The sequence below is a fragment of the Netta rufina genome (assembly GCF_964035555.1).
Source record: "Netta rufina genome assembly, chromosome: 2".
NCBI lineage: Eukaryota > Metazoa > Chordata > Aves > Anseriformes > Anatidae > Netta > Netta rufina.
In genome coordinates, this window is record NC_140124.1 from 34497725 (window position 1) to 34641153 (window position 143429).

A 143429-nucleotide genomic window follows, 5' to 3' on the forward strand; every position below is an offset into this window, starting at 1 on the left:
GAGTGTGGTAGACAGGTTTATGAAGTGTAGTGTAATACAGTGAGCTCTGTGACTATAGCTCACCTCTCTGAAAGCAAGGCAACACCAGAATAATAGAACTTGGGTGCTTTATGATAGGACTGGCCCAGGAAGAAATTGATGGAAACATAAGGAGTAGTTCTTCAAGATATTTACTGAGCATTAAGGAAATATTTTTCAAGTGAACCATGCCACAAGCCAGGTCCTTCGCTTTTAGGTCAAAGAGAGAGCATTTGGGACTAGGGGGGATAGTCACACATGTTGAATCACCATATCTTAATGGAGTAAAGCCTGGCCTATGGAAGAAAAGTTGAAAGCTGGATGCCCTTAAATTAACAGTCCTAAGCGAGAGGTAACAGTTAATGTATATTGTACAAGTAGTTATCCATTCTGATAACTACATAAATTATCCAAAACTTCCAGTTAATTTTAGCAGATATTAGTCTGTCATCCCTTTCTGTTTCTCCTAAGTGACGCCCTCAGTAAATCAATGATAAATAGATTTTTCTTCTTAGGCTTCTATGGGCTAATAGAAATAAAAATAAACCTGCTCTTAGAGCCTCATCATGAGAAAAAGTACCTTCAAGTCCTCAGGAGATCTCTTTCTAGGATCAGCACCGAGTTGCAGGATCACTAGCTCCAGTCATAATCTCCTGCAGTGGCTAGTAGCAGCACATTTCATCAGTAATCACGTGCTTACCCGTGGAGTGGCAACGTGTCATTCATTTCCAATGCAAGTGCCTGCTAAAGCAGATTTTGAGAAATCACGCCAGGAAGTGGCACTGAACCACATTGCCATGGAAATGTTCTCTGGGGAGGGAGGAAACTAAAACAGTGAAACTTGCCAGTCAGTTTAAGGATGTTACTGGTGGTTTGGTGTGCACCAAGTAAGGGGTGCCTGCACCAAGGAAATTTCCATCTTTTCAAGATAGACACAAGCCAGCATAAGATAGTTTTAAGATACTTTACATTAATTAGAAGAGACAGAACCTAGTCTGGGCATTAACAGACACTTTTGGGGCCAGGCAGCAGTTAATCTAAAAGTTTCAAAGGCTGATATCAAAACTGGCTGCAAATGGGACACATTTAGAATTGAACACATGCCTTGAACCCTCAGTCTTCATGAAAATGCTCTTCAGGTATACTGCACAGCCAAAACTTGCAGCACACTAGTTTCATGACTAACTGGGAAGTCAGCAGGGAGAATATAATACCAGAAAAATACATGCGAGTGTAGTCTGCACTGGGATCTGTCTGCCACACAGATGTGAATCTGTGGAGCCAAAACATGAAGTGCATCACTTCTGCATTAGAAGGTCCTTCTGCTTTAGATCCTCTTGTAGAACGTGCAGAAGGAGAAAACCAGAAAGTTTTGCCTGCGTGACAAACTGCCTTTGGAAACAGGCAAGACTTGGCTATCTTAGTTAAGTAAGTAAAGTGGGACAGAAAAATTACACAAGAACTTCACAACCATAATTTAAAAAATGAATAATACACATCACCTGTGTTATAAATGAAGTCTCAACTCAATCTGAATTTAGTAATATTTATAAAAGAATATTTATAAAAGGTATAAAAGGCAAGTAAACAGCGCTGGGTGTGCAGGAAGTCTACGCTCCACCAACACGCACACATGAACATCAAACATTCTAAATATACAGAACGTTGCTTTTACATACTGAACCCGAGTACGCCTATACAATCAGAAAAGGTAACAAACAATCCTTTAAGTTCCATGACTTAACAGTCTCCATTTTCCATTTCTTTTGAACAATATATCTTGCTTTAAGTTGTCAAGCAACTCGGTCTTTGGGCCTTATGTATCCCGTTCTTCCCAGATCGAAGAAAAACATATCCATCTCCTTTTCAAGGCCAAAAGGGCCTGGGTCAAAAGGCACATTCAGGTCAACAGGGGGCGGAACAGCAAAAGCCTTCGATGTCAGCAGCGTTAGGGGGGACGATGGTGTAGCAGTCGGATCAGTAAAGGAGCCCGCAGCTCCCTCACTGTCTGGTAAACCACACGTTTGTGATTTTGGCCCCACAGGGCTCTTTAAGGCCTCAGAGATTGCTCGCCAGGTGCCGAGCAATTCCACTGCAACCTTGTTGTTTTTAGTTGCAGAGTCCCACACCTTGACCTCAGTTTGGTCCCGTATTTCAGGCTCATAATCTGTCCGATTGTTAATAAGGAGAATAAGCTGTAAGGTTACCAGGACAGTCTTTGTTTCTAAGGACGTATGATTCCCCATAATGCGCAATTGCTTACCAGCGAGGGGCAGTTGTGTGCTCGGCTCTGCTTCTCAGCTCGAGCTTCTCTCCAGCTCCAGTGCGCCTGTTTCCAGTGACTTTCTGTACGAGCTTCTCTGAGCAGTTTGCTGAGTTTGGCCGAACCCATCTTCATGAGGTGATCAACGTGTCTGTTCCCATCCTGGTCTCCATTCTGCTAGCCTGTTCCTTTTCATTCCTTCTTTCTGCTTCTTCATTGATGACATAACTTCATTATATCGTGTTGCCTTTTTTTATCTGGAGGGCAGGCTCCCCTCTTATACCCTTCTCTCCACAGCAGTTCTTTTCAAAACAACTTTTCATTGGTCAAACAACTTTGCAAATAACAACAACAGCAAACGCCCAGAAACTTCCATGCCTTAATGGCTGGAGAACAAGAAACCCGAGACTGCATGGAGTCTCCTGAATCACCCTTCTTTGTTCCCTCTAAACTCTTTTACATCCCTGATGGCCTCATCGTTAACAGTCTGATGTTATCATCAACCACGGGGCTTTCTGACCCCCATGGCCACACTCCCACATCTCCCCCTTCTTTACTAATATCAACCATCTTCTCGACACGAATTACCACTCTATATATAACACCTGTAAGTAGTCACCCGTATGACACAGCAGCTAGTAGGCTGAAAGGAAAAAAGCAGAATAGCTGCATGCTCTTTAAATATCTCTGTGAAATTCCTCAGACATGAGACTAAGAAATCATTGAGCACCACCAGGTGTCAGCATTGCAAAATGGTTATTCCTACCAGTTACAGAAGTCTGCACCCTATAAGCACTATTTATTAGATTTACTTTTTTTCAGTGTGTGTGTAATGGCATAATGGGTTCTTATATTTTCCAGTCATTGACATTAGCATAGGGTGTTAGTCTAAAATTGTCTGCAAAGGGGATTTTCTTAAATAGTTGGTTTTTGTCTCCTCAGCTTAAAAACTTTTTAAAATGCTTTCACAGGGTTGGCATTAAGAGCCATACTAATGGTATATTGTCCATCTAATGGTCCTTGTAGCCATCATGGAGTCGTTTTAGGCTGCAGCAGCAAGAGACTGCATACTAAAATTCATCCTATTGAAATGTCAGGAGGTTGTCCAGAGCTCTCTGTTGTTGCATGCCAGGCTTTATTTAACCCCTCGTACTGGCTACAGAAGGGCCTGTTGGCTTCAGCTCTGTGGAGAAAACGCAGAAAAGGAAGTGTGAAATTATTTACAAAAAACAAAAAACAAACAAACAAAAAAAAAAAAAACAAGGACACTTGGTGATGCAAATCTTTTTAAAGGTGTCCAGCATCATATGCCAAATCACCACGAAAAGAATGAACTCCTTTTTTTTTCCTGTTCATTCCCTTTTGCAGGAATAAAAATCTGAACAGGTTTGTTTGTTTATTTCAAATTAACTAACCAGCCTCATTTGTATTTTACGTTATGACTCATCTGCTGTTTTGGTGGGATGTTCTCCAGTTTTCACCTTCATTCACATTCACATTTCACGTTCAGTGCTGAGAGACATTTCTTGCTGCAAACATCAGCCTTCTCGCTGTCCCACTGGTTCGGCTGTCATCAGCCCCTTCCAAAGCACCAGCACTCAGTGACAGGCTTAACAATAAGTTACTGAATCGTGCTTCGTGGAGGCCTGTGGGAGGGCACAGTAAGCCAGAAGGTACCGTGAGAGCTCAGAGTAGCCAGAAAGCCTTTCTGCTGCATTTCTCCACCCCTTTATGTGAGCTTCTGCTCATTAAGTTCTTCAGGAAGGCGGTGGGAAGGCAGCATCTTTAAACATTCGAAGATTTTGTCCAGGAGATGAGTTTGGCCACAACTTAGAGGTGATCTATTTCATTGTCAGGTGCATCTCTGCTGCTTTTATGGAACAGTACGGGGAAAAAAGGGTTTCAGTAGTGGATCTTGTAGTGCCATGAAAGGAGCAACTGGAGAGTGCCACACAGAGACACACAGAAGAGTCAGACAGACAGACATGTTCGGTGTAACTCAGCTCTCGATGTCTGGAGTATTATCAGCATAGAGAGAAATGGTGCTACGTTTACCTTTCTGTAGAAAATATCTGGCACAGGACTCACCTCTGTCACTGAAAAAAAAAACTTCTCTCTTCTATGACTGTATTTTAGGGTGGCTGTAACTGTACAAAGATCATCCAGTGAAAACCTTGTGATCATTTGATGATTTTCCCATAATTTTAGGAAATTGTAAGAAAAGTTAGGCTAGGTTCACGTCTAACATATTGTGGTTACCAAAGGAGTCATCTAATGATGCTTCCAACAATAACATGGAAGGCAGTTTGCATGAAGCTGCACAAACTAAATGCTCCTAACTTTAAAATGTAGATTAGATGGCAGCTACAGAACTTTGTTTCTTTTATGATAATGGTAAATGAAGACATAGGGATAGATAACATTTTTTTGCGTGTCTCAGGATTCTTTTTCCATAATAGTTTATTATGAACCATCTGGCCTCATTAATGTTTTATCGAAGACCATCTGGCTGTGGTATTGTTCAAGCTATTCAGCAGCAGAACTTCATCATAAACTAACCAAAAGGAATGGCTACTGAACTGTTGTGTAAAAGCCCCAAACTTTTATGTAAGTCCTATGTAAACACAGTTCTTTTAAAAGCATATAATTCTACATTAAACTAGAAAAGTCTAAGAAAGACATGAGAAATTAAATCTAAAAATATTTTATTGCTCTTTAATTTGATTAATCTTAAAATTATCTCTTTGTTTCTTAACTTTCTTCCTTTTTTACAGCTTTGGCTTTTGAGCAGTTGGAAAAGGACCTTTAAAGTTAAATGACCGATTGTATTAAAGTAAGAAATATTAGGATGCCTTCTTAAAAATGTTGCAAGTAGAGGACATCTGTCATTGAGCCTACAAAACATAAAGCCCTACATCTTTTTATTGCTGCACATAGACCTTGCAGAGTGTAAGCACTTTGGCAGGGTTCTTTGACATGCAACTGTATAGCACATCGCAGTATTTAAAGGACAGTTGCACAGCACCTAGTAGGAATGGCAGCTAGGTACAGCTGACTGTAAGTGATTGCATAATATAAAATTGATTTAATAAATTATATCTCAATTCATTGTTCTACTGGTACATTTTCAGATCAATAAAAATATGATCCTAAAATTATTGCAGTTCATATTGATTTTGTTACTTACAGGCAAACTACAGGCTACAGGGGGTGGAGGAACTAAGGAATGCATGTCTAAAGAAAACATGGACAGTGTAGGACAACATTAGCAAACCAAGAGGAGCTAATGGATCCACAGGGAAGAGTCTATGACTGCAGTTGTCTGTAACAGGGAAATATCCTCGATCAACTCCCAGCTTTTCTCCTGGTTGACACGCGTGCTCTTACATGCTCTGAAAGGATGTGTGTGTATGCACAAACACCTTCACAGTTATCCAACTATGGGAGCAAATTATTTGCACAATTTTCCAAAGAACCCACAGAGGACTGCAGTTCCTCCCAAGACAGCAGGCCGGCTGGTGTTTGTGTTCCGTTGATACAGAACTGGAGCACAGCCGTAGTCAAACCTTGCAAAATGTTCCGAAGCTAACATTAATATTTCATTGAATAACACCAGATGGGTGTTTTCATCTCCTGCAACATTTCTAGCAATAGCTTCATTGTGATTTAAAACAAATTTTTGTGTCTCCCTTTTGGTTTTTGAGGTTCCTTTGTTGTATTTCCCAATTATTTTACAGCTCTGTGACCTCCATTCTCACTACGTGTTGTCAGCTCAGTCTCTCTTTCAGAACTGAACTATGACTGGAATTCCTGTTCCGGCACAAATTGAAAGGAGTCTTTCCAGAAGAATAAAGTAAGTGCATTTTTTTCAGTACTTACAGAGATGGAAACAGAGAAATTGGTTTTGAGAGCTCTGAAGCAGGCCATGGCTCACACAAGAAGCAGATGCACTGAGGAGATGATTGCAAATGGCAAAGAAACCAGAATGTCCAGAGGAGCTGCGAGGCCATGCTCCCCAGAGCATCTGGGGCAGGAGCTGCCAGGGACCATCTGCATCATCTGCTGTAGATGGCAATGGAGGTCCAAAGGAAAAAAAAAAACACACCCTGTTTTGCACAGGGATGATAATTCAGACAGTAGGCGAAGAACATACTCATTTTCCTGCTCTAAAATGAAGCAGGGCGAGAAGAAAACAGTTCTTTTCAAAACAAGTAACAAGGGCTGGCAAGCAGCTCCAAAATGTGTGGGCTGCTAGTTGTGTGGATATTGATGCTATTTGTTATATCACAATTACATGTATAGACCACAATTACATGTATAGTCATTATGCTGGAAAAAAATATCACCTACAAGACAATGTGCCGGCCTGTTCTCTCACAATTGAAAATATTATTATTATTTTTTGTGCTCTGCCATGGGACTGAGACCGTTGTCCTTGCTCCTTGTGCTGCCCCTGTTTGTCTGAGTGACACATCGCTTTCGGTGATAGCATCTGTAAGGGGTGGTGCAAGTAATCTGGGGTGGATGACTTTCTTATTCTCAGAGCCTTCCTCTTTGCAGCTGGGAGACAGGAATGCTCTTCTTGTTACAGAATTGTTTGTAGTCACCTAGGTTTTACTTGGTTCTTCCAGAGTTACTCTCCAGCCTCACCAGCGCCAATATACCACAGTGTGAGCAATGCAACTTGAAAGAGAGAAGGAAGACCAGCTGTATCCTGCAAGGAAGTGTGAGTACAAAAGGAAACCATGAGCAAACAGTGCTGGCAACATGTGAGCTGCTCTCATTCTTTTCCCTAGGACCTCATGACTGCAAACTTCAATACCGAGAAGCTTATTTCAACAATATGTACTCTTCCCTCTCATTCCTTCCCCCCATCGTTTCAAACAAAATAATTCCTGTTGTTATCTACGTTGGAGCCAGCATTAGAGAAGAAAACATTCACATGAGCCTCAGTTTAGAAAGCTCTGTGGCTAGATAAAATACAGTGGAGCTCCTACTGTAGCCTTTCTTGCGATGTAGCACATCTGGATGTCTTTTCCAGTTTCTGGTATCCACAAAAGGTAAGAATGTAGTATCATCGAGTTCTCTACCCTCCACAAACTTTGGCTGAAGTATTACTCTCCCCAAAACAAGGAAAGGGAACAGGTTAAGGACAGGCTAGGCTCACCAACTTTTGGTACCTAGAGAACTCCAAAAAAGTCAAGCTTGTCCTAACTGACCTACTGTCAGTGCTCTTTTTCAGGCAAAGTTCTCAGTAGATATTTCTCCTACAACAGGACGTCAGAGTTTGGTGCACTATTTTTGAACTTCCTATGAAAATTGGTTTTCCCATCCCCCTAACCTGTTTAGCTATTGTATGGCTCTAGTTGTTTTCACAAGATTTGTTTCACAGACTGAAGTGCTAGTAGCAAACAGTGATACAAGTAGGATGATCTCTTGACTTCACTCCATCTTCAGTTTGACAGTGGCTGAGATGATAGCAAACATTAGAGTAAACAAAACAGTAAATCTCTCTCAGCTTTTAGACAGGTTCTCATCTATTGATAAATCTACATAATCTTCCTTGCTCTAGGCAGCAATCAAGGCATTGCAGACATACCCTCATAAAACCTCAGAAGGAAAAGATTTCTCAAGGCTTGTACTGCAATAATTCAAAGTAGTTTTACTGCACCCTTCATCAAGGCATCTTTTCTTTTACATGTGTAAAGAAAAGAAAAAAAAAAGAATTCTGTAATTTAGGAAGTCAAGTTTTTATTAAATAAATACTTTATAAAGGAAAACAATGTTAACTATGCAGAAAATTATATTTTCAATCTAACATCTGGTCTTGCTAAAATAGCAATTGAAACATAGCTCAAAATCCTAGAAGAGAAATAGTGCCCTAACAGAGAAAGCCAAGTAATTCCCTAAGTCTATGAAATTAGAGACAGGAACCTCAGCTGATGCATTCATACGCAACATCTCGTCTTCCAGGAATTTATTATTGTTCCAAGAGCCTATAAAAACTTACATCAATGAATCCACAGAGTCAAATTCTAAGTTAACTTTAGCCTCAGTTATACTCAGCTCAGTAGAGCAATGTTGATTTACTTCAAATGAGGGCTTACATATAGCAAGTTGAAATATATCCCTTGGTATAAAGCAAGCAAATATACAAGTTTGTAAGTAGAGAGAAGAAACTCATATCTGGACAGCTTTTAGCCCCTTAAAAACAAACAAACAAACAATCAAACAAACAAAAAACCACCTAGACTAACCCTACAACTTGTTATGCATCTGCTGCACTAGAAGGGGTATCTAAGTTAAAAATCAACAATCTGAGCATGGAGAGCATTGCTTGCAAGACGAAAGAAATGTAACAGAGGCACTGAAAAAAGGAAGAAGCCAAGATGTGACAGTTACTAAGCAGAGCAAGCTTTGCTCAGCTGTCAATGTTTTTCCTCACGCTATGGTGGTTTGAATCATTTTGCAGTAAGCACTGACTTTAAAATAGAGATTACTATAAATGAACAGACAACTGAGATTAAACACAAATTGGATGCAAGGTCTGCACGAACCACATTCACCTTGTACTTCTACAGAGTAGAGAGCATATTTTATCTTAGCACTAACTGCAAGGTGGGAACTTGGCATAATATTAGCTCCAGGGTAAATCATGATAAATTCACCCCAAATCCATTTCTCTGTGAGAAAAGTTCCTATTGCCCTCGGTGTTCATGACCAGGGCACCAATAACAAGGATCCTTTGCCATCTTTCTCTCCCTTTTACAGTTATGAAAAAAATACTCACTACTTGTGTAAACTGCTTTTTTTTTTTTTTTTCCCAGTGAACTAAATGTTAGCTGCTTCAGGTACCACTTAGAGCAGATTAAATCTCTGAAATTAATCAGTAATGAAGTGATCCCCAATGACATCATGATAAGTTTTAAAGTTAAAAGCCCAATATGCTATCAAAACAGCTGGATTTCACAGAACAGAAGATTCTTGCCCACTATACATGTAAAAGCTGCATTTCTTGTGGCCTTTCTCCTTATCCTGTGGCCTCCTTATCCTGCCACATACAACTGAAGATGTTTTGTGGGGTACCAGATTCATTTATCCAATTTTCCCAGCTCTTCCTGGAACCTCCATGCTTCCTCCCAACAAACCTTTTTTACACATTGAGTGTGAGAAGTGCTGCAGAACTGCAGTCTGGCATTACAGGATGGTCAGGAATTACACTCACTGTACTCCCACATTTTTCATGACCCTAATCCATCTGTATTGTATCTTACACACATATGGTGGGACTGGGAGGCACAGTTGATTGACAGAGTTGTACTAAACCACCATTCTGTGAGGGAGAAAACACCACAGTGATAGTTTTCTTCCAGCTATTTATTTTATCCAGCAAATACTATGTTTCCTTGCTTTTAAAAGTTGTTTTATTGAGAACATGTGGTTTGTGGTTTCCACTTCCATGCTAAAGCATAGCATTTGTGCTGCACATCTGTCTCCTAAAAATTGCTTTTAAGAACCAACTTAGAACTGTAAATGAATTCCGTCAGCTTACCCCTTTCCCTGGTCCAGTGTCTGGCATAGTAGCCAAGTGGCAGTGCCGTACAGTGTGTGCAGGTAAGTGGTGACCAACTGGAAAATTGCAAAAGTTAACTCTAAGACAGATTGTGGGAGTGATAAATAAGACTTCTAGCAGATGGAAGCTTTCATACTTGCCATTATAGCAGGTATAAAGCTCACAGATCACTACAGCAGCTAAACTTGTTTCAGCTGTCAATAACAACCTTTGAAGAAAGATGCTTACAACCCCTGGGAAAAAGTGAGGGTGCTCTATGACCTTTTGCAAGTCTGATTTATTAACATCCAACTAAATTGGTTACAGAGACAAAGAAGTAAATCAAATTGCACGTCAAGGTGCTCCAACAGTATTACAAATTTTTGCAGTAAGGAATGCAGAAAACAGGAGTGATCCTGACTACAGCAGTTTTTCTCAAAAATCTGAAAGTCAGTGCTAATTCTAACATGATACCCTTCTTCATCCTGAAATCACTAATGCCCTATCAAAACAAACAACAATTTCAACATTTAGCAGCTTTGCATATGTAATACCTCATACATGTGGCGTGTTTTCCAACACCAAAACTAGTAAAACACTCAACATAAATACAAGACTGCCCGATTCTCAGGTGTACCAAATATTCTCATAGACACCTCGAAGATACGGAGCTCATCATCTCACGTGGATCAATCTCCAAAACATTCCCGTAAGCTTTAATACAGTTTTGTTTTGTACAACAGTAACACCATATCAACAATTTCCATTAAAAAAAACACACCGCCTATTTATTTTTTTTAACATACAGCGACTACTTATGTGGAAATTTTTTCTTATTGCTTTCAAAAGCTGCAGCAAGAACAGTACCTAAGAACTGAGCAGTTCAATAATATATTTGGTGATAAGTTACAGTTACTAAACTTCAATAGATAAGCCAGATAACATTTGCAATTTCTTAACAACTCACAGCTGCTGGAGTAAGTTGCACCCACCAGTAGCTAGAAAATAGAAAGGATGAGTTAGTAAACACTGGGAAATTTATTTATAGTAGGCAAAATCCATGAATGAAAACAGTACCAAAAGAACCTTTCATTATAGCTTCATTCTTTTGAATAGGACCATCCAACTCTTGCAAGATGCACTCAGTTATGTGGAGAAATTGGGGTTTCATCCTTCGCTATTTTATCTGCATGGTAGGCCAGGTTTTGTACTCTTCAGCTTGCCTCCATCCCCCTCCCTGTTGTATGAGTAATGTACAAAAAAAGCTGTATTGAACAAAATAAGATACACTGAAAACGTCCTGCTCTGCAAAGCTGATCATCTAGAGACACAATAGAACAGATTTATACAAAGCAGATGCGAGAATGTTAATGAGGAATATGCTGAGCAGCTGTAGCTGGATATTTCTGCAGCACCCTTACCAGGCTGTGGTCTGGCTCCAGAGTACAACTGTGACAAAGTCAAGGAAAAGGTACAGAAATAGACCATGATGTTTGTGGAAGAAATTTGTAACTGCAGCTTTTAGGCATGTTTTGTCATTTGAAATCCTGTTAGGGTGGGATGTTTTACTATTCTTTGGGATTTATTTATTTTTTAATAAAGAGAAAATGGGACACTGAATAAGGACTTTAAGATACGAGGGGGCCACACAGAAAGCCTAACAGCACTGTAAACTGTTGAGGGAAATTGGGGGGCCGGGTCTTCATTTATTTAAGACCAGCTTTGAACCTTTGCCCAACCTCAAAGCTGTCCCTGGCTGGATGTTCTGGCCCTGTGAATTTGTGTTCCTCTCTGTCCAGCGGTCTGGCTTCAACAGCCTGACACTCTTCAAGGACAGTTTAATCAGTAAAGTGCCAAAAAATAAGGTGACCAAGTTTGCAACCACCACCTCCTCCAGGGGCCAGGTTTTAACAGAAGCCAGCAACCCAGCTTCAGGTCTTTCAAATAAGGACCAGCTGATTTTCTAGGCTCTGTATGAAAAACCTAAGTACTTGACTGGATCTGTATTTCAAAAAGTACCCAAAAAGGTTGACAGATTTTGGCAAACTAACACATAAAGCATAAATCTGAGAGCAAATATTAGAAAAGGGATGCAATAAGTAGTGGTGCAGTCTAGTTCCACTCAGTCTAAACAGCATTTCATCCTTCCAAGAGTAGCGTCCTAAACAAGTTACTCTGTTGTTTCGTAACACCAAATCTCTGCACCAAAATCAGAACCTCAGTGTCAAATCTGAAAATTTGAGAATACAGCTGTGGGTTTCTATTTCTATGATTACTATTTCCTCGGGCTTTTTTTTAATATTTTTTTTCCTCTCTCTTTGCTGATTTGAAAACTAAGTAGTGGTTTAACACCCAAAGGCGTGAGCTGCTCCATCCCCTTGATGTAAATTTATTGTAAGCTTTTCACTTTGTGAAGGGGTATAGGAGGGAAGGGAGAGCTCCATGAATGGTATTCAAACTGCCTCCCCAAATCACATTAAGTAATGTTTACAAAGTCATCAAGTAAGAGTGCTAAAACAGCAGGCAATGGTCAACAGGAAATTCTAGGACTGATCCACTGAGCTGAACAGTTTGGGAGTCACTGCTGCGCATGAAAGGATGCAGTAAGTTGCTTGCTATTTTCTTTCTAGTACTCAGGTAGAAAGGCTCTAAATGTCAGTCACTAAAAACAACATATGTCTTAGTATATTGCAGAAAACTAATGTAAGTTAGGCACTCTAACACAGCTGAAGTTTTTGGAAAACAATTACTAAAATGTCATTATTTCACCAAGAATAACTATAGAATGTATTAAGGTTTGTGAATGATGAATATATATAATATATATATATTTTTAATAGAAATACACAAGTAACAGAGACATTTTTCTTCCACTTCTTAATATACAGTTGTCAGAAGCTTAACAACTACACCCAACTGCTTCGCACAAAGGTAAGCAGGGACAACTATATTGTAGTTGGAAATGTGGGGTCAGAGGATCATTTGCAACTGGTTACACCAGGTTTTCAGATGCGTATCACAGATTTACAAAAGGAGTTCTTCTGAAACAATTTCCCTTTGTTTATCTAAAAAATGCACCAGGCTCTTTGTGGGCGTTATTTTACAGAGGAAGATAGTAAAATTCTGAGTTTTGCCTTCCTGCTACGGGAATTTTGTCAAAGGAAACAATTTTCTATAAGGCACTTCCCAGCCCAATTCTCCCTGTCATTAAGTAAATGTCTTTTAGACATTTTGGATTGGAAGATACAAGACAACAGCACCAGTCTGACTTCTCAAAAATCATGACTCAAACACCCCAAATTAAATGAGTTTTTGTTTAACACCCACAAATTTTAATGCATTACGGTTCTTTAACTCTCTTGTTGCCTCTATTCCTTTAATTTTGAAAGCTATCAACTATTAGCTCGTATGACATAGTAGGGGAAAATCCACTCCACATGTACAAAATACAAAACCAGCAATCAGATCAGACAATAATCACAATAGCTGCCAAATATGACAATGAGCAAATTTAATGTATCCTCCATAAATTTTACTCCCTTTCTTAAAAGCTTTTTTTTTTTTTTTCCCTTTCTCCTACCTCCTTTGTTGTTAAATGTGTGTAATTTTTCATACAAATGGTAATTGCCAGCAACAAGGATAATTACAAATATCCACTCATTTCTGTGCCAAGTTTTAATAATACAAGAGTAAAATAGAAAGGCTCAAGCCATGAAAAGAGTCTCATTTTCCTTGAAAAGCCAAACAGTCCCCAGAGGTTAAGATTTCCTTCAGAATCAAAGCATGGGTTTTGTTTTCATACTGACTTGAACCTTGCCTTGTTGTAAGCTGCTGGAGTGCTAGCTGAATCTTTAAAAGACACATTAAACAGAGAGTTATGCTAACATTTTTGGTAATAAATTACAGAAACGATAGTGAAACAGAGTTCCTGGACAAAGTGAATAATGGCGAAGAAGCATTTGATTGTAAGACAATGAAGCATCAGGGTAACAGGAAAAAAAATTTAAATATACATCCAAACTGATACCATGGATTTGGTTTAAAATGGAAGTTTTTGTAGTACTTCCTTCATTACATATATTACATGGATCTGCTTTAATGGGTTTTCTTTAGAATAATGCTGTAAGATGTAAAAAAATAAAAAAAAATAAAAAAAGAAAGAAAGAAAGAAAGAAAGAAAGAAAGAAAGAAAGAAAGAAAGAAAGAACGAACGAACGTAAGCTTTTCTAAGGTACCAGTAACCTTTATGCATGTATTGTCCATTTGTTCCAGTCATAAGCCAGGTAAACATGCCAACAACATTTATCATAGATAGGGTGTATTTTCTATTGTAGAAGTGGCATGTATGAAAAAAATGAGGGTTGTGGTGGATATAGATCTAAACTTGAAAAGTGTTTTCTTGCCAGAGAGTCACAGACACACAGAACAGACTTGAAGAATGAGTCGGGTTTGAGCTGCAGATAGGCAGGAGTGCAATTAGTTCACGAGCACTGCGATGTCATGGAAAAAAAAAATAAAAATTGCCCATCACTATAATCTTCATTCAAAAGTGCTAATTCTGCTACATTTGTTTCCTGGTATATTTTGACCTATGGTTTCATACTCTTGCAAATCTACCCAAATGTATAAAATTACAGGAAAGAGAAGCAATTGATTTAGTGCAAGACACTTAATATTTATCTGAACATAACAAACAGAGGAAGATCAACAATTCCATACATTTCTCCATAAGGCAGATGGTCATTTTTTAAATATAAGATCTTAAATATGTTGTTTATTTTTGAAGAGGTAGAAAATATCAAAATACTAAGAAAAAAATACTAGATTAAAACAATCAGTTTGCTTACTTTTTAAAAAGACTTACTGTTGCAATTTTTAGGTTAATAAAAACAAATGAAGCTATGGAAGCACAGGATTTTGTGCTCTGTATACACATTACTTACTGGAAAAAGAGAGAACTGCTTCATCTAGTCAGTGCTCAACCATTATATACAAAAGATCTCTTCCTCTTGCCCTGTTGGGGGCTATAAATCTGAAGATTCCCAGTGGAAAATGTTGGCGATTCCTGAATTTCTAGCACTGCTTTTAGCCAGGTACACTTATACAGCCATCAATCCACTGAAGTAAGCTCAGAACTACTGCTTCCATAACGCTAGTAAGAAAGCTAATAGAAACCAAAGCTTATTTGAATCTTTTCCACAGGCAGCAAAGGATCGTGCTCAGATTTCAGCACCAACCGATAATGCGTTTTTAGGAATTTAGACCAGCCCAGAGACAGCTGAACTACTCATTGAACTGTGGAAGCCTACTTAGAGTTTGAGTTACTAAGGCTTATGCTCATTTCTCAGCACAGCTAGGAGAAGCCAATGCTACTGTCTCCAACGCAACTCAATAAGGCATAAGTTAACGCAGAACTGACATTACCAACACACCTTGGAAAAGTAGTGTAAAAGCTCCTCTTTTCCCTCTAGTTGTTAACATTCAGTGCTATTTATTAAATATTTTATAAAAAGAAGTTAGGGTATTTATACATTCAAACAATCATTGCAATAGAGTAGAGAAAACAAATGAATTATCATATCCTAAAGTAAGCACAATTCTGGAGATATGCACACTTGCACACATACAACCCCCACACACATATATTATATGTGTGTGTGTAGAGATATATATATATATACACATATATTTATATATACTTCTTTGAAATCAGATCCAAGAAAACAGCACAGAACATCTTCACTTGGCTCCTCTTTCACCAGAGGACAGGATTGTCCAGTTTGGAAAAACCAGGTTCTTTTCTAAGGTCCATGTAGGTTCCATTGCTCACCCAGGAGTCATCTTTGGATTTCCTAACAAAGATTAAACAGTTGATTATTTTTTTTTATGTAAGGCTTGTATTTTCTAGATTCGTTGTGTAGTGTAAAGTAGAGGGTTGCACAGATACCCAATCCAGCCCACAAACCAGGTGCAATGAAACTCAGTACAGCATTCAACGTAAATCAGAGCTTGTGATTTGTTGGAGGGAGAAATCTACATTGAAAAGCAAAATGCGTGTTTCATATCTAACCTAACATTTGGTAACACTTTTGCTATATAGTAACTAATTGTTTATTCTGTCATTTAAACCTACAGCACAAATCTCAATTTTTCAAATCCTCATTATAAGGATTCAAATCTTCATCCTTATTTACAATCCTCATTGTGAAGATACAACATAGTACTGCTTTACTTAGACACTGCTTTACTGCTTTACTTAGACACTGCTTTTCTCCTGTCTATTTAGCCTGCTGGAAGTAAAGTTTGCTTTTCTGTAGTTAGCTCACCAGTTCCTCAGACAGGCACTGGCCTAAGCCATTTCCTCTTTGCATCTATTTTAAACCTTTCTGTGTTCCTCCAATTCTTACTCCTCCTAAGTACCGTATCTATTCAGAAAACAATCAGGATCCCAGATCCTAATTATATTATTATAACTATTATAACTAATTATATATCATAACTATGATACACAAGCCCATAAAACATTCACCTTGGGTCTAACTCTTTCACTGCATACTCAACAGAGAAGCTGGAGGCCAAAAGGCCACATCCTCACTAGCATTCATTTTTGTCTTTCAGTAGCTGAAGTACCCTGTTAATTGATTTATAACAGGAAGAAACAAAGTGCTCTCTAAATCACAATTATCTTGCCATTAAATGGGGGAAACTTTCTCAAAAGCATCCCTCAATATGAAAGGCTTCACCTCTGCACACTGCTGCACAAGGCAATCCCACTGAACTCATCAGGAGTTCAGCAGAGATAATTAAGCTAAAATGACCTATGTCACCTTGCTTGAAAGAATCAAAGGTGCTACGTTTACTCCTCAGGCAAATTCAAACTTGGACCAAATACCATTCACCGTCAGCAAAAAAAGCAAAACCAAACCAAACCAAAAAACCCACCAACAACAACAAAGAAAGAATTTAGAAGAAACCTGGGAAAACTGGAGCATGATTTATGGTAATTTAGAACTAGATTTATAATAAACATTTCAATAAATGATGTTATATGCTAATTATTGTACAGTACCTGAAAAATCTAGGCTGATGCTCTAAATTGTTTTCTTCCAGCACCTTCCGTCGTTCTCTCTGTAGTTGCTCAATTCTCTGTTTTTGCATTTCAGCTCCTTCAATATTCCCTTCTTCTAGAAACCTGTAGGAGCAGCAATGAGAAAAGACACAGTTGGTGCTTCTGTCCCCATCTTTGTCAAGTCCTCTAGAGCTCCAGAATCTAATCCTTACAGCAGGTGGTTCACAGTGTTTGAAAGGTAAAAAACTACATCTGCAGACAACTACCTTAGCAAAAAGCACCAAAGGAAAAGTAATTCTCACATTAAGTTCAAAGTAATCTTTATATTAGAACCTTTTCATTGGAAGATAGCAATGGTAGAAATTCCACTGCAAAAAGCAAATTCAAGTGTCTCAGCTTCTGGCTATTCAAACACAGTATGCCTAACAACAGAAGTTTTAAAACCGTTGTTGAAAAAGCAATTATCTAGAAACTGAAGCATCCAAAACCATTTCCAGAAAACACTGATCCATAATGACTAGACCGTCTCTTGGTAACTGATTAAAATGTCTGTTTCAGATGCAGAAGTGATGTAAAAATGGAAGCACTCTGCAGGTACCTATATAAAGTAGACACCTGAGCTCAGGGGTAAAATGAGTTTACAGAAGATTAAAACTACTTGAGGAAGATACGTATGAGGGAAACTTCTTACCTTTGGTCTGGCCTAAAACGTGTATCAGTGGATGGAAGTAATGACCTAGTTTGCAGGTCCAGTTCATTTAACTCCAATGCAAACTGAGTAAATCCATACCACTGCTCATAGTCTTTAGGCATAGGATCTACAGAAAAAAAAATACATAAAAAAGTACATTGAGAATTCCAATTAAAAGTGTCTATCTGTAGAAGGACAATATCAAACTCCCGTCAGTCTTTTTTCTTTCTTATTTGTATCTCTGAAGCTGGTCTCAGTTTTGGAGGAATAAGAGGCATCTCATAAGTTGAATCAGGGCACAACTGTGATGAAACACGTACTACAATCATAGCCCTTTTTCAAACAACAGTAGACAAAAACCCATGAGGTTTGGGAGAACTTCATGGCTCTTGTTACAGAGCTGAGCTATGTGGGCTATCCTTCAATGTTTAATACATGAATCGCAATTCTGTACACAAAAACGTGGGGGGGGGTGTTGTTTTGTTTGTTTGTTCTTCTTCCTTATAGAGTCCTGAATACCTCCTTTATAGCCAGATACAAAAATGAGGGAGAATGAGGAAAAGGCAGGAAGCCATGGGATTAAGATCTGAATTTTATTTAAGTTAAATGATTTATTATTCTTCAGGTCTAAATTTTAAATGCTTGACAAAATTCTAATATTCCATATAGAAACAAAAAGAAGTGGGGGCCTAATAAGTGAAAATAAACAGCAATTCTCAAGCAGACTTTAAGTTCTGTATGTTAACCATTCTGGTCACTAACTTGCTCTCCAAATACAGTTTGAAGATGAAGTCGTCCCACAGTATAAACTTTCATGCCACTTCCCAAAGAGCCGATGCACAACTTTCCCAGTTTTATCCATAACACTGCCTTCAATCTCGTGTACATTTGGATTCCAATACTTTGCCTAGAATCAAAAGGAACAGGAGGAAAAAGGTGCGTGAGAGGTCAAGCGCAATATTGGCGTGATATTGCCATGCTGTAGAGTATTTTTCTGAAATGGAAATTATTCATTGATATGTACATTACAATATCATGAACAAAGAACTGCTGTTAGTACTATGAATTAGCTAATTAAAATACTACTATTGAGAATTGTATCTATTCTGTCTGTTTTTTTTTAAGGGCAGCACTAGGTGAAGCAGAGCTGACTTCATTTTGTCCAATGATAGGTAACACTGATTTCTGACATAGTTATTGACGTCCTCCCCAGATTTGCAGAACAGAAAAAGAAAACACTGTTACTCACAGTGATTTCCACTTTTGCCAATTTATAATATCAAAGGTATAAAACTTGCAGTATCTCAATCTAAAATGTGAACTCCAAAAATCTGTTGCAGCTCTGCAAATACATTACAGTGCTTTCAATTACGTACCTAAATGCCTCACTTTAATGCTTCTTAGAAAGCACATAGTATTCAGAAGTAGGAAAAGGAAAATGATGATACCCACTTTCCTTCTGGTGCTGAGCATGTCATGCTGCATTGGAATGCTGAAGTACTTGGAGACAGGCTGTGCAGACAGGAGCTATGAAAAGCACAGCCTTGCTCCAGCAATTAGAATCAGAAAACTCAGGTTAAGTTAAGATTCCTAGTATGCTGTGCAAAATTTCTAAGGTTAGAAATTTTAGCATTATTTTAGGTTTTAAATTGTTTTTCTCTTTCTAGGAAGAAGGCATCTACTGCTAAAACCTAATTTTTATTTCAGTTATGAGGGCATTTCTTTAGGAAGTTATATACTTCGGCCTTGTACTGAAGCAAAAGTTTTGAAAAACAGCACAAGACCTCACTTAAGCGCTTCCACCTATCTGCACAAGGCTACAGAAGTGCATTGTTTGAAATACCCCGCGTAAGCTCTGGTTCTACAGCTGCTGGATGAATACAACCACAGCGCAGGACAATGGCTTAGCAGGATCCGTGCAGTAAACACCTTGTGCCTACCTCTCTTGTCAAACACAGACTAGGTTTTTGATGATATTTCTTCCTTTCCCATCCTCATACTTTTTTTCAGCTAGAATCACCTGAGAATTATTATTTTATTTTTTTTTCTCTTGCCTTGCTCTACCTATTGAGCTGCAGTTCATTTAGAGTTCACACTTCTCAGAGAATCACAGGTAATTACAGAACTATAGGAAAACAGCGTGTAAGCAGTTGTACTGGGTTTCAGCAGACAGCATCCACCCCCTGTGGATGCTAGAAAGGGCACTGCCAAAATTGCTGCAGTTCCTGAGTCACCTTTACAAAAGTCAGTTTGCAGTAACAAGTGTCATCGTTAAGATTTTTGATGATGATCTCTCCGTAATGTTCAATCCATCTTTGTCCACTTAAGATGTTATGGATGCAAGATGTCACCTTGTTCCATGCAAAGTGGTCTTTAAAACTGTAAGAAAATACATACAGGAGAAGTCTCACACCATGTTTAAACTAGCTTACAAACTTTTGAAAAAAATGCAGAGAACTCAATTAGAAAAAAAAAAAAAAAAAAGGTGAATTTAGAAATGGTGAAATTAGAAGAAAAGGTGAAATGGAAATCTTTATTTTTTAATAATGTCTTGGTCTTCTTGTCCTCATATATTCTTCCTTCTTTCACAAAGCCCATGAAAACAATACCATCTCCCAGAATACCCTATTAACTTCTCCTATAAACTTTCAGTTTTCTCTCAGTTCTGCCATTTGTATGCAAATCTACATAAGATATCTTTCTCACAGGGATACAAACCAGCACATGGAGACAACATGTGAATCAGAAAATTTTCCAGTTCATCAGCCCACCATGGGTACTACTCTGGTAGTTACCTTGCTTCTGAACCTTCACTCACATCCTAAAGACCTCTCACTCCACAGCTTAATCTAGCCACTATGAATAAGAGAGCACAATACACTACCTTTTGACTATATTGGGCTATTTTATTTTATTTTTTTTTAATAAGGAAGAATAATTAAATTTATAGACTGTCTTTGGAAAACAGATATAACTGGAACACTATTCAACTTTTAGACCTCCATTTCTGCAACCATGCTGGATATAGGCCAGAATTTTAACTGTTGATCCATAACAGGCTCTTTGAGAAGCCAGCATAGGAACACTGCAGATTTTTCTTTTTTAAAAAATCAGACTATACTCAACACTTAATTATAGTTACTCCAACTGCCTTGGAAAATAAATATTAGATATGCTACTGATGCTGTTTATCACTTATAATAATTACTTAAGCAGTGAGGACAGCTATCAGCTTCAGCTATAGACCTAGACTCCATGGTGTTAGGGTCTCTGTGAACACAGGCACAAATATAGCAACAACCCCTGAATTCATAGCTTCCTTTACCATGCAGCTCTTCTATGCAACTAAGCTTGAAATTCAACCAGAGTATGAAAATACCAACTTTGTCTTTTTCAAAACACACAAAAGTGACCATTTTTATTTCATCTTTTGGTTTGATAACTTTTGAAATATTTAGAGCTTCTGGTCTTTTTTTTTTTTTCCCTTCTCCTTCTTTTTAAACTAAATCATAATCACCAGTTCTTCCAGAGGTCTCATTTACACAGTACAGCTTGTCCTCATCTGGATAAATGTAGCTCCAGTGCATGTAAGCATGTGTGTATCTGTGTGCAAACAGCAATATGAGACTGAAGCACTTACGCTGGAAGAGTTACATGTGTTGTACCAACTGGAACAATTTCCATGGACTTTCCCCAGAATTTGTTTTTCCATCTTACATCTGAAACAGGAGGAGGAAAAAAAAAAAAAAGAGGTTTAGTCAGAGGCATGGGTGAATCAACCTATATCTGGATTCTACTTTATTTTTAGGAAACTCATAATAATGAAATGCAACAAAATAAAGTGTTCAAAGTAATGCTATGGAACTTCTAAGAGCTGCAAGTTTTTTCACATTAGTGTTTTTTTAAATAGAAAAGCACCAGAGTTCTAAAAGTCGTCTCTTAAGAACCTTTCAAAAGAGGGGAATTTGAATAAGCTATCAACAGTGTATGTTCATCTGCAATTCAGTTTCTACTGCAGACATTTCAAAAACCCAAGCCAGAATTTCTAATACAAGAATGTAACAACTAGCAACATCCATAGTGAAGAAGCAAGAGAATGCTACAAAGGGCAGAAAATTGGAGAGGGATTTAGTCCAACTTCCCCTGGAAGTTTAACTGGCCTTTTAAAATCTGGTCTGAATCAGAGAAAGAACTGTCCAATTCTCAAGTCATTTCCTCCAAAAAAGAAGATGAGAAATCTCAATGCGAATTTATAAAACTTTCTTGAGGCAGTTGTCAAATTAGCAACTTATTTGATGTTGAAGTGAAATAAACATGGGCAGGGAAGCATGGCTGAAAGGGTATGGAGTTAAATTAGGCCAGATAATCAGGCAGTAACTTTGACAACTTCAGAGCTGAGTTGATAGTATCCTTGCTGTATTAGACGCTAGGATCCCCAATTCTGTTCGTGGAGCAATTTCAAAATGAGGGAATAATTCATCTCTAGTCTCAAAAAGATGATAGTACACTAAGTACTAACTTCCTGACTACTGCTTCCCACGCAGTTGCTGGGGGGAACCTCTTGTGAGATAGATACTCAAACTGGAGTTAGGAGATTACCTGTTCCCAAGTATATGTGCATGTATTACAAGACCGAGCCACATCAAACTGCCTACCACTGCAAAAACTGGCATGGGACATGAGGAAGAATTCCTAATGGAAAAAACATTCCTTTTCTTACCACTTGAGAAAAGGACCTTCTTTTTTGTTTGTTTGTTTTGAAGGTTTACGTTGGATCAGTATCTCTAGTGACAGGAATTCTGTCATGATTCCTACACTGCACAGCAAGAGGTCCAAAACTACCTTGACATCATAGCTGAACTGAATTCTGCACTAGGTTTCTTTCTTCTGCACTGGGATGAAAGAAAAAGAGCAATGACAGACCCTGCAGAGTTCAACAGTTAAAATGTATTGTCAGACTGTGTTCTACGGTCTCAGAAAGTCACACAGAGATCATTAAATTGCAAACATCTTAGGATCCAGTGTGTAACTTCATCATGCAAAAATTTTAGGAGAGCTAAAATAAGCCAAGTGTTCTTTCAAAGCTATGCTCAGACTAACTGAGGCACAGATACTGTAATAGCTGGAAGTTTCTATTCTGCATTTCCATTGTTCTTGTCCTTTCAAATAGGTTCTGCAAAAGTCGCTTTAGTTTCTTAAGTAAGGAAAAACAGCTTCTGAAATAACCATCACTGTCAGAACCCAGTCTTAACGGCTCGACAGGAATGATCCAGAGATTTCTTGATGTTGAAAGAGGAACTAATGTCAGTGTCTGGTGGGATGACAGTACTTCTCTGGCAATGTAGCTGAGGGCTGTCTCCTTTCCAGCAGTGGGGATAATATGCTAAGTGGAAAGATATTTGCACAGAAAGATCTTACCTCACTGACAAGCTACCTTTATGATTAACTTAATCTTTCCACATAAATTAATACAGCCCTCTAATAAGAGGCCACAGGATTTACAAACTGCCTTTGCATTGGAAATCATTGTCTAGATCTCCCTTAAGCTCAGCTAGCCATGCTTGAAAACAAAATAAATCAAACAAACCAAAGGAGCCCAAACCCTGCTGTAGCCTGATTGAGTCTTCTGGGGTCATCAGGACCAAACCTCAGACTCTCTCTTACTGACCAGATTCTCAGGTCTTATCTTTACAGAAAAACTTTGTTCTGTACATGCACGTTACGATAGTCAAGCAACAGCAGTTTTCCAAAATCTGTTAAATAAATCAGTCTCTTCATTTTTTATTAAGACAGGATGTTTTCTAATCTTGTATACAGAGTATTCAGGAAATGAATAAATTTTGATCACCTCTGCTTTTCAGCTAAGAAGGATTCTTGTCCTGTATGTGTTTATAAAGCACAGAATTATGTTGAATAATGAAACCCAGACTAATGACAGAGTCCCAGTTTCTGTTCAATACAGCTGTATCCATAATAACTATAATCAAGTCAGCAGAGTCGATCATAACAGAATTAAATGTCAGAATATGGCTACATAGTGAATTGACAAAACTCTGGGCAAAGGATTCGAACTGAGTTAAAAGGCACAGTTATGTTCTTTGTGCACTCCAAAAATACCTAACAATACAGGTATTGTAACTGGCTGGCATCTTCACTAGACTTACAGAGCAAACAAAGATCCAACACAATATTTTTTGAAAGACTGAATGTTAGTAGTGGAACAGCATGAAATATTCCATTCTGTAATAATACTAACAGAGAAAGACACGGAGAATATGTTTGTCCTTGCTGTTATGTGCATTCCTGGAAATTATTTTCAGAACAGGATTACAAGATCTGTCAGGGCTCGGGATTTAACTTGTAGTTTTTCAAGCTCTACTCTAGCTTGTTTTTATAAATAGCTTGAGGTACAACTCTTCTCTAGTAAACAAACCTTCCACACATAAAAAAAAAAAAAAAGAAAGAAAGAAAAAATATTTCAGCAGATTTTGAATAAATGCAGTTACTTTTACATGAAAAGAATGATCAATAATGTTATAAAATACTTGTAGATTTTTGTAATGGCAGAAAACACAAATAAGAAGCATGGCAGTAAGGCTAGGATTTCTTAAAGCCATTCTGATATGATATAAAAAGGGATATTAACCTTTTCCCCATTTCAGAATATTTCATGTTAGGCACACAATGAAACTACTATGAAGGCTGTAAAAGTAAATGATAGACGAAAAGGTTACCTTGCCAAAAAGCAAAATTCACAGATTCAGCATGGCATGCAGAAATAGGTGGATGGTGACTGACCTAATAGCAAGACATTAAAGGGGAAAAAAAGATGGACATGTTAACACTTTAATAGTCGTGGTTTGTTTTTTTTTTATTTTTATTTTTTTTCCCTTTTTCCCTCTCATTTTTCATTCATACATCACATTTACGATCTGAACATTTGCTTTTCTTTTGCAGTTCTTTCCTAAAGGGGGAGCCAGTGAGACTAGTAAGGTACTGAGACCTGAGAAAACTAGAATGAAATGGGAAGCACGCTTTAGAAGGCCTGTGAATCTGTTCATCAAATGAAAATATAACTATATATTCTGCACACTGTCTCTAATGTGATAATTACAGTTAATCCGAAAGCTCCATTCATATATTAACAGAAGCTGCACTTTAAGTACATAGGAAAAAGTAAAAAATACCAACCAAACAAAAACCAAGAGGCTAAATTATTCTGTACAGTAAATACCTACAGATCACTCAGTGGGAAGGAGGAGACAGCAGTCAGTATCGCTGAAGGGGGGCCAAACGGGTGGAGAAATACAACCAAGAAATTCCAGCTACCAACACCCACCTACTACTGTACTTGTGAGACCTCAGGTTTTTCTTGTATGAAACTCTAACCACACGCACTGCATTTTATCGGTTTTGGGTAAAAGCACATACATGAACTGGAGCAATGACTGAAACAGCAAAGTGAGGACTGTAAGTAAATAAATACCCAATGCATACTATTAAAAGAAAATAGTAAATAAAAAGGTGATTGCACAGGTGTGCAAAGGTGACTGCACAAAGCAAAAGCAACCACTCCTCCTCAGCTGTACCTTCTCCATTCTGGGTGACCAGGACTTAAAACTAACCAGGCCAAATACTCTGATGTGTAATACTGTTCTTTGACAAAAACACCTTTATTTTCACGCCTAGTTGCTTTCCTACTACACATTTCATTTCTTAACCATATACACGTTTCAAATGCAGTTTTAATTTCTTCTTTGTTGTTCATTTTGCAAATTTGTTACTGAGCTCTTCCTTCCCTCCCTCCCTCCCTTCCTCCCTCCCTTCCTTCCTTCCTTCCTCTCTTCCCTTCCTCTCTTCTTCCCATTCAGTTCTTCACTGAACAACCTCTACTTGGTTAAAAAAATAAAGCAGTGCTAATTCCTGTCAGCTATGGCCTAATCCACTGGGAGCAACACTCTCTCTCTCACATACTGCACCCAGATTAACCCCAGATGTCACTATAATTCCTGGGTTAAACTTAGCTCTCACTTAAACTGTTATAATTCCAGAGTAAGGTCATGGAGCTAAGTAGAGCTATTATGAACACACTCTAGTCATGCAACAGAATCTCTGTCATTTTATACATTTTGCATATCTACCTCATGGATTGCACACTGTCCGTGCTAACAAGTTATCTACAGTAAGCATCAAAAGGCTTGCACAAACAAGCAATAAGCAACAGCTCCTGATGGAAAAAGATTTATTTAATGCTTGCAAGCTCTATGGAATTTCTTTCTTCCTACATCACCCTCCCTTCCTAATATTCCTCCACTCTACACTAGTATACTAAAACTTTACCATCTATAAACTCTTGTCACTTATTACACACAGTTATAGAACAGTTACTAACAACTAAAGAATCCTCCTGTTTTAAAGTTCTCCTTCAGTAAAAGCTGTCTTTGTACTGATTCGTCCAGTATCAAGGGGAAAAACTTCTCAATTCAAACTCACATTAAACTCAGTATCAAACTTTTATTAACCACTTTGCTACTCCAATTTGATGTTACACTGGTAACTTCAGTGTGCTATATGTTACCTTAGAACTAAATACAATAAAGTAACAGACACATTGCTTGAACTTTAATTCAATTCTTGCTTTGACTGCTTTGTTTTTTCCCTTATTTTTCTCTTGCCCATGATACTTCCTGAGACCAAGGAAAGATCACAGAGCATTCCTTTTTGTCAGCTGTAGAACATGATGTACAAAATGTGTCAAAACCACAAGCTTCTTTTAAGACTTTTTCTGATCAAGTTTCTAGGTTGTACAGCTTTGACCACCACACTTCTGTGTTTTTTTTTTGTTGTTGTTATGTCTAGACAAAACAAGACAGCTTTCAATCATTCTTACACCCTGATAGGCACCAGAATATTTAAGTTTTATCTCTTTTTAACATATGCCTCAAGCTTAGCAATTTTGGTAACTCAACTGGTTTAAATTTAATATTTTTTGCCCATGCTTAATAATTACTCTTCTATCGGAGGACTATTTTCAGCAATAGTCAGACCTTGATGTGTTGCATACATTCTTCAGCTACTAAGCTGTGGTACTAGGCTCAGCCCACGAAATATTTGGACAGCAAGGAGAAATATTCAAGGTGCCATAAAAAATACTAGTGGTTGACTGACTCGTATGAGTGAAATATTTGTCATTAAAAAAGACATTAAACAGCTGAAAATACAGTATTTTTAATGATCACACAAAAGAACATGACAAGAACATGAAGGCTTGTTGCAGCAGTGATCAGACTTCAGTGTGGGGAACTGTACTCCCCTTAACCAAGATATCTAGCTGCTGGAGCAGACAAATTGCCAGCCTTTGCTTCCAACTGCCAGCTGTTGGTTGTCATGTTCCATGCCAGAATTAGCTGAGTTTCCTCAAAAAACAAAGCAATTTCCTTCATTTATAATTCTGTAGCACCCCTTGAGATTTGCTGGGCTAAGGTTAGGTAAAAGTAATTTTACATTTTGCTATTAATTCTAACGGATACCAGCTATGCACTCAGCATTAAGCAGCCTATCAAACAGCAAATGTAAGGGGTGCAGCACACAGTACCTGTTCCGCAAAGAACTGGAAACCCTTATCTTCACGAATACATTCATAGGTTTCTCCAAGAACAGGATTAAATGGCTTACTTCCAGCTCGGTAGTAACTGGAGGCATACGCAGATACTGCAAATGCAGCTATATACACCTGGGAATAACATACATGGAATTTTGGTTAATTTACCACAGTCAGGCACATTTTTTGCTATAGATTGGGATTTAATAGAAGGAAAAAAGAGTATGAACTTGTATGCCTCCTCCTGCAGGTTAAACACTGGATCACACATAACAGAAGTATTCAGTTTTCAGTCATTCAGGGGTTCACTGATGCATGGAGTTACTAGGATCAAACTCTGCAAATTTAATCAACTGAAAACAGTGTCTCTGAAAACTGTTTGAAACAACTCAGCCTTCTGGAACATGCACAGTTCAAAGCAGTAACTTTAAAAATCACCATTAGACATTTTTTTAACTGGCTTTTACAGTTACGGTCTGTGATTCTATGGATCTACACACTACCCTTGTCCTAAACATGGCACATGGAGCATTAAAAGAGTTTTCACAAAATTTCACAAACTGCGTCCAACACAGTTTGAATTGCCTTTTATCTATTGTATGCTATTACCTAATAATGAAACTGCTCTTTATTACAATTAAGGCACAGGAGATCCTTCCAAATTATTACAGTCAACACAGTATAATTCCTCCCAAGCCTGAGGAATTAGAATTAGTTTTGTTCAATTCATGTCTCCTCTGTACCGTTTCTCTCCCTTTTCATTCCCTTTTCCTCATCTTGTGAAAGAGTAGATGCTTTCCTTTTACAATTTCAGAAACCAAATTGATAAAAGAGCCATTCTATACTGAACTGTGGCAATTACTGTGCAACAGCTAACATTAATTTTGCCTGAGGAATTTCTCAAAGGCAAAGAATACTTCATTCTGAGGCAATTTCCAGATGCTTAGTTGTAGGAAGGAGAGAAAAGATTTCTTTTCACTCTGATGTGAAGAACTACTGCTCATTTCCTTTTAATGTATGTTCTCAGGAGAACAACAAAAAGGTTATGCACCTAAAAAACAAATAAACAGACACACCCTCTATCCTGAGAAGAGAACAGACACTAAATTGTAATCCTTGCAGACTGTCAGAATGAAGCAAGATTCTTTTCAAACAGTATTTATAACATAACTATTTACATTCATTAATAGCCTCTTTTTAACATAAGACATATTGACTTGAAAAGGCTTGACTTAGTTTAAGGTATAATCCATAGCTTCCATTTTAAGAGAACTTTGAAACCTTTTAAATCTTTTATTTATAGATTTATTAAAGATTTATTGTAACTTTCATACTCATGAAAGAAACATATTAGCTCAATTCCTCCCTCTTTTTTCCAAGTTTAAATCTTGGAAGACTGGAAGAGTAAGAAAGGAAGAGGAAAAGCTGCAAAACAGAGTTAAACTAGTATGTTACTTAACCTTGCAGGACAGCAAGGCATTTAAGGAGATACGCTTTCTGACAAAACAACAGAAATTAGGCAGAAGAATCAAAAGTAGAGGGTATGTAAGCATGCCCAGGCATGCTTAAGGGGTTTGCTTCCCTCAGCTTGGAGAAAAAGAAAAATGGAACAGAATATCTTCATTTCTTTGGCAAATTGTTTATACATTGTATTCTATTCTGGCTATACTGAATGTCATGAAGTATGAGGAATAACGTGTTTACCATCCGTTCAAAGGGGTTAGGTGTATGCGCTGCTTTATCTAGTAGTTCACTGTATTCCAGCTCCTCGCAGAGACGCTGAAGGGTGTTAAGTGGCTCATTTAATTCAACAGGCATGGCCACTTTAGAGAGATCCTTTCCTATGTTATTTCTCAGGATATTCCATAGGCTGATATTACTAGTATTAGGGCATGGAGCTGGTAAACATGTTCTCCGTTTAGAATGGCATCCAATTCCACTTTCAGAAATACAGTCTGAAAAGGAAGTTGCAGAACAAGTTAATCAATACATTGCTTACTTTCTATTTAATCTCCATTGCAAACATACATTAAAATTCAACCAACTTTTTTTCTGTCAAAGCTTCCATCCACCCTCACACTTCATTCAAATATTTCACTTATGGTTTGAAGGTAGCCTGTTACAAAAGGATAAAGAAAGAACTCAATTTTAATTTCTGGAAGTTAACCAAGTTAAACTCCAGATAGGAAAGCAGCATAAAAAATTACTTCCTTACTCTTAAAGGATATGAGAAAGGCTCAGGCTTTCCATTGAATTTGAAAGAGTAAATATTAGAACGAACCTATTTGTAACAGAGATGGATTCCTATCTGTTTAAGTGACATAAAACCTCCTTCCCTGACAGAGCTTCAATTAAGTTGACACTTCTCAGAAGACAAGGTGTCACTTAACAGATCCAAGCATAAAGATATCACCTGTCTATCTCTTCCTATGTTTTTGAATACTTCTACCAAGGGAATTTACTATACCGCAGATTTACATGAAGGCTTTTCTAGAGCACTTGTCACTGTAGTGAGCACTTAAAAAAATTTTAAGCCATGTTAGCTTGTAGATGCACCCATATGTTGGTGGAGAAATGACCTCTTTAGTAGGTGGTAAAACTGAAGCAACTGTAGAGCTCTGGACTTGATAAAGATTCAAAAAAAAAAAAAAAAAAAGGATGCCTTGTCAAAGCAGTTAGAACAGAATAAATGGTTGCAAGTGTGCAACGAAATGAAATGATTTGTGTCACAATCAAGATAGACCTACAAGCTTCTGCAACAGGTACTAGCCTGAAGATTACATTGCTTATCTGTACATAAATCTCAGTTCAGAAAGGAGCACAGTTGCCACTACATGAGCATCCTTTATACATCCTTAGAAGCTCCTAGGATGTTCCTACACTACAGTCCATTGCCATTTGGAGACCTTTGGGTATAGCCCCAGACTGCTAATCCCCATCCTCATCTGGCTTTCTGCAGACAGCTTTTCCTTGGAGGTATTGAAACAGCATAGAAGAGCACAGCTTTCCTGTAGCATACCTGCCCAAAGAAACACTGCCCTTATATGCATGATTTCAAATGTTATTTCCTTTGTTTTTGCATTGGCATAAGCACAAAACCAGCAGTGCTTCCAACAATGAAAAAGTACAGATTACCCCAAGAAACTAACGTCCCCCATCACTGACGTATATATTAGCCCAATGTCTCAGACAGAGGCTTTCATAATCACCAGCCTCAAAGAAGTTTCTGTCTTTCCTGCTACTCACAGAACTAAAAGTCCTAACAACTCATGTGACTGAGTTATTGTAACAAGGACAGGAGAAGTATTTACATACTAGTGCATATCTCTTTCTTTTTGCATAAAAAGGATGTGGGCACTATGAATCAGAAAATCTGCCTGAAGCTTAATGCTGCTAAGTGTGCCTTTTTAAGAAGAGGTTGGTTCCTATACTTACTTCCCTGTTGGAAATATTTATTTAGTATCAGAAAAGGCCAAAAAGAAAGATGTTTCCTCACATAACTCAGGAATGACTGGATATCTGAAGAGGAAGGAGTAAGTGCTAAAAACATACTCCTATTGAAGAGAGCTCTATGAAATAGGATTTGGCTATATCCCTTGACAGTTTCTGATTAAAACCTGAATACCAACTCACTGAACTACATACTCTGGGTCAGTCTATTAATTGGGGTAAATAGTGACAAAACACAGCAGAGAAAGAGAAAAAAATCTAAGTGTAGAAAAAAAAAAGATGTGAATAGTTCAAACATGCAGCAGGGGAGTTGAAACTTAACACTATTTATTCATCTGGGCACCTAATAGGAACTTTCTAGCCTGGTATTCCAACCATACTGCTCTCATTAATCTCCTTTAAGGCTGCTGGTGCATGCTCAGTGGTTAGGTTAGGCAGACAGATTAGATGCCAGATTTTCTCAACAGTATAGTTTGCCCACCTCTCATGGAAAAAAAAAAGAAAAAAAAGCCCATGCTGCAAGTAAGAAACCACTATTCAGCATTATTGAAGATAAAACATTTTGATAGAGAGTGAAGAACATTGTGGCTAGGTGACATGCTTTGAAGGCACAGAGCCAATTAGTTTGTTATTACCAATTCCTCTTCCTCTTTCTTGATTCTCATTCTAATTAGCGAGACAGTTAAGTGTATGCAGTAAAAAGCCTATCATAATTAAAACATACAAAGAAGAAATCCATACACACTGCCAGTGTATAATAATTGTCATGTTCCTTTAAACAAATTCTGCTAAAAACAACAGACCTCTCAACATGGTTGTTAAATTGGAAAAAAATACTTTCTGGAAAAAAAAGAAAGCAGCTAGGTCTTGGTAGTTTGAAGAATCCCGTGGACATGAAAGGAACTAAAAATGAGTTGGAGTCACACTAATGAAGCCAAGAAAACAGGTGTTTATCTACGGACATTGAACACCATCTTGCTTAAACAATGGTGTCCTGGCCCTGTTAATCAGATTATCCAGAATGTGCTGTTCAAAACTTATCTGAGGTGGTAAGAAAAAAAAAAAAAACAGGTTACTTGCATCACAAAACCTGTAGTATTGAATCATTTGTAGCAAGATGAGAAAAAATACCCCAAACAACAAGAAACACAGTTTTCAGAACATTATACAATAAAACTTTGAACTTACCTAAAGTTTGTCTTTCATTCTCCATGTCATTGCTTAGGTTATCTTCTGAGACGTTATCACTGATATCACTTACGTATGAATCATCATCTGATACCTACATGCAAGGTGGAGAAATAAGCAAGATATTTAAGCAGTCATTAAAATAACCCCATCTGCACATTAAAATTGTTGCTCCAATAATTTTTTTTAATTATATTTGAATTGTTTAAGCTGTATTTCAGTATTATAGAAAAGCAGGCCTAAGAATTAAAAGATAAGTTTGGGAGAGATGACCATCAATGACAATTCAACTTTTCTTTTAGTGAAAGCATGCTTCATCTTCTTGGCCCCAGAGCTAAAAGAGCTTTCCCCGCATCAAAAGCCAAGGCTTTTATGGAATCCCAGAGAGGTGATAAAGTGAGCTATTAAGTTTCAGTGTGCATGACATCAGCCCCAAGGTACCGACAGGTACAACAAGGACAAGTATAAATATATATTTCTATGATACAATTTCTTAAGCACCTTCAGGATGACTCAAGACAGATGGTATAATATATGCAATATCTGCATACCAGCTACCTTTTTGCTATTTTTCTTAATGCACACATAAGACTTCTCCATAATATTTTTTTACACTTTATTGCAAAAAGATAATAACAACACATGCAGTGTATTATTATTGTTAAAAAAAAAAATCATTTTCTGGCAGTCATCTGACAACCAATTAGCCCTCTGAAAGACAACGTGTCAAGTAGCAGATAATGAACTACATAAGAATAATGTCAATCCTAATGTTCAGACCTCATTTTCTGAAGAGCTAGCAGACAGTAGGACTTCCTGTGCATCGAAAAATTCTGTGAGAGAGTCAGCAATAGACAGTCTGCTTTCATTGGAGATCTGGTGAACCAGACCTCTGCTTTCTTCTCTCGAATTTTCCTGTTTAAAAGAAATACAAAGTTTTGAGAAGAAAAATGCCACGAATACCATTCATGCATGCAAATCCAGTCACGTAACTTAACGGGCTGTAAAACAGTGGGAGAAGATTGCACATGCTCCTCTCTAGCGAAAGGCAGCATGTTTTAAAGACGGAATTAAAACCAAAGGAAAACAGACTAAAGAGAAGAGAAAAAGACAGCAAAAAAAATCGCAATGCATTGTTCAGTAAATCAGTTACAGTGATGCATGTACTTTCCCCCCCTAAAAAAAATAAATATAAAAATGCATTGGTGTTTGAGTGATTTAACTAGATACATGCAAGCATATTATTAAAAAAGCCCCACAATAAGAAAACTCCCAGCCTTTTTATACTGGATTCACATTCTTTTCTGATCTTAGCAATCAAATCAGTCTTTTCCTCCCAGGCCATGCTCAATGCAATCTGGCCTAGGAGTTGCATACAAAATTCAGAGGGCCAAAGTCGCTTGCTATATAACAGCAATGCTTTCCTAGCTGTCTTTCTCCACCAGACTACTTCCCATGCTGTGCTTTGGAAAGCTTTCCCTCATATCCACACACAAGAACTCTGTTAACCAAAATCAGCGTATTATCAAAGCCACATAAATGACATTGTCTTTGCTGCTGCAGGCCCATTTGAAACATCATACAAATTTCATTATTTCTGCCTATGGAAGTCCCAAGTGCTCCATAGATAGTTGGTATAGGCAGAGCTGCAGAAAATAGTCTAGCAAAGGTGGGATTACCTTGGTTCATTACGTGGACACAGGAAAAAATTGGAGAGGATTGTTACTGTTTACTCCTAACTCCACCAATACTAAGGAAAAGGGCTAGCTGACCCAAACGAGTGTATCAGCTGCTCTCAAGCTTCATTCTGCATGAGATGCTCTATTAACTTGTAACCATGACTGCCCTAACTATCATCATTTTGCAGGAAACGTAGTGTTTTACTTTCAGAGCTCACTTAACGAATAATCTGATAAATCTGTACTCAAACCGACAAACCATTTCAGTCTTGTGCTGGTGGATTTTACTACAGTATGAAATGTTTCTCAGTGTGTACTGATAATGGTGACATGGTAACAAACCAAACTGCTATGATACCAAAGACTTTTTGCTTTTTTAGCATATAACCATGATATAGCTGCAAGAAAGATGCAACCTCGAAATTATCTCTTCTGTGGGAAGCCAGTTACGCTGGCCTCTAAGTCAAAAAAAATCTTACATACATAAAGCGTTGCTACTGGGATTGTTTCCAACACTACTTTGAATCTGAGAAGCAAAATGAGCAGAAAAGGCTCATAAAAGAACAGTTGCTTTTTATATTTAATCACATGAGAGTTTTATTTTGCCTACTTTCATGTTCCAATTGTGGCATGATAGACTACACCATAAACTGCCCGACAAACTAAACTTTTATCTTATGCTAAGGCCTGAGAAACTAGTTAATACTGCTTCAGTTTTCACAGGTCTGTCATAGCACCTGATGTATCATTTACAGCCAGGTTCTGTGCAGTAACCTACAGCAACACTGCTATACCATAGCCCTCAGAGAAATCTAAGATGAAACTTTTCCAATATAAGTGATTCTGTCCTTAAGTTCCATTCCCAACCATGCCAGAGGGAATTTGTCAACAACCCCCCTAAAGGACCTTTAGAAAGCTATTTTTGTCACAGATATATGCAATGCATACAGCATGTTTCAGAAATAATCCATTGTCTTTGCAAGAGCCTCTACTAAATAGGAAAATAACTCCTGAAATTAAAAAAACATTGTATTGATACATGAATGCTTCTCTGGATAGCAGCTTAAGTGCTGTCCCAAATCTTATAGGATTAAAAGGAAAAGGCAAATAGAATGATCAACTACCTTAAAGAAAAAAGAAAAAAAAAAAAAAGGAGGCTAAATATGGCCAAAACCAGTTCTACTAAAAGAGAACGAAAATAGAAGTGAACAGACTGAATGACTAAACTGTCTTTAAAAATGGAAGGAAATAGTAAGTTATATAAAACCCCCAACATTACATCCATTCAAGTTCTAGTGCAGGATTTATAATACAAGAGCAGCAGAAGCTTCTGTATGAGTTAACATTTAGGAAAATCCACCAGAAATAACACAGCTCTTGCTCCCCTTACCAGCACCATTAGCATCTAGATCCTGTGACCTATAAATACACCATATTCATATGCCTTCTGCAGCAAGCCAAAGAGCTGCCTGAACATCAGGACATCTCAAACTGGCTCACTGGATATGTAGAAGACTCCATGGCTTCACACACAAAACTAAATCAGTGAAAGAGCTCATTAAGAGCTGTGTACATCTACCTTATTTGATCCTTTCATGAAAAAGTCTTGTAATGCTTCTAAACTTTAAATCAGCCCCAATGGTAGCCAGTGTTCTGGGCTAAAAATATTTAGGCAACAAAGAAATACAGAACATGAAAGCTAACAAGGGAGTAAGGGGGAGAGAAATGCTGCCTGCAAGGTAACAACAAGACAGCTTTGTTCATGCTGAATGGGAAGTGGGCAGGAGGTGAGGGAGAACACCAGAAGCCAGCAGGAAAAAGCAATGGAAGTGTGCTCAGGAAAACCGCTCACAAGGAAAGTCTTTAAAATTAAACATTACACAATGCATCATCAGAAATGATTCATAACCACAGAAGTGGACTCATTTTACTAACACAATACACTGCGGGGAACACATGAAGAACAGGACAAGATGTAACACGGTCTAGATGTAGGAGCTGGAGGAGCAGACATCACTGGAAGACGAAATCCATACCCACCTTCACCAAATCTGGACTTGATTTTGCATTAGATGCTGAATCAAGGATCATAGATTCGGCATGTATTCTGCGTAACCGGTCTTTTAGATCAGTGTTTTGTGCTATTGCCTGGAATATTTAACACAAATATTGGGGATATAAAGTTCTCTCAACTAATTTGAACAGTGGTTTTATTCCGTAAAAAGAAAGGGGAGAAGAATATTTAAAGTGCATTATTAAACACCACCAACACGATTCTTTACTGGTCCAGCAAATCAGTTATTCTAAATGCTTCAACCCTTGTTCTTTATGTCTAAAATAAAATTATTTTTGTTCAGACATATAAGTGGAGAACAAAAGCCAAGGATGGTATTTACAAGTTACCAGGTTCTGTAAGGTGATATAATAATTTAAAAATTAATTTATGCATCTCTTTTTTTCAGCTCCTTTCTTTCTGTCCGATCTCCAACCTAGTCTCTCAGTATTCTTATTCTTGCCACACCCAAAAACATTTGAAGAACTGAGAATGCAGCCTGGAAGTGAAAGACAACCCTCGCACACGACAAACATTGTTTTCCAGGAGACAATTCCAGAAATGGCAGAGGGCAAGTTTCACTGGACATGATTATGCTCTAGGGGAGAGCTTTCCGGTGTGATTTGGAGATGGCTACAAATAAATAAATAAATAAATAAAAACCAACAAAGAAAACTATTTAACAATGCTTACAACAACTTAGCTCTGTTTTCTTTCCTTTTTTTTTTTTTTTTTGCGAGATATTAATAACCAAAATTCTGTATTTGTATTTTAATATTGTACAGCAATACTATTTTATATTCTACTGCTTTATAATTATGTGTAAGCATTCTTCTAAATTTACTCTGTTAAAAAATCAATCTCTACAGATCCTGACAGTGAAACAGCCCATTCTTTGTTCCATTTCAGAAACCAATTCACTCTAGTGAATTCAAAGGACGCCATCCTTCACAGTATCACAAGTATATGTAACACTGCAAGACCAACAGGTAGTCATGTATGGTAACGTAACTTCTCCTTTGCAAGGACATGGAGCAGGAGGTCACACAGAAGCAGTCATGGTCTCTCAGATGGGATGACTCAAACAACACACACTCTAAATATATGGCCAGCACTCCTCCAGCCACAGCTGTTAGTTGGACACACTATGATCTTTAGGGCAACTCTTTTCTGAGGTGAGGTGGGTTTTCCTTCATACTCAGTTGGAACCACAAAAGACACAAAAGCTCAGTGTTTGAGGATTAGTGTGAGCCAAGAGTTTGACTAAACTTCAGTCTGCTAGGGTGTTCAAATTGTCCTACCTGCAAGCTTATTTCTTCCCTGGAACTAGGGTTTTTTTGTTGGTTACACTGTATTTTTTTTCAGATGCCTCCTTGCTTCTTTAATTATGTCTACAATTCCTGGATGCTTATTTATCCCCTGAAAGACAAACTTGGGGGCAGCTTCCTGTCTCCTTTCAGTGACTGTCAGCCAGGGAACCACAGAATGGTTTGGGTTGGAAGGGACCTTAAAGATCACCTAATTCCAACCCCCTGCCATGGGCAGGGACATCTCCCACCAGACCAGGTTGCCCAAAGCCCCATCCAGCCTGGCCTTGAACACCTCCAGGGATGAGGCATCCTCAACCTCTCTGGGCAGCCTGTTCCAAGATCCAACCACCCTCTAGTAGAGAATTTCTTATTTATATCTGACCTGGATCTACCCTCTTTTCGTTTAAAGCCCCTTGTACTATCACCACACACCCCAGTAAAGAGCCTGCTTATCTTTCTTGTAGTCCCCCCAAGTACTGGAAGGCTGCAATGAGATCTCCCCAGAGCCTTCTTTTCTAGGTTAAACAACCCCAACTCTCTCTCAATTTCTCTTCATAGGAGAGATGTCCCAGTCCTCTGATCATCTACAGGGATTTCACATCTAAAGTTTGGGTTACCAAAATGGGTAAGGATATGTGGTTTTATCCTTACTGACAGGAATACAAGTTTTTGTTTCTTGTCCTCCTGAAGAGAACCAGAAAGCGTAGTTATTTTTCTGCTGCACCAACTGGAGCTTTGTAGACTGCTCTGACTTGATCGTAACACCTTCTACTTTAAAAACTGATACAGAAGAGGTCTCTTCCACCTAGCTGTCTTTGCATTCCTCCTGGCAGTATGGAAATGGAACAATGTGAAGCAGAATCTTCTTGCTAAGATACATCTGAAACGTACTCCACCACAGGACGGATTGTGGATGGTTTGATGCATAGCTGAAAGAAAGAGGCAACTTTGGGTAGGAATTTGAGGAACAATCTAGTGCATGATTATCCTGGTAAGTCTCAAGGACTTGTGCAACTCCTTAGGCTGTCAGACTTGCCCAGAAGCAGGAGAAGTGTCTTTAAGTGTTTGGTCTCAGCTTTCTGTCAATGTAACAAAAGGGAATGGAAAAAAAGATTTGACTGTGATGTTCTTGTCCCAGGATTTTTTCATTAGATGCCAAATATCTACTATAGCAGGCTGTTCAAACTGTATTCCAAATAAAGCATATTTAGACTATTTTGAAATATTTCCTCTGGCCAAAGTAGACTTTGGCAAGGGTTATCTACATCTTCCAAGCAGTTCTCTACAGAAAGCAGAACTTCACAATTCTTTCTACCACTGTATCAAAGAACAGGTACAGCTCATGTTCTGACAGCCTTATAATGGAAATGGTAAGAAGAAAAAATCTCTACTGCAAACTCTGGTATTAGTTACTTGTGCTGAGTGCATCTGATGGCCACGTGTCAGTCACAGTAGAATTGAAGGAAGAGAACGCAGCCCTGCTGAAATGAAAATGTGTCTCTGAAAAAAAATCGCATTACTAATTTTAACCATAAAAAGAAAAAAAAAAAAAGCCTTCTGAGTCATAGTTCCTGTACTGCAACACAAGTCTAGCCAAGATCATCATTTTAAATAAATCCAGTATAGAAATGAAGATGGTCCTACAGCCCTTACAAAACACATTTTCCTTTTTTGTTTAATTGTGTCTATTGAATTGGGTAAGGAAAAAAAAAAAGAAAAAGAAGAAAAAACAAACCCTCTTGATGGTTGGAACAATACTGAAGACCTACTGCCCATTTTTGCAATCTGAATGTGGAGAACCCTCCTGTTTACACAATAATTTGTCCCAGTAATGTTTCTGATTTTCTGATGGATATGGTCTTGAGGGCAGGAAAGACAGTAGGCCTGAAGTGATGGTGGAAGGGAGAAAGAACATTCTCTGGCTTTATGTATGTGTAGTCTGGATTCAGCATGCAGGTATTTACCACTCCTGTGTCGAGTGTTCAGGTGCTTTATTATGTGTCACTTCAAATGAGTGCAAAAAAGAATTTACACAGCCTGCCTGTATAGCATGCTACAAAGTGCTTTTTTCCTTCTGTTGTAGCATTTTTCTGCTGTGCTATCTTCCTTCTATGTAATTTTTTATATATTACTTTTCTCTATTCACTATCTACTTTTCTTAGACTGTGTGTAGGTCAAGGATAGAAGCAGAGACGCTAATTTTGTAAAAGTCTTTTTATGCACTTTATCTGTTCAGGCTAGTAAGAGCAAAACAGACATGTTTGATAGCTTTCAACCAATGAGTTTGATTATTTTTTTTGCACGCATACAGAATAAAAAATGAATTAATAACAAACACCAAGTCAAAGTAACCAGTATAGGACTCTCTTGAAAAGAACACTTTTGCAAATGTGTCAGGTTTATCATAGCTGTGCTTCCATAGCTCTTCAAAGAAAGCTCATTCTTTTCTCTTACAGGATCTCTCCTGTGCATGGTGAGAAAATTTCTGTTGGCATCATGGCTTTACAGATCTACAGGCTAAGAATAGCTCTCATATAGATGTTAACCTCTGCTGTAACTGCCAGCATTCACAAATGACATCTGGACAAGCTACAGAAGGCTTATTAAGTAACAGATAAGAGCTAAGAGAATGACTTTTAAAAGACATCTAGAGGATAGAGATGAATCCTTCATTGCTCAGAAAAAAAAAAAAACAACAACCAAATACAACAGGCTGAGTGTTCACTTAGTTCAGAAGTCTTAAAACTGATTTTTTGATATAAAATAGTAATCAAAAAGCACTGGAAAAGTGTGAGACACCTATCCAGATGTCAGAAGTGAAGTATCTGAAAGCCAAAAACAAATGAGTAAATACAGTTATTATGCAACAAGTTTCACTTTTCGCCAAAATCTACAAAGACATAACTGCCTCTACAGGTCTAGGCAAAGAAACATGTTACAAGCTAAAAATCTATAACCATATGCAGCTTTTGTAAAACAAAGGAAGTTTTTATAAACTTGTAAATCTTGTAAACTTTTTGTAAAACAAAGGGAGTCGAACAATTTTTATACTGAATGATTTCTGAGATGATCTATATCACATATAGCCAGAGAGTCAGGAGTGCCTCTGATTAGGAATTTGCAACACAGACTGAAATTTTAAGAGCATGGTAATGATAGTTTTCATTGCTCTGAAACCAGATTGCTATTTGGTTGAACAGATAGCAATCTGAATATGAACAGCCTGGAAGGTCTCAAACAATTAGACAAAGTACACCGACCTAAATTCCCCACCACAACCTCCTAGAACTGAGTGATTGAACAGTGTATATTTCCAGACAAGGTAGACTTGTCACAGAGCAGCCCTCTTATACTTGACATCAAATGATACAGATTATACTATATACCCAAATAAATCTATCAGACTTATCACCTTTACCATTTAGGAAAGAGAGTCTTTGTATAACACCATATATAATAACTCATTATGCTTCAATACTAAAAATTCTAGCACAGAGCGAACACTAACAAAACAAAAATTAACTACTATGAAATTTAAAAGTAGTATCAGATGACAATGAAGCTTGCTGTACTTCAGCTTATCACTTACAGATGTTAAGGCATTCTTCAGGCCAACTATTTGTGCAGATGGAGATGAGGATGCATCATGCTCTAGCATCTGCTTCAGCTTTTCTCTCTCTGTAGATATGGTGCTGAAAGCTGACTTCAAGGTGAAGTAAACTAGAACCGTTTTGTAAAAAGAGAAAGTTAAAAAAAAAACTGTTGTATACATATCAGTTATGTAAAACTTCAAAGAAACGCCATTTATGGTGACAGAAACAAGAAATTAGTTTGAGATCTAGGATAGGTCACTAAAAACAAGTAATATTAATCAAGGTTACAGAGTAGATTTTTAGTAGAAGAAATGTTTATGGTGAATGCTACCACGCTGACTATATTAGCCACAGTCAAAATTACTTTGATTATTTGTGACAGATGGCAACAAAGCTAACTAACCACATCTGCTCTTCACTTGCTTTGTTCCCCAATTAGCTTGAATCTTCAGATGGCCATGACTCTACTTCACATTCCTTTAAGAATTCCAGTGGGGAAGGAGAGGGAAGGAAAAAAAAAAAATCAAGAAAGCATCTATAGCACATATAGTGCCAGAGCTATAGGGTTAACAGCTTCACCACAAGTTAACTGTGGTGTTGAGTTCTATTACATCATTTGGGTACAATGAAATTTCAGCTTGTTAGATGATTTAGTGACTAAAAGGCTCGGATCCTGAATATGATGATGCTCTTTCTACTCCTTCCTGAGCCTATATTACTAGTCTGAAACATTCAAAGACAATAGATCATGAAAGCTGAAGACCACTAGATTTTTCAAGGGGAATGTACTTTAAAAAAGAAAAAAGAGAGAGATTTGATATTTTCTTTAACTATGAGGAATACAAAGTGACATTTGCTTATGTAGGCTTTGAACATTTATATAACTGCAGAACTAATGGATTTCTGGGGGACTAATCAAACCTTGTACTGAAGTCACAAGAACTGTCAATGCAAAAAAATTGTCAGGGAATTTACCAAGCAAATGAAGATACTAAATCTGAGTGTGGATGCATAGGAAGTATAAAAAACAACAAATCTGTTATCTCTCTCTTCTAATCATCCATTTCTACTTATCCTTAATAGTCATTACCTTGTAGGAATATCTCAAATGTATATACCTTAGTATCTCAGGTAACCTAACTTAATCTTATAAGAAAATACTCCTGAGGTATATTTCAACACTGCAAACGGTTACCAAAGATAATTTTCATACCTTAACCTACATGAAGAAATCTAACAATGTCACAGAGGATGCAGAGGAAGATGTATCCATTATGATCTATTTTACATTAGCCTTTCACACATGGGTGACATACACAGAATCCTCAGTGACCTTGTATTTCATTTAGTAAGTTGTATACTAAAATCTGAAGAAATGTTACAGAATTAAGTACTTATGTTACATTTCAGTTGTATCAAAAGCAAAAGTTTTCTTTACTATTCTTTTCCAGAAGGGTAGTGATATAAAGCAAGTTTGGGAAAAAATATCTTTGTTTTCTTAATACAATGATAACTGCATTAAATGGTGCATAGTCAATTGTATCCTTAATGCATGGTTCAATCCAGTCAAAACTTGGGACATGGACAAAAGATCAAAGATCATTTTGAGCCGAGATTTCCAGAACTCCACTAGATAGCAACTTTTCCAATTGCGCCTCCACTTTCTTTTTAATTTTCAGAAAACATGGATCAGTTTTGATTATAATTGACTTTATGAAGCTTACTACTGAGATAGATACACTCCTTACGTAATGGAATCAAGACGCATCAGCACCAGAGGGCAAAAACAATGAAAGAATGCATACTGATAACATCAAATCCTTATCCTGTGCAGAAGGGGGCAAAACCAATGCTTTCAAAAGTCTTTCAGATATACAAGCTCGAGTGCCTTCCTTACCAAGATTACTTAAATAGTAAAAATGTTTCCAGTGTGAGGGTGACAGGGCAAAGTACTGCTAAAGAAGAATGATTCTGAGAGAAGAAAGAGTCAGGCTGTCCCTCTGGCTGCTTTACATGATTTTACTCTTATATATTCACTAAAAATAGGTTACTACCATAGCAACCCTTGCATCACCAACAAATGTTGACTCTGAAATACAGCGAACTGTCTGAATTTATAAACACACATGTTCATATACACACATATGCATGTAAACAGAAAAGAATATGATCTCCTGTAGCATTTACAGCAATGGACTATAGGATTTTCACCTTTTGGCAACAAATAGAATCTAGGTTTTTAGTACATTAAGCAAGGTAAGGTCCTCCATAACATATATATTTATATGTATACTGGATGATTAAGCCACTTTTTTCAAATGACTCAAGACATCAACATTTGCAATTCCATGAGGAAATAAAAAGAAGGAAGGGCGTTTCATGCATTTTTCTAAATATTAAATAGGATGCATTCTCAAAAGTCACATCAATATTTAAATTGTGATGACATAAAACTGTGAATGAACAACAAAATTTCGTTTACCTTTATGTGCAATGTGAAATAAGTCCTCCTGCATTTTAGTAAATTCTGATGATGTTTCAGAGCCATCAGAGTAGTTTTTCTCTTCTACAAAATCTATTGTAGATAAGTTAGGATTGGAAGCATGCAGTCTCATAGGGGCAGAAAATACTGAAGGCACCTGTAAGGAGGACAGCCATTTGTGATGTTGTTTTTTGCTTGTTTACAAACTGCAAAGAATGTTTTTTGTTTGTTTGTTTGTTTGTTTTTTTACTTGTCCCTATCAGAGTTGCATGCTGGAGACACCAAAAATTGAAGTACTACTCTTGGTTACCAGTAGGCTTGCAATGGATAAAACCATTGATACAATTTGAACCAATTTTGCCCAAGATGTCATAACGGGAAATGTGGCAAAATTCCAAGAAACCAGCCCATTGAGAGCTGTAGGATGTGGTATATTATTTTTACTCACTTCCTAGTATCTAACAATATGGCCTCTGGAGGCAAATATGCACAAAAATACCTGGAGAATATAAAAAATCTGTACTGCTAAAAAAAGAAAACACTACCAGAATCCCCCCCTAAATTGCAGGCAGATGGAAAAAATAGGTAAAAGACATTGTCAGTCTCCCAAAGAAATTAGTACAGATCCTGTTGCAGATATATATGAGGACATATTTTTGTTTTGTCTAATATATTACTGCTTAAAATGATCCAGCACAGGTTACTACTTCAAAAGGACTCATATTTCCTAAACTGGTTATATTGAGAAATGACCAATAACTAGGATATAAAGAAAGATGAGCTACTGAAAAGATTGAAGTTACCTGTAATGTTCCTTTAGCCTCTTTACCAACAACTCTGGATCTCCACCTCCTATGTGTTCTCTTTTCCTTCTTTGGGCTTTCAAAAGGTCCAACCTTTTAACAACACATCGGACAAAATTAATGCAGATCACCATAAAACTAGCAAAGATAAGAATAAACACCTTGATCTTTTAGGATTTGGGGTTCTTTTTGAATTGCAAGGGAAAACTTTATTTATTTATTTTTAAACAACAAACCTGCATAGCATTTATAGCAGGCGCTGAATAGGTCCTGTGAAGAACATCCATGCTCTGTAACAGCTGGTTCATTTCCAGTAAATGTGTGTGACAGGTGGAGAGATCTGTTTTGAACAACAGAGTATTTTCAGTTGCTCTCAAGTAACAGGCACAATGAAAGTTTTTGTTTGTAGGTTAGTCTTATTTTGATGGTAGCTAACTTAAGTTATTAAATGAACAAAAAAAACAGTATTAGACAACTGCATAAAAAAGCTTGTATCCCTCTCTCTTCAATTCCATACTCAAAATATTGAAATGTTTCTATACAGCCTGTGCAATGATCTTAGTATTTTATCCTTGCTGATTGTAGAAAATCGAGAGTAACATAATAATTACTGCAGTTTGGGACTAGTCGGGCCTCCTCATGGAGAGGGTTATCAAATCCAAAGGCTTAAAGACTGAATAGTCAATAGTCCATTCAGAGCTAGAGATGGGCCTCCTCTATGTTAACATTGAAGCTCAATGTTAGGTAGAAACTTAGCAGATACACATCATACAGACACTATCAACATGAGAAAGATTTTCATGCTTTTAGAAAAACATGGAAGCAGAAGGTAACTTGAAGTAAAAAGATTTAGTCCTTTTAAAATGACTAGATTTTGGATGCTTCCCTTTTTTGAATACCCAGATTAAGAAAGTTCAAGTTTTACTATTGAAGGTGATGTTCACATATAAAAGAACATATACCGAAATATGTAGGTTCCTTTAAGAGGTCCCCAAAACTGATAATCTCCACATTCAGGAATCAGTAGTCCTTTTGAAAACAAGTAGGCAGTTAACCAACAACTACTTTGTTCCTCCCCCTTGTTTCTGAGAAAACTCTAACTTTAATTACTATTTATGCTATTGTACTGTCATTTTTAAAAACAGCCATAGGAAATAGGCTATTTTCAGCTTCCTTCGAATATCATTACCTCTCGAGCATTTTTCCATGTCTTCAGAAGACTGTAGCCATGATGGAATCCTGGACTCATTACTCGAAAAGGAAAATGACAAGTTACCTCCAGCTGACAGTGAATTCTGTTTGGTCAAGCTGCCTGCCTGTTCCAAAGAAGAACAAGCAAATTATTAACAAACGATATTTTAATGAAGGAACAATAATATTTTGCTGAAAAATAAATTTTGAGGAAGGCCAAAGCTATGCATCTATTAAATCAATTTAATACATTCAAAGCTTCTTATGTGGCACAAAACCAAAACAGGACATTCTGTTCCTTCTGCATGCTCCCTGAAGAAGCCCCAAAGGTAACTAAAATGTAATATGCACATATTTGTTAGAGTTATTTTCTAATGAAGGAAGCATAATCTACTAGATGCTTTTTAAAATTTTTACTCAAGGTCTTATGAATCAAGAGTGGATTTAGCTTGACAGACCTTACTACATGTGTAACCATATATCTTAACTGGATATAGACTATTCTTTTGCAATATCTCAGTAATCTTTCTCAAACCTATCTCATTTTCGGTAGCAGCTACTGTCAGATGCTTCAAGAGATGCTCAAAATCCTGTGTAAGAGCTAACTGAGTAGTACAATTAAATAGCTTCCAATTGAAAGAAATTTCTACCCAATACTATTACCAGTTCATAGCGCCTTATTCTGTTTTCTTTTCTAATGTAACTACAAATAGTAGCCATTCAAATGCCTAATTATTTTTTAAACTTTATTAAACTTTTCACCTTTATTAATATCAACAACAGGAAGTTACATAAAGCAATTACCTGCCTTATCAACATCTTGTTTAAAGTCAGTTTTTAAAATGTTTTCATAAATGTTTCATCTTAAGTGGCATTACATTGCCCACTCACTGATTATGAGAAAAGATGACTAAGTTGTTTGGCTCTTCTCTAAATCACAGGCTTTACAGGATTTGTTACCTCCTGCTCACCTTATATCAAAACTCGTGTAGCACTAGTTTTAAATTTATTCAGAGGAAATATCATGTATATCTTATCCAGTTGCAGTTTTCTTAGTTTGTCTTTTAAACTATGTAATATATGCTCCAACTTGAGTTGTGGAATAAAATAGAAAGCACTGTCCAGATGATGTCATTCAGTACTATGTCAATTTATATAGTCAGTCTGCAATAGCAGTAAACATCAACAAGCACAATTATTTTTAAATTAATCTATGCGGTTCAGCTGTTTTATTCCTACATAAATAAAGCTGTAATCATCTATATATGTATACACAAATAATAATCCCAGCACCTTTGTAAGCATAAGCAAACTTAATTTAAAGATGAACACTTTACTGACATTTTGGAAGCCAATCCCACATTTATCTCTTAAAAATCTAACCATATAACCAAACCTTTTCCAGAATTTGTATTCATGAGGGGCATGAGTAGGAGGTAAGAAGCAAGAAGACATTGCCAAGAAACAGGTAAAAGAGTTTGGAGAGCTCCAGTTAGCATACTCTTGGTCATGATCAGCCTGGTTAAGCATTAGATTCTAAGTGTTGCACATATATATATATACATAGATACATATATCCACCTTCCAACAACAACAATAAAGAAGTGAAAATTGGTCTAGCATTTCTAAAAGCAAATAAAATGCAATAAAAAGTTCACTTAACATATTTTTCTCAAAATAACTTAACTTCTGGATTGATATCAACATTAACCTAGCTAGGACTCGTGTAAATTGGCAAACCTCCATTTAGCTTCAGCAGATCTAAGGTGATTAACTGGAGCTTAAGAACTATCCCCTTCTATTTTTCACATGAAAATAAGCAGGGCTTCTTTGCGGTACAAATCTGGATTAATAAATTAAAAGTGAATTAAAGTCTTTCATGCCAAAGAAGAAATGCTTATAGATCCTGACAGTGAGTACAGATTTTAGATATTCTCGTCACATGAATATATATACATATATATTTTTTTTTTGTGAGCAAAGGCATTGTTATGCTTGATGTCTACCTTCAATATTATTCTCCCCCCTCTATTCCAGCTGTCTTGCAGGAGAAAAGAACTAGACTGTCCCATAAGGTTTCCCATTTCCTAGCAGACACAGTCTCAGCAGAGCAGGCTGTCAGAGCCGCAGAGGTACTGGCTCCACAAAACCCATGCAGACAGTTCTTTGCAGAACAGTGCTGTTACCGCAGGGCACATCACTGTGCTTTCAGCTGCTGGCTCACACAGATTCCCTCCTTCTCAGCCACTAGCAAAAAGCTGTTCAGGCACATGTTTGTGCTTGCTAAATAAAAAAATTTACACCGTAACAGTATAGTCCTACCAAAGTGATGAACCTCCCCCCATCCCAATGTCTTGTAGACACAGAGCTCCATGCAGCTAACAGGCAAACGTATAGAGTGACTTTGTTCAAACTGATACTACAGGCACCCCTGTTTTTTACTGTCAATACCAGGGGATGTACTGTACTTGTTGTCTCTGAAGGAGAAAAAGGCGTGGGAGAAAGGTTAGTGGGTAAGTTTACACAGCACTCCTAAACATCCCCCAAGAATCCTACAGATGGAGAATCCTCAGAAATGCCTAAAACCCTTTTACGCAGAAATACTATGCTGTTTCCCCAGTAAGCACTGATAAACATGTTGCTGACAGCTCAGAAGGAGTCCTATCAAACCAGGGAGGTGCCAGTAGGAGGAAAATTCTTGTACTGCAGGTAGTGTGAAACAAACCCACTCAGACCGCACAGCAATATAGCTAGGGAAAAGAAAACCTTAAGTAGGAGGATAACAAAGAGGTGATTGCTGCACAGAGGTACTTTTGGAGTTGACAGAAACAGAAAGCAGTTTCAGTTACAGAAAGTAGCACAGTATTGATAAAAAAAAAATGTTCTCGAAAGAGATCACTGGTTCTAGACAAAAGCAGAAGAGCTTCTTTGGGTGAACGTCAACCAGTCAGCATGCAAACTGCTGGAGACAGGTTGCGTTCGAGTGCAGAATACCATTACTGTTCTGTGAGAGTACCTTAGTTAAAAATGCAAGTGGTAGTCACAGGTGATGGCTGTTCAGTAATCCCTATATACATCTCAGTTAAGCACAGTCAGACACATTAATGTAAAAAGAGAGAGGTTTTATTAGCTAAAGGATAAAAGAAAAAATGAGAAAAAGGAAAAAAAATAATACAGCTAAGCGCTCTTCTGTGACCCAGACTGACATTCACCATGAACGTATCACACAAATACTGAAATATGTCTCAAATATTATGGGGTTATAACTATATTTTCATTACTTTTAAAACTGAATATTATTTAATTCACTAAAATAATAAGACAATATTATACAATTTACCATCATCATAGAGAAAACTGCTTGGGAGAAAATATATTAATAATATTATTTTGCTCTTTATAGAGCAAAATATTTTAGACCATAACTTAGACCCCTACAAATTTCCTATGCTCTTTATTTAAACTCAAGTCAGGCTAATTTATTCCTTGATGAAAGCTCATTATTTATAAATCATAACTATTACCACTATTACCTTTCTACTTGGAGTAGAATCACACACACCGGGGACAGAGTCCACAGTAGCAGATACAGGGAAGAAAAGATTATTGACGTCATGAGGAAACATGGAGATTTCATTCTGACGATACATTCTGTGATGACGAAGTTTTGCTACCCATTCATCAAACAGCTCCTGAGATTTCACCTACACAAAATTTCAGATTTTGTAACACCCACATCCAAAACTGCTAATAAAGAAACTAAGATACCTTGTGCTCATTAGACAGCTAGCCTAGCTGACTTTTATTGGCAAAATATCGAGAAAGTTTCTCTAATGATGCTCATATTAGAAGACATGCTGCATGAGCTTAAGCATGACAGAAAAATTGTCACTGGAGAAAGTCAAAAAAAAGAGAAACTTCAGTCAACATGACTATGATTTCAATACAGAACACAATACGTAACAACTTCTAGATAGGAAAAAAGCAATATAAACAAAGAAAAAAATTGTCATTTCTTAGTTGCCAGTTTTAAGGTTTAGTCAAGGTTTAATGAACTGCAAACGGAAATTTGATTTTGGTGATGAATTTTACAACAATTTATTTCACAAGACAGAATATACAGTTCTATACGTTTGACTATAGAGAATACTTCCTACAGATAAAACAAAGAACAAGATACAAATACCGAAAATAAAAGCACTTATATAAAAAGTGCATATCCTTTGCTGAAAAAAAATGGTGGAGAACAGAGTACAGCTAAACATGAGGTATCTTCCAAGTTTCTACTTAGAGAATAATTTTGTAACAGGGTTACCAACTCTGGAACAGTACAGTAAAATCTCTGAAATTATAAAGTGTAAAACTAGTCTCCTGAGACTAAAAATTATTAGGGCAACTAACAAACCTACTACTAGTAAAAATAAATGTGGTCTCCACCATACAGACTTAATGTTGTTATACCCCTACAGTTTTGGGAGTAAACTTTAAATAATTTTAAAGACCTACCTTCAGATGGTATATCTGCTCTTCTGTATCCAAATCTATACATTTTGTTGATTTCTTTACAGACATGACAGAAAGCCCAACATCAATGCAGCCATGAAGCTTCCCTCTCTCTATCTGCAAAAAAGTAAAGAGAATGCAATAACCCCAGAATAAAGCAGAAGGACAGACCTGCTAAGACCATCATTCTCCTGCCTTCGACCTACTGTTTAGAGCTGCTGAAACTCTACTTCTCTTAACCAGTAATATGGAATTACTAGTATTTCAGATAACATACTATTGTTACCTTATAATGACCTTAAAGGGTTTTAAATTACTTACATCGGCTTGGCATTTAGAATATTTCAAAATCCCTCTGTCCAAAAAGAAGTATCTCTGTAACCAGAAACGCAGAGAATTAAAAACCACACAAACAGACAACCAAAAAAAACCAATTATGCAAAACCAAAAAAAAAAAAGCCTACCCCAAACACTCACACATACTTCTTTGGAGAACACTTTCCATGCTCTTAATTTTTTTATTTTTATTTCTGCTGTAACAACACACCCAGTAAGTCACATTCAAATGGCACCAGGCTTTCAGACAGACATTCCTTTACTACCTTGTGCCAGCCCTTCAAAGGCCATTTCCTCTTTTTCAGCAAGCAGCCTTCCTGCTTCTGTGGTTCCTGGGTACAATTCATTGCTCCCCGGAGTCCTTCTACAATTTCCCAGCTGTCCTGCTTAAATAGAAAATCCAAATCTCAATCTTATTCCTTCCAACTGATAGAATTGTTAAAACAGATTGGAGAGGAGTAAACAAAAACAAAAGGATGCTGAAATCTAACCTTAGATCCTTCTTTATACATTTCCTACGTATCTACGAAGAGACAAGATATAATTTTTAAAATTTGGATAGATACAATATAAACTAAATAAAAATGCTATTTTTATGACATGAACCATCATTGAAGGTAGATGCTTACCAGAATTTTATATGCATATTTTTCTGTGGGTACACACACAGTATGTAGCCACAGCCTAGTCAGTTTACCATAAAAAGCTTTCTGCAGTCATGTACAGAAACTGACTATGCTAAAAGGATATGCTTTGTAGGTTATGAAACAGAAATAAAAGTCTGAAAATGAAGACATTTCTATAATGCTCTTTTGCCCATACTCAGTTACTAAAGGCTTTGTATTTTGTAATGAACTGCACTCTCCCTAGAAATAAAAAATAAAGTAATAATAATAGTAAAAAAAAAAATAAAGAAAATAAAGAAAAAGAACAAGCCAGCTAAGTAATTCAAGTACTATGAAGAACATGATGTAAAGGGAGAGTACAAGTAAAATACTCCCCCACTTTCATCAGATACACCTCTAATTAAAGGAGTATCTCTCTTCTGCTGTCAGTAAGTCTTAAATGAAATATCCTGCAGCAATGCAACAGAAAAAAGAATTTATCTGATGAGATTTTTTACTTTTTGTTTTTTTTCAAATGGGAAAACTACTAATGACCATGTAACATGAATTTCAAGATTTCTGATGACAGATTTCATGAATTATTTATTGCCAGCTACCATTGGATTCCACAGATCCCTAATTATAAACAACTAACAGAAAATGTCATGGCTTGCGCCACTGACGTGTACTTAAAAAAGACAAATACTTTAACCTGTAGAATTTAACAATGTAAAGGACTACTATGAAACACTTATGAGAAAACAGAACTACACCAGGCAGGCGAGTACTTGTGATCTTTCATTTAAGCTACAAAGGGAAGTAGCTTTTCCCTTCGGGAAAAAAAAAAAAAAAAAAGACTGACTCAAAAACTTTAAAACAAATGTTAAACAAAAATTGGCAAAAGTGCTAGTTGTGCTCATTTATCCATCTTTAGAATCCTTAAAATTCACCCCAAGAAATCTAAAACTAACCACAAAAATTACGTCAGGTTATATGCCCATTACCAGAATAAGACAAAAAGCCATCCATTAAATAGTTTAAACAACATGATCTCTTATTCCAACACATTAGTGGCAGCACTCCACTATTTTGTTGTTATTTTCCTTGTACCGCACTTTATGGAACAAACTGCAAAATTGGTCAGATTCTTCGACTTGAGTTCCCTCTGCCAGCACTACACAGCAGGCTGCCAGCACCAGAAATGGGGCTGAGCAGCTCCCATCACTCCACACCCTACAGATCAGCCATGATGTTCTGCTGCCTGAAGGTAAGTCAAAACTGCATTCATTCTAAATTAAATTGTTATCACAGCATGCATTTTGTGCCCCTATGGGCTTGGGTTTTATGCTTGCCAGTTTTGTAATGCACAGCTCCTTTACTCCCTCCAATTTGCAATATTTTGACAGCTCCTTAAATACCATTATTTCTAACTAGTACACTCATGAAACCATATTTTTGCTGTTGAAAACCAGAAATTTCACTCCATATTCTTTATTTTTCTTTTTTTTTTTTTTTTTTTCTCAATGTGGGACCCCCTTAGGATTCTAAATAATCACAAATCCTCTCCTACTTAGGGGAAAATTGCTATGATACCAGGTCAGGGAACAGATAAGTTACTCATAGACACCAGCAGCTAATGTTTTGAATGAAGAGCAGAAGGTCTCCAGGCTGTCTCCAGCACATCAGCGCAACATGAGCCACAGCAGTGCACGCTCTGCTGCTAGACACCAGCAGCACAAGTCTTTTGTGGGGTGAAGCAGCCAGAAAATGAAGCAGAGAGTCAGCTTGTGCCCTTACAGTGACAGCCAGCTATGGCTTTCTAGCTGTGGTTTGACAGCTATTCAAGTACAAAGGCAGCTATAAGCCTCCACAATTAAGGACTTTTCTTCTTTTTTCACAGAGTGTTCCAACCTTGAAAGCATAAAAGAATTTATATTCCACCGTCTCTTCTGCCATAAATGGAAATATTAGACCACCTGCTTTCTGCAGTGAGTTTGGAATTTCTTTGCTTGTTAAAGATTATTTAATTAACCTGTATATAATTACAAGCATTAGGACTTACGATGACAGAGCACCCTCTTTAAATATAATCAAATACGGTACAATGCTACAATTTACATTAAGCATGTAACAGCTGAACTTTCTGCTGTTCACTCTCCACATGTGGATAAAATTTCCTCTCCTTGGGAAATATGTTCTCCTAAATGAGCTAATATATAACGAATCTTGACATGAGCTGATTTCAAACTGGGGACTTGAGGTAAACATTAAAAAAAAAAAAGTGTGAAACCTAATGGAACTAATGAAAGATGATTCTAATTAAGAACTAATGGGCACATCTACAAGATTAAGAAGAATGGCATGTTTATGTTTTTGTTTCTTCTTGAAATTAGCCAGAAGAGCTTAAAAGCAATATTGCATGATTACCAAGCACGTTATTTCCATTGCCTTACCCAAAATATATTAAACTGCAGTATCCAAACACATCATTTTTCCATTGAAAGCTGATCTGATAGCAGTCAAGACTATCAAACAGCAGATCCTTTTCAGTATTCTGTTGTCTTGCCTAATTAATCCAGTTTCTTGAACTTTGGATCCAGTTCTCACAGAGTTTGTTTAAGCTTAAACACCGTATATTGTTAATAAAGCTGTCTACTTGCAGGAGACAAGCACAAATATGAGCACAATCAGCCACAGAAATCTCGATTCAATTTTAAAGGGACTCCTCAAAATAGACAGATCCATGCTACATTGGGCATATGAGATGAAAGAGAAAGAAAGCACTGGGAAGTAGTTTAGTGGCAGTACACCCACCTGGGATACACAGCGTCAACAGTTTTGGTAAAAAGTTTAAATACAGAGCATATCCTGGCCTGTATCACAATCAATTTTAGTCTGGGACTCTTCTGCAGTCCAGGCATAAGATGTTTCCCCTGTTCCTGCAGAAGATCCACATCTCTCCTTGTTCTTTTGCTCAGTGAGGCAGCCAAGAAAGTGTCTTCAAAATTAAGGAGTGTGAAAATGGGAAGAAGAGCTGAAGTAGAACTACTTCCCTTTGAGTAGGCCCAGAGGCCTGCCAAATCTCAGGGGAAGGCAAGTCTCCTACTCACATTTCTGTTAAACCAGCAATCTCATGTTTTTGAAAGCTTACACAAAGGTTACTTGGACTGGAAATGGACCAATGCTTTTAAAAGCACAAGACTATTTAATCCTCTAGGTTAGACAAGGAAATGCAAGGAATAGTTTAGAGAATTAACTGCATGAGGAACTACTGGATAACCACAAGGCTCAACACAGCAATAACAACAAGCACTGGGCTCTGTTCTACATGGCTAGCCAAAGAGCCCAACCTTTCCCAGAAAACCCCCTGAACTCACAAGGTTTTCAAAACACTGCTGCTGTGACTGTTTTTGGATCTGTTTGCTCTTAACCCAAGCCCTGCAGGATCTCTATCAGTAGTTTGTTTTGTGAGAGATCTGACACCTCATCTAATGAGAAAAAAGCGTCAGTTGGCTATTGCTGGGAGCAGCTGCTGAAGCAAAAGAAAACTGCTTACTCTCTAAAATAAAGGCAAATGAAGTGGGCTGGTTGGTTATCATTTGGTCTCATCTGTCTGAAACAGCAGAGGAGCAAATTAGAAATACAGAACCTCATGAAAGCTACTGGAAGCATTTACATTACGGTCCATTTTGTTCATTCTTATCCCACAACACCTCTTTACATATTTCTCCCCTCTTTCCCCCCCCAAAAAAAAAGTAATATTACAACCCTACCAAAAGTTTTGCATCATTATGGGCCAATATCTGCACAAAATGATCAACCTTGCTTTTGCTGCCTGAGACAGAAATTTCACTCAAGGCTGATGGAGGAAAGTAGCATTGTTACTTTTTCTCAGGTCCAAAGATGCTCATTTCAGACCAGCATGGGAAATTCACACTGCTGTTGAAGAGCATACCTGCTGTGTTGCTGAGAATAAAAACCCATACACTTTGGTTTTCAGAGAGAAGTCTGTCATGAGGTAATTGTATTTATTTTCTTTATGTAATAAAATAAAAGCCTTCCCATTTTCTGCAGTATTATGTACCATGGAGCTCCTCAAGGTGAATTATTTCAGGAGAAAGAATGAAGCAAAGAGTTTGAAGGGCTCTCAGACTGATGCTTGCACTTGCAGCTCCCTGAACGAAACAGATGACAGTGCCAGACTTTCTTTCAGTGTAAAATGCAGTCAGTTGTACCGAATATTTTAAGTGCCAAAAATAGAAACCCGCTTTGTGGAGGATAAGGGTTGGCATCAGCTGCAACTAAAGCATTTGTTACAGTTCATAAAATTGGCAGAAATGATTTAATTTTCTTTTTTAGAACATGAAGTATTTTTAAGCAGCTCTCCTGTCATAAGGCTTTTTTCCCTACTGTATCTATTTAAAAAGCTAGTTAGCATATTAGACTTAGAAATGACTATCATAATATATCTACTTTTGCACATAGGTCAGTTTAAATGGAAAGACCAAGACCAGCTTTCCTTCCTCACAACACACGGTTTGAGTTGTGGCTTTGTGGAAGACAACCCTTTCCATGGCTGGCAGAGAAGAGCAGAGAGGTGAGATGTGGCAGTATTCTCCAACCTGCCACGGGGCTTCAGGGTGAGGTGAACATAGTGGAACACCATTAACTGTTGGTGTCTGCAGTTCACACTTCAAATGTATTGCATCTGGCAGAAAAAGGGCACCAAGTTTAGCAAAGGAAGGAGCAGGCCCCTCAAAGTCCTGCAGCCCTACTTCAAGTCAACGCTTCTGGCATGGTGGCCTACCTCTGCACCATGGGACTCCATTTATCCTCCATACCACTGGCACATGTTGTTCCGTGAGGAGTAATAACTAAATTTTAGCAGTCACAGGAGCCCCAGTGGTAGCCTTACACTATTGTGGTTCCACGTCCCAGTCTTGAGTTGCTTATTACATGGTGCCAGTGTCTACTTGCAACAGAGTCTGTGACTAGGAAAACAAAGAGACTCAGAACTCAGATCTCACTATTTATGGGAAAAACAAACAAAAACTGTCTCAATCCCTTCCTTCTGTGCTGTTCAGAGGTTTTTTTGTTTGTTTGTTTGTTTGTTTACTTAATCAGATTAAAAGAGTTGCCATGTCAGATCAGCAGCACAGAAAAATGCATCCAGACAGATCTGTTGCAAGCAAAAAATATAGTTCTGAAGGTGGCTGAAAGGGGCACAAACGTTGGAACAAAGAGTAAGAAGCCTCCCATAGAGCTGGAAGATAAACAAAGTAATACCAAAATCAACAATCCACATTTTGCAGAGCATATGGCAAAATGATTTAAACTTCCACAATGTGTTAAACAGGAGTAACATTGTAAATTTAGCTACTTTGTAGACCTCTTGATCACTTTGGCCAATGCAAACAAAGTTACAGGATAACTTAGGAAGATATTACACTTGGTAAAGAAGAGAGTAGAGAAAGTATTAAGGAATTCCCTAATATTAGAAGTCTCTCTTATAAAAAATAAAATGACAAACACCTTAAAATGAATAACTAATTTCTGAAAAAATGTTTTTCTATATTTTCAGACTATATATGAAAAGTAAGCAAGAAGAAATTTTAGTCTTGCTTAGTGATTATGTCTCAGCACATAACAAGTCATGCAAACTGCCCCCAACTTTTGAGGGCTTGCCTCTCTCATTAACACTTCCTGAAAACATGGAGAAGTCACTCGACTCTTTTACATTCTCTAGATGCAGATGCATTCTGTTACTTGGTACTGCCATGAGTGACCATGAAAGGTTTAATAGTGAAACATTAATCAAAGTGGAGATATTTATCACTATGCCTCATATTATGATGAATTATTATGATTATAGACTGTACTGCCTTCAATATAGATTGAGCAACAACCTACTTTATATCTCCGTTCAGCTTGACCTGATAGGTGTATGAGGCAACTTACCATCTGCCTGACTATATTGAATGAACATGGATGCACCAGGAATACAAATAAAACAGAAAGCTGCATGTCTCACCTTTGTCAGATATACCTTGATTTTTGTACAGGTGATCAAAGACTAAAAAAGTAGGTGCAGACAAGGTGATATTAAACTTTACTGATTTATTTCCTTTCTCCAAAAGAGAGCAGGTGAGAATAAAATGGTTAAGAAATGGGATCCACTGACAATAATATCAAAAGCCTCAGCTAGCCAACTGATTTGGCCATGTTAAATGGCAGTGAGTTTTTTGCATAAATTCCTCCTGCATAAGTATGGCTGATTTTACTGGCTATGTAAAGCACCAGTGGATTTAGTCATGCTCATGTAAATCTTATTATTGAAATACTATACGAAACACTTGATTGACATGAGCTGCTGGAACAGACAATACAAAATGTTTTAAATTATGCTTTTAAAGGTAATCTCATACTGAGGATATAAAAAGTAATGTTGAAGGAAAACAAAAAGTGTCCTGAAAGCAAAGATTTCCATACTTAGTGTACTAGAAACGCACAGCATTTCTTACAAGCACAGCATTTTAAAATGCACAAATTGCTCAGAGATTTGTCCACCTTGCCAATTGTACAGGCAGGGACATAAGTCCCAGAAAAGCAGGTGCTTTTTCAACACACAGCTGAGGACTCCAAAGCTTTCAGGGGATTTGGATGCTCAGTTCCAATTAAATTTTCAACCTGAAGCAGCTCCAAGAGCTCCACTAAACTAGCATCTGTACAAATAAAAGTTTATGTTGAGCATATTGCTCATCATTTTACAGGCATGGTTTCAGTGTGTTTAAACTTAATTTTCAGCACAGCTACTGGTCAATGTTTCTTGCCCACTAACAAAAGCTGTCTTAAGCAGTCTTACTCATCAAGTACAAACACTCCCAGTCAGGTCTTTTAAAACTGTAAGGCTGAAAGAACAGCTTAAATGATCACTTCTGCAGAAGGCAAAGTGTGGTTTGATGTTTCATATAGCATTAGGTATCCAGATGCATCATGTTACACAAATATGTATTTTCTTAACTACATGTCTACAGCAGCAACCGGTACAGAGGCATTCACAGGCACATTTTAATGTCAAAGAGGCCCTATGTAAAGTTTCAGAAAAATGCATTCTCTTTCACACACGCACTCACATCTTTCCCTGGAAACTTGAAATAAGCAGAGCAGTTGCCCAATATTCTACCACAGAAGCGGTATCTTCTAAGGAAGATTTGGGATTTCAAGATCAAACCACTGAGATCAAGACTCCACAGCAGCAATATTTCACTATAAAGACACCATACATACGATGTGATAGAATTCAATTTTACAAGTGCTTGCAATTCAGGCAAGTTATATATTTATATATATACACATTATTTTACAAATAAATCTTTGTATAACATGTATAACTGCATTTGACTGAAAAGAAGATCCTACTACAGACAAAAAAAAAAAAAAAAAGAAGAGGGTGAGGAAGCCAAAGAAGTGATAAAATAAAACAATCAACAGGAAAACAGAATTTAAGAGATTCACTGGTATTCATAAGCAAAAGTAACACCCAATTTTGCTAACGCTTTCAGTTTGGTTACAAAGCATTTGTATTACCTGTCGACTTCCCTGCTTGGAGGAGCAGCTGCTAGTACTTCTTGAAGGAGACAGCATTTTCTGGGATACACCAAAGCTTTTTTCTTCACTCATGATCCAAGACCATTCGTTTCACATCAGCTCACTTAGAACACCATTAAAAGGTAATTAAGCAAAGGTATTGGAAGACTCCTGAGAAATGCAGAACTCATCGTTTACTCAAATGCATTCCAGTGGCATGATCTGCATCCCATGGAAATTCCTAAAAGAAAAAACAAAAAGCTGAGTTTATCAGATATGATCGTTTACTGCCATCCAGTAACATGAATCATAATACAGCCTTTGGTAATACAAGCTGACCGCATTACTGTACACTACTAGAAATATATTCAACAGTCACTTTAAGACAGATTTTCAAGGATCAAACAAGACCATCAAGAATTTTGGGTCCTAAATGCATACTTTAATTGTCATGATTTATGCAGAAGACAAAGTACAGTACAAAGAATCATTTTAAAGACTTAAATTCATAATAATAATAACAAAGACAACTAACGAAGACACAGAGTATACTAAATACTTATGAAAAAAGGATCAAAATATTCTCAAAATGAGAAAGCATCTAACTAAATATCTTACAAAAAGGACAGCAACTGAAAAAATTCTTTTTTTTCAAGTTCTTTGATGATTTAAACAAGTAAGCATGGCTTCAGATTGTAAGAAAAAAGACCATATATAACATATAATATACACAAGTAGAGAACATGCAAATTCAGCTATATAAAGCTGTGCATGAGCATCTTACCTGAAACCAGAAGAAAGTTGTGACTACTGTCACATCAGTTGTCCAAGTCAGTGACTGGAAGAACAGTCAACAGTCTGTTTAATAACAGTGCAGTTTGCAGCATATGCAAATAAAAGCCATGCCAGAAACTCCCAATAACGGATTTCCAGTGTGGGCAAGAGTTGTCATGGTAACTGCATTTTTTTTTTTTAAATTGAACAGAGGACGTAACAAAAGGGTGATGCTTTCCAAAACTTGGGGTGACGGAGCAGCTTTGTGAATTGTCTGTTGCTTCAGATTTTATTGTCTTGGGCAAAAAATCTGCACATGAGGAACGGTGCAAGAACCTAGGAAGGTAAAGACATTTCCACAGAGAAGAGAAAATTAATTGCTGGAATAGGGAGGCATTACTTCACAACCTGCTTAATCGCTCACACTGTCACAAGTGTCCTGAACTAGGCTCTCTGGTTATTGAAGTTTTCCATTAATTTTTCTTCTCCTGAAGAGGCACAAAAGCCCATGCTGAGAGAAACAGCATTTTAAGATCCCTAGTAAAATGTTTTGTTTTAGAAATTATAGTTTCCCTTAAAACACAAAACAAACAACAAGCAAACAAAACCACCGTGACAAACAGGTGCCACATTTAAGATAACAACAACCCGGTACTTCAGAAAGCCTTGCTTCTAACTGCTCTGGTCTGAAGCATCCAACTTCTGAACAAAGACCAGTTCCAGTGTATAGCGCCTCTTCTGCTGTATGGCTTGATCTTATCTATTTAGAAATACTTAATTACCCCCAGAGCAAATCTATCCTAAACAACACTAATGAAACAGTCCCAGTCTCCAGAAGTCAGATGAAAAAGCAAGCTCTGCTGAGGCTGTTTCACTGGTGAGTCAGTTGGCAATCGTTTCCAGTAACCATCCGATAAATACAAAACCAGAGAGTACAATGCAAGAGCCTAAGAAAAACACAACAGCACAGTGATGTGAACTGGGCCTTGCGCACCAGTTTTGCACTGAAATTACTGCTGAGAATAGGACTAGTGCAGTATGGAGAAGGTATAGACTCTTCCTAGCCAGAAAACAAATTTCTGTGTGGCACTTCACCAAGGACTAGCACTTTTAACAGGTTTAAACTATTGAGTAAGCATAAAGCACAACTTTATTAATCGCACAACTTTATTAATCAGTTTCAAGGTGCATTTAGTAAAACAGTTTAATGGTAACATCCCTGTTAAGAAGTAGATGTCAAACACGATAGAAACATAAATTCTCTTCATGTAAACTCAGTTCAGATACTGCCTTGAAAGTGCCATGCACCAAGCGTTTTACTGATGCTCACTGTTCACTCAGGTAGTCATGCAGTCCTCTTCACTGCTTGGTGTCTAAAACAACCAATTTACCACTTGGATTTCATTGTTCACTACCTGGCATTTTGGCAAAGATTGGCAAAGTTCATGACAAGAAAACAGGCTTAATTTGCAGCAAAATGCACTTAAAGTTACTGTCATCATTATCTTGAGAGCATATCCCCCAGGACATGCCAGATGGAAATTATGTGACACCCTTTGCCCATCTGAACACAGCGCAATGGTCGTGACACCCTGGAAGCTTCAGAAAACGGAAAAACAAACTGGAGGCCTCTCTGATTTTAATACAAAAAAAGAAGCCATGTAATCAAAAGGATATTTCCATCAGCTTTCTTTTTTCTGTGTGGAGCCTAAAGGAAATTAAGGTGTGTCCACATTTGCATTTTAGCACAGATTAGAAGTACACTTCCTCTGCAAATCTCCTGATCACCCCTTCTGACCACAATTTGGGTAGCTCTGCAGGACAGTCATGGAGCATGGACACCAAATCCCCTCTGGATGAAGTGAAAGCAGAAGGCATGCTCCAGGAGCACAGCCAGTGCTCACTGAGCTGTGGCACCAAACTGGAGCTCATCCTGACTGGTCCCATCCTGGTGTGGATGCAGGATCCTCGCCATTACCTGATTCACTACAGAGGTCCACTTTTACTGCACTGCTCTCCTTGCTAATGCTGATATGGTCTAGACACAGACTTACACCACTTAACTTTGGGCACGCAGATAAGAACTCCAGATCTCCTTTGGCAATTGTTATGTAGGAAGCAAAAAGAGAGAGATGGGCACTTTTCCAGAACTCAAATGAGTTGAAGATGACTCCACCACCTAACCCAAGGTGCTTAAGAGAGGCAGGAGGCTGGAAGGATACATGTGACAAAGACCACCTTGTATTCTGAATATTCTGAGGTTTACTTCCAAAACAGGGCTTTCCAATTTTCTTGTATTCCTTCAAATTAATTTGATACATGGACTTAAGAAAAGGCTTTTGTTACCAGCTCTGAAGAAGGCAGGAATGATGTGTGCCCTCTGTCTGAAGTCTTATTAATGTTTCAGTAATGTTTCCCAGTAAATCAAGTTATTACCTCGAGAATTCCAGATCTGAACGTGAAACTGTAAGTGAATACTGAATATGGCTCCAACCCATCTGTCAAAACTGCTGCATCCTCCAGCAACTGCTTTGTGCTCCTTTTTTAAAATTCTCTTCAAGCTCAGGAAGAAGAGAGGAAAACATGGTTGCCCTTCAACAACTACCAACTTATGCTTCCATAAGGGTGTGAAAACACTGATCCTGCATCCCAACCAGACTCGTATTCTGGCTGCCAACAACAGTGATTGAGCTTCTCTAGGGTGATTCATATTTTACATTACCTGCAGCACGTAAGGTTACAATGGTACATGAGCAATTAAGACTTTAAAGCAGGCACAAAAAACAGAATTGTGCTAACTAAGCTAAAATTGCAGCAGGCTCTCATGGTTTGAGGTAAACATGATCCAATTACTTCAGGTTCAAGACTTTCTGCTTTTCCTCTTGCCACAGGAGAGCCTCAGAACTAAGTATGTTTGCTCCCATCTTTCCTCAGAAGCATGCACTACCAACTACCTCTGTCTCCTCCAAAAAGACAATTTAAAGGCATGAGGCTGAGGCAAATCCAAATAAATTTAGGAGAAGAATTGTCACAACTGCTAAGTATTGGCCTAATTCTTCTCTATTAAGTCAACAACAGCAAAAGTAGGCCAAGAGTACTTCTGCAAATCACCTCACTGTTTTATAGAAGTAAGAAAACATGAGCATCCAATATTATTTATAGCTACCGTGTCCTAAACCCATAAGCAGTACTTATCTTTACTTATCATCTGTTACCAGGAGCCTTATCATTCTAAATCAATCAAAACAAATAATAGGTATATGACAATATGTACAACAGGAAGACCTGCTAAAAAATAAAAAAACAAAAGAGTACCATCCTAACTTGTCCTCATTGTCCTCAAACCTTTACAACTGCATTGGCTCGAAACAGCTCCTCAGTATCACAATTCATCTCTAGCAATTCTCAAAGCAATAAGCATACAGCAAAATCCCACATCTCACAATAGAAAGGCATAAATTTAGAAAAATCTGGAAAAACTGCAGCATCAAATCAACATTATGTGATTGTTTTTGTTATGGCTTTGGAAGAAAAAGACTTAACAGCTGTTTCAGAGCTGATTCAGCAGTGAAAAATCACTGTAGAGAGAATTTGAGCAGTGAAACTGAAAGTGTACGTCTCACCCCGTAACTGTAGTCAATTGAAATTTTGTGACTAGAAGAATGGGAACAATGAAAAGCCTGATGAAAGTTATGTGGACACAGCCAGTGCAAGACTGAGCAATCCAAAGTAAGAGTTACAAGCAACATTGAGTGACTTTCACAGAATTAAAAAAGAATCGATACTGAGACCTTAGCTCTACAGCTATTATAAAATTATTAAGTTACATTCACTCATGTCCACCTGGATAAACACAGCAATAGTTTTTTCCAAGTAATGCTTTCATGGCTTTTTCTGTTATACTTCAAATTGTCAGCTTTAATATATCCAACAGTCTCATCTGGCTAAAGAAAAAAAAATTATAAACATTATAAAATTATTTATAGATACCATCCAAATCACAGCCTCTGTTGAGCAGATGCTTTTGTTGGCCATGGACGTGTGCTACTTACTCTCTGAAGTACTCTGTGATGCAAAGAAACCGTTACTTCTATCTAGTCTACTTTCTTAAGGAGGCTGCACTAGTAATTAAATCATGCTACTGCAATGACCCAAGAGAGGAAAATTTAGTTCAAACAAAACTGTCCTACTTGTTTAATCAAGAGAGACAGAAGGTAGAAAAGGGAGGAAAAAAAAAAAAAAAAACACAACAAAAAAAAAACACCAGACAAACAACAAACATCCTGCATTTAACACCAGATTACTTTTCATGTATAATATTCATCACTTAATGAAAAAAAATCCTGTGTTCTAAGCACACAGAAAACAAAACAAAACAACAAGAAAACCCACACAACTAACCACCCAGAGACAATCCACTACAGTACATCCCAAATAAGACACCAAAGAAGAACATGGTTCGTTGTCAAGTCTAGTCAGATGTTCCTGGAGCAAAGCAAGTATCTACTGTTTCACTAACCCTTGGGACAAATAATTCAGTCCCTTGTACTAGAAAGATCTTATATAAATTTAGAAGTAGGTCATTATGCATCCTAAAATGTAAGTATACATAAAAATACCACCTTTCCCTCATATCTACCATAGAAATTGACTTTAACACTACATGTGACATGATTAATTTTAAATGCATAATCTTGACACTGTTGCCCCCTTCCCCCAGAGATGAGATAGATTACATTTGTATGAAATTTGCTACATATGTATCACGGACAGATAGGTTAATAATCTTTGTGGCTAGAGATTAAAAAAAATCCATTAGTAATGGCAGCATTATAATGTTAATTGTTTAGCTGTCATACCACCTTTTCAATCCAACTTTTAATCACGGGTGAGAATGAGAACACACAGCTAAATAGGACTGACTTAGCTCACAGTTGGGTCCTAAATAATTCATTCCTCTTCTCCCCTGTCCCCTTTTGGAAAGAGCCTTACCAAGGGACAGGCTGGCAGCTCTGTGCTCCTTATCACAAGCTACCAGAAGGACCAGGGTCCCAGATAACCCCCTACCAGCTCTGAGTACACCTCACACACATGACAGAGAAGCCCCAAACCCAGGGACCACAGCACCTGCTTTGTGATGCTGGAACAGAGGGGTCCACAGTCTCCCTGTCCAGAAAGTTGGAGCTACCAAGCTGTGATCAAATCCAATGCTGGGAGTACAGCGCTGCTCGTGGGCACAGTGAGGGCTGTCAACCTCAAGCAATAAAGAAGCAGTGGGACTGTTTGCAATGGACGTCCTATTCATCCAGAGAAGACTTTACAAGCCAAAAGACAAAGGATGATCAAGCAATAGAAGAGAGAAGAAGGCTTTTCATTTTCAGTCAGGAAAAGAACAGGCATACAGTGTCATTTCACAGTCTGTACTAAAAACCTTGAGAGAATCATCTGCTAATGAGAATGTCCCAGGGTTGGTATGAGTGGAAACACTTACCATCATCAGAGCTTTGGCACGAGCATGGTTGGCTTTCATTTTTCTGTTATCTATTGCTATTTAAAGCTTTGCTTTGTTCACCGAAACAAAGATATGCCAAGGCTTAATCCTTTTTTTTTTTTTTTTTCTTTTTTTTTTTTTTTTTAATACTCATTATTGCTAAAATGTTACTGCAATGCACACTATTTGTTTTCCTTGATTCAGTTTTGATAGGCACAATGTTCTGGAAGTCAATGCCTTCTGGTGGAAATAGCTGTCAGTCTGCCAGCATGTAGCAATTCAAGATCTTAAGACAGCACTGTCTGTACATCAAGAAAAAGACATCACTTTCCTTTAAAATCACTGAAGGCATCCATATAACTTTGTACCAGACTAGCTCTTCGTGACCTGATCAGCTGCATAATGTTGTGAGATGCATAAATCTACCAAGGCTGACGTCAAGCAACGTATTTTATTAGACCAGCTGACTTGGTTTAACTACAGAGAAACAAACCCCAATTCAATCACCTGTTTCATGCAGAACAGTATAAAGGACTATTGGAAGAAGGGTTTCTGCAGCCCAGGTACAATTCTTACCAAAGCCTGAAGAAAAATGTCATGGAGTATGTAAGAACAGCAGACACAACCCAGAGATCCTTTAATCTTATCTGGAAAGTTAGATGTGTTCCTGAAAGAGTGGCAGGATCCAACATGCCTGCTCTGTTCTCTTTGATGTGATGTTTTAATTTTCACACTTCATCATATACTTTCTAAAAAAAATCTTTTTTTTTTTTCCCCTTGCAAATACCTATTTTTTTCCATGATAGAGATGAACTGTCATGTACGTGTAGTGTATATCACAATTTCTAAATAAAGTTGCAGGGGAAACAACACTTCCTCTTGAGAATGTTTAGTGTTATCCTTTATAAAGCAGGGCTATTAGCTCAAAATTTAAATCTCATTAACTTTAATGAGCATGGTAACAAGATTCAGTTTTTCCCCAGATGCATAGAAATTTGTTTACATGCTTTACAAAGTGCAGTGACCGTGGATTATGGAAACATCATATTTCTTGACCGATTTGCCGTATCTTTGTAGGCTTCTGGTCTCTAAATCCGCTCCAATACACCTCTTTTAGTGTACTTTATAACGCTAGCATTTACAAATTGATGCAGACAGACACTGTTTCCTTTAATGCTTACGTATAGATTAGGTCTTCACAGATTGTTTTTCATATTAAAATAATTTGAAACTTGAAAAAGAGATGTGTAGTATTTTGACCAAAGAACAATTAGTTTTAAATGCATCAGCGTTAACTTTCTCTTACATCTTTTTAGGCTGAGGGCCACTAACTTCCCTATGTTGTGCTTCTGAACTGGCAATATGTAAACAAACCTTGACACTTTAGAGAAGTGTTGCAAGAAACACCACTTACAAGGTGTGATGAGGACAATTAGTGCTATGAGTGCTAAGTATTTTTGTTATTGATACCAAGAGGTAAGAAAAAAAATGCAAATACTATTAAAAACTGTACATAGAAATGTTTAATTCTTATTTAAAAGAAATATGTTAAGTCTTGCACTGGAGCTCCTTGAGGACAGACAGAAAAATTCCTGAAGCTGTCCTTGTGGTGGGAAAGACTTCATGTACCTGTATGCAGGTAACACGAACAATGAGAAGCAGCTGCTGACAGAGTGGATCATCCTCTTGGAAGACACATACATATCACAGTTAGTCTTAAATCCATTGATATGTATGACTGTAACAAACACCTGGACAATGTGAACTAGGAAAGAGACTCCACAGATCAGGTTTTCTGCAACATTATCCTTCTGGCATAAGATAAACATGAACTGAAAGAGACTTAGAAGCAGAGACACAACATTTAGGAACATTGATTATAAAACTGAATGATTAGATGTGGTGTTTTTCCAAAATGAAAAAAAAAAAAAAACAAACGGGGGAAAGAATCAATTGCAATAGCTGGGTCAGCAAGAGATGACTCAGGCTAGAGATAAACTGATAAGCTAGTCTGAGGTTCTTATGTCCTGACCAAGAAAGTAATAATTAAAAGGGATCTCCCCAACTTAAATGATCCAAGTCCCCACAATGACCACTACTTCCTCAAGTTCTCAATTGCTGAAGGACTGGAATCCAGCTAGGGTTACCTTAAAGGCTCTATTCAGACAGAGCTGGCAAAGAACTTCTGACCCTGTGGGAAAAAAAGTAATAAAAGCGAACCCAAAGCTATAGATGAAGCAGCCATGCTAGGGAAGAACAAAAGGCCCATTTCAGAGTAAGTGCTTTCACATCAGTTCTTGTTGTACCACTGCAGAGCTACAACAGAACAAAACCTAAAAGCAAATTAGGAGATTGGCCAGAAAGGAAAGCTTCAATTACGACTTGGTGAATAATTTAGCGTTATTACGGACAACCCAGCAGAAGGAAGATGTATAGAGTTTTAATGTACCGAGCTTGTTTATACCATTCAACAACAGTATGGCATCCCAATATAAAATATGGCATCCCTCCTCAATAAAGTTAATAGTTAATATAAAACTACTGAGGACTTCCCTGGCTCTCAGCAGCAGCTTGGTGCCTCCAGTGAGGAACTGGAGCTCAAATTCATTAAACTCGTACACACTTTGAAAACAGCCAAAGCAGCTTAAGATATTCTTGCTCCCAAGAAACTTGTTACTGCCCTTTCACTGGAGATAAGTATTCCCCTCCACCCAAAAATTTATAAATAAGTAAAATCATAGGAAACTTCCTTAATCCACTTCAGTGTCAAGTCAGTTGACACAGCAAATAGTTCATGTACTTTGTTCACCAAAATGCAGGCATGGCACTCTCCAGCTTATGGGCAGCAATGAAAAAAGTGGAAGCAGTGTTACTTTCAACTGGTCCAGATCAAGCTAGAAGAGATACTATGTCCCTAATCTTACATTTAGATTCAAGTTAGTGCTACCGACTGCGTATCTATTTGAATTTAATTAAAAAATGTAAGAAATTCCACAAGATTAAAAAAAGCTTCAATCCCATTCTCAAGCATTTTTAGAGGTTTAAAAGATTGGAGTTTTTAATTATGATGCCTCCGCAACATGAAAGAAATGAATAACTTACAAAGAATTTGATTTAAGCTTAGTGAAAGGGTGCTACAGCTTAACAATCCATATTTATTACTTCTAATGAGTACGCTCATTTTTCACTTCAGTTCCAGTCACTAAACAGGATACAAAGACAGCAGACAACGTGCAGAGTTTCATAATGTGTGTGCAGTCTAGCATCTTGGTTGCTTCATAGCATTTTTGAGGTTGGTTGTACTTGAACTACAGCTGAACAGCCTAGATTTTAATTATAGGCTATAAAAGCAGCAATAAACAGACGTGTTTACAACTGATGCAGATTCCCCTTAAACTTCTTCGTAGTGGAAGAGTGCCACCACTATTGTTCTTCACCTCCTCTCTCTCTCTACTCTCTTCTCCCAGCCTCTCACCCTTTTTGTGTTTGTTTCTAAAATGCTGGCAGTTGGTACCGTTTTTTCTAAAACCACCACTGCTTACAACACAAAAACAAATTAAACCTGCGGTTAATTATGAGTAGTGCAGCATAAGGTGCATCCTGGCATACTTAAGACATTGTCCACAATTTTTCATATAATGCACTTAATGAATTTCTGAAAAATGTGACTAAAGAAGCAATTTCTTCTTAATAGAAGGAGGTAAAAGGCTTTTTTTTTTAATAATAAAATTATTTTTGGAGAATTTTTTTTTTTTTTTAATAAAATGAAGCATCAGGAAACATACTATTGAAAGCTGATTTCTTAACAGATGGTAGTCATGCCCACTTCATCCAGGCTGACCTACATATTTTATCCTTAACACTCATCTTTTACTAACTATGTTTTCTACAATTTTGTCAGCAAATAACACTTTCAGGATAAAAAGCCTAAGCAACTCATCCAAATAAGTCGTCTTTATATGACAAAATAGAAAATGCATAAAGGAGGAAAACACTTTCACAAAACCTATGCCAGAAAATTGTACTTCTGAAATAAAGTTGTATTTTCTAAACCTCTTGTGATTGAAAATATATGCAAAGTTTTCATCAAATCTTGACCACAATACTTGAACTTTGCAGGGCTTAAAGCATCTTCTTAACTCATATTTTCTTCTAGAAAAAAATAAATATCTACGCCATACAGACAGTCAACACTTAGAATTGAATTTCAGTATTTTATTCCATGTATTTCATTGTGAAAATATAAATTATGAAAATTATGAAAAAATAAATGTTTGTCAAGAAATGAAGAGCTGGAGGAGGAACGTGAAAAAAAAAATAGCTTGAACGGCAAATTAAAGTGAAGAGAATTTAACACTTCCATATAAAATGTGTATGTGTATTTTTGGGAGCATATCACGAATTTGCTCCCCAAAACTGTACTCACATTTTTAAATTTATTTTTATTTTTTAAGAGAACATCAGAAACTGTCAAGAGATGTTCAAGTCCTTTACTTGTGTTACTTCAAAATGACAACAATTTACATGGAACATAAAGATAAACCTTGGAATGACTGACAACAGTTGAAAGGATTACTCTTGGAGAAGTTACACAATCAGCATTTGCAGTTTTCCAGTCTTCTGTTCTGCGTTCCAAATTAAGAAAATAAGTCAACTGCCTGTTCTAGCTGCAAACAAACAAGGTGGCAGCAGGAGCCAGCAGTCCCACTGTTCCTATTCCAGACTGCCATTCTCAGACACGCTAAGTCGCCTGACTGCTCATGCTCATCAGTGTCTGGGGAAAAGAGCAAGGTATTTTAAACATGTTGTCACTTTGTGTGCAATACAGAGACTGCTCCAAAAACATCCTTTTGGAAAGGCTTGAAGGCTTTCCAGGAGTAGAATAAGGCAGCATCTATGAAAATTCTTTACAGTTGAAGTTTATGAGAAGCATTTTGCTGTTAGTAAAATAAAGATGTTGAGAAGAGCACCACACATATCTGATTGCCTAACCAAGCTCTGAAACCTTGCACATATGGACAGAGAACCAAAAGGACAGTTCCTACTCTGACTGAAGCACCAGTCCCCTGATGTCCCCCATGGGAATGATCATTCGGAATGATTTCCATCAAGTACGCAAAAAGTTATTGAATTACTCAAGTGAAAAAGATTCTGATCTCTCTTCCTTATGTTTCTCTCTGTTCAGCACCATCAGGTTTTGGAAGAAAGATTTGAAAGTAGGACAAATGGTAGACTTACACCAGGCTCTGAACAGCCTCCAGAAAAAGCTGACTCCATCTTCATGCTTCCCAAAGCCTCCACTGTGAAGTAGAGTTCATTTAGACTGACACAAATCAACATTAAACGTTCACACTTTGTGTTTTGCTTTCACCACAGATGATAGGACTTTGTATGGCTGGGAGTACTATCACCAGCCTACACAGAAAATTTGGTATCATTCACAAATACTGGATGTAAATTTGCCTTTCCTGACTACAGTGTCCAGCAACTCATTTTAAAAAGCCCGTCATCTGCTCTTGCAGGTTGTTCACACAATTTCCTTATACAGGGCTTTGGAATAATTAGAGTTTCCAGTAAACATTGGAATGAATTGTGTTTGCTCCCTCCTGCAGAGAGATCTGGAATGAATTTTGCCTGGAGACTCCACAAACTGCTTGAAGCAGAGTTCACGTCTCCCGTTACTAGCTCGTACATTCACAGTTCCATCTCTCACCACCTTCCTCTTTGCCCAACTCCCCCCCTGCACATGGAATACTTTTCTAGAGCTAGACCAGGACACTTCAAAAGTGTGAGGTAGTTAGAAGTTAAAAACAGCAGCTTAACAACCTTACACAGCACATTTAAGGAGCTTAAACTCACCAACAAGTGCAGGAGTTGTCAAGTTGGATGTTATACATTAAGCATGGGAAACTAAATACATGTGACAAATACATTAGCTAAGAATCATTACATTCACATGGAAAGAAATGAATCTAAATTAAGTCACGCATCAGTTATGTCTGAACAGAGCAAAATTACAATTAACATTATGCACGTAATCAACCACTTTTTTTTTTTTTTTTTTTTTTCAATTAAGTATTCAGAACCAATTCCAGGAATGCTGCAGGCTTGATTTTTCTTCATCTGAGCAAGCAGAGATCTATTTCTTGAGCAATACCCGCTCGGTCTTCATGTCCACATGTACAGAAACAAGATATTTCGCAGGTGGCCATTTAAATAAACCACCTGAAAGTGAACAGCTCAAGTCAAGTTGCCAGTTTATCCAACACCACTAAACAGCCTTCCATTTGACCTTCCTGTAGCATACAGGATCAGGGCTTGTTCACCACTGATAATGGGGAAAAACAAAAATTAAAAAAAGTCAGCAGTGATAGTTTTCACAATCATTTCGGAGAACTCTGAGATACAAGCAAGTGCAGAAACATCACAACTTCTTTAGTGATAGCAATAAAATATTCTTTATAAAGGAAGGTAAATCTTCCTCACCCTGCACTAGATATGTTGCTCTGTTTTGCACCTGCTAAATTAGCAAAAATCTTTCTATGGACACTGTCAGATCCCAATTAAAGCTACCTCAACTAACAAGAAGAACGAAGACCTGCTGTTCTCAGACTCCAGCTTCATGACAGGAACGTTACTGGCTAATACTCACACTATGACAGTTGCAGCCTGATGCTGCAAGGCTGAAGGACAATTAAAGGTCACTGCCTATTAGATTACTCTGGCCACACAACAGAGCATATCTGGATGTTGAGGCTGAAGCCAGGCCACTTACAGTCACCGCAGAGCCTGACCAGAGCTGGATATTTCCCTTAATATGCGCATTGCTCGTGCTTGCACAGCCGGCCGCGGTGCTCAGATCTGTCACTGCGCTCTTGTACCGAGAGACATTGGTGGGCCGCATCCTTCCTCTCTGCTGAGTGCGCCTTTCACAGCTTCATTCTACTTGTAAGGACTTTTCCAGAAACACTATCTTCCATGCCAAAACCCACATTTCTTTTTGGTCGTAAAAGCTGCTTTATTACCAATACCTATGCAAAGTATATCCCTATTTATATACAGGCTTTTTAAACACATGCGTATGTTTACAATAATAACAATAGTAAAAAGATCTCCTCACAAATAAAGAGTTAAACAGCCCAAGTGGAAGAGAAGCCTCACTCCCACTCAGCCTGGTATCCTGAAGGCAGATGATGTTCACATTCCTTATCCAGGGACCCACTGCTAAGCAGGCCTCTGGCTTGTGGCCAGCAGCTCAACGATCTCACTTCAAAAATCTCCACAAGCATTCCCCACATTTTTTTCCTTCTAATCATGAATTAGCCAAGTGTAAAGGTGCCAGGAAGATAAAGCCTGAAACAGTCAAAACTGTCTAAACAGATGCACACTAGGGAACTTCTGCTCATAGTCATATTAGGTATAAATTACATATTTATATCCTCCTGCATTAGGAGTTCAGTGAAAATTCTGATAGTCTACCACTAGACTATGAGAAGAAACTGATAAACATTTACATTGAATTGCATTTCAGTCTTAGTGGGGATTATGACTTTAAGTTTGCTTAAAAAAAACAAAACAACATGTATTTAAAAAAGGCAGGACATGACTGACACTTTTAAGTGACATACACTTAAAATAACATTTTAGCATAGTTATGTTTTACAGAAGTCTAAAATCTGTTAATAACTTGAAAACCTACAATTCTGCTTTGAAATATATATTATGCAAAATACAACACATGATTTTAAGTGCAGAAATACAGATTTCTAAGACATTCTCATCACTCCTTCCTTTCTTTCCCTATATCTCCCTCACGCCTCCATCCATTCTCCTCTACACGTTTCAGCCGGGACGCCCTCCACCTTGTCCAGCACCACACAGAGAGAAAGGACTACCGTCGATGGTAGTGCTGCCTTCCTACCAGCATTGCCATCTCTCCTACAGTAAGCCTCATGTCAGTGAGGTTGCTTTGGTGCACTGAGAATGAGAGACACTCAGGATTTAGGAATGCTATGTGGATTTTATTTTGACAAGTGCTTCTGTCATATTGTTCAAAATTCTTCTATCTGAAATACAACTCCAGAGAGAAATCAAAACTTAAAAGAACACAGCCAATAGCAGTGACAGTTTGCAGGTGCTTCTGTGGGCAGGAAGAGAATGGCCTCAAGTTTTAAAAAAAAAAAAAAAAAAAAAAGAGAAGTTTCTCAGTTTCTCATAACAAAAGCCTCGGAACAGTCATCTCATCTTTATCAAGTAAGATATAACTATACAGCTATGTCATTGTGTTGGGTGGTTTTCTTTGTCTTTTTTTTTTTTTGGGGGGGGGAGAGGGGGTGGGGTGGGAAGGCTTTTATTTCCATGCCCAACTTTGTTACTGAAGTTATCAATCATTAATTGCTTTCTTTTCTTGGTGCTGGGGGATTTTCTTTTTTTGCATTTTCATTTTTTAATTTAAAATAAGCAAGCATTATTTTTCAACCTGCTACATTAGGACATGGGAATTGTTGCCGAAAGAACTGATAAACACCATCCTTGAAAACTGATTTATGCCAAACGTACACAGCAAAGTAAATCCCTGTAGAATACATTTATTTAGCTTCATGTGTGCCACCAAGCAAGTTATGCGCTTGTGAGACCAGTAAGTGCAGTTTTTATAAACCTGGAAAAACAAATAATTAAACAGCCTTTCTTACACCAGATCATATGTCATACCTTATCAGATGAAGATTACAGAAAGGGTCTGACCAAAAGGCAGATGCTTTGTAACTTTTCATGATAAGGACTGATGCGCTTTCCTCCATAGCATCCACTGCTGGCCAATGCCAGAGATGAGCACAGGAAAACCCCAGAGCCCACCCTGTGCAGCAGTTCCTGCACTCTGGTCACCAGCACTGTGTTCATCGAGGAGTTTGCAAATACTGGGTAGACAGAAATCTCATAAGAATACAAGTGCCCATTGCAGGGGGGAGATGCTGAATCATGCCTCAACAGCTGTTACTTAGCTATCACCAGCTCTTATTAGGGTTTTCTCTTCATTTTAAATTGAGGGCTCTATGGTACTGAAAGATAAACGCCACAAACCATGGGTGAAATTTGTAAAAATGAAGTATAAACTGCACTTTGGCCAAGTGGAACAAGCATTTATCTACGGCAAAGCATGAATCATGGTGTTTAGGGAGAATAATTTTGCATTTAGGAGACTTGCAAAACACTTGGAATTACTGGTCATGGGGTAACCGACTTTAAAAACAGGTGAGTGAGTTCTTTCCCTCTTCATCACTCCCCCAGTAGGATTTGAATTTGTAAGGAAAAGTCCTTGTCTCCAAATTTGATACATCCAAATATAAGGAAAAGTATCCCACAGCCTACTTGAGGCCACGCTGCAGAAAGATAAGGGAAAAAAAAAAAAAAAAAAATCAGCTAGAGCAGTAAAACCCCAGGTATTATTACAGACAACCACAGTCATCCAGCACCACCCCTAGCCTCTGTCACCTTGTCTTCAATTTATCTCCCAATCACAATGGGGGAAATAAAAATAAATATGCATTTCAGCAAGGACTTATTTAAAAGAAAACCAAACCAAAAATTCATGACTACTTCAGACACAGATGTGAGTACTCCTATGGCTATACAGCAAAGATATAATATATACAAAATTATTCAGGTTTAGCAGTCTGCTGTAGGAAAAATCCCTCACTTTTATCTATATTTTCATTTATTTATTTTTACTTAAACAGAATGACAAGTAAACCAGTCTATTCATTAATACCTTTTCCAAACTACAACACTACCAGATTATAAATCCTGAGTTTAACTAACCAGTGTCGATTTAGAAGTCTTCGATAGTCTTTAAAAGTCTTCTCCTTTGAAAATGCATGATTTGAAGCAAATTACTGTCTCATTGTTATTTAGTCTCTGGCAGCCAGAGCTTTTGCATATTTTACAGCCTGTTGTCTCTTCCATTAAAAGAGCAGAAAGAAAGAAGGCAGGAGAGTGTGCATGCTCTGTTTCTCAGAAGACAGGTGGATGCTGTCACCCCTAGATGATGACAAAATATTAGAAATACCGGAGTTCTGGTTACCAGAGACAGGCTGGAAGATTAACAAAATTAATCTTGTCAAAATGTTTTTTAACCTTGACATTTTATTTCTGAAGTTATAATTACACTGCCTGGTGGCAGTATACTAAGTTGAGAAAGCAAATTAAAGCAGCAAATGCTTAATAGAAAGGTTTCAAAGGGACTCTAACCACGAGATTAGGATGAGCTGTTAACAACCCACATGGAATCAAAAGTGCTCCGGAAAGTTAACATGAACTTTTATATGACAGCATCTTCTTCAGGTAGCATATGCTGTCTAGTCTTAAGCGCTGGATATTGCTCACTGAAAAGGGGGAAGGCAAATGGGAGCTGAGAGAAGTGTTAATTCTTCACCTAATAAATTAATAAAATACCACCAAACTGTGCAAGGGGATGAGATCCGCAACTTCTACACTTCCAAAGGACAACCAGAAACAAAACAGTAGAGTATCACTGTACATTTCTGGTTCAGTAAAGTAGTTCTAGGCACATCGCACATTTTAAATTTAATTTTTAAAATTACTTTTTCAGTGCTCACCCAATTTCCATGCCAGTGCAACTTACCACAGGACATACACAGAATATTACCTTAGTCATCATTCCAAGAGTAAGAAATGTTTAAAGTTAAGAACTCTTTATGGCAAGAGAGCAACAACACTGTTACAGTCTGCCCTGTTGCATCCCCACTTTGTTAGAACATGCTAAATTTAGTCATAAGTTTACTAGCTATGCAAATCATTACATGCATAGAAAATGTACAGATTTATACTACTCGCGTAACAAAACAAATCCACTGAACATGGCAAGACACCAAAATATATTATAGGCAAAGCTACAAGCTAATTTGCCTTGGGGTACCTTTTACCTTGTTGAGCATGTTTGTTGTTTAGATCATTTTGTCCAATGACAACAACAAGAAAATCATCAGGTAGGGAACAGCACATCATTAAATGTTAAAAACTGCATTATCAAATAATTTCATCTCTTAGACGCAGTGTTGCTGCCAGATAAAACCTGGAGTTAAAACCGCATGCAAGAGGACAGTGCACTTTTGAAGTCCTTCTTATCCTTATGAGGATAAATTCTTTTATGTCCTTCAATCAAGCACACTAAGCTTTTTCACTGTAAACAGAGTCAGCACTGCTGTCTCTTGACTATTACTGTAGTTGACAGCACCACTTTTTAGCAAATGTGACATAAGAGCCCACAAGAACTAGAATTATTTCATTTTGTAGCGCTTGACAGCTTGCTAGCAGTTCAAAACACTTCTGGACTTACTGTACTACAGAAAGGCAGTTTTCTAGTGTCAACATTTTCATTAATCATTTAGTATTATGCTTTTAAAGTAGAATAATAATTTAAATTCCTTTGCGTTTGTTTTTTTTTTTTTTTTCCTGAAAAAAGTCTGCTATATGAAATAAACTGTTGCTTGTACAACACTCAATCACACTTGTAGACAGTTGTCAAAGTGTTCAGATATAGTTAATACTGAGAGTAAATAAATAATCAAGGGGATAAACACATACTTTAACAAAATCTAGGGGAAAAAAAAGTACTTTAAGGCATCATACAAAACCTACACTTAGATCAAGAACTTTTCTTCAAAAGTTCACCATCCTCCAAAAATATAGCAGCAGTGCCATTTCAGACTTCTTGCTCTATGTACACTGGAAAAACAAGGTTTGCAGGCGAGCTCTTACAAGTGACACTAATAGACCTTGGGCATGGAATGGGAAGACTACCTTTCAGCTTTAAATCCTCTCCTGGATCTGAAACAGAAGACAGACTTCAAAGGAAAAGTGCAAAATAATATGATGATTCTAAGGGATTATTTACATATGTATTATACGTGTGTGTGTACACATACACACACACACACAGAGTGTATGTCAGTGCATACCCCTCTGCCAGCCCCAAGCACTTGCCATCCAGTCTCCATCTACCTTAGGAGAGAGAGAGACAGAGAGGACCCTTCCCATCAGGTCACTCCCCATGAAGTGAGATTTTCCCCACTCTAACCTCCCAAGTTGGCACCTCCCTCTCTGTACTTGTGCATCCCATGCAGCCGTTTGCTTAGGAACTGCCACAAGCATAGCCAGGTTGAGAGCTCGCTCTAGGCAGAAGTACCCAGGTCTCTTCTGGGAAATAAGGAGACACAAAAGTTAGCTGGACAAAAGGAACACCAGTGAAAGTCACAGCGAAACTGGCAGCCATGCTGAAAACCTCTAAAAGCTTTTTAAAGTCATTTTATATGGTATTACTCTGATGTGCTCTATTGTGTCTGCAAAGTTACCAGCCAGCATGTTTTACTCCCTACCAGATAAGATCTTCTCTGATTTTCTGCCAGAATCGGAATGTTCTTTCAACATAACTTCAGCCGACGGGAGAATATATTTTCCTTCTTAAAGTTCTTGCTACAGTTTTACAACCAAAAAGCAAGCAGACATAGCAGACACTTTCCTTTATAAGTGTGTGGCACATTGAGTCAGTAAGTTTGATGAACTCATTAAAAAATATTGCAAATGTTATATCTCCATAAATACATTTATGTTTATTAATCACTGCTCATAATTATTCTTGGTAAGGTTTCAGCTTTTTTCATCCCTCAAATATGAGCTCATAAGATGCATGACAAAAGAAAACTACAACAGATTACATGCTTGGACAGATGTGATAAACAAAATAAGATTAAAGCACATTACTGTGAAAGTATACTGGTTGTCAACTTTTCACAGTGAGCTTTAAGTAAATAAATACATACATGAATACTGTTAACATTTTACAGAATCTTTAAACCAATCTTTATTTCTCCTTGAGAAATACCTACTTTAATAACCTATTTTTTTTTCTGTTTACTGTGGGAAGCTTCTTCAGACCTAAAGGACGAATGTGATTTTCATTTCTTACTCAAATACCTACTGCTACAAGAACATGCCTTCTGAATTAAAGTGAGGGTATGACCTTTTCCCAAATGCAGATGGGAGCGTTAGGCATTTAAACTAGCAGTGGGACAATGAGAAAGGGAGTCACTAGAAGCCAAACCTGTAACTCATCCACTGCAACACATGCCAGGATCAAAGATTCAGTCCCATGTCTCATTACCATACTATGGAAGGAGTCCACCAAGAACAGCAACTCTCCCTCCCATGCAGTTTGTGTACAAAACCTTTGCTGTTGCACAACTGAAATGCAAGGTACCTAGGTCACATATAATGGTTGTTCTTCATAAGTCAAAGAATGAATTTCTTCAAGTTCTTTCCTGAACTGTGACAAATCTTTTGCTTCCTGATGCATTATTATTTTTATTCTTCAACTGGTAGATGAATGAGCAACTTGTCATGAGTTTACAAAAAACAAATATCGGAAAAAGTTAGTGTCTCTCTAAAAATTAAAAAAAAAAAGATATAATCCTGATGGAAGCACATGTTCAAACATATCTCTGAGGCAGAGACAGATACCTATCAGAGAGAGAAGTTTTCATGGCTTCCACAAGCACAGAACTGATTTACATCAAAGGACTGACTTCACTGATGACCTCCAGATAAAAAGGGAATGTCTCTGCTCAGTGATAGTGTGATGAAAACATTTTCAGAGAAAATTGGTGAGAATACGGACTGTCCATATCACTTCCTGGAAAAAAAAGTTGAACCTCACTTCGTAAAACCCTCCCAGTAGTGCCAATAGAAACATAATTTGTTCTTGATCTTAAAACACAAGGGGACCAACCTGATTTCCTTTGGAATGACAAGACAGGCAGCAGTTGCTACTTTTTTCTGCATAAAAACATACAGAATCACTACTTTGAGTAACAGGAGACAAGATTCAGGATTTTTCCTATGTTACTTTTGGCTATGCTAATTGACTATTTCAGGCACTTTTGTAGGAACTATTAGAAATATCTGAATTTCATTGCTGAGGCATACTGCATCCCTACTGCAAGAGGCACATTCTGCATCCATGACACCACACAATCACGAAGTTCACAACTTCCTCCTAACGCTTCAAGCCTGACATCAGTCCAACACACGGTTGGCATTTACAAATGGCAACCTGCCCTAAAAGAAACATTTACGCTATTACTAGTTTATCATGCTGTATTAATGAAATTGGACTGTACATTTGATCCACCTGTTCGTAATTTCAAACATCTAATTTCTACTGAACAAATTCTAAAATTTACATTATTCCGGAATCACACTAAATTGACAGTCCAGTTGTTTCACACTGCTCCCCCCTTTAATAAGGTATTATCTCTGTTTAAAATCAAAGTAACTATCATTAAAACAAAAACTACAAGCTATGCTGTTTTGAAATAAGGTCATGTTGCTCCTTCATTCTCCCTTGCATAGATGCCATACAGAATGCTCAGATATATAGCTCATTTTAGTCTTAAACAATACAAAGTTAATTTGTTTCAGTAGCAACTCCTGAGACAGAGTAACAAATATATCTTTTCTCCCCTTCTGCACTTTTTCTTTGTTTCTTTCTTTTCCTCCAGAAACTTCTATCTATGCTACTATCAATTGAACAAGTTAATGACAGTATTCATAACTAAATCCACTAGAAGGAATTTGGCATTAATCTGAGACAAATAATTTGAACTTACAGGCGCCAGCTTGTTCACAAAGAGCAGCTAAGGCTGTGCACATTGGTTATTTTTGCATTTAGAAGCACATGCACCCTAAGATTTGACCTCATTTTCTTTCAAAGCAAGCAGCAAATGACATATTTTAGCACGAAATTCACAGTCCTGCATGAGTTTCTCATAAGACAGTAAAGAGCAGACTGTTGAACTGCCGCTGTTAATAACATTTCTGTCAATATTGAACTTACAAAATAAATATTGTGAAAAGTATTTAATTTTACTATGTTAGTGCTCCAAGCGAAAGAAGAATCAAAATCTATGTACACGATATTTGTACTAAAGAACTAAGCTTGGAACTTCATGTTGGCAAAAGTGAGGAAACCTAAAAAAAAGAGCAATGAATACACAGGAATTGCATGAAGTTTCTCAAATAAAATTTAAAAAGATTGCAAAATGAGGTTCACTTCCTTCACTATATTTTTTGTGTTCAAGTGAGCAGTAAAGAATCCTTCTAACATCTCAGTAACTTATGAAAATTGCTTCTGTAACAGACAAATTCATTTCAACTTCGTAAAATGAATTTAATTCACTTTAAGGTGAATTCACTTTGAGCACTAAGTATTCTTTTTTTTTTTTTTTTTTTCCCTTTGAAAGATGGGGCTTTTCAATGAAATTACACCAGGTATTAATGTTAGACAGTGTATATTAAGAAAGGGGATTACGAAGTATTAATGGATTCCAAGAACCTACCCAAACAGAACCTACCCCATGCTGTACTACGTCATCATGAAAACTAAAATATTATTGTTAAGAAAAGTAATAGCTCTTATGGCAGCCTTCTGCCACAGCAGACAAATAATTTCCTTTCTATAATCTTCCAAATTCTGTTAGTTTTATATCCCTGTAAATCTACCACCCTTCCTTTAGCAACCACCCTTCCTTTAGCAACTATCAAAATTGCCTTTCAGAGAACATTCCTGCACTAGAAGTTAAAGATTAGGATAAGCAAAATGAAGGTTTGCTGCCCTGACTTTGTCACAGTTTTCCTACATGACTCCATAGAAAGCCATTAACATACCTGTTCCTCAGGAACCCCTTCCAAAAATTCAACAGCCACATGCTGCACGCTGTGGGCAGGGCTATATTCATTTCTGCCAAGTACACAAAACTTATGGGTTGTTAGACAACCACAAAACATTACTTTGCTACTTAAATAAAAGCATGCCAACATCATCAGCTAACTATTTCATAATAGCGTTTGATAAACTCTCCTATATGCACAGGCAAAAAGATCCTAGAGCAACCTGGCACCTCCCAGAAGGAGCACATAGTAGCAACGTAGCAGTACCTACCAGAACAAATAAACCAGGTAGGAGTATTTTCCACTCCACTCACTCCTTGTTGGCGTCTAGCTTGTAGAAACTGGAAATGCACACGGCTGTTAATGTGATTAACAGCAGCCACATCTAGCAAAGAGTCAGCCCCTGTGCCTGCTACATACTTCAGTTTCCATGAGTCATCTCCAACTTTCCACTGCAACACAAGTCCTCCTGAGCAACATACAGTTAACAATACCTTGCACATGCTCACAGCAGAAATGAGGAGAGATTGATCCTAAAAGAATTCACCAAGCAATGTCACTACCCTAAAAGTGAAATTGTTAATCAAAAGTACTCAGTGCCTTCTGAATACATGCTATCAGAAGAAGGTGAAATGCCACAAGTGCTACGCCCAGCAATATGACTTCGAACAGATTTCTTTCCCAATCCTAAATCTCACAATTAGTGAGCACACAGGCAAAAAAAAAAAAACAAAAACACACCAACTAAGAACATGATTTTTTTGTTTTGTTTAAGTAACACTTGTAACATAATCTCCCCTTGCCAAAGTCACAGCTTTGGCTGTTTCTATGGAGAGCATTTCATAAAAAGGTACAAACCACAAAGAAAATAACTGCACAACAGGTGGGAGAGTCTCTTCCTGACCTGGTAAGTTTCCAGTGGAAACCTCAAAGCCTAAGATTAAAGAAAAGCCCAAAATCACAGAATCACAAAATGGTTAGGGTTGGAAACGGTACTTTTTTTCCATCCTAGTCCTCTCTCAAAAGAGAGGCAGCTTTGAGATATTTTCAAGCAATTGTCCTTGTATCAGCAGAATATAAGGTTACATTGTCACAACCCATGGTTTACCCATCTCATTTCCTTCCTACATCCTTCAATTCTTCTAGACATAGTTAAGTAGAATTTATCATCCAAAAAGGAGATGGAAGCACTGCCTCTACAGCAACGCTACAGTCCTCTCCCCTTTTATATGTATGGGGTGATTCTTCATAGTAAGAAGCTTCTTTCACCATATCCCCCATAAGCTGCAATAGGCTCTGCATCAATTTAACTTCTACTTCCCTACTCAAAGAGGGATCCAAAATATAAGGAGTGACTTACAGTGAATGGGCAATCTCTCAGTGCTGACCATGAAGAATCCAAATCTCCTCTCCCTTTCAGAGCACTGGAAGTCTGAGCAATTCCATCAGGCAAAACCTGGCATGCTCACATGAGTCTGCTGCTGGATCTGAAAACAAACAAAAAATCAGGTGAAAAATAAAACTTACCCTTCCATACCTGGGAAGCATGAGAGAGATACAAAATATGATCTACAAATATCTGGAATTTTTTGTTGCTGTCATTAACTAAAATCTTCCCATAAAATAAAGCATCTATGACTACATCTTCCTCTCCTGAAGGGTATATATGTATATTAGAAGTTCAGGTTAGCAAAATTATCCTATATAAAAAAGCAACTACATTTTAGGCTACTAACACAATAATACAGTGATACATTTTGTAACAGAAATCTTTCTTGCCCAAAGGATCCAGGATTCTGCACAACAGGTGTAACTCTACTTACAGGGTAGGGAAACCTCTCACACATCTTGAGAAAATAAAAAAGAAGGGAAGAGATACCAGGGGTACACTACTGTCTTTGACAAACTCTTATCATTATTCAGCTGTTGCTTTATAGCAACCAACATGCAGTTTTAACATTTATTCAAACACATTTTTTTCTAAAGACAAACCAACTTTGCAGTTTTAGCAGCCTGTACAATATCTCTGGACAATCAGAATACCACCAATTTGAGCTAAAAAGGTTTTTTCACTTATTTCTATATTAGAATATAGAAATTATAGATATTATAGAATTATAGATATTTTCACTTATTTCTATACTTGTAGACTGTATGATTCTATGATTATTAAATTTCAATTTCCATTGAAACAAGCCAGTTCCCATATCTATGATAATCTTCCCAGAACTCTATAATCAGCACAAGGCAAAACAGTATCTGGGTACCACAAATTATTTGCTGTTTATAAAAGCTGGCCCATCATTAAGCTTCTCCCAGTGCTCTGAGGCTTTCCTGATCTTTCTTCAGGATCAACATGAAAGAAGAAAATTCATCAAATCATATGTACACTTGATTCAAAACTTATCTGCTACGTAGATTTGAAAAAATATAAATATAAATATATATATATATATAGTTTTAGCTGTTATAACTTTTTTTCTTAGTCATTATTTCTAAATGCTGTGAATAAACTACCATACAGCTTCTTTTTAGTAGCGCAACTACATCACTTTACATTTGTTTAGTTATTGGCATTACTGCCCTTAAGTGTTATTCTTAAAATGTTAGCATGTTTCCCAGGGAATAAAAAAAATAAAAATAAAAATCCTTTTCCCTGTTTTCAACCTGCTGAGTTTTGAGTAATACTTTTACCATCTCTTACCAATTGTCTGTATTTAATAACTCCTAATTTCATGTTTATACTTAATTCCTTGTTTCTTCTATTTGTTACATTCCTGAAAATGCCACCGCCCCCAGCTGGTTTGGGATCTAAACATCTGTGATCTAATTTTAGGACTTGATCTTTTAACATATGAGCTTCTGTATTTTTATACTAATCAAGATGTTAAAGTTGCAAATAAAAAAAATCTTGATGTGTTAACTTTAGATTAAAATAAAATATCAGAGTTCTTTCATTTGTTCTGCCTTTTAAGTTTAGGGACCTAAAATAGGTACTAATGCAACAGCCCATTGACATTTTTAGCCTGTAGGAGCCTGTAGTGGGCAGAGGCAGCTGAAATAATAACATATTTGAATGATGAACCAGCTTTACAATTTTATTAGTCAGACTTTTCCAAATCTATGGCTGGCATTTTTCCCAGTATCTCAAAAATTAAGCTGTTCTACATTTAAAACTTCCAACTAATCACGCATTAAAAACTTCTCGTGGTTAAGGCAACAGAATAACCTTATGATAAGCTTCTAATAATTAATAAATAAATAACAAGAAAAAAAATACAAGCAAATATCTAACTTTGAAAAATAGTGCCTTTAATTCTTTGCGTTGTTTGTATGAAGAAAGTAACAGAGAGAGGGGAAAAAAGTAATCTGATATTGGTTAGTTTGAGAAAGCTACATTATTTATCAAGAATATATTAAGTATCACACTCAAATAGAAAGTACCCTATAGGAACATGACACTTTAGTTGCCCCATAGGGCCAATGGATGTTCTTCCAATCTTTCTGTATTTTTGTAATGTAATAAATCCTCCTCCTTCAGAAAGAATTTTTTCCTGCAACTTGCTAGTCCTAAAAGAGTAGCTTGTAGGGAGCATGCACCCATGTTCCCTACTGCACCCCAGCCTCTCTGTGCTACAGTGATCTAATAAAATAACAGGCAGAGGGATGCACTGGCAGACCCTGGGACTTGACCAGCATAGGCACAGTTCCAGGGTTTTGGTGGTAAGGCTATTCTAACTTTAATAAAAGAACAAAAAAAAACACAAAACACAACAACAAAACAACAACAAGAACACAGAACAAAGCCCTCATGAGAAATTAAAAGCACAAGCAATTCAGACATTTTTTCCTTTTTTTTTTTTTTTTTTTTTTTTATGGGGAAAAGCAGAATATACCACAAAATAAATCTCTCTGCTCTCAGGAAATACGGATCAGATTCTAAATCTGAAAGACAAAAACAGGAGCTATATAGATAACGGTATGACCAAAGAGCTAAACACAGCTCATGAACGTTTGTCCTTTTCACAACTTACCTATAAAATAGGCCAACAGGTAGAAATCTATTTTTTACCAAAAAAAAAAAAAAATCTTTCTGAATATTTTGCAAGGCAGGTAAACACACTCCTAAAATAATCTGGGAAATCCTGACCAGATTAACGGCAACACTTGACAGCCTGTTGATTGATCTACAGTTTTCTTTTTTTTTTTTTTTTTTTTTTTTGTACTTCTGAAAGAAAATATAAGCTGTATTTGTGCAGACACAATATGTAGAACTTCTCACTGTTGTATTTACAGACATTAGGAAAACTACGGTGTGATACAGTGGAATAGAACAACAAATGGAACAACAAACTTCACTCTCAGCGGGTGACTACGGCTCATGTGAGCATCATAGAGGGCTGCTCACTTAAAGCAGAACAGAGGAAATTAATTATCTGGTACCCAAGGAAAAAAAAATAAAAAGCAATACTTGACCTTTTCACAACTCCACAATTCATTAAGCTGTTTTGCACTGTACCAGTCCTAAAGAAGAGACATATTTCTAAGTGTTTCTGGAAGAGCTGCAACAAGCTAAGAGCTGATCTGGCAACAAGATGTGGATGGGTACAAGTCTGCAGCAGGCAGAACCAGGCCCTTCAGGAGTAACCAGGCAATTCTCTCCCTTCTCCAAGCTCACCATTTGTTTCTGCTGCAACTCCTAGCAAAACCAGTAGCAACACGACCAGAGAGTGGAATGAGATTGGGAAATTAGTCCAGCTCATAACTCAAGCAGGAAAAAAGCCAGACTTTTAGCCGCACTGTTAGCTGAACCAGTTCGCTGTGCGAGTGTTTGTGCCAAAATTTAGGCAATAAAAAGAACAAACCAAGCAGCTGCAGACAGGACCCATAGAGCACAACTACCCCTTTTTTGGAAGCAGTGCAGAATTATGTTGATTTGCACCGAAATTGGAGCTAGGAACAAAGCACCAGTAAGAAAGCAAGCATCTTGCCAGGGTTGTTCTGCAATAGACGTGCCTTCTAAAATTCAGTTTGATGCATGCGAGCAAAAGCTGTCAGTAATGCCAAGCCTGACTGAAACCAAACATTAAAATCTTACAGTTTGCATGATGGATAAGCTAGTTACAAATGTCATCATGTAGTGCTAGCTTTAATTGCTCTCAGCTAAATATAACTTTCAGAATCTAATAGCTCCCTGCAGCTTTTCTGTCTTTCAAGAAGAGAAAAAATTTCCAGTTCGAAAAAGCAGATAGGCACACAGTCGCGTATCGCAACTAAGAAACAGGAAGCAAACCTTAACGATGATTAAGTTTTTAAGAGTTTCAAACATCTGTACAGAATGACTGGTTTCAACAGGCTGCTGTTCGCTTTGCTCTTCCACCACTCTGCTTCCATTTACGTACCGTATCTGCTCCTTTTTGGACTCTTCTGTTTCTTTGCTGAATTAGTAGACTGTGCTGAGTCTCCCTTGCCCAATATTTCCAGCCAAAATCTTGCCTTCACCAGCAAGCTTCCCTGGCACCCCCTCGCTTCTTCATGTACTGCCAAGGTGAGCACCCCAAGGGAGGAACAGGAGGGTGAGTCTCCTGCACATGCATGCAGCCTGACCCTTACCTGTATTGCTGCTGTATTGGCATGACACACATGAGGGAGTCCCAAATCTGCTATAGCTGCAGATTGCACCACCCCGATACAGGCATGGAACAAGTTCTCTTCTGCCTTCTTGCACCAAATAAGGATTTTGAAAAACGTAACTGTGAAAGTTTTATGTAGCAGGCTTTACCTTCCCTCTCTGAGCTGATAAAGGCTTTCAGGCTGAAAATTTGGCTGATACCTAGAAATATGTTCTGCAGATTCAGCATTTTTGTTAACCTCCATTTTACGGGTCATTATGCAATTGAAGTTCCCCCCACTGTTCTTCAAATTCAAGAAGCAGGGAGCCACTGCTGCAGTGGCAATCTTTCCCGTGACCGCACACCCCTCCCATCACCTGCTTGCACCCCCTCCTCTTCACCTTTTCTCTCTAGTTTTACCCAACCTCTGCTCTTTTTACTGAGCTGAAGTCTTCTTTAAAAAAAAAAAATAAATAAATTTGTTTTTAAGATTTACGGTCGTCTTCATCCCTTGTCTGTGGTGAGTGGGGACAAAAATAGTATTGCTACATACAGAAAGAAAAAATAAAGTATTCATCAGACCACATGAATTACTGAGCGCAGCATTAGAGCTGAAAAGATGGGCTAGTTAAAACCCCAGCTTCGCCTGCGTTACCGAGCTGTGCACATGTTGTAGGAGCACCGGCTGGAGGGCTGCCAGGAAATACCTACGACACCTAACAAGTCCAAAGCTAGCATCCCACAAGTTTTCCTGCCTACCATTTCTGAGCGGAGGACCAGGCTGGATAAAACAGGCTAAAGGAACCACGCCTGTTTGGTGCTGATTGAGAGAAATTTGAAGGCGAGCCTCCTCCTGAAGAGGAGGCTCTGCACCAGAACATCCCTGCTCTGCTGCCAGCCAAGCTGACACAGAGCAGGAGAAGGGAAGAACAACTCCCTGCTGTCAAGGCAGGTGAGGACAGATTTCTTTCTCCATTTCTAAGTTGCAGTGTCACCACTCACTGCCGTTGAAATTTTTCTTTCCGAAGTAACAGACTAAAATGTGGGTAAATAATGTCAAAAATAGGAACGAATGCTCTAGAGGCTTTGTGTAACAGACCTTCTGTCACTCTTACAGAAGGCATTTTTGTTTTAAAACCCTGCCAATTGCAACAGCCTATTTGGTACAGCTCAATATTTCAGAAAACCAAGCAAACATCATGCACCTGTGGTGGACAAACACACTTTAAATGTTCTATGCTAACTGGTATGACCCAGAAGTTCTCAGCATACAAGGCTGGGGCACCAAGCAACATCCCACCCTCTCCCTGCATTTAAATCCATTGCATAAGGTGCAGAGAGAAGAGAAAAACCACACACTGCCTTTTAAGAAAGGTTGAGGGGCAAAAATGCACAAGAGAAAGAATCGGAAGTACAGGGGACATCAGCCAAAGCAAATGCAGGATTAGTCTGGGAAAGGAAACATGCAACCGTGATAACCTGATGTGACTGTCCAGTAAATCTGGATCTGAAGATTAGCAGGAGAGAAAAGATGCTAGAAAAAGGTGATTTGTTTTCTTGCTACTGGTAATACTGGAGAGATTTTACTCTCCTCTCCAAAATTAGAATGCTTACGTAAGTACAACCCCTTCTTCTTTTCCTCTTAGCCTCACACGCACACAAAAATCCACAAAAAAAAAAAGCGCACCTTCAGCCTCAGGTCAGGACAGTTGAAGCCTAAATATTTACAGAATTTCCATGGAAAAAAGTAATTAATTAAAAACCAATTATGTTAAAACAACAGGATCCATGAGAATAAATTTCTTCCATCTTCCAGAACCCATAATCTACTCAAAGAACATTTATTCAAAGACTTTTTCCTGTGGGAGGAGGCAACCAGAGAAGGATGTGGCCAACTACATCTCTACACATTCCAGAATTTATTTATTTACCAGATTCTTTTCTTTTCTCTGCATTTGGTGACCTGCAAGATTGCCTCATTCAGCTGTAACAATAGCTGCTGAAAAATGCTGGCAACAGCTCCATAACGCCACATAATGTATGTGGCATTATGAGGAAAGAAATAAATATACATACACACACTTGCTTAAATGTGACTGATAGCATTTTATATATATATATATATATATATATATAAAGCATATATATATATGCTTTCTCCCATAGATATATTTATATATAATCTGTCTATAGATAGATAATGCACTTCAATGTGACTTTAGGTAGACAGATGGATATATATCTTATTCCATTTAAGTGAATGCTTCCACTGCCAGATATCAAGTAATTCACACATGCAAGCCTTTCTCCCTCCTCCCTGCACTTTAGGTGTTCCCCTGCTGATTTGAAGCTTATTTTTCCTGGGTGTTCAAGGTTTCTTAAATTATACTTCGAGAACAGAACAGTGAAGAACAACAACAACAAAAACACATGAGGATTATTTATGTAGAGAGACTTTAAACAGTTGATCCAGCTATGTCTCAAGGGATTTAATAAAGACACAGAATAAATAACAAAGAGAGAGAAAGTTGGGTGAAACACCAGAGTATTCAGAGCTACTTATGGAAAAAGGACTTTCCTGCTGATGGACTCTGTTCATGAGACAAGGACACTGACCCTCTGGGACAGGTGACATACCCAAGAAGGGATTTAGAGATGAGAGTGAGAGTTGTTGCGTGGGTGCCCAGTCTTGACACCTAACTTCACTGTACCTGCAGAGAAAGATGAGGATGTGGCCATGAAAGATTCTTCTCTCTGATTGTTTCATAAAAGCCTAAGTCCTAACGTGGATGTGAGCAGGGGTCAGACAAATAAGTAGCCTGTCCAGTTAAACTTACACAACCACATGAAGCGTTTTGAAGTATCAGTAGATTCATTCAAAATAGTAAGCAAAATAAAAGAATAAAAATGAATAGAAAAAGCCTGTTCTACAAAACTGAGTAACTTGAAGTAGTTATTAAATATAAAGCTAAATATAACAGGGACAACAGAGGTTTGGTGGCTAAAGCACATATGTGCTTTATGTAAAGCCTATGCTATTCAGAGAAGTCAAAAGTAGATGTTGGGGTGGTGCATATCTACACAACTTAAAACTGTGATAGATTAAAATATACAGACACACACTATATATATAAATAAATAAATAAAACACCGCGAAGTAAGAACAGAATCTATTTGGGTCCAAAAATGCACTTAAAGAAGGACTGCCATGCTCAGAGTGCTGTGAGTCTGCAATACATTCACAAAATCCAGCCTCGGTACAGATTTGATTAGAATGAAAAAATATTACAGGGAAGTGTGCATTACAAGAGATTAACTTCTCCAACAAGTGAATAATAAGCAAAAGGATTTAGCTGAAGTCAGGTGGGCTGAGGAATTCAGATTGTCTGAATCAGAAATGCTGAGGTGCTGCCTCGTTTAAGGTGCAGAAATGGGTCTGGAAGCGACTCGCGGGGTGTAGCATACGGCAGACAGCTCGTGAGATGAAAGAAGCCTAACTAGATAAAAAGCTTCTCCAACCCTCCTGAAAACGCAGGGAAGGAATTGATTAAAGAAGTTTCACCTCATATGCTAAAGGGCAGGAATAAAGTTAAAACATTCTAAAAAATGATTTAAAAAAAATATTTAAAATTAAGTTCTTCAACAACACATTGAAACTAAGCAAAGAAGGAACCTGGCAATGACTATCGCCTAGTACAGAAACAAAGACAGGATGCCTACTACGAAACAGGCCTGGAAATTATGACATGGGATCAGAACTAAAAGCTTTCTCCAGCACAAATTGAGGAAACCATGCAACACTGTTACAGGTCTCTGAAAGAAGAGGCAGAGGAAATTGTACACAGTTGCAAATAAAACTTTCATGCATCCGCAGGTGACCCGGCTACCTCACCCTTACCTTATAGACACATCTAAAAAGAAACAATCTATACATTTTTAGCAGACGAGCATAAACAAACAAACAAAAAAAAAACAACAAACAACAGCTCTCCCCCTTCACACACACACAGTAGGAGGTAAGTTATGATAGGAGAGCAAACAGGACACTTCAGAGTTAGGGAGGGGAGAAAAACAATCAGGCTGGCTACAATGAGTAACATGTAAGATTTCAGATCAAGTCAAAGACTCAAATGAAAATATCAAAAATCAATGCTATAAAATGAACTTAAAACAATTAGAAGTGAGTGAAATATGTAGATTATCATTTGGACCTGACAACTGCATACAAAATACTAGCTGGAAATGATTATATTTAACAGCAGAATTGCAAAGTAACTAAGCAACTGGTCAGAGAAGGTAATTAGAAAATACCAGGCTGGACAGAGATCACCATACGAGGTTGCCAAGAACTGCCTTGGGGCTGGTTTTATTCACTAGCCCTGCTACCAGTGGCAAAGGAATTGAAGCATCTGCTGAAATTTGCTGCTGACAAAAAGCACAGAGGCACCTCTGATGCACCAAGTAACCAAAACACTGGGTGAAGGAACCACACGAACAGAAGCAGCGAGATGAATTGCAGCTCTCAAGTCCCAAAGGCAAGGCCAGCAACCCGAGGAGCAGGGTGAGCACAAGTTTTGCTGTGAGCAGCCGGGAGCAACCAAGGAAGGAAAGGTACCTGCATGTTTGAGATGATTGCAGATTCACTAAATTATTAATCTGATGAACGTTTGAAAACAAAGAGCTATCCTTTGACATGAAGTAAGGCATTTTCTACAGAGATAATATAGAGATGTATTTAAAAGGAAAAAAAAACTTTGTGCAAGGCAGTGTTAGCACTTGATCCGGTCAGGAAGCCAAAAATAGCACGTAAGACATATAAGAGATAAATGTACTCTTCTGCAAGGGGACAACGAGTATCCTGCTGAAGTGAATATCACAGTGTATGTAGTCAATCACTAGAGTCTCTGCATCTCTTCAAGTAGAGATGAAAGATGATGGGGAAATGGAGAGCGTTCCTATGAGAGCAGAAAGAGGAGTTAACCAGTTTAGCTTAGCAAAACAAAGATGCAGAGGGAATACAGGTGCCCTTATAAATGGTGAGAGAAAACACTAATTTTAGCTACATGCACAGACTGGCTGTGAATACATTTATCCCAAATCCTGGAATAGCATTTTAGTCAAAGCAACAAAGTTCTGAAATATTCTGTTAATGGGACAACCAGGTCAAAGCTCCAACTATTTTTAAGATGATGCTTTGTCAGTTTACAAAAGGGATTATACAGAATTATAGACTGCAACAGAAATACCAAAGATGAGTATCCAGGGCTTCTCTTCCAGTCATATGAAGTTTAGGTACAGACACTTTGAGTAAGAATACCATTATATACCACTTAAAAATCTACTGGTGATTTAACCTGCTCTGCCAAGTGTCCTTGATGTAATATTTTTAGAATTTCCCTTAGTAAAAATGAATTATTTCAGTTTTACTCATGCACCTGTACTCTTTTCTGTATGATTTTCTGTCATTATTTATCATAGGGTGTTTTTTTATTATGGAATATTAAATTCAAAAGGTGTCAGATCAAGGAAATAATACTTTTTAGAATCTATCTTTAGGCTACCGAGCATATGTAGCTTTTACTATATTAATTCCAAAATTGAGATTTGTTGATCTCTTCTTAATTTGATAAAATTTTCAAAGATTTTGCATGTTCCTGTCTTCCTGAAGATGCCTACTGCAGAGGCACCTTCAGAGGCACCTACTACTCTGGAACCCTGATACATAAAAACAAGCATTTGGGAATCTCAGTGCAGGGATCAGAACAGCTTTCTTCAACTCCCCGAAACAAAGCAACAAGAGTTATTACAATGAAAATTTTAACTTCATTATGTTGTACATAAACCTTTTCATTTGATTGAATTCTTTAAATTTACACTATCTAAATTAAATGAATACATAGTTCTTTCTTCCTTACTGTACAAGCTATTTGGCTCACATTACAAACAGTGCAAGGCAAAACAGCACATATAAGTTTTACTTTTGGGAAATTGCCCAAATCCTTTCATCCCATTCTTAACAAGTAGTCCAACATGCTTCTCACCATACAGACATGCCAATTCTTCATCATATTTCCTTACAATTAGTCCATGCTATCGGAACTATGACAAGAGAAATCTGGCAGACTATTTTTTTTTTTTTAAAAAAGGAAGTCTCTCCTATGTTTCAGCTTGTAAACCTTAACAATGCAACCTGTAAACCCAGACAGCTCTAAAATACATTTTCCACATTTCCCCCTAAGACTATTTTAAAATAATCAGAAATTTAATATACACCTTTATCTGTACAGATCCAACAAAGAGTAAACCATTAACTCAGTCAGCACTGACATAGTCACAGTGCTAGGTCACTAACACTGACACAGTGTTAGGTCAGAGGTTGGACTCAATGATCTTGTGGTCTCTTCCAACCTAGAAATTCCGTGATTCTGTGATAAGACTCACTAGAGCTTCTTTTCCATCAGCTGTTTTTTTTTTTTTTTTTTTTTAATTTATTATTATTATTATTAATCAAGTCTACCCAGATTATGATTTCTGATTATTTTCAAGACCCAGAAAGAAACACAGGAAAGTTAAAAAAAATTAAAATAAATAAATAAATAAATAAAAAGCAGTTTGGTTAACCAGAATAAGAGGTGAGAATTAAAGATATGTATATTCACAAATAAAAGTCTTTTTTCCCCACCTATCATCCCTATATCCCTTACCACACACCTCCCTTCTTCTCAGCTGTAATCATACCAGGCCAGGCAACAAAGATCAATTTGATAGATACAACAGCAAGCAACAACTGATACACAGCCTACACCTCCTTCTCTCTCCTAAGTAACCCATCACACAGTTGATCAAGTGGCAATGCACTTGGTTTCATTGCTCAACAGTCCTTCAGAAAGAGATTCCCTTATGAATTCAAGTTCTGCAAGATGTGAGTGCTGAGAGACAGGACACACTGAAAAAGGCACTGCACCTTCCTATTATTTGAGAAACAACATTTTAGTTTCAGAACATAAAATTCACTTAACTGCAAGCAAAGATAATTCTTCAGTGGGACTCTGCACACTAAAATACTGTTTGACAGTTTTGTTTGAGAACATCAGAAGCAAACAATTCTCATTCCACCCCAAACATGGGATGTTTTTATGTTAACCATGCACTCTAGCCATATGAAAGCAAATAATGCAAGCTCGTTGGGCAACAAACATTTGGTACTTCATTATGAACTGTCATTGTGTCAGGAATACCAAGGCTGAAATGGCATCCACAGTTAGGAAGATGTGGATGTTTCCAGGTACTGAGCCATGCCACGAAAGCAAAGATCTCCCCATGCCTCTTCAGTAGGAAGGGGCCACCATCACAGACAAGATCCACAAGTATTTCCCAAAGCAAGAGCATCCAGTCACTTAATGACACTCAGATACAGCCACTGAATTACTGTGGAATCAAGGAAGCCACTTGCTTTAAAGCAAGGATGAAGAAACAGCTAGGAATAAATGGGAAGATGCATCTTCCCTGTTCAGCTTATCACACTCATCAACTAGGACTAAAAACAGATTGTTAAATCTCACCTGATAAAAACAATGACCTTATTCAAAAATACTCACTGGTGTCCCGTTACTTGAAATTTGATCTTTTAAAATGTAATATTATCACCCATAAGGAATCTTCAGTACACCAGCAATTCCACAAATATGACATGCCAGAAGAAAGTGACCTTGAATACTTAAGTGTCCCTACAATAAAAGAGGGGAAAAAAATTTACTACTCACTCTTGTCAAATAGTCCACGTTGTGAAAGCCTAGCAATATATTTTTTTTAAAAGTCTCATTTGCCTGAGTGACATCCTGGCGACAGTTCTGCTGTTAATTTGCAAGTAGAAACGTTGATCCTGCTGAACTTCAAAGGATATGATACTGTGTAGTATAATGCAGGGAAAAATAAGAAGTTTGTGTGTGGAAAGAAGCCTGTGATTCAGCTATTCTGTGGAAAATTCTAATATCTCTGAATCTGACATGAAGTTCCATATTTATTCAGTGAATTAAGTGAAAAAAAAAAAAAAGCACATCATTTTAGCAGCGTATGTTTATTCTTATTCCAAGAAATAGGATGTTAAAAGCTTGCTTCAACTGTATGTACTGGACATCAGCTAAAAGGCAAGAACTTTATTTATAACAGTTTCTTACTTCATTAAGTTCCCCTTTCTCAGCAATTTCACAGAATCACAGAATCACAGAATTTTCTAGGTTGGAAGAGACCTCAAGATCATCGAGTCCAACCTCTGACCTAACGCTAACAGTCCCCACTAAACCATTTCCCTAAGCTCTACATCTAAACGTCTTTTGAAGACTTCCAGGGATGGGGACTCCACCACTTCCCTGGGCAGCCTGTTCCAGTGCCTCACAACCCTTTCAGTGAAGAAGTTCTTCCTAACATCTAACCTAAAACTCCCCTGGCTCAACTTTAGCCCATTCCCCCTCGTCCTGTCACCAGGCACGTGGGAGAACAGGCCAACCCCCACCTCGCTACAGCCTCCCTTGAGGTACCCATAGAGAGCGATAAGGTCGCCCCTGAGCCTCCTCTTCTCCAGGCTGAACAAGCCCAGCTCCCTCAGCCGCTCCTCGTAGGACTTGTTCTCCAGGCCCCTCACCAGCTTCGTCGCCCTTCTCTGCACCCGCTCAAGCACCTCGATGTCCTTCTTGTAGCGAGGGGCCCAAAACTGAACACAGTACTCGAGGTGCGGCCTCACCAGAGCTGAGTACAGGGGGACGATCACCTCCCTAGCCCTGCTGGTCACACTGTTCCTGATACAAGCCAGGATGCCGTTGGCCTTGTTGGCCTTGCTGGCCACATTTGCAACACTCTAAGCACTGGGAGATATTCAGTAAGTGAGCTTCAGTTTTATAAGGTTCATAATGTTAGTATAATATTGAGTGCTGCTGGTTTTATCACCTTACAGACAAGGTACATAGATTTGAAGAACAGTAAGAAATCTGAAAATGAATTGAGAGATATCATGACCACTACAGGAAAAAATGAATGTTGGGTTTTGTACTGGCTTAGCTTACTTTTTGGCTTTCTGGTTTTGGTGGTGCTTAGCTGGGGGTGAGTTGTGGGGGTTAACTCACAACAGTCAGCATAAATTATCAGTACCTTTCAGTTAAGGAAGACAAGAAGCAATTGTAATACTTTGTCCCAATTTTTCACTCAACATGCAAATTTTGCATTTCATTTCCCTTTAGAGCCCTCAACCTGGAAGCTTAACAATAGCACTGCAAAACAGCCCCGTCATGCAGCCCAAGAATCTAAACCCAGCTGTGTGCCCTCAGAATATTTGTTGATGCTACTAAGGGTACACCAATTGAATTCACTTCCCAAAAGCCTGTAACTTTCTTGCCAGGACATAACAAAACTGTGTAGACCTATAGCAAAATTCTCGTCCTTCTTCTATTGGGCCTTAGTCAAAAAAATTCTCAGGAAGTATCAACTTTTCTTTCCCAACATGGCTGTTGCTAGAGTTCAGTGACAAAAGTAGATTTAACCTAGATTCTCCCGTCTTCATATGCAAATTCCTTGTTATCTGGCCATAGTATCAGCAAACCCCATTAGTTCCAGTTCTATTTCTGGAAATCATCTTCTGTCAGATACACCAGCAATCCTCCAGAAATAGTCTATTCCAACAATGTTTGCCCCCCTGCTGTATGAAAAGTTACATGTAATCCAGCCACAAAGATGTGCAGTGCTCCGATCCACTCTTGACCCATGCAAGACTGGAAAAGAATGCTAGGTCTGCAAGTGACTCTTCCCCCCAAACTCTAAATCTAACAGAGTTTGCAGTGCAGAGTTGCACTAAGCTAAACCCCAAAACACACTACTAGTTACCACAGAATGGCTGAGGTGGGAAGGGGCCTCTGGCTGTCCAACTGACCTGCTCAAGCAGGGCCACCTACAGCTGGTCACCCAGAACCATGTCCAGAGAGCTCTTAAATATGTCCAAGAATGAAGTGTCCACAATCTCTCTGGGCTGTGTTCAGTAACCCACACAGTAGAAAAAAAATAAAAATCCACATGTTCAGATGGAACCTCCTATGCTCCTTTGCTTTGTGCCCATTGTCTCTTGTTAAGATGTAGGACGGGACAAAACCATTACCAGAATGCTCTCTTTTAAGGATACTAAAGATAACTTCTCTGAGTGATTCCACAAACCCTGTTTGACAGTAACAGCAAGTAGGATGCTGTTCTGAGAAGCTTAATCACAGCACCAGGGTAGGCCGCACAGGCTTATTGATCACTCTTACTCACCAGCAAAAAAGTTAAGGAGAAATCTTATCTTTAGGTATAGTCTCAGTAACGCCCCCTAGTTGTTAGTCTTTATTTCTTCATTTCATCATCACTTACTTAGAAAGCAAAGACTTGCAATCTTTTAGCAATAACACCAGGTCCAAATAGCCTGATATATGCTAAGGCCAGCAGAAAGTTCTTGGAACATCTGCTACCCAAATGGTTGCAGGATTCCCAAAATCAGAGGGGTCATATACTACTCAGTTGCAGACACAGATACATCCCATGAGGGGAAGAGAGGAAAAAAAAAAAAAGTAAAGAGTTACTAAACCGTAGAAAGGTATCTGTCAGCAAGTATCAGCCTGCCTGTGGCTGGCAAGCGGCGCAGTATCAGGGAGGGAACCTGAGAAAGGCACCACACTCCTACCACAGTCATCTCTACAAAATAGCAAAGACTCCCCGTTGCCCACATCCTTTGGAGTTAACATCATCAGCTCCTCAGTATGCAGATGGTAATCACCAGTGTTTCGGGGATCCCCATTGACACTGATAATTTACGCTTACTTAGCTAAAGCGATCAAGCGGTACCACCGAAAACAGACACTTCCTTTCTTACTTTTATTTGTTAAATTAGAGATATGAAAAGGTCAGTGACTGATTCTCATTCATAATGAAACTTCCGTACTGCCCCGCCACTACAAGCTGCACTTCAATTCACAGTTCGTGCTGTCACGGTTGCACCTACGGGATCTCAGCACTTGGGTTTGTCACAAGCAAGGGATCTGGAAACAAACGAGGGAGCTGTTCGCTCTGTCAGAATACAGTAATTTATAAGACTATTAAACAAGCTCCTTTGCTAGTACTGTGGTTGCAGCCAGCGTGGTTCCAGATGCCAATATGAGCACGACGTGCTCTGCATGATGTTCAGGGGAGACACTGCTATTATGCTTCACAGCCTGAGGCAGCGGTGAAAACCTTTTGACAACAAAACTTATCAAAACTGGTTTCAACACCATCTCTTGCCATTACAGACAGGACAGCAGAAGCTCCGCTATAAAAACAATTGTACATTTCACTCAGGGTGTTAAAACTACGAAGAAACTCCCTCCACCGCTTCTCAAGGCTATTTTTCTAGACACACTGACAAAAAACATAAAATAACTTGGAGGAGAGGAAGACATTTCAACAAATTTTTTTAATACGAGCGACTGGTTGCAGAGAGGGAAGAAAGCAGCGCCAGCGACCAGGATTCTGCTCTGCTTGTTTTAAAACTTGAAGGGCAGGGTTTAACCTTCAGTAACACGCAGAATTAAGAATGACACAGATGGGCTTGTGCACTGAGCAGGATAAAGTCTCCCACACACGCAGGCCTGTTGGTGACTGACAGGCCATTCAGAATTTGTCTCTTCTGTGGTTTCAGCTACTGTCCAAGCAGAAGGAAGAAAATGCTTAAGGCAACTGAGTATGCCCACACAGTTGTTCTTTACTGGAACTGCTAAGACCTGGGGTTTCATTCAGTTTCACCAGCAACTATATGGAAAGTGGAACAGACAAATAACAGAATAATAATGCATACACGCTGAGACTAGGAAAAACCTACAGAATTATGAGGGAAAAGAGGAATAAAAGAGAATGACAGAGAAAGGTGACCTCAAAGTGATTTAAGCGATGGCCACAACAGGTAAGATGACAGTGAAAGCAGAGTCATGGCATTATTATCACAAGTAGCAATAACGGAAATGGCAGAAATTAAGATAAGACTACCGTTCAGCCAGGGAAATGTTTCAAACTTCCAGTCTAAAAACATTCACATGAGGATACACCACACAGCCAGAAAGCCCCATGTGTCAAATTTTTCTAACAACAACAAGAAGTCATTACTGAAACCCAAGTACAGTGCATATCATTAACATTAAAAAAAGAAAAAAAAGAAAATAAACATTGGTGCAAACAAGGATTAGTTTCTCAACTTTAGTATTTTGGATTGTTATCATCTTCTTTCTAAGAGCAGCAGTTAAATACAAGTGACAATTATGTCACAAGTGACAAGACAATTATGGCACTGTACACCTTAAAAAAAAATCACAGCAAAAATATGTTATGTTACGGTTTAACCAACACACAGGCAGAACCTGAAGCTATCACTAAGAACTTGGCATTATGGGGAGATAAATCAAAAATAAAAGATTTCAATTCTCAACTGATGCATTACATTAGCAGGCAGAAGAAAGGTAGGTTTGTTTGCACACCCATATTAACATAAGTGCTAAAGAAAACATTTGGAAAAATTAATTGTTGACATGGCAGCAGCTGTATTTGCCAACCTAATACAATCCAACCAATAAACCCCCCACTACTGAAAGAGAGAACCTTCAGGCCAGGTACTTGTACCTTAACAACACGACTTGAAAGTGAGAAACCTAGAAACATGAATAGAGACACGCCTCCTGGTCAGACAGGGAATGCAGTTTGGCTAACTTGCTGTATAATGACTACAAAGGAAGAATTTTTCAAAATGAGTTTAAACTGTCACAAAGCTGAAAAGAAAAGCACTGAGGCATGTGGAGAATCATGTATGCTGCCCTCCTTCTGTGACTCACCCAATGGTATTATGCAGCCGCTGTTATCAGGCTTTCTTACAGCCAGCTGTACAGTTCTTAAGAATGGAGATCCCTCTGAGTGCTAGGAACTCCTAGCAATTCTGAATGCACTGTTTCAGCTCAAAGCTCAAAGGTCAGTGAAAGTCAGTTCTCACTCCTATATACAGTACTCACTCTTATTATATCTTGTACTCTCACTCTCTTCCACCGCACATACCAAGGATTCCTATCAAGTCATGCTTAACAGTTATTTGTTTTCCTCAGAAAAAAAGACTCAAGAACCACATGTTCAGCCTTCAGCCAAAGATGGAGAATTGTTAGCAAACATGCACTGCACACATTGCTCAGCACCTTCCACAACCAAAGTGGCTCAGCTTCAGTTCTTCCTACTTTTGTGGTTAGTGGCATGGAACACCAAGGCACTGAAATAGAATTAAGTGCTGTTGTGCTTACTGCTATATATTAACACGTGACTCCTACCCTAAGGAGCTTGCACTGAGTCAGTGGTGTTCTGGCACACCAGACAGGCAGGACGGTAAATGCTGAGCTGCACTGGGCTAATCAAATGCTTTTCTCAATCTCAGCTAGCGTTTTCTTAAAGCACGCAATGCTTTTACTTAACAATGCATTTACCAGAATTGTCACTGAATTTGTGCTAAACCCAAAAACAAAACAAACAAACAACAACAACAACAAAAAAGACACCCCCAAAAAACAAAACAAAACAAACAAAAAAATAACCCAGCACTTGGATCATGTAACGAGCACCTCAGTTTGGACACTCAAAATAGAAAAAGAATTTGTGCAAGTTCTCTTCCTTCACTGAGGCTGTCCTCAACTTTTTGTTTGTTTGTTTCAAGCAACGTGAAACAATATGCCATGAGTTTCATGTTGACAGAATCCTGAACTAACAATAAAATACTGTGTTAATTCATGTCATAACTTCATATATAATAGAATCTGGTATTCTTGAACATATGATATGTGCAACATGGAAGTCACAAGCAGCCTCAGGAACTTTGCAGGAGAAGCAAGCTAAAACAGACTGAAAGGAGAATGATATCCTGCTTCCGAAGAGCATACCCACAGCAGTATGTTTCTCAACTATTATGTTTCCTATTTTACTTATATTGTCATATTACCATCAACACCCACGTCTCTTAACCTCGATGGCAGGCAGCAAAAATTATTCTAAGGTAATTAAAATACATTTCCTCAGTGTTAATTTCTAAGTTAGCAGAATAAAGACAGGCACCCACAAGAGGACATAATGTTACATACACAAAACCTCCTCATCCTTCAGATAAATGAGAAACTGAAGCAATAGAACATTTGTTTCCAGACATATTATTCATGGATTTACATACCGGTACCACAAGTGACAGCTGCATGCGACTAAAAATGATGCATGTCCCCAAAGTACATTGCTTCAGCATAACCACAGAGGCAGAAGACACACACCAAAATTGAGAATCTCAAAGACCTCAGCAGCAAGTCAAAGTTAAGCCTGAAGTGCATCGGCTACAAAATGAGAAAAGCCTTCCTGTTGAAAGAGTAGTTCATACGTGAATTGCTTAGAGCACTGTTTGTAGCAACTGAAAACTCATTCTTACAATTAGAAACCATATGATCCAAGACTGCCAGAATGTCACAATTCACCCTAATTTCTACACAGCATGAAATAAAACCAACAGAATGTGACTAATGAAGGAAATATTAGATACACGCCTATTAGACATACACGCATTGGTTTATAATAGAAGCTATTTTAACTAGACCCAATTCTGTAAGATGACATACACACAGCTACCAGAAAAAGGAGGTTTTGTATATAATACCGCATACTTACTTTTGCGAAAGTAAATGAGCTAGCCACACACACAGCGTTGCAATAAGGCAACTCTATCAGAGCCTCAGCATCATTTCCTGTCCTTAGCGAACGTGCTGGTAATTTCAGCCTGACCACAACTGCTCAGCACCACCCCCAGAACACACACATGCATGCTCGTACACAGATAGCATCTCCAATCCCTAAAGTTCCCCTCCCACCCTTCCTGCATTCAAACCCAGACACCGTACAGAACGATAGAGGGGGACAGGAGCGGGCCCAACACTGTGTGCGTGGTGGGGAACAGCACCAAAACGAGGAACTGCAAAGCCAACGCACTGGAAGCACGGTGGTAACATTCAGCCTAATCCATTGGAGTGCAGACTCGAGAGCATTACTTAAGATTTAAAAACAGACGTATTTTCAATGAAAAGGCTGGAAAATAAGATAAATGACGCTGTGTATGCCCAAACAGGACTTACGGGCTGATGAAATGAAGCAGAGTGAAGCGTTCCCAATTCGGTGGTTAAAGTCAAGGGATGGAGCAACAGCCTGTGTCCCTTCTCTGGAGAGCAGAGAAGCAAAAAAGCACCGTGACAGTCATCGGAGGCCTAGAAAAAAGTGCAAAGTAGGCAAATTACACTACAAGGAAGAAGTAAATTTACCGAATGCCCTTTTCTCCAGCCACCCCGCACGTCCCCCCGGTAGAACCAAGCATCAGTGAGCTGTACTGAGCAGCTGGGAGCAATGGAGCAGCTCAGCGCTCAAATTGCTGGTAATTTGCCCCCAGATAGCTCGTAATTTGTCCCCAAATTGCTCGTAATTTGTCGCACCCCGTCGGAAGCCATGCTGAAGGGGCTTAACCCACTGCCCTGCGCCACCAGAACAACGGGGGCATCCCCCTTACCCGCTGGTACGAGCCCCGTCCCGGAGCTAAACACGCCTGGAGGCGTCCCCCCGGCTCGGTGCGGGATTTATTCAGTTTTATTTTAACGTAGCACAGCGGCGATACCTGCACCGGGCGCGGCGGGCAGGGGAGCGGAGGGGAGGGCGGGGGCGCGGGGCGGCCGCTCGGCTCCGCTCGGCTCCCTTCGGCTCCGCTCGGCTCCGGCCGGACGGACACGAGCGGCACCGCGGGGAGGGGGGGAGAGGGGAGGAGGGAGGCGGGACCTCCGCGCTTGATTGGCAGCCGCGCTGGCCAAAGGAAAGCTCGCGTTCGCTTCCCCGCCGATCGCGGGGGGAAACGGGGTGTTTCCGTGACGTCACGGGCGGGGCCTCACCGGCAGGTGGGGCGGGAGGCGGGGGCCGGCGCTGAGGGGAGGTGCGCGGAGGCTTCGTCCCTCAGACACGTACAGACCCCGTTGGTATCCCGAAATGTGACATCCCGAAATGTGACATCCCGAAATCAAATCCCAAAGTCACATCCTAAATCCTCACATACCAAAATCCCACATACCAAAATGTCACTTCCCAAAATCTCACACCCTAAAACCTCACACCCTAAAACCCCGCATCCTAAAATTTGCCTGTTCCTCGGAGCCTTGTATAAGAAGAAACAGCTGGAGGGACTAATGAGATCCAAGCTGTTCGAAGTGCTCTGGGCTGTTTCCATGATCCCCGTGGTGTGTGTGTGAAGCCTTTCCGAAATGGTTGCTGCTTGTGAGGATGTAGGGAGGATGTGGCCTGGCGCAGAGCTTGTGTGGTTTTCGTGTGCAAAGTGTGGTTTAATCCTCGATCAGGAGAGGAAGGGGAGGGAAGGGGCCCCTAGCTTTCCCAGCTCAGCATCGCGGGCCCCAAGCTAACCAAATGCTTACCCAGCCTGCACTCAGTGCTTCTCATTACTTCAGTGGTCACAGGAAAAAGAAACATAGAACCATTAAGGTTGGAAAAGACCTTTAAAGATCATCTGGTCCAACAATCACCCCACCACCAATGTCACCCACTAAACCATGTCCCTAAGCGTCACATCCAACCTTTCCTTGAACACCCCCAGGGATGGTGACACCACCACTGCCCTGGGCAACCTTCTGGAAAACCTCCTCTTCCTTTACACTGCCTCAGAACAGGGTGGGAGTGCTTGGGAAAGCCATTCCAAGTGACATCCCAAAAGGCAGGGAGAGCGTTCATGGATGGGAGCCCATCTGCAGGGTGGTACCTTGCACTGTGAATGAAACCACATTTGCTAAAAGGCTATGAGATGACACAGAGTACCATGTTTATAAGAACAGGGTCTGGCAGAGAATTCCCAAGCCATAGGCAATAAAGCATCCCATACCATTTAATACCTTTAAATGTTTTTTTTATACTTATTTTTGCCTTAGTTCATATAGATCATAAAATGTACTTGAAAATAATATTGACAGGGCCTTTGGAATACTGCTTTTTCAGCATTACTTATGCCCATTTTTATATGAGGAGCAATTTTTAGTGAGTGTCAATGAGCAAAGTCAATGAAAAGCAACAAAACAGTTTTACTTTTGGTAATGTTATTGAATGTAGCTTTGTGTTTCTGCAGTGTGGGAATTCAGGTTTTGCTGGAGGGTGTTTATCAGTTTGCAAACAACTAGAATCTAAAAATAGCATATACCATTTTGTTACATTTCAAGTTTTATCAAAATTGCTTTTATAAATACAAGTTTTAGGAGAAACAAACAAACAAACAAACAAACAAAAATAAAAACTAGCACTGTACTTTTAATGAACATGATTATTGAACTGATGGTACTAAGTAGCCTGCAGCAAATCTTTTAAGAAAAATGTAGGCAGCTGGAATGTGTTGGTGAGGCACCTTTCTGGCAATCACATGATGTACTAATGTACTGGTAGGTAGTACCATGCATGTGGGGTCTGCTCGAGCTCCCACTAAAGCCAAACTCAGACCACTTCTTGATTTAGAGAGGAACTGGGTGGCTCTTTGATGATGAATAGCCTCTAGACCTTGCAAGGAGAAGGAAATGAAAAAAGCAAAATTCAAATCCTCTTCCAGTTTAAAATCTCCATCTTGAGTACTGCTGTATAGACAGCAAGCTACTTGGGGTTCCTGAGACATTAAGGACAATCACTGTTCCTAAGTTTATCACAGCAAAAAACATGGGCCAAACATGTTTGGGATATATTAACTACAGCTACTTCAGGAGGGAGTTTGATCCTTCTGTGGATTTCTTTCCTTTCCTTTTGTTCAGCCCTCCTGTTCAGAAAAAAAAAATTTTAAAAAAAGTAATAAATAAATAAATAAATAAAACCAGTATTGGAGTGGTGTTTTTCCTGGGCTAAAAATAAGTTTAAAAATGAATTAATAGGAAGCCCTTTGGGAGTAAGATCATTCTTCCTATTAGAAAATCAAAGCACAGAGAAATAATGTGAGCCTTAACTGAGATGGCAAAATAAAAGGTGGTTGCATACATCAGGGGAAATATATAGGCAGAAAGCCTCTGTCTGAATATAGATTGGTGTTTTTCTTTTTTAATAGATCCATCAACACAAAGCCATCCGGTTTGTATTAGTAAAAAGAAGGTGGTTAGGGTGTTCCCCAGCCCTGTGCACTTAACCTTCGATTTATCCTTGCTCTTTGGTTTTTCAGTTCTGCGTGATGGAGCCTCATGACACTGTAATCTTTCCAGAGCTATTAAGAAGAGGAACTCCAATCTCCATGATCCAACAGGTATTTTCTTTTTAATTCAGTTTCCCTTTGATCTAATATAATGCATAATTAAATTGCATGGTCTGAATTAAAACTCCACCATTAGGTGCATCCTTTTAGCTTGTTCTTTCCTGTGGTTTTGTAAAGACAGTACACAATAATATTTGCAGTGAGTGCAATGAAAAGGATTCTGTTGAACTCAATATCATGCAATGATTTTTCATGTTCAAGCAATCTTAGTCTCATGCTGGTGAACGAGCTCCTATAGCATGGATATGGAACAGACAGAGAAAGGCTTGTTGTGAAATACAAGTTATGTCCTGTCCTCTGAGATGAATAACTAAGAAAAATCTTTTGAAGACCTTCTACATTTTCAGCAGAAGAATATGGTTATCAGAATCCTTTTGGCTGAGGTGGTGTGAGCAGCAGTAAATCTGTCCTTGGTACCTTTTTTTATTTTTATTTTTATTATTATTATTATTATTATTATTATTATTATTATTATTATTATTATTATTATTATTATTATTATTATTATTATTATTTTACTACTGGCCCTCCCCATTATGTCATTTCTGTCCTTGTGCCAGTACCTTTTATTTTCTTCTCAGCGACCACTCAGGAGCCTTCTATCCCATTGACAATTCTTTGGCAAATACCACCAGCATCCTGTTGCATATACAGGCTAGTATTATGCAAGCTACTGGCATTAGCTTTCGTGTGTCTTGCTGGTATTTCTAAACACTTACCTATCATCTCCCTAATCTGCCCAGCCCTCTTTTCTCATGACTGTAGTGTCTGGGCCTTCTTTCCTGGCTCTTCTCGCTTCCCAACTAGACCGAGCCTCGTTAAACTCCCTTTGGAGCCCTTCCAAATACCTTTGAGGGGCAAAGTTTACCTCTCAAGTGCCTGATGCTGCAATGCCTTTGTGCAAGCATATCACCTGTGTTGCAAAATTCATGAGATGTTGCAAATACTTTTCAGAGTCTTGATTCTGACTTTCATTTTTCTGGTGGTCAGAGCTCCACAGCAGTGGGGGAAAGCAGACCTGCTGTTTCACTAACTCTTCTCCTTACAAGGGGCTTAACTGGCTCATGTTAACTTATTCAGATAAGGGCAGAGAGAGCATGAAGATTACAGTCTTTCTATGTTGGCAAAGCAGATGTGTGGCCAGAAGTTACTCAAAATAGAAAGGAGAAAAACTGAAAAGGAATGAATGTTCACCAGCCTGGCACTCAGCAAATTATACCTGTGGACTGTACCATAGTGAAGAAAATAAAATTCATGCTCTGGACAGCCCTGTCTTTATGTGTGTGTATGTGTGTGTTGGGGAGGGGGGGGGGGGGGGCAGGGGAGTTATGCAGAAGTTGCCACAATAGGACCCATGAATTTGGAAACAGCTGAATTCCAAACAGTAACATTCATCACTAATACTAAAAATAATTTTCTTGTTGTTGATTTGACTTTTATTTCTCTGTTCTATTTAGCTTCAGGGAAAATGGGAGGACCCAACATTACTGGGACTAGCTCCCAAGATTACTGCAGTTGAGGACCAGCTTGTGAATGTCAACTGGTTACAGTGTGGTGAATAAGCAGGTCTAACATCCAAACCACTGGAGAAACAGCAATCTGAGATACCTTCTAAGCTTCTACTACACATAAGGACATGCTTCAAGCAGGAACTTTAATACTGACTTGGAAATGAGAGGAATTCCAAGGTTTTCAAGCCAAAGTGATTCTGCAGTTTTTAAAACAAGAGCATTTTCCTTTAAGAATAAAAGCTAAACAAACTTGCAATTTAAAATTCTGGATTTGTCAGTCTTGTACTGGTTTCATACACACCAGACGCTGTTTTATAACATTTATCCTCCTCCCCCTCATTGGTGACTATTACTCATTCTTCCAAGTATTCTTGGATTTTAGTATTTATCTAAAATGCAGTCAGATGGAAAAAAGTGGTCATATTTTTTTCCACATTATTTAAGACAGAAAATACCAGAGTACATTAAAGTTTACCGTATTCAGTAAGTATATTTACAGAGACATGATACAGGTCTCCGCAGAATTTGGCATCCAGATGCAGTTCAGTTGGCAAAGAAGATAATACAGCTATTAAGAAAGTGTAATTCACTGCACTGTGGGCTACATTATCCTTCCCTACCAATGCAAGCTTATTTATTCAGGTTGCTAGCGAGGAGTTCTCTCTGGAATTGGAGAGAAAGAAACCTGTGGGGCACAAGGGATTAGCAGAGATATTCCACACCCATGGGACATTTCCCTTTTTAAAGTCTTACGTTATTGCAGATGGAGGATGTAATACATTGTCCATTGCAGACACAGTTTCTACTTACTTCACTTGGCTGTGGGTGAGGTCCTGGCACACCTCTTGTGTTGCTCTCTCCATAACTATTGCATGCAGCGTACAGCACTTCAGATCTGGATGCTGGGTCCCTGCATGGAGCCTGCTTTCCTTTCCCAGAGTGGGAACAGGATCCATGTTTCTCTTGCTAGGGCTAGCTTTGTTATTCTTTCACTTTGAATACATGTAACAGTAAAAAATGTCAAAACATTAAGGCACAAAAATTGCTGACATCAAATATTTTCATTCTTTCAGGACCATGAAAGCAGAAGGTAAGGTAAGGCACTGAATTTATATTTGGAAGGCATTTTCTGAAAGGCTATGGGACAGATGCCTTTGCATTTCACTTGGAAGGGAAAATAAATGATGTTGTTCAAACATTGTAAGTTGTACTCACCGGGTACATTTCCTGCCAGCATGGGTGAAGTTTTCCATTGTGTAAACTCCTTGAAGTTGCAAATGCTTCATTTGAGGGCATGTGATATTTGACAAGGTTCGATTGTGGCAGTAACAAGAGCAATCCTGAAAACTGTGCAAGTCCAGCTACAGACATTAAGCTTGTTAGCAAGCAGTTATTCCTGACCAATGTCAGAATGAAACAGCAGAGGAGCAACTCTCCTCACAACACTTGGAAGTCAGACTTCTGGCCTCCAGCCACAGAGCTGTTCCAGAGCCTTTCTGCTCCAGTGATCAGTCCCCCAGCTCTCAGCCTAGGCATGGACACAGCCAGTTTGTGCTTATCAATACTTTGCGTGCCCTGACCTGTGCCTCAGTAAATGGTTCATGTGCCAATCCAAGGTGATATCTCTCAGATATACATACACAGGTAGGAATTTCACTAGAGATAGTAGGAAGCACACCTGTTTGCTGGTGTGAATTGACTGTACGTTTTGTATCAGGAGATTTCCAAACTGCTGTTCAGACATGTTGTGAGGTCTAGGTGGGGAAATGCTAAGCTGGGTGGGTTCAGATCTGCTGATGTACACAGCAGTAGCATCTCCTTTTTCTGTACCACAGCCATTAGTGTCAGGGTCTGAATTTTAAAACTATTCAGAAGTCTTCTAGTATGACTAATTTCCCATTTTCCCCACTGGCAGCTGGCCTTGTTTGACAGAAAATACATCTTCATGGACGTTGTATCCAGACTCAACAGGAAACAAGTCTGTAAGTTCACACAGGTGGTTTGTTGTCTTTTTGTTTGTTCCTTGGTTTTGGTTTTATTTTGCTTTGTTTTGTTTTGTGCCAGAGCATAGCAACAGTTCCAGGCAGAATGGATGTTCAGGAAACAAAGTCTTCACCTTTATTTGAGCTTTACAGATCCAGGCAGCTGCACCAGACCAGATCCAGAGTTGCTAAAGTCAATGGAAATATCATTTTTCAAGTTCAACAGAGTCAAATGCCTCACCTAATGGATCAAAATGTTAAGTGGCTGGAATTTTCCCTCGAATCTCAAGACATTGTTGAGAATCCAGGAAGCTGCTGGGAGGACAACAACCCCCTCCCATTAATGCCCCATTGATAACTTAGGCAAGACAGGCTATGCAGGCTACATTGCTCAATGCATCCTTTCATGTGCACTGTTTTTTCTAAGCATTTGCTGCTGAGGAATGGGTTTCTGTGGTTAAGAAAGTTTTGAAAACAATAAAGCAATGAAAGCCTTCAATTGATCTCAGAGGCAATTGCTGCAAAGGAGAACAAAAGTATTTATGGTGTTACTGACACAGTCTGACACGACTGACTGACAAAGTAAAATAGAGGAAAAACAAACCTCCCACACAGTCTGTCATGGGCAAACACAAATACAGAGGTCACTAGGAAAAGGCATGAAGGGAAGCTTACTCACCAGCTGCCCAGGTATAGCCAGTTAATCACTGTCGCCTCAGTCCGCTGCTGATCACACAAGAGGCCACTTTGCACAAATTCAATTAACAATGCCCTCAGCTCTAAAGGAGATATGTCTTTCCACCCCCCTGCCTCCAGAAGAGATCTGGAAAAGGAATATTTCTACAAAGTTTGAAAACCATCCACTTTTCAAATCTCCCTTTTGAATACAAATAGACACAGATTTACCAGCTAAGGTTTTTATTTGAATAAGCAGGTATGTTTCCCATGGAATTAAAAAATACTGAAAAGTTAAGCAAAACCTATAGCAAAAAAATTTGAGGCCATTGTTCTATTGTAGTGGGTTTACGTGGCAAGGTTTTGGTAGCAGGGAGCCATAGGGGTGGTTTCTGTGAGAAAGATCTAGAAGCTGCCCCATGTTTGGGAAGGGCCCCATTGTTTTCCAGATCTGAGCCAATAAGCGATGTTGTTTGCGCCTCTGTGAGAGCATATTTAAGACAGGGAAAAAAAACGCTGCGCCACACAGCAGCCGGGAGTGAGAAACAGCCTGCAGGTGCCAAGGTCAGTGTAGAAGGAGGGGGAGAGGTGCTCCAGGCGCTGGAGCAGAAGTCCCCTGCGGCCTGTGGTGAGGACCATGGTGAAGCAGGATGTCCCCCTGCAGCCCATGGAGTACCACAGTGGAGCAGGGCTCCACGCTGCAGCCCGTGGAGGAGACCACAATGGAGCAGGTGGCCCTGCACCGACGGAGGCTGCCGCCTGTGGAAGACCCCTGCTGGAGTAGATTCCGGGCCAGACCTGTAGCCCGTGGAGAGGAGCCCACGCAGGAGCAGGTGACCTGGCAGGAGCTGCTGCCCGTAGGGGAGCCAGGTTGGAGCAGTTTTCTCCTGAGGGATGGACCCCGTGGTACGGACCCATATCTGGAGCAGTTCTGAAAGAGCTGCTGCCTGTGGGAAGCCCACGCCGGATCAGTTCATCAAGGACTGCATCCCATGGGTGGGACCCCACAGCATAGGGGACAAGAGTGACCGAGAAGGAGCGGCAGAGAAGAAGTGCTGTAGACTGACCATAACCCCCATTCCCCCGTTCCCCTGCGCCGCTCGGGGGGAGGAGGTGGAAGAGGGTGGATGGGGGGGAAGGTGCTTTTGTTTTTTTTTTTTTTTTCCTTTGTTTTCTCACTTCTCTCGCTTGTTAGTAATAGGCAATAAATCTTACTATCTCCTTATGCCGAGTCTGTTTTGCCCGTTACAATAATTATTGCGTGATTTTCTCGTCCTTATCTCAACCCTTGAGCCCTTTACACACATTTTCTCCCCATTCCTCTTTGAGGAGGGGGAGTGAGAGAGCGGCTGTGGTGGAGCTCGGCTGCCCACTCGAGCGGAACCACGACATCTATAGACGTTTGAAGGAACAAAGAGTGACAAAGTGTATTTTAAAATCTTGAAAATTGGAAACTTCCCCATTCATAACCAAAGAAGAAAAATATTTGGCAGAGACATGGACTGGTTTATGTACATCCATTATCACACTGGTTAGTATAATGGAATGGGAACTTAGGGTTTTATCTTGGGTTTTAGAAGTTATGCGGGCAAAAGCCTCCTGGAGATGTGTTTGAAAAGATGAAATTAAATCATGTTGCATAACCAGGAGCAGGTGATACAAGAACATTTAGTGAGAACTAAAATAAGAAGTAGCTGAATTCAGGAAAACCCATCCCAAAAATGAAAAGTGCACAGTGAATTAAACGGGCTGTTGATCTGACCTCAAAGAGCTAAGGTAATGTGTTATGGTAAACATTTGCTTTGCAAGGAGGAAATGAAAAACATAGTATTCGCTCTTTAAAGTGGATCTCATGTTGACTTTAGAAATCGCACAGGTTGTGGAGTTTATTGTTGAGGTAAAGAACTAAAGGTGCATTTCTTAGGCAGTTGGGGGACTGTTATAGGCTGGAAGCAAACATTCATAATGATAGGGGGAGGAAAGCAAGCACACAGCCCTCCTGTGTGCTGGCTTTGGTAAGCCAAAATAAAGTCACTTGCTAGAGGTGGGAAAAACATTTATTTTCTAAGACATAAACATTATTGCAGTATTATAATAATGGCTGAGGAAGAATGAGGGGACACAATTAATTTAGAGCCTAAAAACACTGTCAAAAAAGTCTTCAAAGAGGCTGCAAAGGAACTTGAGAATCAGAGGTGAAAGGTAAAGTTCTGTCATGAATTAAAAACTAGCTGAGAGAGAGACTACAAAGAGCTAGCATAAATTACTACCTCTTAAAATGGAAACAGGTTAATAGCAAGATGCCCCAAGGACCCGAGCTGGAGCCAACGTTCAGTATATTATTCAGAGTCTGGGAGGATGAATGGTCTGGTAGTAAAATTTGCTTGTGATACACATTATTTGGGTTTGGAACGGTTTGGGAGGAATACGATGAATACCAGATGGATCTAATAATGTTACTGTAAATGGAAGCAATATAACTGTAAAGGAAATACCGACAGAGAAAGATGAAGATATGGCTTGATAGAAGGAACTTTGGCTGTGGCACCCATATGCAGCGAGCTCTGAATGAATGGTAACCTCCAGGGAAAACCCTAAGAAGAACGGGTAATAAGGCTATCCAAAAACCACCTGTAGAACTGCATGTGTGACTGTTGTCATCTTGAGACTGTTTGCAAATACAAAGTGACTGTGCCAAATGATTTCATCTGTGAAATATATATATATATATATATATATATTTGAAGGCCAGATTCAGAAAAGTGAAGCTGTAACTGGAGCACTTGGGAAAGATGGGCGGAATCACCTCCCTGCTGCATATCTCATGGGACGATGTCAGTGCTTCTGCACAAGTTGTGCCCAAGGGAGTGGGGTGAGGAGTTTCATTTACTCAGAGCAAAAAGAATGAGAATGAGTCCCTGGCTCTGACAATGATTAAAATATTCCCAAGAAGATGCCTCTACCTGATCTCTGTGTTTAATTAGTTGCATGCCAAGGAAAGTTTGATTCATCTGTCCCAGAAAACATTTCAGACAGGTGGCTAGGGCACCCACCTCCTTGGTGTTTTCTCACTGCAGAAGCAGGAACAGTAATGTTGGAGGGTTAGATTACATTTTCCTCTACCTTTCTTCTAAGCAAAGTCTTCCACTGAGGCTGAAGGGAATATTTGTGTCAAATGAACCTACGCTTTTCAGGGTTTTAATTTGGCAAGCAGAAGATAGACTTCAGTCTTTATTGTAACCAATTTCTGTGTAAGTTTTCTGTTTTAGCTGTCAAATCAATTTGTGGCACCCAATACGCGAGCGCATTTGCTGACAGCTCATCCAAGATATCTGCCAGGTGCTCAGCAGATGTCAAAAAGTGAGTAAGGTGGTAAGATTTGTAACAAGAGAATGAAAGGTACTAAACAAAACAATTTGATACCATGCAGCATTCCTCTGGGCTTTCCTTTGTCAGGTAACAAACATTCCTTTTACTTGTTTTCCTCTAATTTTCCCTTTCTTCCCCTCTCCCCTCCTCAGGTGGCCATCCTGTCACTTCTGTATGTAATTGATATTAGAAGACTTTAATTTGAAAAGCACATTGTTTAGCAGGTACATGCTAATGTGTGCTTTTGATTCTTTATATCTTGTAAGAGAAATGATCCAGACATCGCCAGCTGGCACTTTCACAAATCATGACTGTCATCATAAAAGCTCCCCAGTTCCAGCGTGAGATGTATATTCAGTATTTATTACCCCAAAGAAGAAAAGGACAAAAAGTGACACAGACAATGTGTGTGGGGGGAGGATGGAGCGTGCTGCTTGGGATTCTGAGCTCCCAAAGTAGCTGAGGGAGGAGGTGCCCAGAAAGGTGGCTGTCATTTTTATCCAGCAAATGTAGGCTGAATGGCAGTGACATCTTCAAACTGCCAGCTGAAAAGATCTGAGTCATTCAGGTGAGATTTCTGAATATAAATGACAAAAAATGTTCAGAGTAAGATGCTCCAGAGGGAAAGAGAAGATGGTATTTCGTGGGCAGCAGAACTAATGAAGCCTGGTCTCCCACAGATTTGTTTCTCTACATATTTCCTACAAACCCTCGCTCAATAACCCTAGTTTCCCCCTCATCAATCCACACATCCCTCAGCTCTCCTACAGTAGTCTCACCTCACTCTGAGTGTGCTAATTGCCAGGCCAGGCAGGGGCCAGATGTGCTGTGGCTGTATTACAGCTCTGCACCTGGTCAATTAGTAGCACAGCCTAACGGACCAGCCTGCTCTCACCCAAAAGAGCAAACAATGGCTGAATTCTTCCCGCTTTCCCTGCATCATGAAGGAAATAATAGGTTCTTTCTATCTAACCGCACATTTTTACATGATTCGCAGGAACAGAGCAAATTTGCCAAATCTGGCTGAAATCAGTCTGCAGGTTCATAGTTATTAGGACTAAATTGATAGATGAGGGAACAAACAACTTGGCTGAGTTGGCATTGTTTCCTTAAGAAAATGGACTAAAAATAGTTTTCTGCTGTGAATGCCCAGCACTCTGGGGGCTCTTTTCACAATGAATAGATGTAAATAATTTTCAGCCATTTTAAAGGAAGTAAAGCCTAGCTATCTGATCCAGCTGAAATAACATTGCAAATGGAAATTAGCTCCTAGATGTACAAAAGAAGAAAAAGGCGAAAGAGTCTCTAATAAAAACTGGGTTGAAGCATTACAAGTACAGAGCAGACTTCTGGTAAAATGCTGCCATCCTTGCCATTGGATCAAGACATTCTTGTCTTTTTTAGCTTGTATGAAATACAGGCAAGCTGTTAACCCATCTAAAACCAAAGCTATGGCAATATCCTGGTTATCTGGGGCAGAATTAAATGTGGGGCACGGTAGCCAGGTTCTTTGTGCAGAGACAGCTACATGGCCTCCATGTGAGCCAGCCTGAATCTGGAAGCAATCTATCTGTGATCTCACGGGGATGAATTCTAGGTCTTACTGGGTTAAGGTCACGCAAGTTTGCAGAGCCTTGTACTGCAGAGTCACCTGCTATTAAATCTGTTTCTATGAGTTGATGCCAAGTTCTACCCATGCTTTGTACTAACTTCATTATTGTGTTGCTGCTTGTGGTTACCTGTGGCCATGGTGTCTGGTTATCTACCAGTTGGTTACCTACCAGCTAGATAGTAGCCTGATATTTCCTGGACCAGAGATGGTGCCCATTTTTGTGACATTTTATGTGTATTTGCCATTGTGATACAAAAGATTAAAAAGGACATTGTCAAAAGAAATGTTTTCCCCAAAGATTTCTCAGCTGACACAAAGCACTCCAATGCATGAGTCTGACATGCCATGCATCACAGCTTTTACTTGAAGAGGAACTTTTACAGTTGTAACCTTGAAAGTAGGCACATGAAGCAAAGTAATGCAATATAAAAAGTAAACTCTGGTCAGTTTCCAAAAACTGCTGGTATTCTAGATATTTGGGCCCCTGAAAGACCTTTTCCAGACCTAATAGAAAGAATTAATGTGGAAACTCATCAATACTAAGTCATCTGCAACTTGTTAAAATGTGTGAGATCAGAAACAATTTATCAGGAATACAATTGATTCACAATGCAATAAAATTGATTAGTGTGTGGCCGAGTTTTAGTAATATTTATTTCCCAAACAAACTGCCTGCTTCTAACAGTGGCATACTTTTGAATGACGGAGCCCAAGTTCTTTCATGGTGTAAATCAAGCTCTGGAGATTTGCAGTCACAGCTTACCCCTTACATCATTAAGCTTACCTAGGTAATAAGCACTAGTCTTGTATTATCAATCCGCTTCTCCTTTCTCCTCAGTCTCCACAATAAATACCTGACAACTCTTTCTGATAATCAAATGTGTAGTTCATGAGCATGTTAAGCTGTCTATGTGGATGTATACTTTTGTCAGCGTTTTCAACAAAGTCCTGCAAGCAGAACTGAGATGAGACAGATCTCTTATTCCTCACTTACAAAGAGCTACCATGTTTGGCAGCACAGTACCTTGCAGCAGTTCCAGGCATATATTTTCTCCTGACAGCATTCCAGTGATATAATCATAAAACCTGCAACCAATTTTCTTCTCAGAGAATTCCTAAAACTCCCTGGCAAGGGGAACAAGACAAAGCAGCAAGGACTCTGGCCCTAGTGTAATTCTTAGAAGGAAAGGAGGGTGTTACTGGTAATGGTAATTTCCATTTCACTTTTTGCAGCTTGTTCTTTACAGTCCTAGATTAGGATGATAATATAGAATGATCTTCCTATTTCTGCAGAGTAAACTTGTGCTTTTTTTGTTGTTGTTTTTTGTACGTTTGTTTGTTTTTGCTTTGAATCATTGTCTGCAGACTGTCCATTGCCTGTCTGCAAAGAATATTGTTGCAACATCCTTCAGCTTGCTGAAAGCTGAAAGCTATCATGCAAAGCATTGGGTTTGTTCTCTGAAACTAGGGTTTCCAGCTGCCATCTGTTCCCTGACAAAGCACAGTAATTCCTTATTCGGGTCCATGGTGCTTTACATTAGATCACATAGGTGATGAGTAACATGGATTCTGGAAGCCTGGGGTTTATTATCCCAAGTCTTCTCACTTTGTAGCAGCCCACCACTTTCCTCAAGGCTCACAGAAATGTTGTTGCTGTTGCCATTTACTTTACAACTTCAGCAAAGCTCAAGTCTTACAAGCACATAAAGCTGAACTGCCAAAGGGTGACACAGTTACCTCGACAAAGGGAGCAGCATTGCAAATGCTATTCCTGGAAGTAGGTAACAGATCTAGACTTAGTCTCTGGTTGGTACTAACTGAACTAGGCACACTGCCAAGTGAAAAAAAAACACAACACCTCCATTCACCAAGTAAATGGCAAATAATGTCGTGGTGGACTGCGAGTGACTTTCACACAAGCATAGCCTGGTTTCTTGCATAAAAGCAGCTCTTTCAAGGTCACAGCTTGATAAGGCCTATTCACGTTGTTTGCAGAACACCCACACTAAACATATCAAAAGCCAAGGGTAAGAGAAGGTGTTAAACACCACACTTCTGGTAAGTTTTCTGCTAAATTGGGCTGGCTTGTTAGGGACCTCTGCTTCTAATTTGCGCAGATCACTGCCCTGAGAGGTCTGCTGCTGGCACGCACACGTGCACACACGTGCACACTCACACACACATGCACTTTGACTCTTCCATTGGCTTCCTGCAGTTCTCAGGGAGCTGCTCCCCTGCTAGGAAACACTATTTTTTGCCATGGGAGAATTTCAAGTGGCCCTGAAAGTTTGTGTCTGCCTCTCATATCACTGCTGATGAGGAAGCCACTACAAAAACAAAGCAACAGCAATTGGGGCTAACTTGAGAAACAATTTATTCCATTAGCAGTAAAGCAAATTAAGCCTGATGCCTCACAAATGTGTTTTCTTTGTCCTGAGCACTAATCTGTACATGTAATCCAACTCTCAGCTGTGTTTCTTGTAACGCTGCCCCCAGCCTGCCCTAAATCCTCCTCCCCCTCAGGCTCCTCTTACAGTCCCTCGACCCGTTCATTCAACACCCGAAGGGCTCCTTATGTTCCCTGCATACAGCCTTCAGGCTTCCTGCTGAGCAAGAGCAAGCACCGGGTATGGAGAGCTGCAGGCACAGCCAGTGATTATCCAGCTATGGATAAGAGAGACAAATCTCAGATGAGTTCCCCCTGCAACTCCCCTCTTCCTGCCCCCATTCAATTACCTGTCAGACCTTCATACCTCTGATATCTCTGCCAACCATCCCTTTTATCTGAAGTTGGCCAAAGGACAAAGCTGTTTTTTCCCTTAAGATATGAAAGTAAAAAATGCCAGGCCTGGTAATCACTGGTGACAATTTTGAGCAACTTCTGGTCCTTACTAGTGCTCTTGTGGTCTTCCTGTGTGGTCAGTGACGATACTGGTGACTGCTGGATTGCTCATTGTAGGGAACCTGAGGTAGCTACACCAAATAATCTTGCTGATGTACTTCATTAAATAATAAATGAAAAATGGGCTGTTTTAGATAAATCAAATATAAAAAAGATAGAAATGTCTTGCTTCCCAACAATGTCCTAATGATAGTCCTTACACAAACAGTTCAGTAGAGCTCTGTATAAATACTTTGTCATCCAAATTCCTGGACAGGAGCAATATAAGTGTGAAATTCAGCTGTCAACTCTGAAAACTAAGTACTGGTCACAGTCCCAGCCATCAGATGTACGTCAGGGAATGGAAGAGCACACAAAACAATGTCCTTGCTGGGAGAGATCGCCAGCCCAACCACTAGCATCAAGAAGGAAGAAAACGCAATGAAGATGATGATTCATGCTTATAATATTTCCCGTGTAAGCATGTGGGAGTACTCTTAGCCTTTTAACTTAACCTAAATTAAAAAAAAAAATAATCTTGTTTCCAATTCAATAACGGAAGCATACACCATATTAATTAGCCTGAGAAATGAAGAAGGCCATAGTAAGACGTAATTCTCTCCTTTGATTCTCCATATTCTGAAAATTCATGATATTTACATGCTATATTAAGCAGGTCGAAAAGCTGCTGTCAGCCAAAAGCAGTAAATAAATGCAAGAGTGGAAGAGCATGTCTGGAGAGTCATAAGGAAAAAAGGCCTTCTGACTAATAAATATAGCACAGCAGTGATGAGGTTTTTCTAAGGATACGGTAGCTGTCATGAAGTCTTTTGACTTATAGGGAAATAGAAAAGACAAACAAAATTCTTAAGTAAAGATTGGTACATTTTAATGACCTGACTTCCTTAAACAGCACCAACCAAGCAGATAAGCTCTCACTTCAGGAGACATTTCTAGGCATAGATACTACACTGGGAAGCTGGATCACAAAGATCTGCTTTTCTCCTATTAGTGCTAACATAATGATGGCTAAAACAGATTTTAGGTGCATGGTTGTTTATTGAGTACTGTCCATGATCTGGAAGATGCCAAGGAAGGCCAACCAATTTACACAAACTAGAAAGCTGCCTGTGAGAAACTATAAACAGTAGCTGTAGCGTGGGAGAATTGCAATGTCAAGTTAGTGATGACTGTCAGGATGGGAATACAACTTCCAGCAGCACCTTGAATTTGGAAGTGTTGGCATTTCTGAAAAAAAGCACTCCAGAATCTAAGTCAGGAAAAGAACCAGCTGTGCTAGCAAGAAGAGGAGAAAGTCTAAGGAATTTTTCAATGTTATTCTCTCTCCACTATTCCATGGCATAAATTACAAGTCATGAGCTGTCAGTCTGAGTCATCATATCTCCAGGTCACTCAGATCACTCCAGCAGGGAGAATCCTCTTCGTTCACCTCCTGCGCACCTCCAGTCGCTCCATCTGTCACAGAGACCCTCCATTTTGTGTGGTTTCCCTGACATAAGGCCCTGTGGGTTACAGCCAGAAGGGCAACTACAAAAACCTAAGTTTAGACCATTAGTCTCTAAGCTGTGCTGCTGCCAGCAGAAGTCCTCTGAAAGAACAGCTTAGATGTATACATTTCTCCTTATACTATGCATTTTTAATCATTTCATAGCTTATCAGTGAATGTGAGAGTTCATGCTATTGTAGCTCAAGCAAGCTAATGGAGATAAGCCAATTTTTGCCACTCTGAATCCTGGCTTTATTTCCACATTCCTGTCCACCCACTTGCTCTGTATTGTTCCACAAAAACACCTCATGCTTGGGCTATTTATTTTCAGATGTGCTACTTTTCTCTCTAATTGCAGTGAGAGAGTAGATGAATGTGCTAGTTCTATGTGAAATAAGCTAATTGTAACATAATCTATAGCGTTTCTGAAAAAGTGATCAACTCAGAATAAAAAAAGGCAGTGAATGAAGGAGTAAAGTACCGGCATATGCAGTAATTTTGAGGCATAAAGAAGTCTTGATAACTCAGGAATGTGAGTCAAGTGTTTCAGAAAATTTGAACATGGGGCAAATTGTTTTCTGACGTTGCATAGAAAAAAAAATGAAATAAAAACAAATCAAAACAAAAACCCTTCAGGCTGCTTGCTAATACAGTCGAGCACAATTTGTTTCTTTATATAGCTTGTAGCCTACAAAACTTTGCAAAGAGAGTCAAGAGTTGATGAGAGGGATGAGTCAGTGACTTAAGGAAGGAAAGAGGATTTTAGACACGTGGCATAGCAGGTGTGACGCAGCAGTCCTTTGCTGTAGGACACTGCAAAAATGCAAAACAAAGGAGATTTAGGGTTTGTCTGCAAGGGGACACTCAGAAAGTTAAGCCAATTCACCTGACCACGGGAAGCCAATGTGTATTAAAGCCCCAAATGGATGTCCTCATTTAGGATTAAAGTGGTCCTAATGTGACTAAAGTGGTCCTTAATCCTGAGGGACTTAGTTCTTGGTGAAAGAGTGCCCTAAATTGAACCAAAGGCATTTAGCATGATGAAATCTTCAGCACGCAGGTTTCTCTTGTTAAGTTATGCCAACTGACCTCATACTTCTGCTTGACTCACCATAACACTGCTGATTTTCTCCATGAAATACAGCCTTAATTTAAATAAAGAGCATTTGGAGTGACAGAATGGAAGGAGTCTTGGGCAAATTATAGCCACATGCTGCACAGGGAGCACTGGAGACTGCATAATATAATTCAGAGAACAGGTAAAACCAGGGCAAAAGCACTAACCAAACATGCTCTGAGATAAAAATTTCAAGGCGAAAGCCTGGAGGTAGCCGCCCTAGACCAACAGCACACAAACTAATGTTCTCAGGGCAAACCACCACTGCCAACACAGGGATCAACCTGTGTTTTAGCTGGGGTAAAAGTTTCCAGCCAGCACAGATTTGCCTTAGTTCAAGAAATTATGTTATGTGCTTTGGGGTTGAAGACAGGCAGTAGGAGATAGTCAGGATTTTCCAAAGGTATCCTATCTACTTGTCCATAGCTCAGGGATAGTTATAAACCACTTGTGATGGTGCTTTAGGAGAGAAAGCAATGCTATGGTCACTTCCTTGCCTCATGATACAAAGCACACTATGGTACTTACAGATGAGGGGCATTACGCTCCTCCTGATTTCCCCCCGTAAATCCATCTCTGCAAGGCCTAAGAAGATAAACCCTGAGGAAGGCAGGACAGACTGATCTCCAGGACATATCCAGCTTTCAGCCTGCTGCCCTCGGCTTCAGGACAGGTTGTCAGTATCAAATGCATCAGCTTGTGCAGAGCAACACCCATCTGCTGGAGCCTGGACACGGCTGGGGTTAATTTTCCACGGCCCCAGCATATGTTCCAGGCTAATGGCTTCCTTATGAACAGCCAGAAAATGAAAATTAACATAATTAAAAGAGGAAAATGTCAATCCCATCTTGGCTTCCAAGGACACTGGCAGCAGGGATGGTATGGGGATTATTCCTGACACCTGCTTCACTCTTGTTTTAAAATCTTCCACTAATGAAGATACAGAAACATTTATTTTCTAAAGAGGAAAGCCAAAACTGGGGCTCTGATAGAAACCATACAGGTTGCATCAGTCTTTGAATCTTTTGATATGCATAGCTAATCTCATTACGTGTACTTAACTGCAGTTTGGGGTTGCCTACTGCCTACTTCTGCTACCAGTTACAGCACATGTTTTCTCCAATCTGACTTCTGCGTGACCCGAAGTGTTTGGGAGAAGTTTCCATCGAGCTTCACTCATGTTGAAGAATTCAGCCCTGGGCCTTGCAGATCAGCTGCGCTGGCCTCCTTGAACAGACACAGGCTGACGGTTCTCTTACAGGCCTGCACGGTGGCCTCTGAGTGAGAGATATTCCTGTGGTTAGTGCTGGGCTCATTTCAGAGGTGAAACAGGCCAGGTGAACAAGAATGACATTCTCAAAGCACGGGGCAGATTGTCAGCCACAAACAGCAGGTCATGGGGGCTGCTTTGGGTCTTGGCTCTCCTTCACATTGTAGGATGTCGCTACACAAATTGAAGCATACAGGAAGGGGAAATTCCTCTGTGCTGTGGCCTGCTGGTGTGACAGTCAGGCCCAGAGGCATGAGAAAGAACAGGTAGGAAACGTGTATGTGTGTGTGTGCATGCACGAGTGTAAGATACACAGAGGGAAGGGAGACAAACCTAATTTTCTCTGCATCAAGATGAACCTGCCTGGCCTGGCAGTGGTGAGACAATCACCCTTACTGGACCACTTATCTGATCATCCCAGCAGCTGAAACTGAGAAAAGCCTGTAGAATAGAAGAGCAGACAGCATGGTCTTTCACCGTCATTGTTGAGAAACTAGCTGTGTTTCTGTAAAAACAAAACAAAGTGCACACAGCAGAGAGAAAGTGCAGGAGGTACAGATGAGACTTGTGCTGCTGCAGCACTCCTTGCACCCTTGCAGCTAGGTTAAATCCACAGCCTGCAAAATTAGGTGAGCTGGCATTAGCACTCAGCCTCTTTAAGGCACAGCTTTCTAATCCAGGTGTCACGGAGGTGTACAGTCTTACCTGCTCAAGGAGAGGGAGAGGGAGGATGAGTAAGAGAAATGAAAATGGGATGCAAGGAAGGGCAATGCACAAAGGACAGTCTGTAAAACAAACAGTAAGTTTCAGGTATAAGGTAAATCCAGTGGAGATCATGATGTTTCCTTTCTTTTTCTTAGAAGTAGAATGACAAAAGCCCATTGATCAGGAAAAAGGAGACGAGAGCCCTGTTTTGTTACAGAACATTTCAGGAAAAGGCAAAAGTAGGGTCATGCTTGTAAGGCTGGATTCTGGGTGCCAACTTGGCACTTCCAGCATCAGTACCAAACAGCAAACCCAAAGGGTGTTAACTAGACTGGCTAATCCCCTCATTTATTTTCTTCAACAATAAGGCCCGTTTAGAGATTTATTAGCAGGAGTCAAATTGATTTCTTGTTTTGCACTGTTTGCTATACATGATCTTAACACAGGCTTTAGGCAGCATATTCTTTACAGGCTATTTTTTTTTTTTCCCCCACCCTTAGCTTTTTCCAAATTAAAAAAAAATAAAAATAAAAAATCACAGAGCAAACAGAGTTTGACTTTTGTTACTTAAGAAACCTCAGAGTGCATTCCACAAACACAGAACCAGCTATGCCCTTTCCAAGGGCATCCTGCCCAGAGTGCAGTGCAAAACTGCCCTAAGGAGGGCTAAATCTGGGTCAGGATCTTGCAACAAACAACTTCAAGAATAAATCACAGCCATCTTCATCTCATTATATTTTGATCGCCCTTTAAGAAGCAAACATCCAGAACATTTGCAGTGCATTCTGCAGAGGACATTGTTGAGGGTTAAGGAGAACTATGTGCATTAAGGACAATGGGTTTATGAGACACAGGGATGAAGACACTATCTTTTCAAACTCTCCATTATACCTCTGTGCCTAAGCATTAATTGCTGTTGTCTAGAGGAAAGTGACTTACCTCAAGATAAATTATATAGTCTGTGATCAGCAAGCTATTGTTCAGTGTTAAATTAGATTTTCAAGTTTATTTCTGCTCTTCAAAACTTGCAGCATCACAGTCATACAACGCCAAAAAGGATTTCTTGTCATTTGGCTAAAGAAAAGCGAGTGTTCCCCAGTAAACAGCTTCATTACTGAATTTACGGATAGTACATCCAACACACAGCTCTTGTGCTGTTTGAATTGTTCCTCATACATAGTTAAATACACAGTATTGCTCATTTAGGCTCCTCTTATTTGCCCCTGGTTCTAATAAGCTCAGCATTAACATTGATTTATAGAACTGCACTCACTTAGGATGAGATTTGGCACAATACCCTTTCTCTCTCAGGACAGGCAGAGCCTGGCATAACAAAAAGGATGTCCGGCAATCACAGAGAAAGATTATACCCCGGCCTACTGCATTAGGCCTAGCTAATCTTGTGAGCTTTCAGAACAATACATGGAGGTGCTGATCCTTATGTCTTTCTAATGCAGCTTTTAGGAGAACTGAGCCTCGACTCAGCTTGATGACAAGAGTGGAGCAAAATCAATAGCATGGCTCTTGGTGCTGCATGAAGCATCGTCTGCAATGCCTGTAGAGCCTCCCTGGGTGTTTCCAGTACTGCTTGACACACTCTGCTCCGCTTCAGGCTCCTGCAGAGTCAGTTCCCTTTGGAAGGAGAAACAAGATCCTGCTCTGCTCAGGCTGAAGGGAGAAATGAATCAATGCCTGGATCGATGCTCCAGGTCAGCCACTGCCACCCGCCTGCCTTGCCTCTCATGGAGGAGTTTGGTCAGGAGCCAAAGATGCAAAGGTCTCTTGACCTCGCCGTGTCACTCATGAGCGATCGCGCCCTTTGGAGCTGCTGGAGCCAGCACGCATGAGCTGCTAATAGGCAGACTGGCCTGATGAATCATCTGGGAACAGGCAGGCTGGGGAAGTGGTCAGTGCTCTTTCTCTCAGAAACATTGCTCACGTCTCCATGCCAGAACCCGGTACCTGGCCGTGACGCCTGACCTAGTGCTAAATGACTGCAGGCATCCAAGCTGGCTTCTCGGCAGCAGAACTTGGCTGTCATGCAGCGTTCTGCTAATGCAGCTGTTATCACTTTGGTAGCAATGCTAACTCAGTAAGAACAGGCTTGGAAATCTTTACACCAGGCAGCACAGGTGTACGTGACCCTTGGAGTGAAAAGCCATGGCAAGCCTTGAGCAGAGGAGAACAGTAGGAACTCCCATTTCTTCCTAAAGGAATTTTTACTTGATAGATGAAACTCTCTTTTAAAAATCTTCTAAGAGCAGGTACGAGAAATAGAGAAAGCTGAGTAGAAATGAAAATACTATCCTCAAACAAACAAACAAACAAACAGACAAAACAGTTATATGCCTGCTTGTGAGGCATGAAAGCTTCTTTAAAACATCATTTCCAGTTTAAATTAAACCTGTGTCTCAGACATTCCTAGACATTTGCTTATTATCAGAGGATAGTAACTTTCTATGTATTTACATAAAAACAGCATTTTGGTTCTTTCTGAATTACAGGTCAACATTATTAAAAGGAGTACAAACACAGGTGGGTAGTTACAGGGGTGGTAATTTTCCCCACTCCTTATTTCCAAAGCAAATTTAATCAGAAGAAGACAAAATAAAACTACCAATTTCAGCAGTGAAAGATGTTTCGAAGGATTTCTGTCATTTTATGAGTCTGCAAATAGGACTTAGTTCAATGAGTTATTTGGTGCTATAAGAGATGGCAACTCTTTGCTCTGAAATTCCCCCACAGAAAAGGGGATCTTGGGTGTTCTCTTTCTACTGCACAAGAAAAAATTAAAAAAAAAGGGGGGGGGGGGAGGAGGGGGATTTACCTCCTTATGAACAAAGAAGACACAAAGCTCAAAACCCTATCAGATAGAATGTAATTTTCTTGGTATTTCGGTAAGTGGGGTTTCAAATTAATAATTTAAAATTTAAAATCATTGCATTATGTGTATATGTCCTTCTGTTACATATATTCTGATAACTGATGAACTACATAATTCATAATATGAAGCTTCTGTCATTTGTTACCTCTCTGATAATGGACAGAATAAGACTATAGACGTATGAAAATGCTTGGGTAAAGAGCTGATCAGAGTAAAGTGAGACCCTGTTCCTGCAGCTGCTGCCTGTGGAGGCACAGTGCTTTGCCGCTGTAATATTGCTCTTTGCTGTAAAGTTATTTGTTTGAATTTTTATGGACTTTCTGCTACATGAGTGCATCAGTATGCTTTTCAGAAAAAAAAAAAAAAAAAAAAAAAAAGAGAGAGAGAGAGAGAATGATACAGCCTGTATCCAAAGGAGCAGGGCCTAGGGAAGGAAGCAAGCCATTAATCATTCACTCTCAGGGCAACATGCTGGATGTGCCAAACAATCAATAAAGCAAAGCCAATAACATCCTAGTCCTGCTGTGATTCTTCCTTTCTGATTCTTCAGCATCATCCTTTTATGTCTGGGTGAATTTTCTGTAGTCTTTTTCATTTCTCATACTTTGCATGGAAAAGTCCTTTCAAAATGTATTTCTACTTTGTCTCCCTTCAGTGCTGCCTCCCCCCCAGAAAATGTGATCAGGACTGCCTCTTTAATTTCCATGTGATCACATCACTGTCTTCCCTTTCCCCTGACTATCTCCAGTCCCTTTGTCCTCTCCTTCCTGAGAAATGTGACTCTCGGGGCCCTTCTTTCTACAAAAAGTCGCTTAATCTTCCCCTCACCCTTCCCACCCTTTCATGGCTCCCTTACCCCTTTCCTCACTTAAGCTGTCACCCTTTTATTCCACTGTCTGCATTTCTCCATCGAGGCACTGGATAGGGAGCTCACCCATAGCATTCCTGGTGCCCCCACAATTTATACTGACTTTCCTCCCCACAGCATGCCAAATGAGAATTATGTCGTTGAATTTTTAGTGGCTTGAGGAATTTTTATTTTCTCTTTTTGGTGACTTGCAGCTTGGTTACAGATGCCAAACCCCATGTTCAGTAGCTATGTATATGTATATATGATATATTTATTCTGTGCTGGTGGGCGGCAGAGGGAACACTTCCTTGCATTGCTTGGGTATTTCATTAGTGTAACGGAGCGGTCTGTAATTACTGAAGAATAGAATGCCATTTCCAGAACACAAGCTTTTGTGCATACACGTGGTGGTGTTTAATGGCCATTATTGTTGAAAATGTTGGCAGAAAATTAGACGTGAGCAACAAGGTGAATACCTGAGGTGCAAATGTACATTTTCAGTTCCTGCTGCTAACTGATGCAGTACCCTCATCCTCCCCTCCAGGACTTGCTGATTTCTTGTCCCCACTCTTTCCTCCTTGCTGTAATGAGCTGAAGGGCAGGCTTGCTCTTAGCTTGACTCTTGACATTATTTATTTTTCTGCTTTCTTCTCACATTTCTTTAAACTTCGTTTTTCATCCCTTTTAGGAGGGCAGTGATGGTGCTCAGCTCCATTACAGACAGCCTCTGTGAGGTTGTGGTGACAGCAAACGAGGCCTGCATGGCTTCCCTAACCGCCTGGGAGAGAAGGCTGCTTGATGCCAGCTGCTCCCAGGCCTGGGCATGGCAAAGGCAGCTCCTGGTGGACCTGCAGTGCCTCAGGCATGGCAGCTGCCGAGAGGCTCTCCTGGTTTCCAGACCCCCCCCCCCCCATTTCTCTGTGCTCTGGTGAGGTGTGCTTGGTCTCCACAGCCACCCAGAGCCAGGACACAGGGGCAACCAGTCTGCTTTTCCTCTCCTTTCCCAGTCCCTGGAGGTGCAGGGAAGGTTTGTGTTAGATGGTTATCTTTCACTAATGTCTATCAAGCACCTCACCTGTACAGTCTTCCTGTCTGAAAAGCTGCACCCAAAAATGTGTGCTTGTGGGGAGAGTGGGCAAGGACACCAAATGAGACACCTCTAACACTTTTCTCCAGAATGTGACCTCAGATTCCTGAAACTTCACCTTCACGGACCTCCTGTTCTTGTCCCCTCTGCTTCAAAGATCATGTACCCTACATGCATCTAAATACTCTCTACTTCACCCATGTTAGGCCCAAGTGCTTTCCTCTCACTTCTCTGCTTTTACCCCAGTGTACATTTACATTTACGTGCCTTACATTTATATCTGCTTTGTATCACTGTAAGAGAGAAAAGAATTAAGCCTTACAACTGTAAACAAGAAATCCCAAGAGACCCAATAACATTCTTATCCATTTAGATTTTTTTTTTCCCTGTAAGTAAAAGATAATTGGAAAAGCTTAATTGAAACTGATCCTGATTTTCTGAAACACTGAATGATGCTGTCTTAAATCAAAATTTTACCATCTATTCATGAAACAATTGTGAGACTGAAGAGAAAAAAAAAGTCCGAACAGCTAAGAAATATTATCACTACTGCTTTGCTGGCTCAGGAAATGGTAACAGTCTTTGAGAATGGTATATCCCTATTCAGGCATGTGGCTTGCAGAAATTCACGAGATCTGTCCTGCTGTCCCCAGAAAGGATAATGTCACAAAAATCTCAGCATTGTAGCAGCAGTGACAACTACTTAGGAGAGAATTTGCTGCTGGCTAGCTGGTAGTAAGACATCTTCACCAAATCCAGCCACTGCTATAGAGGTGAGGATGGAGGAGAACCAGAAGGAAGCAATCCAATCTTGCAGTCATCAGGCTGAGTCAACTCTAAGTAAAACTATAAAAGCCATGAAAGACCAAAATTTAGTATCTGTTTCTTTTTCTACTATGAGGGAAAGAGAAAAGGATAAAAGGCAATGGCTTCAGAAAGATACTGGGCAACATAATTAGCTCAGAGACTTATGCTCTTGCCTGTGGTTTTAATTATATATGAACATTAGTAAATACTAAACATTCTGGAAAATGCCTTTTTAAAATTAAAAAAATAATGAGTTCAATAACTATTCTTCATAATGTTTTGAAGAACACTGATGTAATCTTAAATGCTTTTAGACTCACTGCCCTAAACTAGATGTTGATGCATGATGCAATAATCAAAAAATTGTTGTCATTCATTGAAATATGTGCCAAAGTAGAGCTTGCCTTCCAGTAAATGCTAACTTTTAATGCTGTTAATGAAGTCATGTTCTGCTAATGTGTTCAATAATTTTCTTGGAGCAAGAACCGCAGCTTTCTGGATTTCAGTCTGTAGTTGTGTCATCCTTTTTGATTTTCATATCTGCTCCTAAGTTGTAGAGTAGCCATTAAGCTTAACAGCAATGATGGCTTTGGAAAGATAGTAATACAGTATACTGGAGATGATTACCAAAGCCTTTATTACTTGAGTGCTTAGAAATAGAGAAGCATTGCAAGGTCTAAATCCCACAAAAGCTGATTATTTTCCTCTTGAGCTTCATACACATATCAAGAAAATGCATATGAACAGTATAAATGGAGCCACAGAAACAGGATTGCTGAAAACACTGTCCAGAGCTGCATATCTTTATCCAGCATCCTATTTATCAGTTATGAACTACCAGGGGTCATTACATGAAAAACAAACAAACAAACAAACAAGTAAGCAAACAAAAACCACAAAAACCAAAACCCCAGAACATTCAGTGCTCTGAGTCTGGAATTATTATTGTAGTAACTTATATTGTGCAGACTTTTAATCTCTAGCTATCTGTACGTACACTGTGAAGTAGCAGTAGAATATATCTGTATTTGAGAAAACAATCAGTGAGCAAACAGCAGAACAGTACCAAGATGAGATTTCATCCAGAGACATTAAAGAAACCACTATTTTTTCAGGAGTCAGAGGGGGAAGTCCATCAGACTGGTAGATTCCACATTCACTGTAGACAAGCTCTTTCTGAATAGACTGTTTAATGCTGGATAAATGAAGGATGAAGAGCTGATCCCTCTAGGACTTAAATCTGGGATTCTGGGTATAGTACATCTTTAACCAAAGTTGTTGCTTCAGTTATTAAACTAGCTTTTCTTGTTATCAGAGACTCAAGTCAACGGCAGCAAAACATTCACTTCTTTGTAAGTATTGGACTGTCTCTGCTGTGTCTTCCTTAAAATGGAATTCAAGCAAGGAATACAAATATTGGTGTCTGAGTGTTTCTGAGACAAACTTTGAAACAATAAAGCCAGTGATCTTTTTGATCTGAATAGATGATCTTTAATGTCCATTCCAACCCAAACTGTTCTACAATTCTGTATTAATCTTGAAAAGGGCATAGCACCAAGGAACTATTGAAGCTGAAAAAACAAGCCCTAAACCTTCAGGCCCGACATACATACACCAGCTTTGCAAGCCCATATTGAGATGCTCTAATGCAATGGTCTATGTCCTACCTTCCTAGACGATACAATGCCCAGAAGAGGGTTCTCATTTTGGTCGTGGCAACATGCAACTAAGATCAAGGCCAATGGAGTGTAAATCCTTGTCAGTGAAGTTTGGGTGTAGCACCATAACTTTATGCAGCCATTTTACAGCTGTGTAGCCGCATTAATGTCTAGCTGGCATTTGAATTTTTTTCAGACTGTGGATTTCCTAAGACTGACAAGAAATAAAGTTATGGCCACATACTTTGTACACAATGCATGGACTTACTGGCATTTGTACCTTCTGTGATTAAACATATTGGCAGATTCATGGTCTCGTATATCCAAAAAAGTATAAGGAAAAAATTGGGCATTTTTGAACTAACCAAAATATACTCAATACTTAGAAATTGCTTGTAGCACTATGTAATTGCTACAAAGCCTGGCAAGACATAAAAATTCCACCTGCTTGCAAATATTAAACAAACGCATAATATTTGCCCCCAGTTAGAAAGTTAGAAGTATTTAATTTTAGCCTTGAAATTGAATAGCATCCTGAGTAATGAAATCTCATCTTCTATTAATCCAATGAAACCACTTCAAAAGTAAGTTTCAGAGACTGGCACAAGACTGTACTTAGATTCATTCCATTAACTGGATACACATTTACTGGAGAAGATGGTATTACACAACAAAACATCATGTCTTCCTTCAAAAGGTGGCTTTACAAAAGGGAAGAACATTTCTTTCTCTGTGTCTGGGAAGAAACTGTATGAAGAGCAAGTCACGGGAAACAGAGAATGTCCCACCCATGCATAGTACAAGCACAGACATGGAAAAAAGCTCTATGGCGGTCAGAGTTCACAAATCCCTCTGTCCTGGTCCACCCTCTATGTTTGTGAGAGAGAGACAAGGGCTTCAGTTATATAAAAATAAAATAAAAATGAACAAACTATTGCATTCATGCAAGAACTCTCTTAAAAGTGGCTTAAAACAAACATCTGCTAGCTGAATGTTCCAGCAGTCACTACAGCAATATATTTATTTTTCTGGAGACATGTAGTTATAAGATGAAACCACTAAGTTATAGATTCTTCTCATGCTAGCATAAAGGTTTCATGTAGACTTATGCATCTGTTTTACTGGAAGTTAAGAAAACTGTCTTTGAAACCTTTTGATGTTGAATGCTGTCATAAAACCTACTTATTACTATTTTCAGTGAACTTGCAAGCTCTAGAACTACTTTAGGTCCATAAATGAAGAGAAAGTGAGTATTTGATATGCACCAACAAACAAAATTTATAGATAGAGTAGTAGGAATTTCTTACCCAATAATTACCCAATAGCTAAAGTCACTCAGTCACCTTTCAGCAGTCAGAGAAATGAAAAACAAAACAAAACAAACAAACAAAAAGCCCTTGCCCAAGAGAGACCTGCAGAAATCAAAGTCTAGACAAGAAGTCACTATTCCAGAAAGCATCCTGTGCTGCTCTTTAAAGAACCAAAATCTGTAACTCTAGATTAGAAAGAAAGGATGTTTGAAAATTGTAACAAGAAAGCATGGAGACCACTGCTTACAGCGAGCTGCTTGATGACATGCATGTCGTAGCACTAGATGGGGACCTAATAAATAACTCCACATCCCCTGATCTTGTCCCTGCAAGGGAACCCATGGAGGTGTTAGGTTTCTCCTTGGTCTTCCTTGAAGGCCCCTGCCCTCCCCTTCCCTGCACCAGTACTGACAACATGCATTTCCTAGCACAGCATTGTGTGATGCTAACAACTGGAAACTGTGAGAGGGACAAGTAATGGAGAAAGCTTCTCCCAATGGCTGCAGTGAGCTGAGATGGTCCCCTCCATCGGTTTCATGCCACAGCCCAGAGACAGCACGATAATGAGTTGTGCACTGATGGCAATTTGGTGCCTGGCAGCTGGGGCATTTTCCCTGTGGCTGTGACACATTTCTACCAGGCTAGGGCTCTGTGAAGCCTTTCCCAGTCCCCTTTATCTGGTCTAAACACATCATGTCTACGTCTACTGGGGTTTAAATAAGGGATGGATTTGGGCTGGACATTTCCAGAATCTGATATTGAGCCTCCAGCAGAAGCTAAGGTGGTTATGACCATTTTTCCCTTCAGAAAACACCAAAGTGCAATACAAAGCACTGATTTATACTAAGAAATCATTTTCTAAGAAGAGCATTTTAATTCTCTCCTAGCAAGTGGTTCATCACACAGCCCATCTCTTCTATCTCCCTGAACTGACAGAATCAAAATGCTTTGGAAACTCAAAATGTTTCCTTCCCTTCTCTGTTCACAGATAAACTGGACAAGGGAGAAAAAAATGCATCACAGATATTGTGTCTACAGGAGTAAACTTCGAATAAATCTTTTTTTTTTTCTTTTTTTTTTCTTGTTTCTGACTCTGAAAACTAAGCAAGCTCACAAATGCATGTCCAGCTGCTTTTTGGTCTCAAGAGAGCTTGGGTGGATGGAACATGCAACGCACCCAGTCCTAGTTATTCACCTGCAAAGTATGGATCTTTCTGTTGTTTATCTTTTCCAGAATGTTAACCAAGTCTGAATGACAGACACAAAGAAAGAGATATTTATGGTTGCTGTGAATTTTGATATGAGAAAAATAAAACTAAACAGTTTACCAAAGGAATAATTTTTTCTACAACATGAAATAAAGAAGTTGTTGGAATTAGTGAGAGAAAAACAAAAATTTGTCTAACATGATCAATAAAAGCATTAGAGTGGATTGTCTAGAAGAAGAAAAATAACTGGCTCAAGTCAGCAAATGAGCCAGACAGACAGCACTATAGTCAGTGCAGATCCACTGGGTTCAGTGGCTTTTTATCTTCATTTGTTGATGGCAGGACTTTCAAGTGATTTCTGTATTGGCACAGTGCAGGTCTGAGAATCAGCTTCCTTAAACAATAATAATAATAAAAAGATAAACTGCAATGTAAATGTAATTTAGGCTATGCTCCTCTCCCCATCAACAATTTTTGTATTTTCTGGCTACAAAACAGAGGCTGTTTTTCATGCTAAGTCTACTGTATGACTACTCCCTACTTTGCTTGAGCCTTTCGTTTTTGCCCTTTTGTCTATATTACGTTCACAACAACTGGTGTAGATCACTGCCTTGTACTTTTCAGGTAGGATCTTAAAGCTTAAAGCTATGCCATTGACTGTAGCGTAACTCAAGCATGTTGCACAAGTGGGGACATTAGGCTCTAGTGTTGCAGAAGACAGATCAGAGCTTACAGCCTGGCAAAATATCATTTGATACGTGCACTGAGTAAATATCACACCGTCTCAGCTGGCTGATTTGCTAATGTGGAATATATAACACTAAAATAAGTGGCAGCAAAATACAGACTGCTGGAGCCAGGTAGCCTCAAACAGGTGATTTCACAGAGCTGAAGCAAAATTAAATGCACCCAAACAGAGGGATATTCACTGAACACACACACAGAGTTGCCAAACCTTCAGCTGAAGGTAGGTTAAGTCTGTTTTTTATTGCTTCTAGGTTTCCAGTGCTTCTCCTTTCAGAGTGCAACACCTGGCAATACCCTTACTAAGTAGGCTAAAGCACAGGCACTGTGCTAATCCTTGTAACTGCTGAACATGTAATGAGAATATGTAGCATTTCAGCCCATGCTAACCTCATTTCATTTCCACTTTGTTTCCCCTTTCTTTGCCTCACTTGTGTCATCTTGTTTTCTGTCCTGTGACCCTGTTCATTCCTTGAAGACTTCTCCATGTTTTTGATAGATCTCCTGATGTGGAAGTATTTTCTGACTGCAATGCCCTCCCTTTGGATTGCTTAATTCTTTGGGGAGTTGTTTCTGATGTGTCATCGGCATGCTGGCATGGAGAGAGATGTCATCTTTCTGAGAACTCAGAATGACAGCACGCACTTGTATGGACTAAATTTGTAATGTCTGATCGCACAGCTTCTGATAGAGTTAGGCACTGAAAAACAAGCTTAACTTGCAACATACATAGAGCTAATTTGAGATTTGAGCACTCAACTCATGGGTGCTCAAAGTCCTGTAGGTTTAAGTCTTTGAGTATTGCAAAAGTGGATGCCATCTTTTATGCAAAAGAATAGAAGGGATTCCTGATTGGGTCTCATAATCAAAATCTCTAGCTGCAATCAGATATAGTTAGATATGAAGAAAAACATGGTCTTGAAGTAGCAAAGGCATCATATTCTGGCATGTGCTAGAAAAGTGATACAAATAGTTTACTTAACGAAGATAAGCACCCTAGCTAATTAAAATTTTGACTCAAGGTTGCAAGTGTTAGCTTTCCTGGGACCTTAAATTGTAACAATTTACTCGTATACTTGTATTATAAAATATATCATGGTTTTCTAAGTGATTTGAGCCTATCGTCATATACCATTCATAGAACAGTATTAAAAACAGAATAAAAACACATTTTTACTAACAAAAGTTTACATGTTCCTACCTAACTGCTAGTGGAGGAACTGCATTACAGTCTGTCTATGCATTTCAGGCATAATACTTCAACTGATGATATCAATGTGAGCTCCACAATAGGAACAAAGCCAGAGTATCCATTAGAGATCCCCACTTTAGATTAAGATTCTCTTAATAGTCAGAAAGAAACATTATCCTTTCTAACTGAATATTTTACCATTTGAATAAGTTGAAATTTAATATAGGCTACTTCAAACTTGAGCTTGCCTGATGAAATATGAAACATGAATCAGTTTAAGAATTCAGAAGACCCTACGGTTACTGTAGGCATACCAATGCATTCAGCTGTACTAGTCACCTCCAGCTCTTTTTGCCGAGCGCTTTCAGTAAAACTGCCTTTTGTACAAATGAACGTAGACTTTCCAGCTGTCTAAGGTTTGTTCAAAATTGCCTTCAAGTGCACTTACGATTTTCTTCCGCTTTTTATTTAGTACATTGGCTCCCTCTCCTGTTCATCTAGTATAAATAACAAACGGTTTTAGGTACAAGTGTCAGCACTTCATGTGATTGCTTGTTGAAAGTATGTTTCTGAGACTCTCAAGAAAAGATTATTTCCCAGGTATTCCTGTGAAGGACACGACCCTTGTTTAAAACTGAAGAATAGCTGGGTCAAAAAGAGTGGTGTATACAAAGTAATAAGATAAAACACCACTGTGTGAAGGACTGTTAAAAAGTGAACCCTTTTTTTTTCCTCTCATTCACCAGAAGAGATTTTAAATAATGAAAAAGGCAATGAAATAAGTGTTTTTGAGTAAAGTGATTATCTGTAAACTTCAAAAACCCCAATCCACTACAGAGTTAAGAGATGTGCAAATTAAAGTGTCCATTTGAACAGTAAAGTACCTGCAGTTCAGCCAACACAAGTGTAACAGTAGCAGGTAAAATACAGAAGAGAAAGACCAAACAGGTAAGCTAACCAATGAAAATTTGTACATGAGAATCAGAATTAAAATTAGTTACTACAGCAAAAATCTGTCGAGTTGAAAATGTGGTATCTTTCCTTTAAAAATAGCACTGGGAAGAACTTCAGTTTTAATATCAATATCAGGTAAGCTGACAAAATAATTGGAAATAAAATGTCAGAATCCCATAAGAAACATGGTATGATATGGAAAATCCTGATTTCTGTCATACGAGGACAGGCTGAGAGAGCTGGGCCTGTTTAGCATGGAAAAGAGAAGACTGAGGGGAGACATCATTAATGTATATAAATATCTGAGGGGAAGGTGCTGAAGGGATGGAGCTGGTCTCTTTTCATTTGTGCCCAGTGACAGGACAAGAGGCAACAGGCACAAACTGAAGCACAGGAGATTCTGGCTGAGTATGAGGGGGCACTTCTGTGCTGTGAGGGTGACAGATCACTGGGACAGGTCACCCAGAGATGTTATGGAGTCTCCTTCTCTGTAGATATTCAAAACCCACCTGGATGCCATCCTGTGCAATCTGCTTTAGGTGATCCTGCTCAGCAGTGGGGTTGGACTAGGTGATCTTCAGAGGTCCCTTCCAACCTCAACCATCCTGTGTTTCTGTGAAGGGCTGGTTCCCGTCAATGTAGGCACTTTCCTGCAATGGAATCTGAGTAAGGACACCAGGCTCTTAAGGCTACCAGTGACACATAGGTGACACCAATGGCATGTTTTTTTTTTGTTTGTTTGTTTTTTTGTTTTTTGTTTTTTTAATTCACTCTATGTGGTGCATTTTTCTTATTTGTCTGAAAGTACTACGTATCAGGGAAAGCTGAGCAAAACAACTGCTTAGCTCCCAGCAAGAAAAAAAAAAAAAAAGAGTGCAGCCAAAAGTCATGTAAAACTCTTCCAGCTTTAGTTAGCTTTATTAGAAGCTTCAAATTAAAGAAGGCCAATAAAAGGCAATATCACACAGATTAAGAACCATTAGACATCTTAAAAGAATTTGTTATCAGATAGTCATGATGGACCGGGGACATGAGCAGTAAATTTCTGCAGGGTACCGTAAGGAAGAGAATGCTCTTTGATGCTTCAACAGCTTTTGGGTGCCTATGACCAAAAGACAGTGAGGTGAGATCAGGACAGCATGGTGTAACATACAAAAACATGTTTCAGTGACCTGGATGATGAGGAAGGGGATGATGCATCTGGAAAATGGGTGATTGGGAACAAGGCAGGGATTCATGTTACCTAAACAAACACTGTCCCGCAGCAGAAAGCTGTGGTGAACCCTGTTAGGGAGATGTAAAACCACTAGAGTGGTTTGACTTCTGATTGACTTCTGATCTCCGCTGCCAGGTTATTTTTATACAAGGCTGTTTAAAATTAAATACATAAACAACCCGGAAAGAACACCGCTTCTTCCCTGCTCCAAGGTATGTGTTTTGAATGCTCTTCTATAGTTAGCTCCTCCTTGCTCATTTTCTTTCTGGCTCTGCTTTTGCATAATGACAGCTCCAGAAGAAGTAGAGAATATCTTCGTCCTAGCACACGTTCAGCTTGGTGGTTAAAGCAGCCTTCTAGAAATCTAGGGATGTAAATTGGCATCCTGTCACCAAAACAAATGTAATACAAGTCTCTCACCTCCTGTGAGACCTCTGACCAGAAATTAATTATTCAAAAGGTGACCGTTATACTTTTCTCTATTTCAGATTAAAAGAGTAATCGTCGGAAAAGACATGCAAGTACTTACATACAAGCTCTGAATCATGAGCAGATGGATGTAACCATCTGGAGTCCTGACTCAGCCGTTACAGCATTGGAAAAGGACAGGATTTCACACCCTTTCCCAGGGTTAGCATTTCTTTTGCTAGCTCTGGGCTGCTCCCCTCTTGGAATAACCTGGTTTTCAGGACATCAGTTTTAAACCGTTCAGCACATCCTACATGTAGCAACACAGAGTTTTGTTGGCTTTGGTCCTGGAAGAGTTTTGGATGTGTTTTAGATAAAGATAAGTGGCTAGTTGTAATACGGAAGTGTGCATTTTATTGGCCTTTGATATACATGAAAGACTAGAATACCTCATAGTTCCTTCACTATTACAAGTTTAATATCTGTTCTTCCCCATAAGAGAAGCCCAATGTATCAATGTATTTGTTTTGGACCACTGATAGCATAACACACTCTGTGAAAAGGTGTATTTTAAAGTTTTACCGTTTGTCTAGTCATTATTGATGATTTTAATGCATCTGCATAACTACACGTGAAAACGTTGCAAGATCAGTTTCAAAGGCATGCCCCATCAAATATGTAACCTGCAGCCAAGAATGATGTTTATGGGGTTAAGCAATCTTTGGCAATGGTGCTTTGACTCCTTAATTTGGAACTATTAAGAAACTACTGAAATGTCACATTTAGACTGGTAGCATTATCAAAAAGTGAAACACTACACTTGCTGCTTCATGAAACAAAGACGAGCCTCACTCTCCTATTCTGTAAAACTTGAAATCAAAGAACTCAAGTTTGATTCCACAACCCATTTGGATCTCTCCCCCCAAAAAAACAAATTCATACTTGCATTCCTATTAATCTCGATGGGTGACAATCTAACATCCTTCCTTTTGATATTTTTACTTTGTTGAGCCACTCGTAGAAATACTGTGGCAGCGTGCTTGTCCAATTGTATTAGGTGGAACAGATGCTATTTACTACAACAAAGTTTGTGAACTCTTGCTAACCAGTGTTGTATGCATAGAGAGAAATGAAATCTTAGAAATGAGGAAGGTTTCCTCCAAAATGCCAATAAGGATGCATCACCAGTCTAGAATGAAAAAGTTTTCTCCGCCTCCTGTGGTATGTATAAGCTTGCACTGCCTCTTATAGAAAAGCCTCCAAAATGCAGACGGATAAAGCCAAACAAGTTAAACTGAGTGTACAATTACCTTTGATCAAGCCATCACTGCTTTCTCCTGAAGTTTTTCCAATTACATAACTTTATTCTTCTAAATTGTTGCTTATGCAGGCTTAAATGCCACCTTACTGCAAAATCCTCTCTAGTCTCTTTCTTTTCCAGCCTAACTAGGGAAGAACAGCTTGAAAAAAAAAAAAAAAGTCTTTTGTCGTTTCATAAAGGTGCTGATGAAAGCTTCACAATACTCTTTATGCAAAGCATCTTAATCATTTCAGAAGGCTGCAGAGCTGGGTGAGGTTACCTTCTGCACCTAGGGCTGCTCGATGAGGATTTTGGCATGGTGAAAGCTGTTGAGTTCTCCATAGCCATAAAAGCACCAAAATAAACACTGCTTCTAAAAAAATCTGTCAGTAATTAACTACAGCTTGAGCATCTCTACTAACAAGAAAGGAAACTGATGTTGGTTAATACTAGGTCTGCCTTCCTATTTGCAGGAAACACTTGTGCATTCAGTTTAAAAAAAGTCACTAAACAGAGTAACACTAACAAATGTCTCAGTGGTTAATCTTAATTCTTGTCGTGTACTGGGACTAACAGCCCTTCAGAACTTGATCATTAAGCATGCTGTTCTACCTGACATAACTCAGAAACATCAGTTCTATAGCACATCTACAGCTTCCATGCTATTTTGAGTTTTCCACCCCATCCAATTTAGGAAGTGCAGCAAAAGTAGTGTTAAAAAACAGGTAGGATAGCCTAGCTGTGCTGGTTCTGGTTTGAAATGCTTTCTGACCTTGCCACGCTGACCACTTTTCACACTAGCTCCATTAGCATTTACTCCTTTCATGCTGAGCTTGTGCTTGTCTTGTAATGACAAAGCCAGACACCCAACTTTCCTCTTTACCCCCACTGTTCCTCACTTAAATTTCACACAATACAGAAAACGAAACTTTCAATACTTTTAATTTATCAGGTTGATCACTCTGAGTTGTGCTTGTGTTGTACACAGTAAATACATTCATCTGTACAATTCAATTAATTTGAAGAAAATGCAGTTAAAATGCTGCTTTACACATGAAACAGACCCTTCTGTAGTGCTATAGGCTCCAGGTAGGCGCATAGGAAGACAATTTCCTTTTAGTCTACCAGTGCATTTATTCCTGTACCTGTTCATCAGAAGTTGCTTTTAAACAGTAGATTTTAGGTTAGTGCTTTTGCTGAAGTAAGATTTTATTAACTCTCAACTTGGTCTTTAGTAATTATCTTTCCAGAACATGTTTTTCTTTCATTACACTACAAATGGTTGTTTTCTGAAGATTTACTGAACACAGGCTTTCAACAATATTTACAAAAAATGAAGACGTTTCTGGAGTTATACTCTACTGGTGCATGCAACTGTCAAAGCCCAGATAAATCAAGTAACATGCTTCCCCGGATAAAAGTGCCTAAGCACAGTTATCATTTCACAATTAGTAAGAAAGTGAAATTGTGTTCTTATCCCAAGTTTTAGACAGATTAATATATACCACAACACCCTGTACTGATCAAATTTAGAATTTTTTCTCTCTATATATTTTTTAAAGTAAATCTTTAAAGTAATGTCGCAGACTTATGGTGGAAGATGCCAAGGCCCATCCTCCTTTTTCATCTGGCAGAGTTGGGCTGCTAAACCTGTTCCATTATTAACAATTACTCATTCAATGTTTTTTTAAACAATAAAGAGGCCAGAAGTGTTGTTTTGTTTTTTTGTTTTTAATTCCATAATCAAGAATGACTGAACATTATATTCATTTGAACCAATCCAATTACATAGCTTCCATAAGTTAGTGGCTGCCAAACAAGCGTGTAGTCCAGCACCCCACCATGAGCAACGTTATCTGATGGTTAAGACCAATTTTAAGGTTAGACATGGTACATGTAAAAATAGAACATTTAAAAACCAATCTCGTCACAGATATTTGCATTGCCATCTCCTTTGTGAAATAAATAAGGCAGCAGATAACTTCTACTTCGCAGTGGCATCTTTCAGATATGCTATCAAGTCTGCTCTCTCAGACTTCTTCTTAATACCCGCGAAAATCATCTTTGTTCCTGGGATGTACTTCTTTGGATTTTCCAAGTACTCCATCAGGGTATCCTCACCCCAGGTGATACCTGGAAGAAAGAAGATAAGATGGTTAGAGCTGTCAAAAGTGAAACACACTTATTTCCTTGTCCTCCATGTCATTTTGCTTTCCGGCAGACTTTAGTACTTGTAAGACTACCATCAAGGCCTGAATGTTTTGGCCTGCAGTAGCTCAGAGAAGCAGCTTTACGCTTACCTTTGTTCTTATTAGCATCTGTGTAGGAGAAGCCCTCAGCCTGCCCGGTCTTGCGCCCAAACAGGCCGTGTAGGTTGGGGCCGGTCTTGTGCTTGCCTCCCTTCTCAACCGTATGGCACTGGGAGCACTTCTGCACGAAGATCTTCTTGCCCTTCTCCACGTCCCCCATCTTCAGCGCTAGAGCAGGAACACAGCGAGAGGTCAGCGCGCCGGCACCAAGGTCAAGCACCTCCGGGGGGCTCTGCCGGGACCCGCGCTGGCTCCCAGCACCACACCCGCGGCCCGCGCGCCTACTACCGGCCCCGAAGGCCCATCCCCAGGCTGCACCCGCCGGGAGTGACCGTTACACGCAGCCAGCCCCCCTCGGCCATAACGGTCCCTAACGGTCCCCAACGGTCCCGCCGGGACACGGCAGCGCCGGGTCCAGGCCCCAGCCCCCGCGGTTGGAAGCGGAGCCCAGGCCCGCTAGGCCTCGGCCCAGGCCTCCCGCAGGCCGCGGCCCCCGCACCTGCCCCGCTGCCGCCGCCGCTCCCCGGCCGCCCCGCACCGCCCGGCGTCTGCCCAAGGACACGCCGGACTCCGCCCTATGTAACCCGGTGTCGGTGCAGCCAACCGCGCCGCAGCCTGCCGCCCGCCCACTCCGGCGCGCCAGCCAATCAGACCTCCGCTATCGGGCTTCTGATTGGTTGGAACGCCCGTCTGTCAATGCGAACGTCACGGCGCCGCAGGCTAGCGGGATAGGTTGCGGCCGGCGGGCGGCCTCGCGCTTCCTGCGGAAGGCGCCGTGCGCCGCGCTGTGACGTAACGACAAGCGGGGCGCGCGGGGAAAGGGGGGGGCGGGCGCCCGGCGCATGCGCACGGCGGGAGGCGAAGCAAAGGTCGCGCGGCGCCCCGAGCGCGCGGTCAGGGCGGCCCCGAGGGGGGGGGGGCGGTGCCCGTGACGTAACGGCGCGCCCCGCCCCGCCCCGCCCCGCGGTTGCTAAGGGGAAGGGACCCCTGGAGCGGCCTGGGGAGTGCCTCGGTGCCTGGCGGGGGCCTCGCGGGGATATAATTGTTGTATAAGCAAATTAGCGCTCCTGGGTTGATGAGGGCACGCTTTTATCTGCTACATGTCATACCTGGAGCGTCACACATAACTTTGTCCGCTTCCCAGCGTTTCACCACTCAGCGCACACAAAATACACATACACCGTGCCAGTCTGCTGCAGAGCTTTAGCAATTAGTGCTGTTCTCAGCTGTGGCATTACCCTAATAAAACTCATTTGCTTACAGTGTAGTTAAGTTCATTACTTTGTGGGGAGCAGGGTGACGTGACACGTGCAAGGGAACCGCCTCCAAATGGCATCTTGACTTCTGTTGCCCAACTCAGATCTCAAACCAGGCTCCCAGAGTTAGGAGGTTGACTGAAAATATGCTACCTTAAATTTAGACAATAAATACATTGACTTTTAGACGATAAAGACATTATTTGCTATTTGGTTTTGAACCTTCGTCGTGCACTCGGCTCAGGCTTTTACACTTGTTGCCATTGTTGCAAGCACCATAGACTGCATTTTTTTTTTTTTTTTTAATAAGGGTTATGTGTCTCATATGACTTCAGGTATCAGATGTATGTAACTTAATGCCACAAGACTCCTGACATGACCCCTGGCCTCTTTCATCTTTAAAAGAGAAAGAGCAGAAAGTGCCTTTTAAGCTGCTTTAAGAAATCACAGTGGTGTAAATTCTTAAGCTTCTTTAAGCACTTCATGTGGACTGATGCAAGCTTCTTTAAGGACTTGATGTGTGCTAATTACTGACATCCATTCAAAAGGTTTCCTTTTCTTCACGGAATGCAGACTTCAGGCATCATTAATTCCTTTAATTTCTTTTAGGTTTTGGTGTCTAAAAATGTATGCTCCATACTAGGCATTGCATGATGAGCTTCACAATTACTCCTTGTGATGCATGTGGAAGGACATTGTAGCAATTTTTATTTTTTTTTCCTCAGGGATGCTGTTTATGAAAACTGTGCCTTGATTGAAGACGGTGGAATCCAGTTTTATTAAACATATAAAATAAGAAAATGTTCTCAGGGAAGATACTGAACCTGGGAGGCTTTCAGCACTGAAGGTGGATATGCCAAAGATCCGCCTGTAAAATGAACTGTTACCTTCTTATAATTGTTCATGTCTTCTCTTCTAATATCTGCCTTACACCTCACCACCCAGATGCTGACATTATGATGCAGTACTGTTCCATGAAGGTGTAAATATTACAAAAGGGAACATTCATGGCTTTGCATACTGTATTGTTTGTAGAAGTTATATTGTAGGACAGAATATATTGTGGGATATCTAGAGGCAATGCAGAAGACAAAGTCAGGGCTTTTGTGGCTTAGCATTGCAGGAGTAAATTAAATTGACTCATTTTCAATGCACAATTACTTTCCCATGTATTAAAATTAATTGAAATGTTTGCTTTGATGTGGTTTGCCTGGAACGTTTGTGTTTTAGTCTGTCAGTTATTCCCTGTGGTTACACCTGAAATGCCTTTGTATTTTTACTCCCTCAGACCATTATAAACTAGAACAATGGTTCTTTTGCAGTCAAAATTACTGCTATGAAATTCTGTCCTGAAGGAAGAAAAGATAAACCAAATATGCACTGAAGTCCAGTAGTAAAGAAAATGTAGCAAAACAGCCAAACGGTTCTCTTAAGAGGTACACTGCAGATAAAAGAAGAAAGAAGGCCTTATAGGACTAGGCCGGAACTGAGGAAAGTACGGTTTATTTCTCAGTTTTGTGATAAACGTCTTGTGTGGTCTTTGACAAATATGTTATAACCAGTTCCTTGTATTGACATCATTCAGTGTTGGTGGATCAGCGATTTGTGCTGTGGTCACAGTGGTGTGCATTGGTTTTAAGAAAGATCTGTACAGTGAGTCATAAATCTCACCAGGTCACAAAACAATACTGGCTACTTTGTACTGTTAGGATTTATTATTATTTTAGGCTGTTCAGAGGACCTGGATCGTCTTGTCTCAGAGAGAGGCCAGACAGTCCAGGCAATGCACAAAGCAGAGCGGGCAGCTGGGAAATTGCCAACATATTTCCTAGCTGAATCAATCGCACAACCATTATAATGCAATGACTTACTGACTGTTAAATTTACTGATGAGTTTAACAGGTGTGAAAATATTGAAGTACTTTGTCCTCTCTTTCATGCTGCAGATTTATGTTACAAGCATGGGTATGCATTTTATAGCCATTTAGTAGAATCTTCAGGACTGGGGCAGGTAGAAATCTCTGTGTCATTCCCAACAGCTGGCCTGTGGGGAGCTGGGTAGATTAAGAAGATCCAGGATAAAGAGTCACTCTTCATCAACTTAAAATGGCCACAGAGCTCTGACTGTCAGCCTTAACTCAAGTGGATTGCCTCACTCAAGCATTTTTTCTAGTACCTGCTTATACACTGACAGAGGTTGAATTATCTGTAGAGTAAATGAAGATTATAATGAGGTCTTAGACCTCAACATAACGTAGGCAGAAGCATGGAATACAACTGCTCTGTTATCAGTTTTTGTTTTGAAGCAAGAAACACAGCAGTGATGTCTGGTCAGGATGAGTATAGAAGAGTAGCGGGTACAAAACATAAATGAATGAAGTCGGGTAATTTGCAATGGAGCATGAAACAGCAGGAGAGGACCTCCAGATGCAAGAGTTGTCACAGGATAGTACTGAATCAGTTTCTGTTGAGAAACTATGAGAAAACTCATCCAGAATCCTTACAAACCAGGTCTTGTAGTGAAAGCAGCATAAAAACATAGATGATTCAAGATAGGGGAGGGGAGGGGAGGGGAGGGGAGGGGAGGGGAAGGGAAGGGAAGGGAAGGGAAGGGAAGGGAAGGGAAGGGAAGGGAAGGGAAGGGAAGGGAAGGGAAGGGAAGGGAAGGGAAGGGAAGGGAAGGGAAGGGAAGGGAAGGGAAGGGAAGGGAAGGGAAGGGAAGGGAAGGGAAGGGAAGGGAAGGGAAGGGAGGGGAAGGGAAGGGAGGGGAAGGGAAGGGAAGGGAAGGGAAGGGAAGGGAAGGGAAGGGAAGGGAAGGGAAGGGAAGGGAAGGGAAGGGAAGGGAAGGGAAGGGAAGGGAAGGGAAGGGAAGGGAAGGGAAGGGAAGGGAAGGGAAGGGAAGGGAAGGGAAGGGAAGGGAAGGGAAGGGAAGGGAAGGGAAGGGAAGGGAAGGGAAGGGAAGGGAAGGGAAGGGAACATTTCTGGACTCAAGTCCAAAGTTACTTAATTTAACTCACAGGGAGTTTCAAATTTCAGAAATTCAGGATGTAGCAATTTGTCAAAAGTTTAGCTTTTCTTAGAAACAGTGTTGTTTTTTTTTGAGGTTTTGGAAAATAAATTTAAAATTAAGGGCTACTGAATTAAAAGACAAATGAAAGGGTGTCCTTTTTTGAAGTCTACTGTTTTAACTTTAAATGTAATCTCGTGTTATTGTGTAGTCTGATAGGGTTTACTGGAAAGCTTAGACTAAAAGAGGTATAATAAATGCCCATGAGCATTGTCTGAAAGAGTCTGATTCCATCTGACAGAAACATACTAGAAGAGTACTAATATCCACTGGCCTCAATTTCAGTTTATAGATGGCAAGAAATCAGTCAAATTACCACATTTTAAATTTATTTTTTGAATGACTTTTCATTTTAATGAATCAAATGGTTTGAAGAATTTATCTGTAGGAAAGGCCTGGAGCATCTCCTCTATGAGGAAAGGCTGAGAGACCTGGGTCTGTTCAGCCTTGAGAAAAGAACACTGAGAGGGGATCCTAGCAATGTGTATAAATACCTCAACTGTGAGAGACAGAGGGATATGGCCAACCTCTTTTCAGTGGTTTGTGGGGACGGGACAAGGGGCAATGGCCACAAAATGGAGCCCA

The 143429-nt window shown here is 39.2% G+C and overlaps 2 protein-coding genes across 4 annotated transcripts; both read right to left on the minus strand.

Moving 5' to 3' along the window:
• Positions 1-13438: 13438 nt before the first annotated feature.
• OSBPL3 (oxysterol binding protein like 3) lies at positions 13439-101391 on the minus strand. Of its 3 annotated transcripts, none has more exons than XM_084281295.1 (25): positions 101308-101391; positions 100778-100906; positions 81344-81470; positions 58759-59084; positions 57975-58215; positions 50049-50168; positions 49768-49821; positions 49450-49563; positions 48477-48647; positions 44942-45068; positions 43989-44092; positions 43753-43845; positions 42950-43106; positions 40464-40594; positions 32613-32747; positions 31833-31926; positions 28899-29149; positions 27189-27326; positions 24328-24391; positions 21234-21312; positions 19828-19972; positions 18356-18500; positions 17594-17720; positions 16903-17025; positions 13439-15685 (listed from the first exon to the last, which is right to left on the minus strand). In XM_084281295.1, exons 5-25 carry the CDS (start codon positions 58065-58067, stop codon positions 15589-15591), a joined length of 2562 nt encoding a protein of 853 aa, XP_084137421.1. In that variant the 5' UTR covers positions 58068-58215; positions 58759-59084; positions 81344-81470; positions 100778-100906; positions 101308-101391; the 3' UTR covers positions 13439-15588. The 3 variants fall into 3 exon arrangements, with proteins under 3 accessions (XP_084137421.1, XP_084137422.1, XP_084137420.1); XM_084281296.1 differs by lacking the exon at positions 101308-101391 and adding an exon at positions 101203-101266 and having other exon boundaries at positions 50049-50165; XM_084281294.1 differs by lacking the exon at positions 101308-101391 and adding an exon at positions 101203-101266.
• Positions 101392-137924: 36533 nt separating this feature from the next.
• Positions 137925-139137, minus strand: CYCS (cytochrome c, somatic). The gene is made up of 3 exons (XM_084283250.1): positions 139021-139137; positions 138513-138689; positions 137925-138345 (listed from the first exon to the last, which is right to left on the minus strand). The coding sequence occupies exons 2-3, from the start codon at positions 138679-138681 to the stop codon at positions 138197-138199; spliced, it is 318 nt and encodes a 105-aa protein (XP_084139376.1). The 5' UTR covers positions 138682-138689; positions 139021-139137; the 3' UTR covers positions 137925-138196.
• Between the last annotated feature and the right edge of the window lie 4292 nt (positions 139138-143429).

Excerpts from the sequence above, each read along its gene's own strand:
- OSBPL3 (XM_084281295.1), bottom strand. The coding sequence starts at position 58,067 with ATGAGTGAAGAAAAAAGCTTTGGTGTATCCCAGAAAATGCTGTCTCCT. Across the intron at positions 45,069-48,476 it reads ATTCTACTCCAAGTAGAAAG|GCAGGCAGCTTGACCAAACA; the intron begins GTAATAGTGGTA and ends TCTTTGGAACAG. Across the intron at positions 44,093-44,941 it reads CATGGAAAAATGCTCGAGAG|ATCTCTCCACCTGTCACACA; the intron begins GTAATGATATTC and ends TGTTCAAAACAG.
- CYCS (XM_084283250.1), bottom strand. The coding sequence starts at position 138,681 with ATGGGGGACGTGGAGAAGGGCAAGAAGATCTTCGTGCAGAAGTGCTCC. Across the intron at positions 138,346-138,512 it reads AGATGCTAATAAGAACAAAG|GTATCACCTGGGGTGAGGAT; the intron begins GTAAGCGTAAAG and ends TCTTTCTTCCAG.